General features: G+C 37.4%; 13 protein-coding genes across 15 annotated transcripts in view; 7 read left to right on the top strand and 6 right to left on the bottom strand.

Annotated features, from left to right (window-relative positions):
* Positions 1-35727: 35727 nt before the first annotated feature.
* LOC149383150 (uncharacterized) lies at positions 35728-37173 on the bottom strand. The gene is made up of 5 exons (XM_089629509.1): positions 37129-37173; positions 36620-36724; positions 36455-36536; positions 36224-36325; positions 35728-35986 (listed from the first exon to the last, which is right to left on the bottom strand). Exons 2-5 carry the CDS (start codon positions 36682-36684, stop codon positions 35891-35893), a joined length of 345 nt encoding a protein of 114 aa, XP_089485635.1. The 5' UTR covers positions 36685-36724; positions 37129-37173; the 3' UTR covers positions 35728-35890.
* Positions 37174-40895: 3722 nt separating this feature from the next.
* Positions 40896-44178, bottom strand: LOC149383149 (uncharacterized). The gene is made up of 4 exons (XM_089627691.1): positions 41665-44178; positions 41489-41588; positions 40962-41404; positions 40896-40920 (listed from the first exon to the last, which is right to left on the bottom strand). Exons 1-4 carry the CDS (start codon positions 44031-44033, stop codon positions 40896-40898), a joined length of 2937 nt encoding a protein of 978 aa, XP_089483817.1. The 5' UTR covers positions 44034-44178.
* Positions 44179-50089: 5911 nt separating this feature from the next.
* LOC149383148 (uncharacterized) lies at positions 50090-54684 on the top strand. Of its 2 annotated transcripts, none has more exons than XM_089629575.1 (14): positions 50090-50263; positions 50341-50407; positions 50607-50717; positions 50855-50952; positions 51074-51157; positions 51293-51426; positions 52086-52158; positions 52259-52304; positions 52451-52560; positions 52661-52768; positions 52850-52909; positions 53420-53481; positions 53963-54275; positions 54371-54684. In XM_089629575.1, the coding sequence occupies exons 1-14, from the start codon at positions 50189-50191 to the stop codon at positions 54569-54571; spliced, it is 1542 nt and encodes a 513-aa protein (XP_089485701.1). In that variant the 5' UTR covers positions 50090-50188; the 3' UTR covers positions 54572-54684. The 2 variants fall into 2 exon arrangements, with proteins under 2 accessions (XP_089485701.1, XP_089485702.1); XM_089629576.1 differs by having other exon boundaries at positions 50233-50263; positions 50614-50717.
* A 1936-nt stretch (positions 54685-56620) lies between these two features.
* On the bottom strand, positions 56621-60011 carry LOC149383147 (mitochondrial phosphate carrier protein 3, mitochondrial-like). The gene is made up of 6 exons (XM_089628753.1): positions 59798-60011; positions 58712-59073; positions 58140-58183; positions 57827-58041; positions 57609-57733; positions 56621-56971 (listed from the first exon to the last, which is right to left on the bottom strand). The coding sequence occupies exons 1-6, from the start codon at positions 60008-60010 to the stop codon at positions 56929-56931; spliced, it is 1002 nt and encodes a 333-aa protein (XP_089484879.1). The 5' UTR covers position 60011; the 3' UTR covers positions 56621-56928.
* Positions 60012-63535: 3524 nt separating this feature from the next.
* LOC149383146 (uncharacterized) lies at positions 63536-64582 on the bottom strand. The gene has a single exon (XM_089627690.1). It carries the CDS (start codon positions 64472-64474, stop codon positions 63536-63538), a length of 939 nt encoding a protein of 312 aa, XP_089483816.1. The 5' UTR covers positions 64475-64582.
* Positions 64583-66400: 1818 nt separating this feature from the next.
* Positions 66401-71248, top strand: LOC149383145 (BTB/POZ domain-containing protein). Its single transcript, XM_089628554.1, has 8 exons — positions 66401-66616; positions 66956-67076; positions 67167-67656; positions 67754-67890; positions 67977-68419; positions 68773-69849; positions 70216-70368; positions 70586-71248. The coding sequence occupies exons 1-8, from the start codon at positions 66528-66530 to the stop codon at positions 71016-71018; spliced, it is 2943 nt and encodes a 980-aa protein (XP_089484680.1). The 5' UTR covers positions 66401-66527; the 3' UTR covers positions 71019-71248.
* Positions 71249-71408: 160 nt separating this feature from the next.
* Positions 71409-73669, bottom strand: LOC149383144 (glycosyltransferase 6-like). Its single transcript, XM_089628555.1, has 2 exons — positions 72881-73669; positions 71409-72221 (listed from the first exon to the last, which is right to left on the bottom strand). Exons 1-2 carry the CDS (start codon positions 73528-73530, stop codon positions 71534-71536), a joined length of 1338 nt encoding a protein of 445 aa, XP_089484681.1. The 5' UTR covers positions 73531-73669; the 3' UTR covers positions 71409-71533.
* A 1187-nt stretch (positions 73670-74856) lies between these two features.
* On the bottom strand, positions 74857-79383 carry LOC149383143 (topoisomerase II-associated protein). Of its 2 annotated transcripts, XR_016301735.1 has the most exons (6): positions 78859-79383; positions 78371-78516; positions 78210-78266; positions 77856-77910; positions 75592-77694; positions 74857-75188 (listed from the first exon to the last, which is right to left on the bottom strand). XR_016301735.1 is itself a non-coding variant. In XM_089628717.1 (5 exons), the coding sequence occupies exons 1-5, from the start codon at positions 78941-78943 to the stop codon at positions 75650-75652; spliced, it is 2388 nt and encodes a 795-aa protein (XP_089484843.1). In that variant the 5' UTR covers positions 78944-79383; the 3' UTR covers positions 74857-75649. The 2 variants fall into 2 exon arrangements, 1 of the variants encoding a protein (XP_089484843.1); XM_089628717.1 differs by having other exon boundaries at positions 74857-77694.
* An 11313-nt stretch (positions 79384-90696) lies between these two features.
* LOC149383142 (uncharacterized) lies at positions 90697-92917 on the top strand. The gene is made up of 2 exons (XM_089627689.1): positions 90697-91719; positions 91826-92917. Exons 1-2 carry the CDS (start codon positions 90697-90699, stop codon positions 92915-92917), a joined length of 2115 nt encoding a protein of 704 aa, XP_089483815.1.
* Positions 92918-107261: 14344 nt separating this feature from the next.
* On the top strand, positions 107262-110731 carry LOC149383141 (GTP-binding protein-like protein). Its single transcript, XM_089629590.1, has 11 exons — positions 107262-107574; positions 108202-108390; positions 108504-108557; positions 108716-108826; positions 109049-109111; positions 109204-109458; positions 109555-109701; positions 109810-109837; positions 109997-110067; positions 110150-110209; positions 110317-110731. Exons 1-11 carry the CDS (start codon positions 107374-107376, stop codon positions 110383-110385), a joined length of 1248 nt encoding a protein of 415 aa, XP_089485716.1. The 5' UTR covers positions 107262-107373; the 3' UTR covers positions 110386-110731.
* A 5595-nt stretch (positions 110732-116326) lies between these two features.
* On the top strand, positions 116327-117310 carry LOC149383140 (SAUR-like auxin-responsive protein family). The gene has a single exon (XM_089629277.1). It carries the CDS (start codon positions 116472-116474, stop codon positions 116958-116960), a length of 489 nt encoding a protein of 162 aa, XP_089485403.1. The 5' UTR covers positions 116327-116471; the 3' UTR covers positions 116961-117310.
* A 4198-nt stretch (positions 117311-121508) lies between these two features.
* On the top strand, positions 121509-123533 carry LOC149383139 (uncharacterized). The gene has a single exon (XM_089627688.1). The coding sequence runs from the start codon at positions 121509-121511 to the stop codon at positions 123531-123533; it is 2025 nt and encodes a 674-aa protein (XP_089483814.1).
* Positions 123534-141012: 17479 nt separating this feature from the next.
* The window catches only part of LOC149383138 (Trypsin family protein), a 5167-nt gene continuing 2000 nt past the window's right edge, over positions 141013-144179 (top strand). Inside the window, exons 1-4 of the mRNA XM_089629317.1 lie at positions 141013-141330; positions 142498-142941; positions 143448-143591; positions 143801-144041. Of these exons, the coding sequence (XP_089485443.1) occupies positions 142498-142941; positions 143448-143591; positions 143801-144041 (829 nt within the window). The 5' untranslated portion in view covers positions 141013-141330. The remainder of the gene's footprint in view (positions 141331-142497; positions 142942-143447; positions 143592-143800; positions 144042-144179) is intronic.

Below are 144179 nucleotides of genomic sequence, written 5' to 3'. Positions count from 1 at the left end.
TGTGATCTCACCCGATTATTATCACATGCAATTATCGAAATATTAGTCATTCACACCGAAATTTTACTATTTACGAAATAACACGGTTGTTTTGAGATGTTGTTACTCCAAGCATTAGTACTTTTGCTTAGTGATAATCGATCATTTGTTGTTGGTGAGAATCGTGACGGACCATGAGAGGAGTACTCGTGTGGAATCGACAGTTGAAAATTGCTTCGTAATTTTGTGATCTTTAATCCGCATAATATTCACCTGATATATTTGTTTCTCTCTCTGATTTATAAAATGGTAATCTGTGGCATCATTGTAAAAACATACTGCCCAAATTGAACAACGAACAGTTGAAAATTACAGGTTGTGTTTGGTAGTTAACTCAAAAAGTTTTTGTTTTCTATTTTTTAATTTTTGTAGTTGTATTGAAAAATTATTTTTCAGTTGTTTTCAAAAAGCTGTTTGGTACAGTTTTCATTTTTGTTTTTGAGAAATTGAAAAAACTGAAAAAGTGTTTAGTATAGTTTTTCTTTTTGTTTTTGAAAAAATGAAAAGAGAAGATGAGGAGAAGGAGGAGAGAAGAGAATAATTTTTTTTCTTCCAAAAACACATTTTATTTGTTTTCAGTTTTCTTTACTCTTTTACAAAACAACTTCAAAATTTTTTGAAATTTTTTTCCAAAAATTTAAACCAAACATGTTTTCAATTCTTGTTTTCAATTTTTTCAACTCAAAAACTAAAAAATTGTTTTTGAGAGGAATACCAAACACACCAAACTCTTTCATTCATAAAAATAATTTATTTATAGTTTTTTTATAAATAATTTGTAATAGGTAGTGTCACGCCATAGCGTCCTAGCCATCACCATCTAAACATAATAAGCACGTTTCATTTCTAGTTTTATATCCCAACTCTTTGTTTATATCTAACTGGATAATTGAATTTTGGTTTTAAATCAAACTGTTTCAGTTTGGATTTGAAGTTAAGAAAACATAAGAATTTGAATCCAATTATCCATCGCAATAAGATAAGATGGACGAGACTGGTCAAGGATCAAGACCTAGCTATTTTCTTATTGATTAGTAAAACAAAATAGGAAAAGGTTAAGCCAAGCGCCAGAGCGTTTGACCTATTTCTTTATATATATATTTTTTGTTTCAATTTTCAACCTATTCTAATTAAACATTAATTTTTTTTTAAAATCCGGATTATGATAATATGTCGGGTAGGGTTTAATCCATCAGGCGCTTCAGCTTGTGATAAATCGACCAAGGCTAGAAACTTTTTCTTTTCTTACAATTAAAATCTGGATTAAAAAAATAATATAAGACGTGTTTGTGTAGTTTAAATAGTTAAGATGTGTTCCGTTGTGCTTTGAGCATCAAGCTGGAAAATGGATATATATATATATATATATATATATATATATATGTATGTATACACGCACTAAAATTTACATTTAAAATCCCCCCAGAAAAGGGAAGAAGCATATAATATACCATGTACATGAAACAACTATAAATACAAATTTAATGATAGAGGAAGTGATGATGAACAAATTCAGATAATGTAGACAGTCAAGTGCTTTTAAATCCTTAATACTTATGTTCCAATCAGGTAGACAAAGAAGATTAATTAAATGGATATTGTTCAATATAGATTTTTCTTTTCTTTTCAATTTTGGGAGATTAGAAGGGAATTGAGTTTAATTAATTGGAACAAAACTTTGTGTAGTCCAACTACCAAATATATATATAGACCAAAACATGCTTGGCTGGGCTACATACAGCCTAGCGTGTAGCTTTGTTCCGTATGGCTAACAACATCTGATTGGCCCATTAATTCCAGGTCTTCTATTTTTCAAACATTTCTATATTAATCTCATATACATATACATTGTATTAATGGAAGTATTGAACACCTGGTTAGCTTTGTATACAAGTGCCATATCTTTAGAATTTAGTTGACCTATTCTTCAATTAATACATGTATAGTATAGTATATCATTAATACAGTGCATATTATTATTATTATATATATATATATATATATGTCATAATTGTTGTCTATTTTTAGTACAGGCATAAGTATGGGTATGTAATATTTTCATTATTTTTAAGTTTTCTTATACTTAATTGTTTAATTTAATTTATACACGACTTCTATCAACTTCAAGCAAGAACCAGTCTGAATTTTCTTCTGAATGTACAAGTATACACACATATAGTTAAATTTTATTTATTGGGTGGATACTTGTAAATAGGAAATAAAGAATCGAGGTATTAAAAATAGTACAACTGAACTAGTATAAAATATGCTATCTGTAGTATATATTTGAATTATACGTGCATGTCATTTCACAACCATTGACGATTAAATTTTGAATTCCGTGGACAAATATTCTTTCTTTCTTAACTAACAGAATAACAGAATCTAGATCCGAGAGAGAGAGAGAGCGAGTCAAGAGAGAGAGCGATTCAGGAGAGAGAAAATTCTCATTGACTGTTTGACTGAATGACTAACACATCAGTTAGTTGAGTATAAATACAATTGTAACTTCTCATCCTGACCGTCCATCTCTAACAAACTTATGATGGACGGTTGATACTCTAATACTCCCCCTCAAACTAAACGCGGGTACACAAGTTTAGTTTGGAAGCTAAAAACATAAACTGAGGTAGAGGGAGTGGTTTAGTAAAAATGCCAGCTACTTGGTCTGTAGATGGTACGTGTCTAATCTCAACAATTTTGGCTGCCACTTTCTCCCTGATAAAATGTACATCAACCTCTATATGCTTTGTTCTGGCGTGAAAAACTGGATTTGAGGCAAGTGACGCAGCTCCCAGATTATCACACCAGATCACTGACGGGCCAGGATCAAGTGGTATGTTGAGTTCATCAAACAGCGACTTAAGCCAAATCACTTCTGTTGTGACTGTTGCGAGTGCCCTGTACTCAGCCTCAGTTAAGCTTCTCGAGACAACCTCTTGCTTCTTAGCTGACCAGGAGATGAGGTTTGGACCAAGATACACACAGACCCCACTCATAGACCTCCGATCATCTAGGTTGCTGGCGTAGTCAGCATCTGCAAATGCTGTCAGAGCAAGTGTGTGAGCTGGTGTAAATCGTAGTCCTTGACGTTGCGTGCCAGCCAAGTAACGAAGTAGCCTCTTGCAAGCGGCCCAATGTTTGACTGTTGGTGCTTGTAGATACTGGCTTAGTCTGTTAACAGTGAAGGCAATGTCTGGTCTCGTCATGGTAAGGTATTGGAGTGAGCCAACTGTGCTCCGGTACAACGAGACATGCTCAAACAGATCGCTGTCCAATTTGCTGAGTTTCGTACTCGGGCACATTGGGGTCGAGCATGGATTTGAATATGACATGTTGGTTTTCTGCAGGAGATCCCGCAGATACTTCTGCTGAGTGAGCGTGAGATTGTGTTCATCCCTGTGTGCTTCAAAGTCTAGGAAGAAATTTATTGATCCCAGCGTCTTCAGCTTGAATGACCTGTCTAGATCTTCAATTGCCTTTCTTATGAGCTCATTGCTGTTTCCTGTGACCAAAATGTCATCTACATAGACTAGTAGAAAGAGACACTGAGATCCACTCGTATAGATGAACAAAGAGCTGTCAGAAGTGGAGTTGGTGAAACCCCAAGCGATTAGTGTGGTGCTGAGTTGCTCATACCATGCCCTTGGAGCCTGTTTTAGTCCAAGGCTTTGTGAAGCTTGCATACGTGTGTTGGTCTGGTAGGATCCTCAAACCCCTCTGGTTGATAGGTGTAGACTTCTTCACTCAGTACTCCATTCAGAAAGGCGTTGTTGATGTCTATCTGTTGGATGTCCCATTTGAAGGTGACAGCAAGTGTAAATATGACCTTGAGTGTGGACGGTTTGATCACCGGGCTGAACGTTTCAAAGAAGTCAATCCCTGGAGTTTGTTCGAAGCCACGAGCTACCAGTCGCGCCTTGAGCTTGTTGACGAGCCATCGGAGTTCTGCTTGACTTTGAATATCCATCTATTGGACACAATTGTTGTTGCTTGCTCTGCTGGTACCAGGGTCCATGTTTTATTGTCCTGCAAAGCATTGATCTCTAGTTCCATGGCTGCTTTCCATTTTGGGTTAGACAAAGCTTCACACACAGACAATGGCTCACTAGCTATATTACAAGTTAATACTTCAGCTGAGAAAATTCTCGGTTTTGTAATACCTGCTTTTGACCTGGTGGTCATTGTGTGGTTGTTATGTGTTGGATGTGATGGGTGTGTATGGAGTGTGGGACTGGTTTGTGAGGTGCTTTGTGGTGGGAAGAACAATTTGCAGGGGTGATGTTGATCTTGTGGATGGTATGTTTGTGGGTGAGGGTTCAGAACTGTGTGATGGTGACGTGTCATTTGTGGATCCGTGTGATGTGACATTGTGACTTGGTGATGTGTTTGCTGTACTGAGTTGAGATATGTGATGGCTTGAACCAGGAATACCAAGGAAAGTGTTTGGATCACTTGTACTAGTTGGTAAACAGACAGGCAGGGTGTGAGATGGACTGGTGGACAAAGGGAGGTTCTGACTTTTCTGAGGAAACAAGGACATGTAAGAGAAAGTAGTTTCATAAAAAAGAACAGACCTAGCTATGTAAATTCTTCCTGTTTCACTTAGACACCTATACCCTCTGTGAACAGGACTGTAGCCAATGAAAACACACAACTTTGATTTGAATCTGAACTTGTTGGAGTTGTAGGGTCTTAAGTATGGGTAACAAGCACAGCCAAAGACTTTCAGAAAATTGTAATCTGGCTTTTGTTTATGGAGCAGTTCAAAGGGTGATTTGAGATGTAATGTGTGAGTGGGTAGTCTGTTGATGGTGTACACTGCACTAACAAAAGCATCCCACCAGAGTGAATAGGGTAGTCTTGCTGTGGAAAGGAGAGTGAGACCTAACTCAATAATGTGTTGGTGTTTTCTTTATGATTTCCCATTTTGTTGATGTGTGTGTGGGCAGGGATGTCTAAATTGTATTCCTAGCTCAGTGAGAATAGGTAAAAGAGGCCTGTATTGCCCACCCCAATCTGTCTGAATGGCTTTTATTTTTGTGTTGAACTGTCTTTCAATAAATGCATTGAAGTTGAGGAAAATGGTTTTTGTGTTTGATTTTGTTTTGAGAGGGAAAATCCAAGTGAACCGAGTTAGATCATCAATGAAGTGAATGTAATACCTATACCCTTCTAAGGATTGGTCTGGTGAGGGTCCCCAAAGGTCTGAGTGTATGAGATCAAAAGGAGCTGTTGTGTGAGTTGGGATGGTTTTGTAACTGAACTGATGCATTTTGCCTATAGCACAATCAGAACAGAAAAAAGGTTTTTTATTGAAACATTGTGATGAACAGATTTCATAATACATTTCATGATTTCTGGTGATACAGACCTAATCTTCTGTGCCAAATGTTGACATCAGAAGTCCTTGACTTGTTTGAACTGGTATTACACACAAAAGAAACATGATTTTGTACATGACTCACACAACTAATATATGATTTGACCTTAACACTAGACTCAGGACTGATTTTGACAACATTTTTATTGCTACACACCTCCGAGATTGGACTACAACACACAGAAAATAAATGACCATTCAAACTAGACACAAGAGCAGTGAATTTTGGCTTGAGAGGAGTTGACAGCTTGGAGAGATCCAACTGGTACAGTCCGTCTTTAAGAGCTGCAACCAGCAGTGTTCTCATCGAAGCCTTGTCCTTTATTAGACATTTATCAGCATAAAACTCAATCAGTACATTGTTGTCCTTGGTAAACTGGGATATGCTTAGGAGATTTTTGGTTATGTTTGGGACATGAAGGATATTTTTCAAAAGCAGATTATCACGATTGATTTTCAAAGCTGAGTTACCAATATGTAATATGAGGAGAGAAGTGCCATTACCTACTGTCAGCTTGTTTTTCCCTTTGTACTCGCTTTGATTGGCGATGTTGCTCGCATATGAAGTCACGTGGTTTGTCGCTCCACTGTCCAAATACCACTCTTGAGAAACTTGATCATCAAGTGTTGTGGCTGTGTATGCTTGGTTGTTGGTGTAGGTTTGTGGTGTGGTGGATTGACTCAGTGCATTCTGACCTTGTGGTGAGGCTCCACTGAAGTGCACATCGAACCGATGAAAGCATTTGTTGACCAGATGACCAACTCTGCCACAAAGTTGACACACAGGACGATTTGCATTGTTTCCTCGACCGCCACGTCCGCGACCACGACCTCCGCGACCGCCGTTGTGTCCACGACCTCCACGTTGAGCAAGATTCGCCGTCGGTGACGAAAATTATGTGGAATTTGTCGAATTGAGGGACTCGATTCGCATTTCTTGTGACTGGAGAGCGAATTGAAGCTTTGGTAGAGACGGAGTGTCTGCACGGCTTGTGAGATTGACAACGACTGACTCGTACTCCGATCCGAGTCCACCGAGCATGTAAAGAACCAGATCGTCATCATTGATCAACGCTCTAGCACTGCTGAGATCATCAGCAATCGTCTTCATCTTCAAGATGAATTCATTCACACTGAGACGTCCTTTCTTCGTGGTCTGAAGTGCGAATCTGAGTTGTAGAACTCTCGCCTTTGACGTAGTTTGGAAGATTTGACATAGCGTTGACCATGCCGTCGCCGATGTGAGACACCTATTCACATGACCTAACATTCCTTCCGAGATCGACGCGAACATCTAGCTAAGAAGAAATTGATCATACCGGAGCCAGAGATAGTACTCTGGATTTGGTGTTTGGACTGATTCTCCATTGGCGTTGACTGTGTGAAGAACTTGAGGAGGACATGAGATCGTACCAAGCAAGAAACTTTCAAGTCCATGAGCTCGAGTTGTTGACAGAATTTGCGTACTCCAGAAATGGAAATTGTTTCGATCTAAGCGAAGATTCAGAGGATTGATGTGTGGAACCACGCTTTGATATGCTTGGACTTGATTCGCAATGGCTTGAAGTTGTGGATCGGTGATTGTTGGGGAAGCTGTGACATTTGGTGAAGAAGAAGCCATTGATAGCGATCGAGATCTGACCTAGAGCCTTGGCTCTGATACCATAACAGAATAACGGAATCTAGATCTGAGAGAGAGAGAGAGAGTCAAGAGAGAGAGCGATTCAGGAGAGAGAAAATTCTCATTGACTGTTTGATTGAATGACTAACACATCAGTTAGTTGAGTATAAATACAACTGTAACTTCTCATCCTGACCGTCCATCTCTAACAAACTTATGATGGACGGTTGATACTCTAATATTAACAAAATAGTTTGTCAAGAAGACTAACAAATAAGAATAGGCATATTTTAGCTGGGGATCATCCTTGATGCCAGTTGTCTTTTAGAGTTACGTATAGATATATGTGTCCCTACATACAAAGATATATACAAAATATATATTCCACGATCTGTGAGGGTCTAGCTGTGATTCAGTCTTTATGTCATCGTCAAGGTCTCGGCGACTAACACGGTCCAATGACGTAGATTGAACCTTCAACAATCATGAACATAAGTAAACGACACGTTTCGTTTACTTAATTAATGTCTCTAATCTAAATTCATAGTCCTTTTGGAAGCAACATACATGTCTTTGGTCGTTTCCGAAGGTTCATTTTCGCAGTATCGCGAGCTTAGTCTTGGAGGTTAGCTCGATTCAATCACTATTCGGTAAAATTGCTCGTTCCGTAAAGACTTGTGCTTTGGTTTAGAAATTTGAGCACACTTTACATTGATTCAAGCTCAATCCTTCATTTCCGTGCAAGGCATGTAGAAATTGACCTCTTTGTTTGCGACAAAAATGCTTTAGCTAGGAGCAATCTAATGGTCATCGCATTCCCTCGCTCGATCGACCAAGTTCTTGATGTTCTTACGAAGGCCATATCATGCTCGCCCGCCTCCCATTATATGGTCCAAGATATGCTTTGAATTTATTGGATGTAAACTCGACCAAGTTGTTAGTTGTTGGTTAGTCATTTTAAGTTGGACGTATCGTTTATTTATCATTGTTAGGAATCTCACAATAAAGGTCATGCGTTACTCCTCTCATTACCAATTGGTTTTAAGTTGGAACTCCATGATACTTTCACATGGTATTAGAGCTCATTAAGTCCAAACGGGTATCCGATCCAATCGTTGAGATTCGGCCCAAAATGAGCGAACGCAAATAGTCGTCATCTTGAGGGGGCGTGTTAAGAATCCCACATTGGAAATGAATGGGAACTAACAAGAGTTTATAAATGTCATGAGTTACTCTTCTCATTACCAATTGGTTTTAAGATGAAACCTCATAATACTTTCATACTCATTAATGACTTAGGGTCAGCTGTGGCAACTCTGTGTAAGATAGTTGCGGTCATGTCTGAATTTCACACAAGATGATGAGTCATCCATTAAAGAGTAAGCATATAATTAAGAATCTCATATTATTATTAAAATGAGAATATGAGATATATTAAAATTTGCAAGGGTACAAATTAATTATGAAACCGGTGGTACATTTTTTTAACAAGGTTAGAATACTCCATTAGAATATGAGCAAAACACTCGCAGATACAAATATGAAACCATTTGAAACAGGGCTAAAAAACGATCAAGATCTAATAAAGTATGACACTAAATACTTATAGTAGTTCTGATCGTGCACATTTTCGTAAATAGGAAGAACAAGAGGTACATTGATATTGGAGCGCGTAATTCAAGCTCTTTCAAGAAATCCATAGTGAACGGTGGATAGATTTCCAACCAATAGTTTGAAATTTTAAATGATCAACTCGTTATCTTCTTACTAATTTAGATGGCTACTAAAAAAAAAATTACAGCGCACAAACATACACACAAGACCATACGTGCCAAAAGATAATGTAAACGTACGAAATCATGGAACTGTGTGTTCATGTGATATCTATATAGGCAAAACACAGATATGAACCTCCGTTAAAATTAAGATCCTGAATCCTGATACGTTTTTCAGGTCCTATACTACATAGGCTATAGCTGGTATTGCAGAAAAGTCCAATTCGGGAAAATAATAATATATGGTCAAAGCTAAAATTATTTAAGATCGACAATAGTGCACGTAACTTTTGGAGCTTCTAATACCACATACACAAAATATAAATAATTACTATCATAATAAGCAAAAATTAGGGAACTGCGTGTTTATGTGATACATTGATATCAAGTTCCGTTAAAATTAAAATCTGGTACGTTTTCTAGGTCCTATGCTATAGGGGCTATATATATACCTCGCGCAGAACAGTAATCAGGGATGAAAAATATATATATATATATATATATATATATATATATATATATATATATATATATATATATATATATATGATCAGAGACTAAAAAAATAAAATGAGTTGAACCACAAGTGGATTGTGATCAGTACTCTTTCTGAAATCTAGGCCAAAAATTTCGCTTTCATTTATAGAAGAAGACGAAGAAGAAGTGTGTGTGGCTAGGAAATAAGAAAGTCTTCATCGATCAGAAAAGTCTAGATTTTCTCTGTTACGTCATTAATAAGAGCAACAAGTCCAAAAAACCTAGTAATTAATTGAGCTCACTCTGCAATATATCTTTGCCTATTAATTACATTACTACTCAGCAGGCGTGCTTATAATGAGGATATAGTTGGCCTGAAGGCTGAATCAAGTGTCAAGTCAAGAGAAGACAGTAACAAATTAATAATTTATTTTAAAATAAAAAATGGTAAAGCCCTGGATACGAAATTCAGAAAATGCCAAGAATAAAAAAAAATTGGTAGGTAGTTAGAGTTTAGACTTATTAAGAGGGATCAATTTCTAATTTTGTTAGATAAATCAAATAAAAAGGCTAAAATATTATATAATTCAGAAAGGCCCACTTGCTAAAAATTTACGTAAGATTGGCCTTATATTTAAGTCCAAATACATAGTACTTTAGTTTATTTAGTTATTTTTCATAAAGCTTACTTTATTTGGTATGTATATGTATATATATACTTGATACGTCATAAAATATTTAGTTTTGTATGTTTGAGATATTTTTACGTAGCATATATATATACAAGTCTTTGTATTAATTCGTTTTCGTTTTGGCTATTTATTTGTCCGAAAATAAAACAAGCTTTAATTACGTTATAGGGTACTAGTGCTAATATACAGCTCCAAGCCCTGGGTGAAGTACTCTCTTTTGGATTGCAGATATTCTATCTCTGATCATATATACATCAGTAATATATACGTCTATATATACATGAGTCATTACACGTTGCTAACGATTTAAATGGGTTTGCAAGCTTGAATTCGGTCATTAATTCACCATCGCGCGCTCTTATATGTTGGAGCTGAAAAAATTATATTCGTTTTTAGCTTATATTAGATCATTGCTTTACCTATTAAAACTCATATTTAGATACTTTATGTTTTTACTTCTTATAAAAAAAAAAGTGTATATATAAGATCCATATCTATCATAGATTGATTTAGTTATTTGAGAGAATTCATCATTTTACAAAGAGAAATTAATTTATATAGGCTTAGGGGAATCAAATCCACAAACATCTAGAGGTCATATCAGTAGACACGTAGTATTTCAAGTTTGTGCATTGATGAATGATTGAATGCAAGATTAAATTTGTAAAAAGCATTCAATATATATATATATATATATATATGTATATATATATATATATCGAGCTTATACAACAGACTGAAGGGAGATTTATTTTCATTATCTTATAATGTAAACAACGAATCGACCACGACCCAAAGGACAAGTGAATGAAGTTATTATGTAAAGTGTATAATTTTTTTTCTCGTCAATGGTGAGTACTTTTTTTTTTGGTAAAAATCAATGGTGAGTACTTTGATTCCCACTTTTTACGTAGTCTTTGAAAGAGTACGATTTCCAGACATTCGTAGCAGAGTCTCTTTACGTAAATATATTCTGTGCATGAAAAGCCATAACTACTCTCTCTCTCTCTCTCTCTCTCTCTCTCTCTCTCTCTCTCTCTCACACACACACACACACACACACACACGCACACCACGCGCGTACTAAAGATATATATATATATATATATATATATATAATAAGAATAACGTGTATAATGCATTCTCTGATTGTGAGGTATCTTTCAGTTTCAGTACTCTCTCTATGCACTGAAAAGCACCATTCTAATATGCACTAGTTTATAAAACAGGTCCTTTAGAAATCACTACAATATATGACGCATGATCTAGGCTCTATATATGCTCTACATATATAAATATATATCATAATTCAAAAGTGGTCCCAATATATATAATATAAATCATGAGTCATGACAGCAAAATATGGACCACAAAATCAATCATACGCGTATTATTCAAATCACGCTTACACAGCCAATCATCATCTACAAGTGTTATTGGAAATTTTGCATAAGTAAACGTGGCTATTCTTGTTGGAATTTCTCGACACTAATGAAATTCTAGAAAATAACTAAACTGTACTGGTTGTAAAGTGAAGATTTCTAAATGTTAACCCTTAAAATTGTAAAAGCACCCCTTTTGATTAAAATTCGGATACAATTTTTTTACCTTACTAACAAATTTGACTGAGCTGTGTAAAGCTTGTCTATTCTTCGAGAAGTCCTAAGAGAATACCCCGGAAAAAAGAAAATAGGAAACCGGAGGTGGGACGAATATTTAGATGAAATGTGAAGACATTCAGCTCACAAAATTAGATTGATAAAGATAGTATATTTGCGTGTAAAGTTATTAAAATAGGCAGGGACGGATCCAATGAAAGTCCAGCAAGAATAAGCCTCCCCTCAATTTTTTTGTTTACACTTTGTTACTCAAATTTAATTTTTTTTTTCTCATATTACCTTGAAAATTTATAAATTAGCCCTTTTAAAAAACAAAATTCACTTTAGCCCCCCTAAATTTAGACTCTAGTTACGTCCCCGAAAATAGGTAATTAATTCAAAAAAAGTGTAACCAATGTAATTAATTTAATTATATAGAAATGTAACTAGTAACATTATTGTGCCTAGTTTTATATAAATGAAACAAGTAACATTATTTTGCATCAAAAGCCTACCTTATATTGTGATAAAACGTTTTTTTGTGCGTTCTTTTAGGTATCGAGTAGATAGAAATATATATATATATATATATATATATATATATATATATATATATTGATAGGTGATATATAGTAATGAGTATTTATACATGAAATAATACAAATACCCTAACAAATATTTTTTATAAATGGAAGTCAATTGTCGATTTTTAGGTTTGTTTCATTTCTATTATTTTAATAACATATTAATGCATCACCGATAGTCACATGAGTGGGCCTCACCTATGTATACTGCCGATGCGTTAACTAGCTCTTAAAAAAAATCATATTTGTTATGTAATGAGTATTTAAGTAGTATTAAGTAACATTTTCAGTGGGACATACGATTTGCTAATGACATATAAAGCTATTGAGTTGTCGAGCTTAATTGTCAGCAAGACTATGAAAACTTTTTTTTTCGATTAATCGAGTGTATTACAGGAATTTCAAGTTTGAATATGTTAGTCCTAGTTTTTTTTTCTCTTTATACACTATGTGTCGGATTTTTTTTGCAAAGTGTAAGAGAGTATGTAAACACAATTTTCGATTTGGATTAATAGTGAAATATTTGCAGTGGAAAATGGACGTATCGCATCAAGAGTAAATCACTATAAATCCTGTGTGTTATTTGTATTCTCTGTGACTTAATTATTTTCAGATTATATCATATTCAGAGCTCAAATCCTATTCAAAGCATCATAATTAAGGGTAACTTTCACGTTAATCAAGTTAAAAGGGATATCCATGCCACTCTAAAATTAAAGATATAAATTATTAACCAATCTTGTGAGATCTCACGAGCAGGTAGAAGAAATCAATATGCGTATATACGATTCAGTAGATAGCAAACAAACAAATTCATAATTAAATTCCGTATCTTTAAAATTATATGCGGAGATTTTATATTGAGTTGTTGTTGCAAAGGAAAATTAATATAAAGTTTAAATACTCAGGCAACTTAGATAAGGACAAAGAATTTAATTTGTCATCACATTTTCACTGTGCCGCTCCGCTGCATATTTTCTTTTTAAAATGCATATATTAATTTGATCATTTATGTCATACAGAGACAGAATGCTTTTGTACTCGAGAAAAATTTGGTCCGCAGAACTTCTATCCTTCGAAGTTATATATATATATATACATATATATATATATATATATATATATATATATATATATTGATGTCTTTTTCGCAGAGGTGGATGATTAAATTTATGCGTGTCTGATAATAGTAAAACTACAGTACTATAGTGTGCATATAGCTAGATACCGTATCTTATATATGATTGAAGACTAGTCATAAATGGCCACGCGAGAAAAGATTAATTGCTGAAATTCCGGAGTCTGGATTTTGTTTTACAATAACGTCGGTCACTATTATTGTTGTTGCTTTATTCACACACACACACACACACATTAACGTCGGTCATATATATATGTTCTTGTTAGATTGTCCATTTATGCTCCTTCATATATACACAAATCAAATATATCTTAATATCCTGAGGATTATTATCCATAAAACCCTTATTCTTAGTTGCAACTTTCATGCATGATTATCATGCAAATTAGTCATCCGAAACCATTATAATTAGTATTTGAGTGTGTCATCTCCAAATCACTTTTAAGACAAAATAGAGTTGGATTTTCTTCAATCCAAATTTATTTCTCACTTAGAATGAATGAATATTAATTTATCACAAAATTAGTTGCATATGAAATTATTTTAATATTGGTACTAGATAAGCAATAATTACACTAAAATTATTAAAGATATTAATTTTCATTGCAAACAAACTTAGTATTAATTTGTAGTTAGTAGGAAGTATTTTAGTATGATGTATTATTTTTATAAGTTTTGTCCTTAGTATATAAATTTTATACTACGTGTTTATATTATAATAAAAATATATATAACATATCATTGGATATAAAAGATACAAGTTAAACATTTATGGACTATAATGTAATGAATAAAAAGTTTATAAAATTATTAAAATAACGCATATTCTTCTTATTTTTATTTTTGTAAACTTTGAATGATAAGAATACATATGAAATTATATTAAATAAGATTTAATTGATGATTATAGACTTCCCTTTTCTGATAAATTATTAAGAAAAAAACTAGATTAGATACTCTCAATACCAATTTTTCTTTAAATTGTATCTTAAACATATCATACATTTATATGCATAATTTAAACAATCCTAAAAAACCAAGATCTTAAAACTGTGTGATTTTACATATCATTAGAGATCAAGAAAGCCTACATTGATTTATGATGAGAGCGACGGTGGTGGCGGAATCACCGAGAAATTGATTTCTCTCTCTTGACCTTTTAGTCTTGATAGCTTTCTTGTGATGACTCAGGAAAACTGCGTAATAGGTTGAGAGATGATCAATCCCTAGGGTTAGTTTTATATAGACCCACCATCAAAGTGTATAGGGAAATTATTTTTTATTTATTAACCAATATAATTTATCTTATATATTAAAGTAATATTATAGGAATTGCACGTGGGCCAATATCCACATACAACCCACGTAATGGGCCTAGGATGGAACGTATGGGTTAACATTCTCCCACTTTGGCCCATGTGTCATACCATAGAGTTTAATAATAAAACATAAGTGCGTATAGTATAAGATAAATTCATCATAATATTAGTTATATCGTTAAGTCATAATCAAGTATGGAACTAATAAGGATCATAGCGGTTGTACGTCAATTTGTTGACATAGTTCGTTCCATGTATCACAATACTAGCTTCACACTCAACATGACACATAATAAGGTATTCATAATGGTCCGAATCTTGATCATATAATGCATTCATGTATATACTAATCATAAAAGAAAACAAGATTCATTACTTCATATCAGAAACAAAATAAACGAGCTCAAAGTGTCAATCACATAAAACATAAAACGTAAAATAACATCAACGATGACATCAAAGATCTCCATTCTTTCGACATGTTCAATAAATGCCTTTGGGGATAATCCTTTCGTTAATGGATCTGCTACCATAAGCTTTTTGCTAATTTGCTCAATTGACACCATTTGTTTCTGAACTTCTTCTTTAACGGCAAAGTATTTTATCTCCAGTTCCAAATTGTTGATTAATCTGTATGACATGCTTAGCACCCTTCGAATACTTTTCGTTCTTAGAAAAGAAGACTGCTGCAAATTATCACAGTAAATTTTCAACGGCTTAGCGATAGTGTCGACGATTTCAAGCCCCGAAATAAAGTTCCGCAGCCATAATCCATGAACTGTAGTCTCAAAGCGTGCTACGAACTCAGCTTCCATAGTGGATGCAGCAATGACAGTCTGCTTCGCACTCTTCCATGAAATTGCTCATTCGGCTAAAAGGAACATATAGCCAAAAGTGGACTTTCTGGAATCCACCCATCCGGCATAATCTGAATCTGAATATCATATTACCTTGAGGTGATAATATCTTTTATAAGTGAGCATACGATCTTTCGTTCCTTGCAGATACCTCAGTACTTTCTTTGCAGCTATCCAATGATCTATTCCTGGATTACATTAATACCTGCCCAGCCTTCCGACAGCAAAACTGATGTCTGACCTGGTACAAGTCTGTGCGTACATTAAGCTTCCAACAATAGACGCATAAGGAATTTGTTCCATTTGTTTGAGTTCCAATTCATTCTTTGGACATTGATTGAGACTAAATTTATCTCCCTTCTGAATTGGAAAAATACCTGCAGAGCACTTGTCCATTTTGAATCTCTCAAGAACTTTATTAATGTATGCTTTCTGAGACAATCTCAACCATCCTTGTGATCTATCACGAGATATCTCTATTCCGATCACATAAGATGCTTCACCCATATCTTTTATTTCAAAGTTCTTAGAGAGAAACTCTTTGGTTTGATGTAATAAACTAAGATCATTAGTAGTAAGAAAGATGTCGTCAACATACAAAACCAAAATTAGAAACTTACTCTCACCGATCTTCAGATATATACATCGGTCAACACTATTCTCTTCAAATCCAAAAGATGTGACGGTATCGTTGAACTTGAGATACCATTGTCGGGAAGCTTGTTTAAGTCCGTTTATTGACTTCTTCAATTTACATACCATATGTTCCTTTCTGTTAACCTCAAAACTTTCAGACTGGTCCATGAACACTTCTTCATCTAAATTCCCATTTAGAAAGGCAGTTTTCACATCCATTTGATGGAGCTCTAAATTATAATGAGCTACCATAGCCACAACAATCCTCAAAGAGTCCTTTTTAGAGACATGTGAAAAAGTCTCTTTGTAATCAACACCATCTTTCTGAGTAAAACCTTTGGCAACGAGTCGAGCCTTTTGTCTTTCGATATTGACATTTGAGTCTAGCTTGGTCTTGAAGACCCACTTACACCCTACTCCTTTACAACCTTCATGCAATTTAACAAGGTCCCAAACTTCGTTGTGATCCATTGATTTTAGCTCTTCTTTCATGGCGTCTAACCACTTAATAGAATTCTCACTTTCTATGACTTGTGAAAACGAAACTGGATCATTATCAATTCCTATTTCGTATTCTGATTGTTGTAGATAAACCATATAATCATCAGAAATAGCAGATCTACGTTCTTTTACAGATCGTCTCAATGCGACTTCTTGTGGTTCATCTAGGATAGGTTCATTTGGTACAACATCATTCAGTGGTGCTTGGTCGTTAATTTGTTGTTCTTGCAAATCATTATCATGGTCAACATGAACAAGAACAACTACTTCAGAATAGAATAGAGGCAAAGGTACCTGCACTCTAACTTCTTGAATTTCCATATTGCGTGGTTCCAACTCCCACTAATTTCACCATTTTCAATAAACCTAGCATTTCCAGTTTCGAAAAATCTCATACAATGGTTAGGACAATAAAATCGATATCATTTAGATTTTTTTGGATAACCAGTGAAAAAACCATTGATTGTTCTTGACTCCAGTTTACTTTCATGTAGATTATAAATTCTTACTTCCGCTGGGCAACCAAAAACATGCAGGTGCCTTAAACTAGGTTTTCTTCCCGTCCACAGTTCAAAAGATGTCTTAGGAACTGCCTTACTGGGAACCTTGTTCAATAAATATACAGCAGACTTTAAAGCATGGATCCACAAAGATTTGGGTAAAGAAGAATTGCTTAACATACTCCTAACCATATCCATTAAAGTATGATTACACATTTCTGCTACACCATTTTGTTGTGGTGTTTGTGAAATCCCAAATTTTAAGCTTAATTAAAAAGCTAAAATTTTGGTGTTTCGAGTGACGTTATTATTTTTTTTTTATAAAGTAGTAGTGAATGATTTATTTATGTGGTAATTTATGAAGTTTTATTTTTTTATGCGTGCTTTAGAATGTTTTTTAGATTAATATAATTTTTGGTATACAAATTATGAATATATATTGTATATAAGTTATATATTATAACTAAGTTATGTATATGATTATATATATTTTATACACTTACGTAAGTTATTATATATGATTATGTAATATTATATAATATAATATAATATAATATAAAAGTTATAAGTTAAGTTAGTATAATAGTCAGCGTGGATTAGGATATACTTATACGTATATACTTATATATAATAATAATTATTATTTTGTATAAATAAAAGTAGGATTAGGGTTTAGGTTTTTAGGTTTTAATTAAACCATATATAAGCATCTCATCCTTTTTTTTAACGCTTCTTCTCTTCTCTCTCTCCCCCATTCCTCTCTCTGGAAATTCGTAGCTCCTATTAGGTATGTTTTCTCTTCTATCTGGTTCGGATTTATTGAAAACGGTTTTTTAAAACGCTTGCCCTGGTTTCAAAAATATTGTTTTTGCGTTGATTCTTTTTGGAAAAGTTAGGTTTATGTCTCTGCTATCTAAATCTTTAATCGAAAAATATTTTTATAAAATACAGAATATTTTCTGATTATTTTCAAATTAGTGCACAGACCTGAGACCCAATCCCGATTTTCAGACTTTAAACGCTTACTTTGAATTCAACAAATTTGGTTTTGTGTTGATTCTTTTTGGAAAAGTTAGCTTTAAATGTCTTCTATCTAAACCTTTAATCGAAAAATATTTTTAATATATACAGAATATTTTATGATTATTTTCAAAACGGTGCGCAGACAGTTTTTGACAAATATTTTAAAGTTAGATTTTCGCACTTCTTTTATTTTTAATAAATAGCTAAAAAATTATTTTGGCCGTGATGCCTTTACAAAAAGTGATCCAAATTATGTTTTATACGTACTAGAATTTTTACAGAAGTTTTCTCAGAGTTTTAATTTTTCACCGAGACCCTAATAGCCAAGGGTATTTTGGTAATTTCACTTTGAAAGCCGTTTTCGAAAATTTCCAGAACCTGAGTTGTCTTTAGAACTTCTTCAAAAGTAGCTGAATAATTTTTTTCCATCGATTAGGTTCCGAGTCGCGTAGCTTTTCCGACCTGTCTAGTTTTTCCGAGCCGTCCTCGACCAACGGTCGTAATTTCCGAAACGAAGGTGAGAATAATCTCACTGCAACACAGATTAGTTCAAAAATATAATAAGTGTTATATGATCTGAATGAGTTTATTATTTTTTAGAAATTGTTATTGTTTGATTGTTTGACATATGTGTGTTATGGTGTGATATGTTATGTATGCAGAGTTTATGATATGATATGGTATAGTAGGTTATGTAATGATATGATATGATATGGTATGGTATGATAAATTATGAACGATATGTTATGATATGCCGAGTTTATGATATGATATGGTATGGTATGCTATGTGATGATATGATATGGTACGATATGTTATGTGATGATATGTTATAAATTAGAATACTTATATCATGTTCTTTTTCTAGTCATGTTATCATGTTTATTGTATGTCATACGTCATTCGTGCATGTAACGAAGAAAAAAAAAGTGAAAAGATAAAGATAAGCAAGGGAGTCGTACCGCCTCGAGCTACAGAGGTCTTAAGGAGAACTTCTCGAGCCGACTTACGGGCCCAAATGGGGAAATTTCTCGGGCCGAGGCCCTAATAAGTTTATAAGATAGAGCGAAGTGTGGGACCTTGCAACCCCATATCTTCGTTTCTAAAGTGTACATTGAAATAGGTACGACTACCCTAGGGGCACCCCGAATTAAAAGTTGATAGAATCAAGAAAAGATAGATCAAGTCACCGTTTAGTTTTAAAATACTAATAACCGGTTCATGCATTGCATTACTCTTTTTATTTTGTGAGCTTTATATTATTCTCGCTGAGCGTAAGCTCATCTCTTCGAAAAAAATATACGTCTGTGTTGTAGGTAAACAACTTGCAAGGAACTGAGCAGGGCGGACTAGCGGCGTCGAAAGCGAGAGGGTTGGGTCATGGTTTCCATTCACGAATTAAGTCTTCCGCTACAAGTTATTAAGAAATAAAGTTTAAAGTTTTGTTTTCGTTATTAAGAAATAAGTCTTCCGTTATGAGTTTTTAAGAAAAAAATTTAAAGGTTTTTATTTTCATTTACTTCGAAGTTTCAAAGAGTTTTATATTTTGGTTGAGATTTAGATTATGGATTATGTTTTAGTATATTTGCTGTTATGTTTTGTTTTAAATTCGTATTTTCAATTTTGCTTAAGTATTTCTTATGAAGTGTTCAATATGCAATCTTCATATTTTTCTTAAATGCTTTTGTTTCTTTTTAAGATCTTCAAAATTTTAGTTCGCCTTGATTCGATGTGTTTTAAAAAAAAAATTCCTCCAAGTTTTCTAAAGAATTTTCTAAAGTTTAAAAAGTAAGATAAGTAAGACGGTCCGAAAAGTCGGGTCGTTACAGTGTTCCTGGCATATGTATTGAAGACAGATGCCATGGCTCTCTAGGAACTTAACAAATGGACCAAGGTGTTGTCCACTTTCATCATATCTTCCATAGTATTCACCACCTATCTCAGACCTGACAATTTTCATCTTTCTATCTAAGTGTCTTTCAACTTCATTGACAAACACCTCTAAGGTATCTACCGATTGAGATTTTTCATGTAACAAATAGACATATCCACAACGTGAAAAGTCGTCGATAAAAACGATGAAATACCTTTCTCCACCAAGTGATGGATGTCAAAAGGTTCACAGATTTCGGTGTGTATGATTTCAAGGAGCTGTGAGCTTCTTGTGTCTACTTTCTTACGTGTGTGTTTTGTGTGCTTTCCTTTAATGCACTCAACACAAACTCCAAGATCGGTAAAATCCAAATCAGGTAAGCTATCATTCTTCACCAACCTTTCGATTCTTTCTTTAGATATATGACCAAACGTTTATGCTACAAATGAGCCGATGATTTGTTAGATAAACATGACCGGAACAAACAGAAGAAATCCATCAAGTATTATAAGCAACTTAAGCCATATTTGATTCAAAACATACTAAAGCACTAGGATTACCATTTTTTTCCGAAACATGCCTTACGTTTCAGGCAATCATTCTGATAGTGTCCAATCTTTCTACAGAAATGGCATGTATCTTTGGCTCGTTCCTTCTTGTGGATTTGGACAGATGACTGATTAAGCTTTGATAGTCCTCGCTTGCCCTTTCCATTATTCTTCCATGGTTTCTTTCCACCTCCGTTATGACCAATGAGATTGATTAAATGATTTCTAGATTTCTAAAGCCTTTCTTCCTCTTGAATTAGCATATTTTGTAATTCATGCAAATTCCATTTATCATTCAGAGTGTTGTAATGCACGTAAGGTAAGGAATTGAGGATGAACGTTACAAGAAAATTTTCATTCACTTCCATTCCCATGGTCTTTAAACTTGCTGCAATGCTATTCATTTCGACAACATGCTCATGCATGGTACAAGAACCATCAAACTTACCCATTAGGCCCCAGCCCATGACTTATCAGCCGAGTCGGACTAAGAGTTTTCTTCCACTAACTTCATAAATTCCTTAGCTTTTTCAGTTTTCTTAAATGTGGACTTGATGTTATCTTCTACACTCACTTGCATAAACATTAGGCTCAGTCTGTTAGATCTTTGCCAAACTTTATGGAAAGATCTTTGGTCAGCACTGCTAGCATCAGTAAGAGCATGGGTTCCTCACTTAAGAGTTCCAAATCAAAATTCAGAACACCGAGGTGAAACTGAACTTGTTCAGGACCATTCAGAGAAATTAAGATCATTGAACTCAATAACAGACATGGCTCGCGACTGAAGAGGAACAAGAAAAGAAGCCGCAAAAATAATATATGTTCACACATTAATGCTTTGAGTAATAAACCTAATCTATAATACAAATTTAGAATACGTGGAATAAACATAAGGTACACATTGAAGTCACCTTTGGACAGAACAACAATATATACGATAAGATAAACATAATTGATGCTAAAAAAAATATAATTTCACATAATTGGCGATTGACATATTTCAATTAGATATATTTGCAATCTTTGGATATACTAAACATACCTAACCAAACATATCAGTTCACCACGGTAATGTCATGAATTATAAAACGAATACTCAACCTTTGGGCGATCCATAAATATTTTATAACCACGAACTTCAATTTATTCATGAAAAAATCTTAAAATATCATATTGTCATTTGTTTTATAAGCATCACACAAACATGAGTAATTGAATTTATTTTAATTTAATATCTAATCCTTTTCTAATTCGGCCATTTTGGTGACTAACTAATTGAACATAATGTATAGATATCAAACAAACTAAGGAAGAGAGATTATATGATTCGGTTAAAGGAAAATCAAACATCATAAATAACATTATTTTATTAAATATTCAAGAGGATATTTAGGTATATGAGCTTTAATAGCCAAACATTATATATATCCTTCAAAACGAATCTACAGACTTAATTTCTAATGAACAACATACTTGATTGACCACTAAAAAAACAACAACAATAGATGGCTTGATATACGTTCTGACAAAATATATTCATAAAAACTTCAAGGTTTGTAACCGATCTAATACATAAAAGAATAAAACAATAAATCATAAAAGAAAACACTAGCTTTCACAATATCTTTATTATATGTGCATAATAGGCCAAATATAAAAGCTACCAAACGTGTGATAACAGATAACCACTAATATGCATAAAGATAGACATACGAATTCATGATGACCAGCACAAATTTCTAAGCATGGTGACAACATAAGTATATGATGACCAGACTACATGTATGCAAGATAACAATTGTGAAATTCTAAGTATGCACATGTGTTGCGTTTGTTATCAACACCAAGGTCTCGCTTTTCGGGGGAACCGGTTGGGAATAGGATGGGTTCCGGCGAACCGGAGAGGACCGGGACGGGATGCACTTAAATCATTGTTGTGTACTGTACCCGGTTGGATCCTGGTTGAACCGGACCGGAATCCTTTGGACCGGGTCCCGTTTCATTTATAAGGATTTTGGGTTAATTTTCGAGAAAACCTCACGTCCCGAGTTTGTTTTTGACGAAACCCTCTCTCGCCGGATTCCTTTTTTTCTTCACTGCGTTTCCTCAAATCCCGCCAATTTCTCGTGAATTCCGTCCCAGATCTGTGAATCATGCTGGATCCCGTTCGTCTCGTCCTTAGTTTTTCAAGCATCCGAGGAAGTGGAGAGGTATGTGTTTAGGGTTTCGGAGATTTGGGTTTTTTTTTCAATTTCTTAATTTTTTTTTGTTTTAATCATAGATTATGATGATGAATTGATTAATTTGATGATGAATTGATGATACTTGTCATGATTATGTTGAGTTTACATTAATTTTGCGATGATTGGGGAAAATATCACATTTATACCCTGTGTTTTAGTGAAATGTCGAGTTTAACCCTCGGTTTTCAAAAATGTCGAGTTCATACCCTCTGTTGAACTAAAATGACGAAATTATACCCTGAAATGAATAACAGCGTCACAAATCTCCCTTTCATTGATATTAACTCTTATATAAGAAAAACCAAATCAAATCTAAATCAGTGCCCTAACTTCCAAATTCTCAATTTTGAAATAAAAATAGCCTTAAATTGAAATTAAATAATAAAACTCATACCTCATAAGAAATGACTTCATTCCGTGTTCGAATTGTAACTCTAAATTCTGGATTCTCTGTTCGAATATGCGATTTTGATGACTATCAACTATCGATGTTTACCCATTTGCCTCTTTCTGTGTTCTTCACGATTAAGAGACTGTTGTTTATTTTTTAGTTTTTAAATAAATTACATATATGGCGCGAATGAATAAAGATAATTGGTGTTTATATATACATATTATAGTCAACGTCAATGAAAAGTCAATAAAAAGAATATTCGTGACACTGTTGTCTATTTCAGGGTATAATTTCGTCATTTTAGTTAAACATGAGGTATAATTTCATCATTTTAGTTAAACAGAGGGTATGAACTCGACATTTTTGAAAACCGAGGGTTAAACTCGACATTTCACTAATTCACATGGTATAAATGTGTTATTTTCCCAATTGTCATGGAGATTATGTTGAATTAGATTTAATTTGATGATGAATTGATTATACTTGTCATGATTATGTTGAGTTTACATTAATTTTGTGATGATTTGATTATTGTCATGGAGATTATGTTGAATTAAATTTAATTTGATGATGAATTGATGATTAGTGTCATGATTAAGTTGAATTAAAATATTAATTAAAATTAATTTGATGATTATTGTGATAGTTATGTTGAATTGAAATTAATTTGATGATTGTTATTGTGATTTGCGAATGTGTGGAATTGAAATGATTATGATTATGAAGTATGGCATCCGACCCGGCATACAAGTATTGCGACCCCATCGAAGGACGACCGCGTGCACACAAATGCAAGTTTTGCAGGCACATCATTGGCGGTGGTGGAATCACTCGTGTGAAGAACCACTTGGCGAACATGGACAAGTCCAAAAGCGTGAGGTTATGCGACAAAGTTCCTCGTGAAGTAAAAGCAGAAATGCAAAATTACTTCACGGGAACTCTCAAAAGAAAAAGCAACGTAAGAGTTTGGGTGAGTCAATACGAGCCGACCTCCGAAAAAGTCTAAGGGGTAGTCGAGACTCTGACAAAGACGTAGACGAAGAGCAAGAACTCCGTTGGATAATGAAGAGGTCCCGAGAAGCACAAGCAGCCGAACAATGGCGGGAAGAACGTGAAGGTCCCGGTAGATCCTCCGGAACTCCTGAGCTAAGAAGATCTGTTACGACCGCACCATCGTTGTACCAAAGCAATAGTGCGCGCCAAAGGAGGGTGGACGAATCGCAACCCGATATCAAGAAGAGGTTGGCCAAAGTCGTCGGCCGATTTTTCATTCACTCGCAAGTTTCCGCAAACAAGACACTTGACCATCACTTCCTGAACATGATTCATGTTTCCGGTGAAGTCGGTAAGTAAAAAAAAATTTATATTGTTTTTACAAGTATAAATTGCAATCTCGTATATGTGATATATTGATCTTATTTAATTGTAGGACCGAATGTCCCGGTGCCGAGCCCGAAAGACATTCACGTCTGGATCCTCGACGAAGAGGTACGAGACATGCGAGCTTATGTCGAAGAACAAAAGCTTAAGTGGAAGACGTACGGATGCACTATCATGGCCGATGGTTGGACGGGACCCATGAGATTAAGCATAATAAACATTATGGTTTATTGTGGTGGGTCGGGCGTATTCTTGAAGTCAATTGACGCGTCCGACAAGATCAAGAGTGCAGAGTACCTCATCGGGATACTCTTCGAGGTGATTGAACAAGTGGGATCCGAGAATGTCGTACAAATTGTCACCGATAACGGGTCCAACTACAAGTCTGCGGGGAAGAAGCTGATGAAGAAGTACAACTTGTACTGGACTCCTTGCCCCGCACATTGCCTAGACCTGATGTTCGAAGATATCAGGAGGAGGCCAAGTGTCGACAACGTGATGAAAGCCGCTCGATAGACGATGAAACTCATCTACAATCACGGCTCCGTTTTGTCTAAGTTAAGAGAGACTAGTACGGGTGAAATTTTGAGACCCGGGGCGACAAGGTTTGCGACCAACTACTTGGCTCTCAGAAGTCTCCGAGCCAAAAGATCACCTCTTACGAACCTCTTCACCTCTCAATGGTGGGAGGATTTGAAGTTGTCGTCGTCACGAGAAGGGAAATGGGTTGCCGACAACGCTTTACTAACCCATTTTTGGCAAGGTGTCGACGACGTGTATGCCATATTCGGGCCCATGTACACGTGTTTACGACTAGTGGACTCGGATGTGCATCCCACCACGGGGTTGTTGTACTATGTTTTCAATGAGATGCGAAAGCAGTTGGAATCACTTCACAGACGTCATTGGGTCGTAGAAATCATCGACAACAGGTGGAAACCAATTAGGTCACCCCCTACATGAAGCAGATAGCCTATTTTTTTTTTAAATTAGAATATTATAATTATGTCCCTAACATTATTTTAAATTATGTGCAGCTTTTTTCCTTAATCCAAACTTGCAGTACAACAGGAAAATCCATATATAAGGATAGTACCCATATGGCCTCGGTGATCAAGGTGTTCGACACTCTACACCCGGATGAAGATTCATCGATGTTGGCAAGTTAGTTGTTGTCATTTCGAGATATGCGAGCTGACCTCGGTCAGAAAAGTGCAATGCTACTAGGGGCACCGTGAACACAGGTACAATCTCATGAAGATGTTATTAAGGTTTTGTTCACCTATTAACTACATTCGTATTGACTACAGCTACGTGGTGGGAACTATACGAGAATCATACACCTATGCTGCAGAAGCTGGCAAGGCGAATCCTATCGCAAACTGGGTCCTCATCTGCCTGTGAGAGGAACTGGAGTACGTTTGCTTTGATCCACACGAAGCAAAAGAACCATTTGTTGCACTCAACGCTCGACAAGCTTGTCTTTGCAAGCTACTGTTGTCAATGGTGCCCACAAGAAGAGTAGTAGTATCTATTTATGTACATTTGATGTCATATAGTCTTACGAAGACACTTGCTTGTAATTGCTTATTCATTATTAATAAAGTTGAAACGTTCATTCATTCTTCTTTGTTTGAAGCTTTATGATAAAACCTTAGTCTTTTAGTCCATAAACAAACTTAACAACTTACGAAGAGACAAATGTAGATTTGCATGAACAAACTCTTCGTAGTTTGCTTAAAACGATATATTCGCAATCTTAGGGTCAAAGGACTATTGACCTCAGTATGATTGTTAGAAGAATCTATGATGTCTGGTTATGAGGCATTGAGAGTTGGGGACTCTATAGTTCTTCTAGGTATCTTCCGAAGGTACTGAATTGACCAGTGCACTTCTAGAGACAATATAAGAACAAACCATTTAACCTCTTATGTCTCGAAGTCACTATGTATGAATTGCATCATGCTTACCTTAATCCTGAAATGAGACATGCCATTTCACACCTTAGTATTCTCATTTGAGAAAGTCAAAGTTCGGACTCACTATGTGATTCCGAACAAGGCCTATTGGTGAAGTACTAAGTTGTGAGTCTGTCATGAGTAACTTTGTGAAGTTCTCATAGATATGGAATTCATGTACAAGATTGCTGAAATGCAATGTATGTCACCTCATGCTTTGTTCCTTGGAGTGTGAATAAATGAACTGGCCAGTGTCCAAATTGAGTCCTGACTCTTTTGGATGAAACAATGTGACTTGTTAGCTCCTCGTCAATACATTGTTTCTAACTTATTCACAAGCGACAAAGGAGTTGAGGAAATAACAGCTAGAAGGGTAAAATGGTAATTTAGTAAATCCCGACTAGCTGATGACATTCATGAAGGGTAAACATAGATAATATTCAGTGGATCCGCTCATTATAATTAGGTGAATTCTTGAGTAGAAAATAAATTCATTTGAACCGAGAGATTTTCAGTGTCAACTCTTTAGTGGAGTCAGTTGGCATTAAGCTAAACTTGGAAAAGGTTTGTGAACTTTTGAGTCCAAGTGTTTAGCTCAAGCTTTGTTCATTTGGGTCCATGAGGTCACTGTCACGAATCACATCGAGTAGGAATAGTTAAACTGAAAGCTAAGTCAAAACAAGAACGAGACAGTTTTACGAAAATTGTCAAAAGGGTATTTTTGTCTTTTTGGACATAGGACGAAAAAAATGTCAATAAATTTTTTTGACATTGTCAAATGATGACAAATGAAATAAATATTACTCAGCCATATTAGTGTAATTGGGCCTTGAGGATTAATTTCATTTCATAGAATTTTACTTGAAAATTCTTAATGGGCTTTTCTTATGTTGTCATGAACAAATGAAGAAACATCTAGAAGCTCAAATTTCGTCCAACCCAAGGAAAATAAGGCTGAATTTCGTTCATGCCATAGTGGGAAAGAGAGTTTATTTTGTGCATTGATGTATGAAGATACTTGCCAAAAGAAAAAGGGGAAACAAATTTCCTTAAGAAGGAAAGTGCATTTTCGGCCAACTAAGAGGAAATCAAATGAGGAAACAAATCCTAAGCCTTCATGAGGCATGTTGGACGTGCAAGGCAATAGGAAAAGAGGAAACTACCTTTTGAAGGTAATCATCCTCCTATAAATAGGAGCCTCATTCCTCACATTTCATTCATCAAAGTTTAAGAGATTTGAGAGACTCTCTCTCTACAACTTTGGCCGAACTCCTCTCTCTCTCTAGTTTATTTTCGATTTTGTTTTGGCACCTAGGTCCTCATTTGACCTAGAGTTTAGCTCTGCGACTTCAAGACTCGTTCTTAAGTCGTAGTGTTTAAAAGTGCCCACTCACTGATTCCTTTTATTTCGAGTGATTTAGTGATAGAAACTATCGTGGTTGCTCGAGGTGCCGAGGAAAGAAAGAGAGACGTGCTGCGAGGAGACGAGCGTTGCAAACTTTCCAAAAGCTTCTACAAAGTTCAAGCTTCAAGAAAGGTTAGTAAACTTCTATACTCATAATAGGTTTTAATTACATGTACTTGCTCTTTGTCTAGGTTAGTAAAAACTGTTTTTACTTGAAAAGAAATTTTTTAAAATTCCGCCGCTTCCCGAAGCGTTTAATCTTTTTCTTAAACCCTAGATCAATTCCAACAGCTACAACATGAAGTTGAGCTTTAGAGACAAAAGAGCGAGGTATGCGGCAAAATGGAACCTCTCGATCCTCTTGATATCATTGAAATGGCTTTCGATAGGTCAGGCGCAGATAATGATGGCGACTATGAGCTTTACCGTTGGATCAATCCGGTCCACATGGATGGTGCTGACAACTTGCCCGATCCTGTGGCGGAATCTCATGCTCGAACGGAGGAATAAACGTCGAACAAGTTTTGAATGAAGAGGTCAGAGTTGATACCCGTGATCATGACTTCGCTGATAGCGGTAATAACTCAACTTACTCTCGACTTTACTGTATCAATATTTATGGTTCTAATGATTGTGTGTGGTCGTGGAGGCCATCAATATAGAAGTGGCGGCTCGTCACAAAGGGGTAGCGGGTCACCATACGGGGGCGGCGAGTTTCAATACGCGGGCGGGGAGCAATCTAGGGTCGGAGGATCTCAATACGAGGGCGGCGGGTCTGAACACCAGGGCGGCGGGTCTCAATACCAGGGCGACGAGGAACAATATGGGGATGAGCCATTCAATCCGTTCCTTTTTGCTCCGGGAAGTGGAGGAAATCAAGGCGGGAACGAAAGAGGTATGAACGATGCGATCTCAATGTCGAGTATCAATGACGTAGATATGTTAATTTCAGAATTTGGATTGTTCTCTATTATACCCGACGGCTTTGAGACTGGTTATCCACTGTCAACGGCGTCATACGACCCTTACGAGAACCAATCTTACTCGTCATACCCTTACATCCCCGTCCCCGTAATACCCGTAATCGCAGTGGAAGACATACAGGAGTCGTACAATGTGTACGGTTAATCCCCTTTCACACGTTGGGAGGACGGATATCCTCCGCACTCGCGGCCCATTAGTCTTAGCCAAGAGTCCTACGATTATCTCTTCTGTACATAGATGAACACATATTGTAGTTCCATGACGTGGTACCAGTATAACATGATGGTGGATGATCAACCACGCCGCTGATCTAGGCCGCGCAGATCTCAACCCCCGAGACACTCCACTTATAATTAGTGATGGTGGATGATCAACCACGCCGCTGATCTAGGCCGCGCAGATCTCAACCCCCGAGACACTCCACTTATAATTAGTATATTTTATCGTACGTGTTGTAATAAATTTATACTCTACTTATGGTACTTTTTGTTTAAGAGCTCAGTTTATGTTTGGTATGAACCTTTGACGTTTGAAGTTTGAACTATGAAAATTATGTTTATTATTGCAAAATATTTGTCTGAATACCCATCGGTTTCCTACATTTTTATCGGTTTCCTCTACGGTAAGCGGTTTCCTACCGGTACCGGTTTCCTTTTTGTCTGAATCCCCCTCGGTTTCCACTCCGGTAAGCGGTTTCCCCCTAAAATTGAAGTCCCGATACGATAACGGTAACGGTAAGGCGATCCTTGATCAACACCCGTGAAAAATAATGATCAATTTAAACAATTATAAAAAAAAGGAATTAAATACCACCAGATCGCGCGGAAACGTAATTCCATAAAACCCAGATTCAATTGAATAAAATAAAAGCAAAACATAACACATCATGGGATTAAACAATAAAACTTAGTCGGAAAATCCCGAATTCATCAAATCAAGACTCTGATATCACATATAAGCATAAACAATCATAAATAACCAAGATCTTAAAACTGTGTGATTTTCACATATCATTAGAGATCAAGAAAGCTTACCTCGATCCATGACGAGAGCGACGGCGGTGGCGGAATCATCGAGAATTGATTTCTCTCTCTTGACCCCTTTAGTCTTGATAGTTTTCTTGTGATAGCTCAGGAAAACTACGTAATAGGTTGAGAGATGACCAATTCTAGGGTTAGCTTTATGTAGACTCACCATTAGGGTATATAGAGAAATTACATTTTATTTATTAACCAATATAACTTATGAATATATTAAACTAATATTATAGGAATTGCACATGGGCCAATATCCATGTACAACCTACGTAATGGGCTTAGGATGGAACGTGTGGGTTAACAATCCCTTCTTCCCCTCTCAATTTTTTTCATAAAATTCCAAATACATATACTTACGACGAAAGCCAGGAATCAGGTTGATTTGTAAATTTATAAAGTAAAAAATTAAAAATATGAAAATGGGCAAAAAATTTTAAAAAAATATATATTGAAGGAGGACTTTCAGGCTGTGGCTCCGTGGGCATGCATGCACCACATGAATATATATATATATAATATAAATATATATATATATATATATATATATATATATATATATATATATATATATATATATATATTTACTGATTAGCCTAGCCATGCATGTTGATGTGGAAGTAAACTATTCGGTGCTTGTCTTACATACCGTATATATATTTTTGGCCTGACTTTTCAACCCATATAAAAGAAGCATCCTATAAAATGCATGCATGTTCGTATATAAAAGCCTTGACGGAATACATTATTACTAGTACTTTTCTCGATCTTGTAAATCCTTATACTATACCACGTATTGACTGAGATTTGCGCTTTGCATGTGATCAACGTGAAGAGTATTTCTTAACAAAACACACTCATATATATATATATATATATATATATATATATATATATATATATATATATATATATACTGAATAGCCTAGCCATGCATGTTGATGTGGAAGATAACTATTCGGTGCTTGTCTTACATACCGTATATATATTTTGGCCTGACTTTTCAACCCATATAAAAGAAGCATCCTATAAAATGCATGCCTTGTCGAAATACATTATTACTAGTACTTTTCTCGATCTTGTAAATCCTTATACTATACCACGTATTGACTGAGATTTGCGCTTTGCATGTGATCAACGTGAAGAGTATTTCTTAACAAAACACACTCACACGCTACAAAATGTTAAGATCTAGGAATTTGTATTTGTGTTTGTGTTTGGATATGAGTGTAATTGTGTAATAAAGCATCAACACATTGAGGAATCAGAAAGTATTTTTCAAGTGAACACCGAACAATATCTCAGTGGTGAAACGTGATAGTCCCTAAATGGCTTACCTTCTCAAGCTTTCATGAAAGTTTACATCACACTTTCTGCCACACATAATCCCCTCATGTCCATCACTCTAGACTAACAAGGCTGACACGTCAAATAAGTAAAAAAAAAAAAAAAAAAAAAAAACCCCTTCCATTATGGAAGTTTCAAAACAGAATGAAAGTAGTAAACTCATAATATAAATAAATAAAAAAGGACATAAAGTCCTAGCAGGAAAAACAAATACAATATCAGACCACATGGTGCAACATGGGCGGTATATTCTGGTCTTGGAAGAGCCTGGTGGCTCTCCTCCGGTGGGCCCAACAGGACGTCTTTATTCCCCTTGAACTTTTCGAAATTTTGTTTTTTAAACCCTAAAATTATACAATTTTTTATATTATTTTCCTAAGATTATACAATTTCCTCATATTTGTCCCTTTTTAGTAATTTTTTTAATGATATGCCACTCCTGACAGAAATTTTTGACTCCATCACTGGGGCTATCACAAAGTATATTATATTGAAGTTCGTTCTCTTGGCATGAAACTCATGCATTATTCGTATATAACCCACATTGATGCAATTCATGCAGCTAAGCATCATAAAAGTTCAATTTTTGTTTATAAATAAATATAAAATAACTGTATGAAAGGCATTAGTTGTGATTAAATGCAGTCTTAATATTTTCATTCATAACATCAAATAGAAAGGGTAACATAGTAACTACAAGTCTACAATAATTTATTAATTAAGGCCATAGCTAGGGTTGAATAGACAAACATTCCCATGCAAACTATACTTGCTATATAGTCTGCATTAATATATTGCAAACGACAAGAGACGGTTTTTTTTAGATAAACCCCATTTTAGACGTATTTCCCAAATAGGTATATGAACGTCTATGTGTATGCTACTAATTGTTTTCTCACCGCTAGTCAAATATATATATATATATATATATATACACACACACACACACACATAGACTATACAGCTGTATAGCTTAAATATTCCACTCTATACATACATAAATATATATATATAAATACAAATATTGGACACATCACTCTTTTTCTATTTCAAGCTATGGCCAGCATAGTAATTAGTTAAGAGATGTATGTCATCAACGTGACCGAATGATATATGAAAAGGCTAAAAAAAAGTACACGTTTCTTGAAATCAAGGCTTCACATAAGACGATAACAACGCTTTTGCAGATATAGTCACTCTAGAAGTTATTTGTTTTGAATTGTTCGTAGATGATATATATACCTCACATTCATTGAATACGATCGAGACCGACCACCTCATATACACTATTTAGTACTTATTAGTTATTACTATTGTTGCGAAAAGCTTGCATATACACAATCGAAGAATGTAATTAAATAGATAACTTGAAAGATTAATTTGCAGCTGGCAAAGCTATATGCTCAATATATATATATATATATATATATATATATATATATATATATATAACATATTTGTTAGAGCCGGCTCTCTTAATCTGATACATTTAGATAGATTACACTAAATACAATTTAGTTAATCATATATGAGATATTATGAGAATGAAAACTAAAATGCTAAACAATAAAACATATAAAGCATGAAAGAAATTTCTAATAAATGTGATTATTTAGCGCGCGTTTAAGACCCAACAAAGAATATATCATGGATGTCAATAATGCCTACTGTTAGAGAATTCTTCGAAATTGAAGACGTCGAGGCTTGAATCACGCATATGAATGCTTTCCTTATAGTATTTCGAGTACCCCAAAATGTCTTAAGGTTTCTGTACAAGAATACCGCAGGATACGACAAGCCTAATTCGGACTGCACCAAGACAGAGTGAAAATCCGAAAATAGGCAAGAACGGTGTTTCTGGATTAGTGTTTCGGGAAGAGAGAAAGTTGGTTCGAAAACCTGTTTTGATTTCTGAATCCGAAGTCGGATTATATAAGCAATCGTACCCGTTCGTGAAGAGGTTCAACGAACAGACGCACTGTCCAAATGAGGAGGCGCGACCGTTGGCAAGAATCGCCGCGGACCGCGCCGGACTCGCCACGAGCCCACGTGACCGGCGTGCCAAAGTGTGCCTACAAAGCGCCACTAACGCCTCTACACCCGAGCCTGAGCTCGAGCCAGACGCCGCTGTCACCGGTGGCGACACCGGCGAGGGCGGGTGTGAACGTGAAATGAAGCATAGGTTCGCCACCTCACCTCCACCTCACATTCACATGGCACACTCTCCCCTTATCCACTTGTTTACTCATGGTTATTAAATGCAACATATATAAGGTGCTCTTCACCTTACTATTTGTTCCATGTGGGACTCTTTCCCACACACAAACTCACTCTCTCAATCAACAACACATTATTTTATCTTTTAGTGAATAAATTAAATTGAGCTTTAAATAATTAAAACACCTATTTAATGTTACTCAATTTCCAACACCTACTGACCTTGGTATATATAATTTTACTAATCTTTGAATTATGTTTACAATTGAAATGATTTTACTAATCAAACGAGCTATAACCATGCTAGCTACCTCTCACGAGCTCTCGTCGAATTAGAGTTTGATGGAATTAAGACCCTCCAAATTATGTGTCATCTCTACCTAATATCTAAGGTCGCTTCCTCGAACTCAAACATATTATTAATGTGGATCGATGCATTTTGCAAGCCACCTATTTGGTTCTGTGTTGCATTGATGATGGATGCGGATCTTGATCCTTTCTTAAGCTTATGACATGGAACATGAGGGAGGTACAGAATTAAATCACATGACATAAATAAATTAGTATGACTATAAATCACATGAGATTCAAAATAAGAATATATCCAAGCATATTAAGATGTAGTCTTATATTTATTCGCTATAAGTATTTAAAGTCTTTTAAATGTGCACCTTATATTTATATGCAGTTGAAAGTTTTTCCGCACTCGAAATTCAAATTTTTATAAGATTTTGGAAGTTTAAAATAAATATAGATATGGTTTTAAATTCATTAATGCATGTGTTCTTAAAAATGGATAACATAATATATTTCAAAGTATATATTCTTAATGGGTTAGTATAAAATCAAGATGTAATATAATATACTTAAAGTGATATCTTGTCTATTTACAAACTTTTAAAAAAGATTTTTTCGATCAAATGAGTTCCGAACATTAACTATTGAAGAATACATACATATATATATATATATATATATATATATATATATATATGTGTGTGTGTGTGTGTGTGTGTGTGTGTGTGTGTGTGTGTGTTTTTATAATATGTCATATATATTCAAAACCGTCCTGCAGACATTTTTGTCCATTCAAATAATTTGAGCTATATAATTTATGTCCTCTAAAGACCAGGAAGGAATCCAATTCTTCGTTTCTCCTCACGTTTCATAAATTTATATCCATATTAAAAATTTTATCATAAAACATTTATCAGTCTTCTATTGTCCACACCGCCCTTATCCAAAATGGTCGGTTGTGTCATTTACAAATTTGGTACATTTATCGAAGAGATAATTTATAACGTTATAGTTTACTGATGTATCTAAAAATATTTAATGTGATGTTGCTCTAACAGGTTAAGAAATAACTTATCAGTTTGGCAAAATAATACAAACATATAAATTGAAAGTAAAGAAACACATGATATTGTAACTAAGTTAAGTCAATTGTGCCTATTTTTGGAGAGATCACTACTACATAAAGCACATTTTAAGACATCAAAATGGTGACTTAAAATACCTTCCGAGTCGTACCAGAAAACGACCTCTAGGTGAGTGACTTAAAAAGTCTGTAGTTTTTAAGACGTTTTTCAAATGTCTTCAAATCACCTAAAAAAATGACTTAATATTTGAATAAAATGACTTAGAAAAGTGTCCACGTAGACAAAGAAATGCTGACGTGGATGGGTCTTTAAAGACATTTTTTATATGTCTTTGTAGAATTATAAAAAATGACTTAAATCTCTTTATAAAACGACTTGAAATGGTTCCACGTCATCAATAAAAGATGACGTGGACAAGTTATGAAGACGTTTTATAAGCGTCTTTATAATTCTTTAAAAAATGACGTAATAAACGCTGACATAATCAATGTTGCTGACATGTACTCATTTTTAAGACATTTTTTTTATGTCTTAATTGCATATCGCTGACGTGGAATTATATTAAGAAGACGTTATTATTATTATTTTTTTTAATAAAGAAGACGTTATTTTTAAATGGGTGCAATTTAGAAGACGTTTTTATTAGTCAATTTGGGATGCTGACGTGGATGCGCCAATTTATTAATTTTGAGAAATTTAAATATTTTCATAATATATTTAATACCTGATCATATTTTCAAAATATTTTCAATACCTTTTCTATAATTACAAATAGCATAACAAAAAAAAATTCATTTATAGTCTCAAATTGGCATCAACAATCCAAAATGCAATATATTAATCCAAAGTGCAATAATGCAATACAGCAGAAATGTAGTGACAACAAAAACAACTATAGTATTGGATTCAAATGGAAATAGTGTAAAAAAGAGCATGCCTTGGGAAGAAGCTGCATTCATTTTTCTTGCATAACTTCTAGTTAGACTTTAAGTTGTAATCCTTCAATTACACATTCCGCCCAAATAGCTCGAACTTCGTTGATTTCAGCAGCCGTATATAATGATCTTTTATCAAACTACATTTTCAAAATAACAAAAAGAGGTCAGGAAAGATTATATCAATAATAATACATACAAACCAAATATATAACTGAAAAAGGGAAGATTATTGGCAATCTTATTGTATAACTATTAAAAACCTGGTAGAGACTAGCTATGTGCGTAAGTGCAGCTTAATATATATATATATATATATATAGATATATATATATATATATATATATATATACACACACACACACACATACACTTACATGTGAATCAACAACAGTGTAAAAGTCACGTGCAGTTATAAGGTCATGCATGAATCTCAGTACATAAAAGCCACATTCGAAAGTCGACGGTTGTCTTGGGCACTAAAATGAAAGCAAAAAATATGTTAAAAAACTTGCAAACATATTACAATTTTTTTTACTTACAAAACAGGCAGAGATCAGTAAGAAATTAAAGGTTTACAAGGAAAAAAAAAAGTCAGCTATACTTACATTGCAATGTGTTAAATTGAAATACAAACTTTTTGGCTGTACTTTGCGCATTCCTTTGAGCAATGCAAACTTCATCATGGCTCTAGCATGATTATATATCACGTGAGAAATAAATGTATGCATCGTCGCTAATGAGTGTAATAAGAAATGACGAAAAACACTTACTCATCAAGCATATCATAAGTGTCTTTGCTCATAGTTTGTCTCAGTGGGTCAAAGTAATAAGCCATCTTAGCTGAAGCATCAATCACAACTAATGTCCAATGACCTCTACATGACAAAAAAAAAAACGTAGATAACAATGCTGGAAAACAGTGGTATTTGTTTCATCTCACAATATTTTATTCACTTCCTTCATGAAAGACGAAGTGAGAGAGATTGTGTGTGTTAGTGGTAAGGTGAGCTTCATAATATCATGTATCATTTAATATATTATATATATATATAGATAGAGAGAGAGAGAGAGAATTTTTTTTTTAAAAAATAGTGGCTTGTTCCCTGATTTTGATGTTGTACATTATGTTTACCAAGTTGATCTCCTTTTCTTTTGTCTCTTACCAATTTCTGTTGAGGACTTTCATATTAAATTACTTCACAGTATAAACCATTGAGCATAGACCATTGACTGACCAACTAAGAAAGGAAAAATAACAAATCACTTGATAAAGACTTACCCGGTGTTCAAAGGGATGTATAATAATTGTTTCTCTAGTAAAACTTCCATCTTTTTGGTAATACATGTCGACCTTTGACTAGATGTTCCAATATCTTTTGCAATCTGTGAAGGCTCTATGAAAGAGACAGAATTTGTCTTCCCTTCTTGGTACAACACATGATATAAATATCTGTAGGTAAAATTTCGAATTAAATGTCAACTACTAAAAAATTAAAGAAACTCACCACTTAATATAATAAAGTTTGTAAATCATACCTTAAATATATTGTTATTGCAGACGATCCTATATCTTGCATGACACAAAATTGTCTAATATCCTCCTTAAAGATCGGCATGTTTACAGCAACACCCATAATTGAGGCATCAAAGTAGATATAACCTGCTTTCGTTTCTTCCCAGTCTTTAATACGGTCCCATAGTTGTTCCAATCTTGGCGGTATTTCAAAAGAACTAGTATAATTTTGTGAACCACACGAAGATGCAAAAACTCTTGCAGAACCACAAGGTGATATGACTTTGGTAGCTTTTCTTATCTATTTCAATTAAAACTAGATATATTGATGAGGAAAAAAGCATGGTAACTCATAAATTTCAAAACGAAAAAACAAAAATGATCAGAATGATATCAACATACATACCTCCTGTGTATTTTTCTTATCCATTTTTTGGTTATTTTTCTTTCCGCCTCCAATCGATGGTTTTTTATTCAGTTTTCCAGTCTTCATGAACATTAAAAAAAACATTTAACATTAGTTACGAAACTATACACTGTAAAAAACATGTTCAGAAATCACTCACCGAGCTATCCTTGTCCAACACAAGTGCTATTGGCCAACGAGCATACGTATCCAATGCTTGACCAACTTTAGTTATTTCATCCCCAACTGGAATCGGAATTGGTTCATCTTCACGCCCCTTCATAATTACCACTACTTCAACTTTGTAATTTGCCTCTCCAAGTCTTTTGTTGTGCACTAGCAAATCAGGATCAGTGCCTACTACTTTCCCCAAGGCAACTATGTTCTCTTTAGACTTAATCGCAAGCTTGCACGTCTTTCTCTACGAGGGATAAATGAAGTTTAATTACATAAAAACAAATTTTAACAAAACACAATACTAAAAACTTACCAAAGTCGGAGGAGCTGATTGCTGATCTACTTGATTTATTGGCGTGCTTTTTCGTGCAGGTATCTCATGTTGATCACTTTCTAAGATATTCATAAATTTTTTAAAAAAAGAGGGTCCAGTTTTAGCCTGTTGGGGACGATGAAGTTGTTCGACGCATTCAACATCAATAGCGGGCCGAGGTTGTGGTGGTGCTGCAGTAGACAAGTTTTCAGGCTCTAGTGGGGAGGGAGATTCATATTCATAGTGTTATGGAGTTGGAGAGAATTGTGGCTGCCGTGTAATTGAAGGTTCATATTGTTGTGGAGAAGGTGGAGACACGTTTTGTTGGGTAAATGGAGTGAAGTTAGGATGATATTGTGGTGGAGTCGAAAAGAAGTGGTTTTGTTGCGGGGTATGAGAATAGTGTGGCTGCGGACCAAATGATGGATTATACGGGAATTGTTGTGGAGGACATGGATACATATTCTGTGGGTACTGAGGAAAATATGGTGGATATTGTTGTGTCTTACTCAAACGTATTTGCTCTTGAAGCTCATTTACCTTTGCCATCAACATTTCAACTTGTTTATCTCTTTCCTCTGAAACTTTTTGTTGTTGGACACTCCATTGTTGATTTTGTAAATGGATGTCACTCTTAGATGGTTGAGGGACATCAAAGAACCGCTTTGGAGTGACATATGCCCCCACTCCAACAACGCGTCCTGATCGCTCTGTCTTGTCCAATGCCACTGCCAATTTATCAATTCTGTCATTACACGCAAACTGCCCTTGTTCTTCCATACACTTTAAATCCACCTACAATATTAACAATAAAAAAAATCAAAGTCATACTTGATTATGACATATAGTGTAAAAGAAAAGACGGTACTTACAATTTTGTCAACAATTTCTTTGGTTTTTTCTTTCAATTTTCCATTTTTACTTTTATGAGTCTCAATCCAAGTATCAGCTCTATCCGGATAGCTTCCACGTTCATTTTTCTGCAATAATAAGAAAAGTTGTCAATTAATTATATAGATAAATGAAAAAAAACAAATAAAAAAATGAGATTAAAATTTATGTATGTGGGTATAAATTGGCATACAATATTTTCTCTTATCGTAGCAATTGGTGTTCTTGAACTCGTGTGATAAATAGTTTGATTGGCTTTGATCTCTCGGTACTTTTTGCTTCGTTCCTGCATGTAAATGAAAATGCAAACAAAATATGTATCTTATATAAATCCTAGAGGAGTTATCACTAACTTGCCCACTTCAACTTGAGAATTTTATTGTTGCTAAAAATTTATAAAAAAATTAAACAAGCAGGCAATAAGCTATAGGCTAATGTAACATATTGTTTATATTCTCATTACCCTCTATACAGTGTATACACATCTTGTGATTCAAAATTATTAAACCAGGAAAAATCGTGTACATTTCTTCAAAAATAAGTCAATAGTTCAAAAAATCAAATCACGAAACCATCGAACGAAAAAAAATCACAGCAATAAAAATTCACTCAAATCTCAAGTCAAACGAAGTTAGGGAAACAAAAAACAGTCATAACAAACCTGCCATGCCGGTGACAATCGGACCGCTAAAAATTCTTTCCACTCTCCTTCCGACATATTATAACGTTTAGGCGGATGAGCAAGATTGCTAGGATTGTCCTTATTGTTTCGGATATAAACTCCAAGTCTCCATTTTTCTTGTCTCCATTTTTTGGAAATTGAAGCTAAAATTTGACCTTTACTCTTTGTACTAACTTTGTACGTTTTCTGCGACAATCATAATTATGATGAATAACTCTCAGTGTTGAAAACATTGAAGATTATGAATTAAACATGTATGAGTAACAAGTGATTTTGGTTACTGGCAGTGTAAGGATTAAAAACAACTTACATTGATAACATGCCATATTTTTTCTTTCACCGCTGGGTCCACTTTTTTCCAACTTGGTGTTGATACTCGAACATCGGCACGAGTCAAAACTCCTACATAGCTTTGTAACTTAGTATTTGCTGCCCCATATGGTTGTCCGTACTCATTATACAAAATTTCTTGAATTCTTCCGGCATTTCGATCTTTAATGACCGATTTCATTTGTGTCAGCCCCCGAACATTTTTTTTTCGCTTCTCGCCCACTCCAGATTCCAGTGGCTCTTCGGGTGTTCCTGTTTCGAGACCTTCATTCTCACTATCGTCAGTTTGTTGCTGAAGCTCGTCATCGTCCATGTCTGTAATGCATTAAAAATATTGTTAAAAGGGCATGGCAATGATATTTTTCTATAAAAGAATATGGTAATCAACATTTACTTCAAATTACAACAGGGAAAAAAAAAACCTTAGTTAAACTAAAAACAATAGACCAAGAAATAAAAAATCAAACCGAAGGTTTTTCTAGCAAAACCTATTTATTCTAATGAGATCACCAAAAGAGAATTAACCAAACTGAAACTCTAAAAGAAAAGAAAAGGAAACAAAAACTAACATAGCTCGAGCAGATTGAAAAAATATCGCACATCAATTATCGATCCATATTCCTTCTCCATCTTCTCGAATGTAATCATTAGCTTCTTCTGAGCTATTAGCGTTAAAGCTAGATGCCAAGCCTTTCAACGGTGTCAAATGTTCGACTAAAATTTGAGTCTCATCTTCAACTTCGGCATCTTTGATGTAGTCTTTAGATTGGGTTGCAAAGACACGAGCCCATGCATCACACTTTTGGCGTTTTGCATAGAACACTTGCTTTGCTTGTGATGCCATGATAAACGGTTCTTGTTTATGACCAAGACGTGTCAAATTAACAAATGTAAAACCGTTTTTGTCCACTTTTACTCCACTGTTGCTCTCAACCCAAGAACATAGAAAGACCGATGTTCGAAATGTGACATAATCTATTTCCCATATTTCCTTAATGATCCCGTAGTAAATCATATCCGAATAAATAGGATTCTTATCTTTAGCACTAGAGAATTGCATAGTCTTAGCAACCAAGCTGACCCCACTATTTTGTGTGATTCTAACACTGTCTCTTTCTTCGGTACAAAACTGAAGACCATCGATGAAATATGCAGAATGTTTAATCACAAGTGGGCATGGCCCTCTTGATATAGACACTAATATGTCAGACAAAGAAGAATGGCTCTTAACTTCAGATATAATCTGAAAATAAAAAAAATTAACATATGTAAAAAGAATTGTAGTATATATGGATAAGAATCTAATGGTGTTCAATAAGAATCAGACCTTTTCGCGAAACCAATCACTAAATGTATCATGATGCTCCTTTTGAATCTGTTTTTGTCGCTTATTCTTATTATTGGACATCAACCAATGCAAGTGTTCACTATAGAAAAAATATAGTAATTAGGAGTGAGTATTGAAATCAGAATTAACTCAACGAAGAATTGTTGTCTACTTACTCGATAAATGGTTCAACTTCGTTTGTGTTATCTAGAACACAACGATGAGCTTGGTGTAGTAGCTTTTCATCAACAGAAGTAACATTACCATTGCTCATGCCCTTACTTAAGTTTGAAGCTTTATCAGGATCTTGACGTAGCCCAACTGATTCAAGAGCATGCAAGTATTCCGAACAAAACTCAATAGCTTCTTCAGCAACGTAGCCTTCGACAATAGATCCTTCTGGACGATAGCGGTTCCGAACGTAATCCTTCAAAACTTTCATGTACCTTTCAGGAGAGTACATCCATCTCAAGGAAACGGGTCCGCACAATTTAACTTCTCTTACCAAGTGGACTATGAGATGAACCATGATGTCAAAAAATGATGGAGGAAAATATTGCTCAAGTACACAAAGTGTGAGCACAACATCACTTTGAAATGCATCTAGCGTGGTTGGGTCCACGACTTTTGAACAAATAATATTAAAGAACATACACAATCGAGTGATTGCATCTCTAACATTCTTTGGCAAAAGTGATTGTATAGCCACGGGAAGAAAGTGTTGCATCAACATATGATTGTCATGAGACTTTAGACCAAAAAGCTTCAACTCCTCCATGGACACGTAATTGCGGAGATTGGCACAGAACCCATCTGGAACCTTTATGTCCACTAAAGTTTGACAAAATTGGCGTTTCTCATCTTTTGTCAAACTATAACATGTCGCCGGTAGATATGTGCGTTTACCATTGACTTCTGGGGCTAACTTGCTTCGTATCCCCATGTCAACTAGATCTAATCGGGATTTCACCCCATCTTTGGTTTTACCAGGAAGATTTAGAATAGTTCCAACGATGCTATCACACACATTCTTCTCGATATGCATAACATCAAGGTTGTGACGAACAAGCAAGTGTTTCCAGTAATCCAATTGAAAAAATATGGATTTTTTCTTCCAACTACCACTTGCGAAAGTCTTTGTTGAGCCACTTTTCCTTTTTCTTCTACCTTTTCCAAAAGGTCTGAAATTCATGCCAGCCAACTTTCTTTCGGTTGCAATTCCAGAAACAGGTTCTTCTGGAGTTATCTCAAACTCTTGACGACCATTGAATGCCCTTTTCCATCTTCTGTAGATATGGTTGCGTGGTAAGAATCTCCTATGACCCAAGTAAACGACTTTTTTACTATGGTTTAGATATTCAGCACACGTCTTCTCCTCACAAATTGGACAAGCTTGGTATCCCTTAACAGAATATCCAGATAGATTTCCGCATGCTGGAAAATCATTAATTGTCCAAAGTAATGCGCAACGAAGCGTAAACATTTCTTCTCTATACGCATCAAAGGCTTTTACACCCTTATTCCAAAGAAGCTTTAGATCATCAATTAGAGGAGCCAAATAGACATCAATGTCATTGCCGGGTTGCTTGGGCCCTGAGATGAGCAATGAAAGAAACATAAATTTTCTTTTCATGCATAACCACGGCGGAAGGTTATATATCATGAGTATAATCGGCCAACAACTATACCTACTTCTTTGAGAGCTGTGAGGATTAATTCCATCGGCAGAAAGCCCTAATCGAAGATTTCTCGCCTCTTTACCGAAGTCCGGCCATAAAGAATCCACTTTCTTCCATGCTGGTGAGTCTGCTGGATGTCGCATCTTTCCATCTTCAATTCTATCATCTGAATGCCAAGTTAACTTCTTTGCGTGCTCGGGGATACGAAACAATCGAAGAAGTCTGGGGATAATAGGAAGATACCACAAAACCTTGGCAGGTATGCCTTCCATCACTTCATCACTATTCTTTTTCTGTTTCCATCTCGACGTGTTGCAAACTGGACATTCCAATTCCACTTCGAAGTCCTTGCGGTATAGAATGCAATCGTTTGGGCAGGCATGTATCTTCTCAAATCCTAGACCAAGTACCTTCAAAGTCTTTTTTGCATCATGCAACGAAGAAGGTACTTCGTTACCTTCAGGCAACAACTTGTTAAGAAACCCAAGTATTTCTCCGAAACATGTGTCACTCATCCCATGTTTTGTTTTCAGATTGTACAAGCGAACCAAGGTCGACAACTTGGTAAACTTCTCACAACCGGGATATATCGGTTTATTTGCATCTCCCATTAATGACTCAAATACTTGAGGATCATGATCTAAAAAATCATCTTCGACATCTTCAAGCATTTGAGAGACATATGTCCCATCAAAGTCGCTTGGATCGTCCTCATCGCCGGACACAGCTAGACCTTGATCTTCAACAGTTTCATCTACGTAGGATCTTTTAGCTATGGGACAGCTCTCACCGTGATAAATCCAAACGTCATAACTTTGATCGATTCCATTACATATTAGATGTTCTCTTATTTGTCTAACATCCATACTCTTTGTATTCCCACAACTTAGACATGGACACTTAACGAAATTCGAATCGCTGCTACAAGATAGACAATGCTTCAAAAAAAAGGTCTACTCCATTTTGATATTCAGGAGTCGTCCTATCGACGAACATCCATGACTTATCCATTCTTCAAAAAAAAATATTATTTGTTAGTGAACTTTCTACTATTCTGATTTATAAAACATAATATAAACAGATACATACAAGTCATGAAATTTATAATTATAACAGAAAAAATAAGTAAAAAATAAGTATCGACATTCTAATGAATCAATAATTTTTTTTAAAAGAACTCATCCTTTAATAATAAAACGGCACAGCCAAAAAGTTTACAACCAAAAGAGCTGAAAAGAACTCAAAACTAGCTCCGACAGAGAGAGGAAAAAAACCCGTACAACAGATTACATAGCACTGACCCAATCCCTACCCAGATCTGTAAGAGAATACGCCCCAAATCTAATGAATCAATAATGACTTAACACAAATATCGAAAAAAAAAAAAAATATTAGATGTTCTTCCATTTGGAAACACCTGTTACCCAAGAAAATATGTTTCTTTTCTTGTGTTTGTCATTACTCATATATCTATAAGTTGTTTATGTTTTTTCATTTGTCCCTGTAATAAATATTAGATGTTCTTCCATTTGGAAACACCTGTATTTGACAACTTTTTGAGGTTTCACTAATTAATAGGATACGAGACAAAAATAAATAAATAGAAACCAAAAGCATGGACCTAGAACTAGATAAGGATGCTAAGATATTTTCTAAAACTATAACTTAGAGTCACATAACATGTGTGAGAAAATACTAGACCTGTAATCCCTTGAAGATATACTAATTTACTTCTTGATATATTATATTATCACATGTCACGTGGAGAGTAAAGACTAGACTTGTACAAATATCAACCTAGAATCTCTTCATACCACAAATTGACACCCTTTTCAGAGAAACAAAGACTGATTCATCATTATACATATTCATCTTGAATAAAATAAAAATAACAAAACAAAGACTGCCATTTAAGATTAATATTGAACATTAATAAGTCGAGACCAAGATACTATAGTAATTATTTTATACTTGTTTTGGCTATAATCAAATTTTGAACAGGCTCTAGCTATATATTCCAAGAACCCATTTTTTAAATGACGTATAGCTTTGATATGTGTATGCCGACATATTTGAAATAGTAAATGTAGTGAATTATCGTTTTAGGAACTAGAACTCAATGCTCAGCACTACGACTTTTCAATTAGGGTTTTGCTTATAGCTACCTCTCCCTCAACCTTGGTCTCTTTGCAAACCAACCGTTTTAAAAGTTTTCTCGAAAGGAATACTATTTTTCTCTGTTTGTTTGTTGAAGTTGAAGATCTAAAGCTTCTCGTTTGGGTCTATAGAGAAAAAGTTGTTGAGCCTATGAATCCTCAGTTATCTGAATTTTCGTGTGTTGTCAACGGTAAAAGCATAATTAATTAACAAACCTAATATAGTCAACATATATTTTGGCACAAGACTTGGTTTTATATAGCCGTGTAACCACTGTACTAGCTTGCTACGCTTTGCGATGTGCAAATTGGACACGAACACTATGGTGTGTCTGTTACATCAATTTATTTCATGAAATATCCTCTCAGAGTAGAGTTTTAGCCACTTAACCCATTCATTTTTCAACTCAAAACCCCACATCCATGAGACTAGCTATGAAAAGAAAAATTAGACATTTTCCAAGAATAAAAGAGAAACATGGACAAAATAATAAAACCGATACTCAAATGAGTCAACTATATGCTAAAGAACTTTAATCAGTCCACATTAAACAATTTGGCACCAAGTCTGAAATTAGTGGGCACACATATACGACCACAGAAGATAAAATAAAAAGCCAGAAACAAAGACTGATTCATCACAGAGTCAAATACAGTTGATAAAAAAAAAAAAAAAAAAAAAAAAAAAAACCAGCCAGAAACCATCAAGTATAGATATATACTAACCGCTGGAATCAGCAAATGTCGTCCAAAGAGAAACAGTGTCTGCACGTACTCGACGAACAATGGGAAGGACTGAAAAAAATCGTGAAGGATATGGGGCACAGTGAAGGCAGAGAACGTGGAAACTGTTTCAGAACAAAAAAAAAATTAGGTTTCCCTTTTTTTTCTCTATTTTCTGAAAGCTAATAATAAAAAAAAATTGAATATATATATGAGTTTTAAAGGAAACTAATTACGTTAATAAAAAAAAAGAACGTCCTACAAAACCATCTTCAGAGAAAAAAAAGGAAACTGACTTTCTTTTTTTAAAAAAAAAGGAAACTGACTTACGTACGTGGGTATATTAACAACACGTCTGAATTGTAATCTTCTATTTAAATCGTTTTCATCAGAGTAAATAAAATAAAAGGTGATCATGAACTTCAAATGCATCAGAAGAATAAGTTTACCTCTTTACTTTTCTATTACGTTTGCTCAGTCAAACCTAGTTACTCCTGCCCTGGTTTTCTTAAACAGAGATTGGAAAATGGATTTGCTGGTCAGTGAATATTTTTGTTGAAGAAATAAAGAAGGGTATGATTGAATAAAAAAAAGTGCCAAATGGGCAGGGGATAAAAATACAATTCTCTTTTTTAGGAAACAAACTTCAGTCTATAAGAAACGCTGTTTCTTTGTCTCAGACATTTTGTCGAGCACCTAGAGGATTCCATCGGATCACCATCCTCACCGCCCAATCCTGACCGGAAATTGCCTCGCCTGGATCACCATCGGATGGTCATTGATTTGCAGCACCAAAAAAAACAAGTAATACAGATCATACATGGCATACATAGAAGAAATAGCAGAGTCGGTGCCGAGGGCCCCTGGTTCCGCCGCAGTCGAGACATATTGACCCCGAAGAGCCTCAGCCGCTTGACAGTAGCCTTGGGAAGATGGTGCTCCGGCGGCACGGGCACGGAATCGAAGACGACGGCCAGGGGCGGGGAGGTAAAAGACGTGGCCCGGGTGAGGAGTCGGGGGGGGGGGGGGGGGGGGGACGGCGGTGGCAGTCGATGAAGAGGTGGTTGTCAGGGAGGGAGCGGTGGAAGGAGACGACGTCGCCGGCGTCGAGCTTCTTGTCCTTGACGAAGCGGGACCAGTCTTTGGTCATGACGTAGCTCTGGGAGCTGTTCCAGTAGGAGTAGCGGAAGCGCCACTGCTTCCCGGCTGAGTCCTCGAAGCTCAAAAGCAGGCCCTTCTCTCTCTCCGACGGCGCTTTCGTCACCAGCTCTAGCTTCGTCTCCAATTCCATCTCCTAGCCTCAAATTTGGGTTTTTTTTTGGGATTAGGTCAAATCTTTCTTTCTTTCTTCTTCTTCTTTCTTGAAGCGTGAGGGTCATGAAGGGCGAATTGGTGGTGGACAATAAAATCCTCGGCTTCGTCTTGTTCTCGATTGGAGCGAGAGATTGACGTTCATGGTGATGGGGATTCATTGGAGTTCATCGTGGTGAGCGAGAGATATTTGGAGGAGAATTGTTTTTTTTGTTACAACGACATGATAGGGATGGGGTGTGTGTTTAAGCAAAACTGTCGTTTTTAAAAGTATAGCTACATATATTACGAAATAGCTTTTAGAATGGATACAATATGAATCAAAGCTTTGCTTTTAATAATTTTGACCTTGTTTTTATATGTTACTGATATCATGTGGAATTATTTTTCGTTGCCACGTGAGATTTATTTGTCTATGTGGAAATTACAAATAAATCTACAAATAAATTAAAAAATAATATATAAAAATAATTGTAAAATTATTTCTATATATATTACAAGACGTTTATTGAATGACTTAAATGATATGATTTAATTTATTAAGTCATTTAATAAATAACTTCAAATAAATTATTAAGTCATTCTTTAAACATCTTAAAAATATATACGCATTTCAAGTCATTTTTTAAATGACTCAAAATATTTTTTATATATCTTTTGAAGACATTATTTTATTGACTTCAAAAGTTTATTTGAGACGTTTTTTAAATGACTTAAAAATCCAAACGGAAATTTAGATTATTAAAGTCGTGCATTTTAGAGAACGTCTTAAATCTCATGTCTTCTAATGTGCTTTATGTAGTAGTGGATGAAACTCTCGGTGGAAAAAGAATTTTACTAGATGATAGAGTAAGTATAATGTCGGACAATCATGGATGATCACTTTTCAAGTTTCCTCTAACTTCAAACTACCCTAACAATTTTTAATTCAAGCTCCTCCTGTGTTTGAGCTCCCTCACTTTCCATTCACACTTTCCCAGTGTTTCAACAACGTTAATAACAATACGTGTTTTACGGTAACCTGAGTCAACAAAGAACTAATTCTGTGACAAAGCTCTAACAAATGGCTGTCAACAAAACAGAGTAACAAACACACCTAGGACACCGTATTTCGGATGACGACTGCAACAAAATACCTAGATGTGTAACCCAATCAAAGAGGAAAATCGATCTTTATATATGACACATACATGCGTAGTGTCGTTTGCTAGGGTTTTCCAATGCACTTGGAGAACGCTCACTGGACAATCAGAAATAACGCGGAAGTGAACCAAACAAAAAAGTCTGTCAGCAGATTAAGACACTTCATGTCCTAGGAGGATGATTCGAACATTACAAAAAACAACAATTTTGCCAAAACAAAAACAGCCAACACAGCGTATCAACAGTTACAATGATATTAACCAGCACTTTCAGTAAAATAAAAAAAATAATCAAGCAGCAAAAAAAAAAAAATTATGTGTACGTACTCGTACTAGCTCTGAGTTATTCTAACAACGCCTGAGATTATTAAGATAAGTTTGAGTAGGTCACGACATGATCATCATATATATAAGCATTTACAAGATTGATGGATTAAATACAGATGTATATCTCTTTCAAAGTCGTGCTATGTTGAGATCTGCATGTGATGTTATCTTCTAACGCATATGAACACATTAATTAAACAAAAAAATTACTAGGACGTCATGCATATCACTAATAATTATTTACATTATATTTTGTGGTACCAATGTTGTGATTGTGGGAAAAAAATTGACCCAATTCTGTTTTAGGCATGTCCAGCTGTGTTGATAGAAATTTCATGAAGTTACCAAGCCAGCCTTTACTCGACTTAATAAGATCATAATAAAAGTGCCACGTTTTTAAGATGTGACGTTAATAATTAACGACAATTGTATTTTTTCTCTTGTGGGTCATTATTTAAGATGATACGACTCATAAGCTTAGATTTGTGGACAAAAGCGAGTAGTACGTAGATACATATCAAATTCAAGCTTAGATATCTTAAAGATATACTCAAATTTTGAGGTATACATCGAATTACACAGAAAACGAAAATCCAGGAAAAAACCAGCAAATACTTCGCATAATTTAAAATTTTGGTTTGTATATCTAAACGAATTTTTTTGAAATTTCCACGGAAGAATAGGAGGAAGTTCTCAATAATGTGAAATAAAAGTGGCATAATTAGTTTTGCATGCTTTGACATTCAGCTTAAATTTTCGATTAATAAAAAATAATCGACAACCCTGCATTCTTAGTCTTAATCTTTGAGATAATTTACACTTGGACCTCTGATGTATTTTCCAAAAACTTAGGTGAAAATTACCCAAATTACCTAATTTACGAGCTTTTTTATGACAATCCTCTCTTCTGATTCTTATTACGATAATACCTAATTTTTACAGATTTTTCTTATTGTTTTACAGTTATATTTGACATATCTTTTTACTGTTTACAGTTTCGTTTACATCTTCTCAGTTATTTGCAGTTTTATATCTAACGACAGAAAATCTGAAATTTAAAAAATAATGAGATATTGATGGAATATTTGAAAATGGAGATGTTCAGGAAATTACCATCTTTAAATGTGTTATTGATGTAAATTCCCAAAAATTTAGTAAAAACATTATTAGGCCACTACTATTAGCCCAATATTTATTTCGTAATGAGTCCAACCCAACACTGATCACCGCTAACAGAGCTGAAGCACTGTTGCTAAACCTCTTGAACTGAAATCTGGAATCGTTCAGCTTTGTAGGGTTTAAGCTTTATCGTTCTTCACAGTAGCGAAATGGATTGAAGATTTGAACTCAGAACCGACATCCATGGCGATATCAAGCTTTGCTTTCACTTCCAGATTTAATCTCCGAAGCAATCATTTCTTCCACTGCGTTCGAAAGGCAATTTCGCATTCCTTGTTATGTCTATTCACCGATTTCCATTCCACGCTTAAACAAACAATTATTTGATTTCGCAGCTATGCCGTAGCTCGGTTGCGGCGATTGAATCGTCCGACGAGGCAGAAGATTCTTCAAAGTGCGAAGGCAAGTAAAAATACTTATCACTGTATAGTCTATATTATCTTGTTCATTTCTAGTTCTGTTCCATAAATTGAATGGCGATTCATGTAATTTTGTTCATGAAGAAGGAAAGTGAAGATTGTTTTTAGAATTAATTAATTAATTTTAATATCTTGATAGTTAAAAAGAACTGTTTTTTTTTTTTTTTAATTATTATTATTAGGGAACAGTAAGGTTAGGAAATGGAAGAAGTTGAATTCAAAGGATCTTGGAATAAGCACTTCTATGTTACCGAATCCTACTAGAAAGGTTCTCAACGGTCTCAAGAAAAAAGGTATTGACATTTATATTAGTATTTTGTAAAATTATTATGCACTAAGAGTGATATTTTAGAAAAATGTCCAAGTACACGTATTATATTGTTGAAAGCAATCAAACTTATATGGTGTAACTCGGTTTTTCCTTGGATAGGTTATGATGTGTACCTCGCAGGAGGTTGTGTTCGGGATCTAATTTTAAACCGGACCCCAAAGGACTATGACATAATTACTTCAGCAGAACTTAGAGAGGTATTACTTTTTTGTTTCCTTTTCCTTTCTGAATTGCGAGCCAGACTATTTTCATGATCATTAAAAAATAAGCCTGAATTTTCGGGCTGTTGAATTTAGTGTACGAATTCTCAACTCGCAGGTGAAGAAGGTGTTTCCATGGTGTGAAGTAGTTGGAAGAAAGTTCCCGATTTGTCACGTGCACGTCAATGACACCATTCTGGAGGTTGATTATCTTTGATTTTATATTTTTATGGGCCCCGACGATATCGTCTGATTTTTTTTTATTTTTCATTTTTTAAACTTTTGATATTTGTATTGCTTTTCTTTTCTCAATTAGTTTCCTTTTCTTGTTAAATAGGTTTCGAGTTTTAGCACCTCACAACACAGGTTCGATTATGACTCAAGTCATCTTTCTGAGATAACAACAGGGTTTGACGAAAGTGATTATGGACGATGGAGGAATTGTTTGAACCGCGACTTCACGATCAATGGGTTATTATCCGATCTTTGTGACTTGTAGTTCAATACGTCTTGAATTGTAGTTATGCTCTCAAATATAGGTTTTTTATAATGATGCTTTCACACAGGAGTCTAAGGGTACTATTGTATTTAGACCTTGGTCGTAAGTTAAATCAACTACTCGGCATAAATAATAATAAAAAAAATTGTACAAAGTAGCCATTCGAAATTAAAGTATTTGCAAAATTGGCAAGTTTTAAGTTTTTAGCAAAGTTGTCAAAGTGACGCTGGTATAAAAAAAAAAGTTGGACACTTCAATTTTAAAAAAATAAAAATAAAAATAAAATAATTGACCCCTGTGAACAAGAAGTTTATACCACTGTCAAAAAGTTTATTGGCAGCGTCAAAAGATATTGACACCTGATACTTGAACATTGTTTTGTACAATTGGGCTATTTCACTATTTTTAAATAAAACCTTGGCTAGTTAGCTAGAACACCTATAATAGTGTTAGGAAAGGGAAGGAAAAAGATAGGAAGATTTTGAATGAAAAATGGGATGTTAACCTAAGGAGAGAACAAGTTGCTCGAAAGCTTGTCACAATATTTTGTTTTTGTTTTTGTTTTTGTTTTTTTTTTGTTAGTAGTGGAATTACTGAAGTTCTTATCAGTTTCTTTCATCATTCTCTTCAGGTTCATGTTTGACCCATATGAAAGTATAATATATGACTACTTGGGAGGCATCGAAGATTTAAAGAAAGCTAGGGTATGGGAAATTTCACCAGCGTTCTTGCTTTCTTCAAGGAGTACTTAGTCATGAAAAAATCTTGTGTTTGTTTCTTATCGAATTGCTTTCATTGGTATAGATTCGGACAATTATTCCTGCAGACGTTTCTTTTCGCGAGGATAGTGGTGCGGTTTTCTATTCCCTGCATAGCCACGTAAATTCAATTTTTTTTTTCATTCTTTTAATGAAATATCTGTATTCATTTTCACTTACCAAAAGTGACTAGCTATTTGAAGTTACCAGTCTAACTTTTTCGTACTATTCATCGCAGCTCGTATACTTCGTGGATTACGAATTGCAGCTCGATTAGGATTTCGAATTTCGAAGGAAACCGCTCATTGCGTGAAACGTTACTCTGGCTCAGTTCTAAGCCTCTGCAAGGTGGTCCAAGCTCTCTCTTATACTTTAATTTTGTGAGTGTATTTGTATTCTGTGAAATGATACTTGATGATTTAGTTCTTATTTCCACCAATCCAAATAGGGAAGGCTTTTGATGGAAGTCAACTACATGCTAGCGTTTGGCTCCGCAGAAGCTTCAATGAGGCTTTTATGGAAATTCGGATTATTAGAACTACTTCTACCAATCCAGGTACCGAAACAGACACTTTTCTTCACCGTCCATTTAATACCCTGCTCTGTGTATCGAATTAACACGGCATATAATTATCAGGCAGCGTATTTTGCTGACACTGGTTTTCGGAGACGTGACGAAAGAACCAACATGCTCTTGGTAAGTCTCATACACGAATTTCACACACACACACACACACACACACACACACACATATATATATATATATATATATATATATATATATATATAAATCATGCGTGCATGTCTATTCAAATAGTTTTTTCTTTTTTACCTTTCTACTGTTTATTTTCTTGAATTTGTTATACACAGATTTTTATTATGCATGGTCTCATACGTGAATTTTATTCTTGAAAATACAGTACACCCTAGTTTAACGTTCTCCACTTGCTGCGTTCTGAAATACACCAATGTCATAGCATTACCATTGTTAATTGAAATAAGTTTATGCTTTATCTTTTTACAGTGAAATTATGTTATCATTATCGTCATACATAGTAAAAAAGAAAACGAAAAAAAAACCTACCATAACATTGTTTTATATCCTCTTAGGAGTCATGTTATTATTAGGTCATCTACCATAACATTATCATAGCCATTGATAAAAACTAGAAATATTTTTAATATCGAAATTATGGTTCTTTGCAGTCTCTGTTTTCTAATATGGATAAACTTCTACTACCTGACAAGCCATGCCATGGCAGCTTATGGTAAGTCGTCTCTCTAGAGAAAGCAACTTGAACAAGATAGCTCTTTACTTAATAACTTCATGGTCAATCTGTTGTTTTTTTAGCATTTATATAAAAAATGGCTCTTAAGTGTGATTCATATATATAAATCCGATATGTAGTATGATATATCATCAATAAATTTACTCCCTAGACCATGTGTCACACATGTTGTTCATCATGTGTGACAACATAATAACAGATTATACAATTTCTCTTCCAAGCTTTTATATCATGATTTGTGATTTATAGCTTTCATTCTGACAATTATGAAGTTTGTGGAGATGTCATAAAACAATCTCTCATCTCATCTGTAATTTTTTTCCCTCAAAATCTATTGTTCGAGGAGCTTTTGTTTTTAAAATTAGTTTAGGTACAAAATAATAACGGTTACACGAACACGACTAAAAATCAAAATGTCCTCTGATACTGAGAGACTCGACGGGTTTATGTGCGCTCTCAGGGTAGCGATACTAGCGTTCCACAAAGCACTGTACGACAAGCCACGCGATCCCTTGGTAGTCGCGGCCTTGAGCCTCGCGGTTCACAACGGCGGCGACATCTCTGAGGCGGTCGAGATCGCCGCGAGAATCGTCGCGCCCCACGACTCGAGCTTCCGAGAATTGGCCGAGCCTCGGGAAGTGGGACCCGCGGAGCTGATCAGCCAAGTCAGGGACCTCGTCGGCGGCATCAATTCCGCTCTCGCCGGCTTGACCGACGACCAAGTCGTCTCTCGCGCAATGTCGCGCTATTCCAATGCGCCGGTTTCGGATTTGGTGAGCGAGCGCTTTTTTTTTTTTTTTTCCTGGGGTTTCTTGTGTCCCAAGTTTTTTTTTTTTTCGAGAATGATGTTGGAACTTTGATAATGCAGGTATTGATTCCGCTGGGTCTGTATTTGAGGGTTTGTCGGGTTTTCGACTGCGTTGGTTCGGGACAAGGGCTCAGAAGCAAGCGAGGTAGCGAAATTGATTACGAGTCACTGGCTAGCGGATCGTTAGAGGAAGTACGGCATGTTTTTGCCAGGATTGTCTTTGATACTGTGTACCCTCTTAAATTATGTGCCAAACAATGACAATTTGTTATAGGTGTAGAATCAAAATAAATATATAATATTTAATGGCCCTTTGACTATTCTCACTTTGTAGATTATTCCTCTCCATTTGTAATTTTTGACACTATGATATATATATATATATATATACTAGTTTTTTAGCATCGCGCTACGCGCGAATGATTTTAGCATATTATAAATGATAATAACAAGTAAAATTTGTAGAGGTTAATTTGTGTTATCAAGATTTGTAAACAATGGATACCAAAGAAACCGGTAATCAAGAAAAAACCCTTAAAAATCATAAACGAATAATAAAATGTAAAAAATTTATTTTGTACATTGATTAGACTTTCATGGGTAAATAAGACTTGCGTTCGCTTTCCAATGTAATATGGAGACACATATAAGGTGAAGGAAAATAAATATTAAAGAGAAACTAATAAAGAAAATATAAAACTAACATACACTCACAATAATGTATGTTATTGATATATGTTACGTTTGGTTGGGATTAAAAAGCCTTGTTTTTGTTTTTAGAAAAAACAAAACTGTTTATCCGGTGATTGGCAAAAGTGTTTTTACAAAAAATTTCAAAAACGTTTTTAGATTTTGTACATGAGATAGAAAAGCTAGGATTCTTAGCTTTTAGAAAAAGTGTTTTTAAGTTTGCTATATAAATTACTGTAATATCATCGTACAAAATATTATTTATATATATATATATGTATATAAATAAGCATATCAATAATTATTATTTAATTATTAAGAACATGTCTATTTTAATTTTTTTACTATAATATATTTATTTACCAAACGCTAAATCAGTTTTTGTTACCAGCAACAACTGTTTTATAAACAGTTTACCAAACACTTTGTCATTTTTTTTTAAAAAAAAAAATTTATAAAAGCATTTTTTTTTAAAACAAAGCTATGTCAAACGGGGCCATAGTATAATATAGCATTAGTAATTATGATTATAAAATACATAAAAAAAATTACACAAAATATATTGATGAGAGAGGGAAGAAAAAAAACAATATATATAAAAAAAATTACAAAATAGATTGGAAAAAAAACAAAAAAAAAACGAAAAAAACGAACTAATGAAATATGAATACACATATAAAGTGATGGGAAATAAATATCAAAGAGAAAAAGAAAGATAATCTAATAAAGAAAATATAAAATTAATATACACTCAAAATAATGTATGTTATTGATATAGTATAATATAGCATCAGTAATTATGATTATAAAATAAAAAAAAATATACAAAATATATTGATGAGAGAGGGAGAAAAAAAACAATATACTAATATACACTCAAAATAATGTATGGTATTGATATAGTATAATATAGCATCAGTAATTATGATTATAAAATAAAAAAAATTATACAAAATATATTGATGAGAGAGGGAGGAAAAAAAACAATATACATAAATTATTTTTTACAAAATAGATTGGAAAAAAAAAAAAAAAAACCCCCCAAAAGGCAAAGGCAAAAAGGAAAGGTAAGAAAAAAAAAAAAGGGAGGCTAGCATCGTAAAAAAGAAAAAAAAAAAAAAAAAAAAAAAAAAAAAAAAAAGCCGCCACGTGGCGGCGTGTGGGTGAAAGTTGAAAATGATCTCTTCTTTATTATCTATGTTATATATATATATATATATATATATATATATATATATATATATATATATATATATATATAAAATTTTAATGGAAATTGCAGTGGCCTTATTATTGTTTTACAAAGGTGTACTTGTAATTTTCCATTTTACTTGATAATAATTTTTTTTTTTTTACTTAAAATCTAAATTAGTATGTAATATATTGTTATTTTTTGACATCGTATATTAATTTAATAAAGTATATTTGTTAAGTAATATATGTGCTTTGAACATGACATTTCTTAAAATTGAGGGTTATAATCAAGAAAAAAAGACGCTGGATTATAATTCAGAAAGCGTAATAAAATCTTTCTCCTCTCTCACCTTTATATCATCCCCTAAATAGCACCGTGATGAGGACCTCAAAATCATAATAAACAGAGAAATAAATAAATTGGCAAATCGAACCCAAAAATGAGGTATATGAAACCTTCTTAACATGTTGGAAAAGCCTTCAATACCAAAGTAGTTTTAGTTATTTCTTTTCTCATCACTTCAAAAAAAAGTGTAATGCATGGTTAAAAAATAAAAATAAAAGTACCTATACATGGCTCTTCTTCGGCCAATGGTTTTATTCCATCTAAAAACCAAAATTGATATAAAAAGAATGCTGATAAATGATGAACCATCTTGGTCTCCTCAAGATTCAAAGCAAACCCCATTATTATAGTCAAAACCCTTGACATGTAATGCAGACGAACTTCGAGCTCAGGCCTTCTCCGGAGCCGGAGCAGCACCACCGGTAGTTGGTCTTTATAGAAAAAAAAAAAAAAAAAAAAAAAAAAAAAAAACCGAATGTTAAAAATGTGAAAAATCAAACTTGGTTCATGAGTCTCATTTTCGTGCGTCATCTCATCTCATGTCTCTTCAATTAGATAATGACACGGCAATGTATTTTTTTTTTATATTTCTATATTCAGAGACGACGTCTTGTCGTGATTTAATTCGCGAGACATCGAAAAAAAAAACATATAAAAGAAAATTTGGATCCTCTTATCCTATTTTTTGTGTCGTCGTCTATCTTCCTCCGATCAAATAAGTAATATCGTCACTTCATTCATTATACTTTTTTTGTTTTCAAAAAATATAAATGTGCTGCCATATGACCTATTTTAATTGGGATGACAAATTCATTCGGTCGGAACACAAATTCCGACCAAACAAGAACGGAACATTCCATTTTAGTAAATTCCAGCATTATTCACCTAGTTTTTGGGCAAATATTTTTTTTGAATGAATGATACTGGAATAGCACCAGAATTCCTGTTCCATGAATAGTACTGAAACGAGAATCCGGTACCGTGAACAGTATCAAAACAGAACAAAATTAAGAATGACATAGATGAAAACATAAAAAATAGACAGTTTCATAAAAAAAGGACACTTACAAGCCAACGAAAACCTTGAAGGAGTCGTAGAGACCCCATTGGGCCCCGGTAAGTGTGCCGATCATTACTATACGAAGAGGAAGGCCTCTCGTGAAGAGACCCCACAACCCGAGCTGCTTCACCGCCTGAAAAAAAAAATCAAACTCGATTACAACCCCCCAAAAAAAAAACCGAAAAAAGGAAACTTGCGATCCAAGAAACAACGAGTTTCGACTCACGTCTCCGGCGGTGGCTCCTTTGGCGTTGTTGAGGAAGGAAACCAAGTTATCGGCCGGGTGAGACACGACGGCGCACAAAATTCCGGCCATGTAACCTCCGGCGAAGCTCACTCCGAGCTGCGTCGTTTTGCTACATTGATCCTTTGGCTTCGGGACAACGTTTTTGTAGAGTTGCTCCACGATGGTCTCGAACGACGCAAACTTCATCATTGTGTCTGTCAGTTTAATTAGATCCATATTCCGAATCGAATAAGCATGATGAACACATATATTATATAGCATGTCTCAAATTTAAAAATTAAGTAGGGCTTACAAGGAATCTGACGCCCCCATAGAGGAACAAGCCCTTTGTACAAGCTGAAAAAAAAAAACAAAAAACCTGAATTATTAATTGAGGTTATGTAACATCACATTAGTAAAATACTTATTTTAAAAATAATGTGTCATGCCATAATTTATTTTCAGCTTGTGGCCTATGATGATATATATAGTAGTAACACTCATTTGAAATATTGTTTTCATGACCGGCCTAAATAATTTAAGAAGTATTATATTCATGACCGGCCTAAATATATTTTTTTTCTTTTCCAAATAATGTATTCATGACTTGCCAAATTAATTTAAGGACTTAAGACATATTCAACGTTTAAGGTCCTCTAAATTTGTTGATTAACATAATCTTGTTATATGGCCCTTGTAAAGGTGAAGAGATGTTTAGTCTAGATTACCAAAAAAAATTCGATAGATGGTTAACTTTTGTCAAAATCATTTTTCTTAAAAAGTTTAATCGAAAGCGAATTTTCTTTTAGATATTGAATAATAATTATAAAAATAAAAAAAAAGCAACAACAAAAATAAAAATGATTTTTCGAGAGAAATCCTTACCCGGCGGGACCTTCGAATTTCAAAAACTTGGGAAGCCCATCAGAGAGGCCGCGGGCGAAGCCTGGCTGAGTCTGGACACGGACCTTGACGGCCTCCATGGGACAGAGTGCCACATCAGCGATGAGCTCGGCGGAGGCGGACCCCGCGAGGTATATCAAGGTCTTGTACTTGGCTGCGAATTCGGGGCCCGCGATGTCGGAGTACTTCTTCTTGAAGAACTCGTAGAACCCGAATTTGCACGCTCCTTGTGCGCTGTACCCGGCCAATGTTGGAACCCATCCCCTAAAGAAACCCTTGATTCCTTGTTCCTTAAGCAATACCCCGAAACCCGACCTCACGCTCTTGTACTTCACCGGATCAATCTATAAAAAATAAAAAAAAATAAAAAAAGCAAAAGCATTTACTTATTAAATTCCAAATTTTAGTAGATATTACCAATCACAAGATATCTCGCGTATTCTTTTATTTTTATTTTTATAAAATGTAGGCTTTTCGTTAGACATGTTCTTGCGCATTTTTCGGGCACAGCTAGATTTATTCGGGTTACCAAAACTTTTTTGCAATTTTTTTGGACAATTTTTTTTTTCTAAAAATGAAAAAAGTGTGTATCGTAATTATATTTAATTGATTGATTGTCGTAATGAAGAATGAACATTTTATGTGTTGATGTTTGATTAAAGAAAAAATAAATAGAAGATAGATTGATAAAAACTTGCACCATTCCACCTAAATTTTAGTTTTAAAATATGAAAAACCATATAGATTTCTATTCATTTTTATTTATCATCCTCTCATCGAAAAAGTGAAATTCGAGGTTGTAGGTTCAAACTATCAGTTTTTCAATTGTCAACAAAAAGTGTGGGATTGCCTCCCATATGAAATATGATTCGAACACCTTTAGTTTTAATTCTAAATTACTCGAGCATCAACTTGTATGTACTAAAATATGTGCATTGATTGATATGGCTTCTAAATAATTCAAAAACGCTGAATAGATTATTAAATTTAAGTAATACAAACGCTCTATAGTAATCAACCACGAATTATCAAAGCAAATTGCAATCAGAGAGAGAGAGAGAGAGAAACCTGCATATTGCACTTGACGAGGTCGAGAGGCGTGACGGCCATGTGAGTGAGTCCACAGCTGAAGATTCCTCCGGCGGTACAGGCGGCGTAGAACGCCGGCGAGTACATCTCCACCTTCTCCCTCGGCGACCCGATCACCGGCGAACGGAAAGAACCCATCGGAGACGAGTACACGGAGCTCGGAACCAGGGATTGCCGAGATGAAGAACTCATCGTTGGTTTGGTATTGATTTGGTTTCTGAGAATAAAGGCTTTTTGGGTTGATTTGAAAGTGTCAATAGGGTCCTATATTACTGTATATAATATATAGGCGTTCCCCGAGATCTTCGGTTACTTTAAATATTATAATCTCAACGATCCTTTTGACTTTTCCCTTTTTAATTATATTCTCGTTTTGACTCTATATTTTATTTTTTTTTATTTTTTTATTTTTCTCTTTTTTATTTTTTTAAAGAACAATGGAACAACTTATTGTCGTTTCTCATAAAGATACTTCTATTGTCGTAGAAGTATACTTCTCTTTTTCTAATGGAGAAAAAAATTATATAATGGGATTTATCATATATGTTAGAATTTACAGTATTTTGTTTGCTTACTTAAATCATATAATGGAGAAATAATTCTATGTACGTAACTCATAGTTGTGTTTATAAATTTATACACCTAATATTTAGTTTTGATGGGATAAATACATTGTTATTTATATTTTTGTCTATACCAAATCTATGTTCATTTTTGAACTAGAAACATGTGTCTCGTAAGGTAAGATGTTGAAAATAAATTTAATTATACACCTAAAATACAAAATAGCCCTTGTAGCCTTGGCATCAAGGCTCAATCGTGCTCTCTCCGCGCTCTCCACTCCTCCTAATTTTCTTTTCTCTATCCCCTCCGTAGTCATATCAAAATTAATCTGAATGTAGAAATTGAGTGATATTAGGAGAGTCAAGACGGGGAGGTATCAGGACAAAAGGGGTTCGACTTATAGATAGGAATGAGGAAGTATAGTTGAGGGACAATAAAATTTTTGTGTCTATAGCCGCGGGAGGTTCGTCGAAGAGAGATTGGAGAGAAAAAGGGGATTGAAAAGGAGAAGAGGAGAATAATCACGATTTACGAGTGTGAGTTTGACTGTAACCGCTGTTGGGAATATTGCCCACTTGAAGATAATGAATAAATGATTACTAAATTCGATAATAAGATTACTTTATTAGCATTATATGATTAGTGGGTTGAGTTATAAACAATTAGAATCAATAACAACTATCTTCCATAGCCTCCGTATCTAACTGAGTCACGTGCTGGGCACCTGAGTTCGGGCGGTGAGCTAAAACGAGGTCGATGACTGATATACGCCTGGAAAGCTATATCTAAAGTCATATATGTGGAACACATAGGTGAAGGCTGATCACTATGTGGGAGCATTCTACACTTGTGGTAAGTGTACGACCTGGACAAGTCTTGGTGTAGATGTGTCGTTTAAGGACCGTTATGACACACTAACCGAGGCCACTATGATGGTCACAGTGAGACTTGATCTAAATCCTGAAGTGATCATGGACACTGGGTTATGTTACTGAGCTCTTTGACTCATTCGCTAAAAGGCTATTCATGCTAATCACAGCTTATGTCTTGGGAGTTTTCTCAGAGCATAATTCGAGTGGGAAGTGATTTACAGATACGGAATCCAGCCTTCTTGAAAGAAGGTTAATGTTCACTCACCTAAGTGTTGATTTCAGAACCGATAGATTGCTAGCACTTTCGAAGTAAGTAACGTTTGAAAGAATCTTTCGCTGGGGAAGCAACAATGCTTAGGGCTGATATGTATCAAAAGAAGTATAACGGATAAATTGACTTCTCTCGATACGGGTTGAACCTAGAGGATCTTGATCACGAACTGACTATATCAGTGGACACTCGTCACGATGAGTAAATATAATTCTAGTATAAAGGAGAGTTCAGTCTTGGCTTACAAGGTGGAGTATTTGACCAAGATTAGACGAATCGATGGACAAAAGAGAAAGGACTATTTCGTCTTTTTCATCGGATTTGTTAAGCTCCTATTACTAGGTTCATAGTCCCCGATTCGGCTCTGATAAAGGCGGATAAGAACTTTCGTATAATAATGTTTATCATTATTAATCTCACTTGCTGTAATTGTGATTGACAGCATTAATTCTGGAAAACGGGTATTCGCAGAATTAAATAAATATTTATGGTAGAATTGTTTATTTATTGTTTGATCAAGTAAATAAACAATTATTAATTATTTGTTTGTTGTTGGACCAAGTAAATAAATAATTAATTGAGTTTTAAGCAATTGGGCCTTGCACAAAATATGAAAATCGGATTTGAGAATTTTTTGCACTAGGGTTTGCGCAAATTCCCCCTTGGCCATGTGCCTAAAATTCGAATTTTATAAAATTGGTATTTACCAATATTTTCTCTTTAGTTGTTTAAATAAAGGAGAGAGAAAAATATAAGATATTGTCCTATATTTTCTCCTTATTTAAAGGAAAGTATTTAGGAGAATATTTAGGAGAATAATATATTCTCTTTTATTATCTCACTAAATAAATTATTCTCTATTTAAATAAAAAAATAATATCTCATAGATATTGATCTGATGGATGAGAGAAAAAGTAGGATTCACTTGTTGAGATCCAAGGGTCTAGATTAAATCCTCTAGTGTGAACACAATAAAAGGAAATAAAATATTCTGGAAGATTCCATGAATATCTCCTTTTTACTATTATAAATAGGGGTTCATGAGAAGGCAAAAATAAGGAATTTTTTGAGAGAAAATTCGTGCATTGCAGCCTCTCTTGACCGTGCACTTCTACCTCTCCTCCCTTCGGAAATTCGTTTCCATTCTTAGTAAAATAAGAGAGAGATCTCGAAACACCTAGTTTCGTGATCTAGTGAGATAAAGACTGTGCCCACTCATCTTTCTTATTCGTCTTGGAGATTACGTTTCGGAAGACTAAGGTGTCATCCTCGAGTCCTTCATCAAGACGACGCAAGGAGTACGCGATTGGATTGGAGCGTTCTGTAGCTGAACCGAAAATCAATGTAAGTACTCGTTTACTCTTATATCGGTTGCTTGACTTATATGCTCTCGTGAATTAAATTAATTAAACATAACTAGATCTTGTTAATTATAACCATAATTTAATTAGCTTATGATCAACGTAATTAATTATTTTTCCGCATTAATATGGTTATATGTTGGAATAATCTCAAACGAGTCGCATCGGAGCGATCGTTCGTGTCCGATGCGCGCTCGATCCACCGACAACCGCAATTATGATTATTCATATCTCAAATTGTATTTTACATCTAAAAAAATATAAAATTTAAAATTAATCAAAAAGCATTTTGTTTATTGTTCACAACCATTATTAAATTGTTTGTGAAATCTTGACCTTGTATTCCAAAGTTAATAGAAGGATAATTTACAAGAAAACCCCCTGAACTCTTACTCGAATAACGAAGTGCACCCTCAACTCGGATTTTCAACAAAAACTACCCTGAACTCTTGTTCTGTTAACGCGTTGCCCTTTCTGTTAATTTTTTTCCGTTAACATCCAATTTTTGAGCACGTGATCTCACATAATTACTAGTTTGAGGGCACACTAGTAATCTTATCAAATGAATATATTTAAAATAAATGAAAAAAAAAAATTAAATTTTTTTTTTTTAACAAATGCATTAGAAATCTTATTATTATTATTATTATTAAAATACTCTTCTTCTTTTTCTTCTAGAGGCTCGTCCTTTTTGTCCTTTGTCTTCTTCTTCTTCTTCTTCTTCTTGGACTTCTTTTGCTCTGCTCCGTTCTCTCTCGACCGCGGAGACCCCATTGCAACACTTCTTCAGAGCCGCTTCGGATTCGTCGATTGGGATCGGGATCGGGATGAGCTCGGGGACTTCCTCTTCTTCGACCCCGGAAGAAGAAGAAGAAGCGAAATCCTTCTCGAGCTGTAAGAAGTCCTCGTGGAGAGCGAAGATCGTCCTTCGATTCCCCTGAACGCAATCCGGGGACGAGCCCAATTCGTAGAGCCTTTTAGCGAATCCCATCGACAGAACCACCGACGCGACGCCCGGCTCGGCCTCGGCGACCAAAAAGGCTCTGCCTTTCTGGACCAGAGCGTCAAACACGTTGCTCTTGATCGAGGCCACGTGGTAGCTCACGCCGTGGCCGCGGAGCTTGTCGTCGGCGAAGAAGACGCTCTCGTGGAGAACCTCAACGATCCGGCGCGTGAGGTCCAAATCCCAGGAGTTTTTCCTCAGCGAGACGAACATGGAGTTCACGAATCTCCTAATCAAGAGGTAGAACTTGTCTAACCTGAGGACGTCGATGCCGGACCATTCCCGGCGCATGGTGAGGAAGAACACCGACAGGAACGGGATCGAGACGGCGACGTCGAGGTCGACGACGGACGAGGAGAGCTTATCGGCGAGCTCCGACTGCGCCGGAAACTTGTCGGAGTGCCAGAACGCGTAGAAGAGTCCCTTCCAGAGCTTCCTCATCAGCTCGTCGGAGACCTCGGGCTGGGCCGGAAGCCACGTGTCCATCAGCTGAGAGAGCGCTCGGTCTCGGCTTCCCTTCTCGCACGAAGCCAGTTGCTTTATCAGAGTGAGACCCATTTCGGATCTCGTCGTCTCTTCCTCCATTGCTCTCTTCTTCTTTGATTCTTGGGAAGCTCTCTCGTGCGTCGAAGATTTTAGACTCCACCGATTGCGAGGGTTGAGAAAAAAGAGCGGAATGAAACCCTAAGAAACTCAGAGACGAAGAGACTCTCAGAGATATTTTTTGTTTTTCTTTAACGTTTTTTATTTATTAAAATATAATAATAATATATATATATATATATATATATATAAAAATAATAATAATAGAACTCAGGGTATTTTGATAATTACGCATGTTTTAAGTTTTATGTGACCTCCACGTCATCAAAACTTTAACAGTTTGTGAAAAAAATTGACGGAGGGGGCAATAATAAACACAAATGTGAGTTCAGTGTAGTTTTTGTTGAAAATCCGAGTTGAGGGTGCACTCCGTTATTCGAGTAAGAGTTCAGGAGGGTTTCTTGTAAATTATCCTTAATAGAATTGGTATGGACAAAATACAAAATAGTAATTGTTATGCCGTCATTTTTTACAAGATAAAAATGACACCACGAGAGCAAAACCGATAAGATTTAGTGAAGCTTGCACTAAAATTATAAGCAACATAAAACAATTAAGTCAAAAATACCTAATTATCGGAAAAAGTTCAAGACCGAACTATCGGCGTGCTTAAACCATCGGCGAAATTCAAGACCAAAGTATCGGTGTCACAAAGTCTTTTGCAAAGCAAGACTATCGGCGAAGAGAGGAATCCTTGAACTATCGGTGGCCATGCTATTAGCGAAGTTCAAGACCAAACTATCGGCGTCCCAAAGTGTTTGGCAAAGCAAGACTATCGGTGAAAACAAGAATCATTGAACTATCGGCGATCAAGACTATCGGCGCAAAAGACTATCGGCGTCAAAGACTACCGGCGATCAAGACTATAGGCACCCAAGGCTATCGGTACAAAAGACTATCGGTGTGAAACTATAGGCAGGCATACTATTGGCATGAAACTATCGGCAGACATACTATCGGCGAACTTCCACAACCTTGGCCAAAAACGACCTCCAAGGCCCAAAATGCCCTCAATACTCACTCAAACCTCAAAATGAAAAGCTATAAATACCACTCTTCATCCACTCTAAAGGCAAGTCTTTCTCGACTTAGAAAATCTCTGCTTCACTCTCGACTCACTATATTTTTTTCTCTCGATACTAGAGACGAGATATTAGCCTCCCACCTCGACTAATGTTGAGCGTCGGAGTGCGGGCCAGGGTAAACCCCTCTGTGTCCCCCTAGTTCACGTTTCTTGCCTTTTCAAGCGAAGAACATGACGAACACGAAGAACCCGAAGATCGTGAAGAACCCGAAGAACACGACGAACTTGAAGGACTCGACGAACATGAAGCACGCGAAGAACACAACGGACTCGAAGAACTTGTCGAACACGAAGAAGGTGAAGAACTCGGTGAATCTGGAGATCGCGAAGAACCCGAGGAACACGACAAACTTGACGAACACGAAGGCGAAATCACGACGTGACGAGAAATCGGAAACTTTTTTCTGGTGATACAAAGACGACGAGAAGAGAAGATTTCACCACACCCAACTTACGTGCGGTCATAGAGTCCGGCTCTAGACTGAACCACGGAAGGTTGGCCAAAAAACAAGGTTAACAGTAACATTAAACATTTATTCCCTAAAAAAAATAAATGTAAGTAGAGCGAATAAATATGAAATCATTAAATATTATGCCCCTAAATCTTCTTTATATATAAAAAATAAAAATATAAAAATTCACCTAAGTTAACTACGAACTTTTTACTACTACTTTTTATTCATTCCCTGAATGATGAAAAGTTTTACCATAAGGAAATGGCGGTTTAATTTTGTAGTCAAAATAAAAAATATAAGGGGTAAAACTACAATATATTGATGATGTGTAGGGACCAATTGATGAGAAACAGCCTTTTAGCGGAGGTTTTGTAATGGCGCTAAATATTTCGCCGACGAGAACACATCAAGTTTGTCGTCCTTCGTCTCCTGTCCAAAAAAAAAAAAAACAAATAATAAACAATTCATTATAGCGAATAGCGATAAAGAAAAAAATATGGGATCTTCGAAAAACTTCAATCGTACCACAAACGATTACCCTCAAGTTCTTCAGCGTCTCAACCAAGCTCTCAACTTGGGAACCAGGTTTCTCTCTTTCTCTTCACAATTCTTATGCTTTTGTTCTTTACTTTGCAATTCGATAGTAAAAAAAATTCGTGATTTAGCTCTGAAAAGAGACTGTAAAGACTTGAATTTTCTTTTACTGCTAGTTTTTTCTCTGACGATTTAGCGATGAAATATTTCGGCTTCGTACTTCCGAATTTACTAAACAGAGTTTAGCGATTAATCACTAGTATACTTTGAAGAATCAAGAAACCATGTGTATTAGAGTAATTATTTTCAATGCTTGATCAGATTAGGAAAAAAAAAAAAAAAAAAAACAGCGAAAACTCTAACTATGTTTTTAATTGTGTGAAAAAAAAGGAGTGGAAGAAAATGGAATTGCTCAGATATTCAGGTTCAAAGGCAGTTGATTCGCTCCGTAGCGGCATTTCTAGACTCCGAATCGATTCGGACCGACACTTTAAACAACCCGAATCTCAAGGTGTCCATTCGAAAAATTCCCAATTTGGATGATCTTTTGCCCTAGACTAGTAGTAGTAGATTTATAAGATAATATTATGTTTCTATTTAGGGAACAATCTCCGACGCGATCGATGCATTGGCGTGGATTCTCGAGAACACGAACGCGGTGACGCTGAGCTCCGCGGCCGAGACGGCTCTCAAATTGATCGCCGCTTTGCCTCGCCCGGTGCTGAAATCTCACGCATTGGATCTCGTCCGTCCTTTGTCATCAGCGATCTCGAGCCGTCGGATCGAAGTCGCGGTGCCGTGCTCGAAGGCGCTGAGCCTCGCTCTCTCTTCGTGTCCGAAAGACGAAGAGACGCTCTGGGGAGTCCTCGCGGAGAAGAAGATCGTCTGTTTCTGCGTTGATCATCTGAAGAGCTTCTCTCCCGATCTTCAATCCGTGGCTTCTTTGCTGAGCACGATTCTCCGGAGATTCCCTCGGTCTAGATTCCTTGTGTGGAGCGACGGTGATTTGACGAGAGTCTTGTGCGACGTTCTCCAAAAAGCGGATTCAGACAATAGTAAAGTCGAGGTTTTGGGGTTGCTTTCTGCCATAGGTATTGAATTATTATTTTTATTATTACTGTAGTTTCAATTTTGATTTGACCTAATTTCTTGAATTAATTTTTTTTCGATTTTTTTTTTCGAGTGAAGCTTTATGCGGTACCGGAGCCGAAAAGCTCCTCGAAAATGGAGAGTCCCTTCTTAAAGCTACGGTGAAATGTATGGGAAGCTCGCAATCCCAATCCGTTCAAGTCGAAGCTTTCAGGCTCGCCCGATTATTCTTAGCTGTAACGAGACTAACACAAAACCAATAGATCCGAATTTTAAATTGATTAAATTCGTATTGATTTTTTGTTTCTTTTCTTCACGGCAGATGAACGAAAGGAGATATTCTAAAATGAGGAGTCTTTTCTGCGAGCCGATCGTCGAGGCGATAATCATCGGAATGAGCAAAGCTTCCGTGAACTCGGGAGATTCCTCGAGAGCCGAGATGGCCGTGGCGGTCGAGGCGTGTCGATTGGCTTCGATCGCCCGTTGGGACGGAGATCACCACGGCTTCTTTTGGAAGCACGGGATCGGAAACGTTCTTCTTGATCTTCTGGTTGAAAATTCACGTGCCCGACTGGTTCGAGACTCGCCGTCGTTGGAGAAGCAGTTCTCGATCGCTCTGGCATGCCTCAATTCGAATCATCTCCCCGGTCTGAGGAGCTATCTTTGGGATATTCTCGGGTGGCTTGCTATACACGGAAAGAAAGGTTTCAAGCCCGAAGGAGATGGTCAAAGACTCTCTCTCTACGTTCTCATATTATCTGCTTGGTATAGCCTCGTGTTATCGGCCTATAGTCCCAATTTTACTGAAATGCCGACATTATTTTATAACTTTGATTTTCGTTTTCACTGGAATTTCCAAAAACTTTCCAGTTGCGGTGGAAATGTCGTTATTTAATCAACTTTGCTGGTTTTTGCCAAATTTCAAAGATTTTTTGAAACTGATAAATTAAATGGCTTTCAGCCCCCGAAAAACAAATTTTCACTTTTTTTGGCAAATAATCGTGGGCGTTCCCCAAACTTTCAGCCCTTGGTTGAAAGTACATTTTTTGTTTTGTTTACTTTTGTATTTTATTACGACGATTATTATTATTTACATATTTAGCTATGTTCTGTTTCAGCTCGACCTTTGTTGAGGCTATTCACAAATATCACAAGCTATGTCAAGTGAATCCCGAGGACACCTTGAAAAGCGAACCGGTGACGAGGGCAGTTCTAATGATGATTTACTCTCCTTGCGATTACATCGCTTCAAACGCGCGATCAATACTATCCGAATTACTGAACCCAAATGGAAAGAAGACCTTCGAACACTTCGTATCGGCTATGAAACGCATCATGTCCCGGAACAGTCTCGACAGACCACAGCTCGTCATTTACGCGACAGTCTTATCGTGCCTCGCGGGCCTAGAGGAGCCTCGAGGCTGGGTTCTCGAGTTTTCGGGGATGAAGCTGCTCTTGACCCTCGTGAGGCGCTGCGTGAGCGAAGGGATCGGAGACTCGAATGAAAAAAGCTTTTCCTCCCAAAATTGTCACGATTCGCTCTGCGGCGGCTTTTATTCGGAAGAGTGGGAAGGGAAAGACGCTCTCTTGTTTTACAGCTTGTTCGGGCTAGCCGAGTTGATGAGGCACAGCGATCCCGTGAAAATACCCGAGCTTTTCGAGTCTCTTCACGACGTGTGTACCAAAATCTCTGCCCCCGGAGTTCGTTGGTTCGCTTCGTACGCTCTGAGCTCCCTCGGACTGTACGGGTTCCCTCGGAAGCTCTCTAGAAGGATCGAGAAAGTACTTCACGACGAGTACTATACAGACTCCGCGTTCGTTCTCAAGAGCGGGGAGCGATTGAGCATCCACCGCGTCGTTCTCGCCATTCGATGCCCGTCGCTGCTGAGCAAAGAAGAGGTAGTAGTGGCGTCCGATTCCGCGGCGGAGATCCGGAGAGAGATTCGATTCTCGGGCTGTGTCGATCGCGCGGTACTGATGAAACTTTTGGATTTCGTGTATTTGGGCTATCTACGAGCCGGGGAAGAAGAAGAAGAAGAGGGACAACAGACAATGACTGTGTTGAAAGCCTTTGCGAAGCATTGCGAATTCTCGTCCCTTGTTCAAGTTCTGTGTCGAAGACGGCCAAAGTGGGGCGCTCCGTATCCGAGTTTGGATCTCTCTCTGGCTCTCGGTCCACTCGGACATCCCTTTTCGTATGTTTCTCTTCTTCTTGTGTCTATTTTGTCTCATTTAAGGAATATTGGATTTATTATTATATATAGTAGATGGATAGGGGACTGGAAAATATAGAATGGTTTAAATTTGTTGGTCAATAAATAAGAGCTTTTTTTCAATGGGTGATAAACAAGAGCTGATTATTATAAATCTTGAGTTCCTTAAATCCTCACAGACAGTTACGCACATCACATTTCATTTCATTTCCTTAGATACAATATATAGGCTAGTTACTAAAATATATTGAAATCGTTTTATTAGTTCGTTGAACTGAAAGAGTGATTTGTAGATAATTCGTACATCTATAATCACTAGTTAAATCTGTTAAATAATTATCATCTCAGGGATGTGATTCTTGAAGCCAAGACGAACGAGACGCGAGATTGGAAATGTGATTTTTGTCAGTCTTCGGTGCCGCACGTTCACGCCCATAAAGCCATAATGACGGCAAGTTCCGATTATTTCCGCGCTTTGTTCACATCGGGAATGCAAGAGAGGTACTCTTATTAATCACTAAATAACAGTAAAAAAAAAAAAACAACTTTTCGTATTTTGAACTTCGTTTAATGATATTCGAAAAATTATAAAACAAGCTAAAGAAACTTGTTTTTTAAGTTGTTGAGGTGTCGAATTACATAAATAAGTAACTCTATTGAATCAATATTTTCGAGGACTAATTTAGGGATCGAAATGTCACTCGCATTGTAATCGCAGTCTTTCGGATACTATAAAGCTCGATCTGAGTTGGAAAGCGGTGGTCAAGCTCGTGGAATGGTCGTACACGGACGAGCTTCCGAGCCCTCCGAGCGGATGTGTATGGAATGAGCTGAGCGACGGAGAGAAGCTGAGCGAGCTCGAGCCATACTTGGAGCTCTGCTCTCTGGCCAAGGGCTTGTGCATAGAGGAGATCGAGGAGGCTTGCTCCGACGTGATCGCCTCTCGCCTCACCTCGGAGCGACACCTGGCGGTCAAGATCATCAAGATCGCCGTCGGCTTCGCGCTCTGGAACTTGGTCGACGTTGCGCTCACCTACGCGGCTCCTTATTATCGTCAGCTTTTGGAGTCCGGGGAGCTCGAAGATCTCGACGACTCGCTTGTCAATATGATTCGTTCCGCTTCGGTACAATATACACAAGGGGATTTCTGATACAGTGTAAACACATGTATAAACGTATGTATATATAGTTCTGTTTTTTTAGCTTTTAAGTTGAATACTTAGTTAGGTTGAGGAGTATAGGATTAATAAATTAATTAATAAACCTCTCAAATTATCATAGTGGATAATCACCTTTTGATTATAGTTTTTTAAATTAATATATTTATCGTCGGTCCATGAGAGAAAATTGGGTTTTAATTTCTGATTCAGATTGATGATCATTCAATGTCACTTTTTAAAATCATGTTGTCGTCCTTATGGGCTGAAAAGTCTAAAATACCCTTATCATTGCCACTCAAGCACAAGTCCAACTCATTTCATCAACTTTTTATAAATAAAGACACTATATATGTATATTATCAATATCTCCACAACTCTTGGTTCCTTCAACCAAATCCTACGTAACATTTCACTCTTCTTTTCGAGTTATCAGAGGGAAAACGATATGATGATACCTAAAGCATGAACACTAATCACGTATCATAGTTCCATGAAGACGTAATCAATCACTCATTTAGAGGATAATCAAAGGGAAGAGGAGACACGAGGGCCGGGTTGAGCAGGTCGGGATGAACAAAGCCGTATGGCCTCAAAACCTGATTGTCGGCGAAAGTCAAGGCCTTTTGCATCCCATTCCAACAAGCCTCCCAAGTGTAAGTGGGATTGTGATCGCCCGTGCAAGGCTCGCATCCCGTGAAGTGCGTCACGAAAGGCTTTACGCTTCTCGCCACGCCATTCGAACTCAAATACTTTTCCTTGATCTCGACGTACTCTTCGCTCTCTCGCTCCGCGTATCTCCTCCTCAAAATCCCGTCTCTCTTCTCGCTCTCTCTGCGCTCTCTTGTCATGTTGTCGAACTTGTCGACCATGCTCACCCAATAGCCTTCCAAGTTGTACTCGCTCTCCAAGTAGATCTTGTCTCCCCATTTCTCCTTTTCGGTCAAGAGGAGGTATATCAAACCGGATTGGTCGTCCGATTCCGGGTATAGCTTGTCCTTCAACAGGGACTTTTGTTTCTTGGCCCAGTTTTCGTGGTCCGGGCTTTGTGGGCCCATTTTGGCCCATTCTTCGATCAACTCCATAGACCACTCGCAGTTTCTGATCAGCAAAACGCCGGCGTTTAGGCCTGTCCAGCTTCGTTCCACGTGGACCGCGTGTGACCAGCCGTGGACGACAAGGTTGTGCTTATTGTACCTGAAAAACGGTCATGTGGTTTTAGTATTATTATTATTATTTCTCAATAATGGGGCTAAAATTATTTACAAGACCACCCACCACCGACAAGTATTTTTTCAATTTTTTTTTTTTTTTTTTACAGTGGGGTGTGATTATGTGAGCTAGTCCTACCTCGTGTTTATTTTGTGAATGTCAATATCAGTTATAATGAAGCTCATTCATCAACAAACCTAACACAGATATTTCATAAACCAATAAAATAGTCTCTAGGCTATGAATCTTATTGACATGGGAAAATCATTAGAAAAAAAAATTAATAATAATAGTTAAGAAAACAAAAGATTTTGTGTTGTAAATTGTAATTGACTTTTGAAACAAAGTACACGACAACAATCACATTATTACAGGCCAAAACCTGAATCAATATATACAATAGAGAGATATTATTAGCTAATAATCCACATTTTTTAATAATTAGAATGATCCTCTTCCTACTTAAAAGTCCTAATTAATTTCAGTCTTTTGGTCTTATTATTTTAATGTTCCACAACCAACAACAAAACATGCTTAGAGAGCCTGACAATCACTACCATCCAATGAAAATAGATAAATTAATAAATAATTAGTTTATATTTCCACATTCATTCCTTGATAATCACAATATTCACAAGACATACCTCTCCAACGGAAGCTTGAATTCCATATCCGTGAAAACGGCATCAGAATCAACCCACCAAATCCACTCGGCTTCAGGGTGAGCCAACATAGCCGCTCTTATAATAGCGTACTTGGCCCAGAAACCAGTCATCCTCGGATCCAACAAAACGTTGTTGTAAAAAATATCAACGCCGTGAATCCGACAATAGTCAACCTTGTTCTTGAACAGCCTCAGAAGCAAATGGTCTCCGACGGGATTCCGACACACCGACGGTTGAGAGCCACTAACGAGGACGATCTTCTGGTCGGACTTCACTGCAAAGTTTGGATTTTTACGGAGCCACTGTCTTCGCTTCTCGTCCCAGTTCTTCAGGGGAGTTCCGATTGAGTAGCCGAGAGATGGGTCGTCGTAAAAAGATGTGGCCTGAACTGGGTCGGCGTCGGAATCGGCGTTGGAGGTCTGAACGGCGTCGTTTGGGAGTGGGTTTGGGTTTGAAGGTCCGTACGGAGTGTTTGGGTTTATGCAAGCGAAGAGCGCCCATATCAATGAGATCGCTAAAAAAGCTCCGCCGACGAAGAGAAAGCCGTCGGCGATGAGAGACGAGGCTTTGTGTACGACGCTGCGTTTTGGGGAGGTTTGGAAGTGTGTGGTGGTCTCTGATAAAACCATGTCTGAAGTCTGAACGTGTAATTAATGGTTTGCGTTAAAGATGGACTTACTGTTTTTGACGAAAGGAGAGACAGTGAAGAGACTGAAGAGAGAGAGATAGAGAACGAGAGAGACAAGACAAAAGTCTTTGGTGGAAAATTCAATTAGGGAAAAAAAATTGAAAAAGACCTGATTTTGCGGTGGTATTGACACGTGGACATGCATGGACGAAAGCAAAGAATAAAAAGATGAGTTTTTTTGGGGGAAGGAATAAAGATGAGATCTTTTTTTTTTATTAATAAAAAAATGTCTCGTTCGACTTCAACGAAATTTTTTAGGGTGCGAGATTTCTTGCATACATTATGCTAGACTAGAGTGTCGGTTTTACACTCTTTCTATTTTATATGTATTTTTGTTACGGTGACGCGATTATATAAGAGAGTACACGAGTCCGAGTAGATATATGATCGCTAATGCATAGTAAAAATTAAATATTAAAGTTGTGATGATATATTATTTTCTTTTCTTTTTCCCAAGAAGAAGCTGCATCATTGGCTCTTCTTGCGTTTAGGGCTCTACCATTAATTTATTTTCTTCATGGAAAGAAAAAGAAAGCATTGATATAATATGACTAGTAGGAAAATAGTAGGAATCAGTCTGAAAAGGTAGGGCGTTTTTGATTTCTTGGTTGGTGGATTTTTGTATTATTGGTTTTCACATTTAATAGCAATATTGTCTTGTTGGAACATTTAATGCAATTTATATTTCCGCATTTGTTGACGTAACAATATATATGGTCATTTTCCCCTATTTTGTTCCCAAAAAAGATGAGCATTTACGCTATAATGGAATTGGCACATGCCACTTGTTGCAAGTACAATGTTTGTTTGTCCCTTTCATTTCTTTTTCCCTCGCTTTTTTTGGCAGAACTGTAGAAACTAAATTTACTAAAAGAGTCCAACGTTAAACCTCAATATAGCATGAACATAGTGTATTCTTAAGAACTTATTTAATATATACCAATGTATAGTTTGATTCTCCTTAGACTCCAACAAATGGATTCATACAGCCTCGCAGACTCGCAGTCGATAATGTCATAGCCTCAGTGGACTGGTAGTCGGGATTAAGCCAAACACCACATTTATAATAAATAAATAAAAAAAACAAAAAAAAAAACTCGAACATAGCCAACGAAAAGAATGACAATAAAAAGGCATAAATACACTTGACTTACGACATATCAATCGCATGCATTGCTTATTCACTTGAAATCATATTTGGTTTATCAAAACAATATTCGCTTTTATTAAGCTGGACTGTATCGACTGTATGAAAAAGAATTAAGAGTAAAGAACTAGTATGTAATACTTAAGAAGCTCAATTATGCGTTTCAAAAAGACAATAACGAGCTGTGTAACATCATATAACTCACCAAGCTATATCTGTTGGCTTAAAAATAAAAATAAAAAGTTCACCCAATCGCTAGGCTTGGCGTACGATAAAAAAGAAAATAAAATAAAAAAATATAAAAAATATAAAAAAAAAAGAGTAATATAGTAGAGAATTTAACCCAAAAAGTCAGATGCTAAACCAATAATAAGAGCATCTAAAACTGTAATTTTTTTTCTTTTTCTTTTTTTGTTCCATGGTTCGAAAGCCCTTGCCAGTGACAACCTTGTCTGCAAAGAAAACATTACAAGCTTACAAACTACACTCGCAATCCGCAAAGAAGAAGATGAAGAAGACCCGTTCGTGATGAAAGTGTGAACTCGGGTCCCACATATCCTCTCTTTAAACTAATATCATGAAAGGCCAAGTGTGGGAACTCAAAACTCCTCTAGGAAATCTGTACAAATCCCTTTCCCTTGGTCTCGCTACAGAGCATCAAAATAAGCTCTCCAGAGAATAAAGAAATGCATACGATTTTCATCGACGAAAACGAAACAAAAAAAAAATATTAAAAAAAAAGTAGCGCAACAGATCGACCGAGCAGGCTTTGCTAACCATTATGAAGTCATATAAACCGGAAAGAAAGTAACAAGAAAAAAAACGATGTGAATCGAAAGAGAGAACTAGACGTACCCCGACAATGTCATACCAACCAAAACTACCAACTTTATTACCGTCCTACCCAAAGCCTCTACTCGGAGTTCGACACGGACCTCCTGCAGAAATCCATCAATATCTGTCTCTGCTGATCGTCTGTGTGACGAATGCTCGCCTGCAAAAGCTGCACCGGCATTTCAAATTTGATAGACCTCGCCACTTCTTCTCCGGCGACGTTCCCCGGGCTCCGCTGGGCTTGCGCGGACTGCATGACACCATCGAACTTGTTCACGCAGTACTTTATCAGACGCCCGAAAAACTCGTTAAACGAAGCCTGCCACAGAGCTCGGTTCGTGACGTCGTAGTTTGTGGCGGCGCGAGGGTCGGTCAAGAGCTCGGTCGCCCTCTCGAGGACCGACATGACAACGAGAGAAGCCCCGTCTCCGGCGGGGCTTCCGATCGGCCGGAGCGGCGGTTGCTCCGACGAACAGACCACCGCGGCGAGGCAAGCGCTGATTGCCCCGAGATCCATTTCACGGACGCAGAGAGAGACGATCTTAGCGAGGTCGTTCACGGTCTCGGCTGACCTGGGCTCGGATGGGAGCGACCCGAACAAGAATCTCAGGTGTCGGAAGATTGCCATGCAGACGATCCGCATCAGATCTCCGCCGGGGAAGAGAAGCCGGAGATACCTCGCGAGAAGCTTCCGTCCTTTCACCAGAGACACGAGCCTCAAGAACACGAAATCATCCTTCGGAATCATCCCAATCGTGGCGTTGCCGTTCTTGCCGAGCGGGTCGACCAGTTGGAGCAGCGCCGCGAGGTCTTCGAGCAAGGCCTGTCTCCGGCGACCCAGGTGGGCTCCGGCGTCGGGGACTTGGTTGAATTGCAGGAATCGGTCGATGTCTTCCACGTCGAGAAGAAGGCAAAGCCCGTCCTCTATCGCGACTCTGGCCGCGAGCATCGGTTCTTGCTCCAACGGCTTCTCAGAGGCTTTTTGCTCGGCCGAGCTGCTTCCGGGGCCGGGCGAGCTCGGAGAGTCCACTTCGAGAAGAGGACGAGGCCTGCGAATCGACGAGAACGGGATTCTCCCGAGAGCGTCGACTTGGAGGAACGCATGAGGCTCAGCACTGGCCCGCGTCCTCGGTGGAAGGTCACGCACTTGGTTGGGGCAGAAGTGGTGTCTCAGCTTCGCGCCGGCGGACTTTTTGGCCAGACTAGCCTGATGGTAATAATCATCCACATACGGGTCGTTGCTATGCGTCGCAGCAAGTTGCATTCTTTGAATGCCGTCGATTTCCTCTGCCGTCATGTATTTCGATCTCAACATTGGCCAACCTCCTTCGTTCCTGTGACCGCCCATATCGAACCCCATTTGAGGATAGCGCGGTCTATTTTTCTGAGAAGACTTTGGTCTCTGGTCTCTAAGATCGCCGATGCCAAGAACTCCATCGAATTTGTTCGCATAAGGCGGGGATGGTGAAGGGTGTGGATTAAATGAATGAGACTGCATTCCCGATAAATTGTTGTACGGCTGCTGAGCTTGATGGTGCATCCTTTGTTGTTGCTGCTGAGAAATCAACTGCGGAGGCGCTAACCCATTTTGATGGGACAACTGTTGGTGCATCATATTATTCAACAACCCGTTATGATCTCCTTGAAACATACCGCTCGGGCTTCCCCACTGGTTTGGTAGCCGGTTATTTCCGGACAGACCGAGGGCTCGCTGGGGTAAACTTCCACCGAAACGGGGTCCGTGAGGTAACCCGGCCATTTGAAGCTGAGAGTTGGTATAAGGAGAGAGGTTCGGAGAAGATAATCCCGTCTGAGGTCCTCCGTGATATGGCAGGTTGAGTTGGCTGTTGGGTGAAGCGTGCTGAGGTATGCCTCCGGGCGGAGGATATGAAGTGAAAGAAGACTTCGGGACCGGAATCGGTTCGCTGGAAAAGTTCGGATGATGCTGTGGTTGTTGCTGCTCCGGGTACGAAGAAGTTCTATACAACAGCTCTTGGGGCCGAGCACCGGAAGGAAATGGCTGCGAAGACCACCTTTTCCCGTCTGTAATGCCATCGGGATCTAAGATTTGATTGTCCCAATTAGGATACTCTTCTCGCTGAGCCCATTCTGCAGCAGATGAGCCTGAAAATGGAGTGTCAGCTGGTGAGTAAAAACGGTTGGTATTACACCGAAATAACCAATTTGAATTTCCGATTTATATGAGCTGGGTATTACAGTCGCTAGAGTTGCTTTTGATGCCAACTCTATGACAAGTACATGAAATTGAGAACTGGCATACTTACTTTCTCTAGATACACTATCGCCAAATACTCCTGAGTTTCTTGATTCAGGAGCAATCTGCAAACACAAAAAAAATATATAATTAAAAAAAATGAGCGCCTGAAGATAGATTCTTGTCATCACAAACTAAAACGACCAAGCAAACAAGTTCCTTCCCTCTGTCCTCGCATAAATATCAATTAATATACAAGTTGTTCAAAGAGCCTTAAAGCTGGCATGCTTATATAGCTAAACTCAAAAAACACAAACTATTCTCTACCTCTCGCATACGAATAATTATAAATCTTGTTGAATGCTATCATCATAAAATTGATATCATTCACCAATAACACTGCAAAATTTATATCTGAACTGACCTTTGAAAATGCACCGGCCAGATCATCGATATCAGATAGTGATCTTAAAACCGAACCCTGCAAAAAAAATAAAAGCACAAAACAGTTTTTAGACTACACATAGTAATAAAAAAACTTAGTGAACTATAACAATACGATATTCCAAAGGCATGTATTATAACCTCGTCTTTATCATAAAGAAACTCCTCTTCCTCAAGCTCAGCTGGAGGTAAACTCTCATCTTCCTCGTCTAACCCTCCCAACTCAACTTCCTCCGAAACATCATTCCCAAAAAACGCGTATTGAGACGCATCAAAGACTGTACTTCCTGTGGGAAAAACAAAACATACGAATCAATAAAGTAAATACAAGTTAAACCTAGAAGAGATTTATACTGCATGCATGTGAAGCCACGTCTTCCTTATATTTCCAGTGAATCAGTTCAAAGTCAAACATGGGACCAAACAATAACCTACGGAAACAAATCAAGAAATCGGTGGTTTCACAGAAACACTGAAACCAACTAAGCTAATCTCGATAGTCGAGTAGAATTGACATACGTAATCAACGATACATAGTGAATTAGTAACCAAAACGCAGATCCATCGTATACTTTCAAAAATCGCGGAACGGAAAAGAAAACAATTAAAGTACGAACAGATAAACAAACCTGAGGAACTTCCAAATTGATTGAGATCTTGAGAATTCGGAGCTTCTTGAATAACACTTCCACTTCCACTTCCAAACGCTTCCATCTCAACAAAACCCTCGAATCGACGAAATTCAGAGAAGGAATGAAATGAAATCGTCTATAAAAATTAAGGAACCCTAAAACCTGAACAAACCAAAAAAAAAAATTGAAAAATACTAGCCAAAACCCAGAGCTTCGAATAGCAAGCAAAAGGAACCAGAAGATTCCCAATTCGTCAAAGCCTAAACGTTTTCTAAAGTTTCTGTGGCTACGTTAACGAAAGCGAAACTGTACAGCGATTCATGGCAGGGCTTTGGGTATATTATGGATTGTAATTTAGTTATTTGTTTATTTATTTTCGGTTTGGATTTGGAAATACAAATAAGGGATAAAAGAGAAAGAACCCTAGAGAGAGAGAGAGAAGAGAACGATGGTGGATTTGGGGCTTCAAAACTCGATTTTATTTTTAATTAAATGAAACAGAAATTGTACAGATAGATAGTAGACTAGTAGAAAAGTGACCTTGTAATGACATTATTAGTACTATTATATCCCCTTCTTAATTATTGTGGAACAAAAATGATTGGAGCTACTGTATTATTTTTAGGATTATTATCATGATTTATTTTCTTCTTTGATGTAAAATATTAAAAAGATATATAAATATATGCGTTGATAAGAAAAATGTCATTTTTATGTGGTTTTCCGTTGTGAGAATGTGAGGCACTATAAGGCCATTGGTTGGGTGGCTTTTTTTTTCTTTTCTTCTTTTTTTTTATAAAGAAAATTGTATATATTATATCTTCTAGTATTATAAGCAATATTAGTCAATTTAAATTGATCTTTAGTAAAATAATCAATATTTATGTATTAACTATTATTTCATTTAATTATTTCAAGTTACAAGATTATTGATTGTGGAAATTTATGTCCTGACAAACAGATGATTGAAATTTATATTTTAGTTCTTCAATGTAGAAAAAACATCTAGGTTAAAAATTTGGTAAGAATTGTACCAATGAATAAAACTATTATTATGCTCTGCTATCTTTTGCTCCGCCTCGTCGAGCCTCTATCTTTGTCGTTATCTCTTGATAGCACTGATAGCTGGTATCGCGTGTTTGCCGGTAGTTGAGGATAGTAGTTTCTGGTCTTGTTCCCATCCGTGTTTGGTTCTCTTATGGAGGAAGTGTGTAATCAATGGTCCTCGTTGGACCTGTCGGAAGAGGAGGATGATACCCTGATCATCGTTGACGAAGAAGTGGCCCATAGTGCTATATCTGGAGAAAAAATTCTCCTAGGTAAGCTGCTGTGTAATAAAAAATTCAACAGGAAAGTCTGCAAAGCTTTTCTAGGAGGATTATGGAAGACAACCGGAAGTGTTGCTATTAAGGATTCAGAAGACGATGTTTTCTGCTTTACCTTCGAGAACGCGATAGACAAAAAGAAAATCTTTGAGGCTGGGCCTTGGGTTTTTGACCGGTCTCTGCTGATTCTGTATGACCCCCACGGACGTGAAAATGAAAAGCCCTCGTTCCTTTTCGCTGATTTCTGGGTCCAATTGCATGGGATTCCTTTCTTATCCCGAACGCCGAGGATGGGTGAGATTATAGGGAAACAAATTGGGATGGTGATCCAAATCGATAAAGATAAGGAAGGCCGGTGCAGGGACCCCTTTATTCGTGCCAGAATTAATTTGGATATATCCCAACCCCTTCGGAAAGGTTTGAACGTTAGACTTGGAACCAACTCACCCAAACAGTGGATTGATTTCAAGTACGAAAAACTTCCAGACTTATGTTTCTCATGTGGGTGTCTGGGCCATGGCTGGAGGATGTGTCCGACGCTCCCACCCAGTGAGGCGGCAAAGGATTCCGGCTCTAAGAGCGATCCGAGCTCGCATCGTTTCGACCTTTCGCTCAGAGCGGACCCCCCCGAATAGATTTGTGAGCAATACTTACAAGATCAGGGGATCTTGTTCCTCTACGAGCCGTGGTCAGTCTTCTCCGGGAGGGGTTAGGGCTGGTGGAGGTGGTGCACTGGGTACGCAAGACAAGCTTCCACCGGAGAAGCATCGCGCCGACAAGCCTGATGGTCTCGAAGCGAAGGAGACGGCTTTTCGACGGCCGGAAACGACAAATTCTCCGACTGGGTCTTCTCTGACAGGTGTGAACGCTATCGGTCTTGGGAATCTCCCCGCCTCGGCCCCTGTTTCCCCCGCTATGGCCAATGGTCGTGCGCCGAAAAGGAATTTTGGGGGTTCCCGATCTCGTGGGAAAGGGAAACTCAATGATGGCTCTGGGAACAACAAACATGATTTGATTATTGGTTCGTCCAAGGTTGCTGAAAACAAAAATATTTTCCCGTTGGTGTTGAAGGGAAGTTCTCCCACGAATTACCCTAAGCATCCTTCTGGGGTGGGCCCTTTGGGTAAGCCCAATATGGGTGATGCTTCTCATGGGACGGCCTCCTCTCTTTTGGCTGACCATTTGACTCTGGTTTCTAACCGGACTGGGCCTCAGACTGGGGAAGTTTTAAACCAAACCGGGCCTAATCCAAAGATGGCCCAAACTCTGAGTAAACCCATTCCTTCGGCCAGCTCTCCTCTAAAGCCGGTTTTGGGGAATTCTGAAGCCCTTGAGAAGCCTGAATCGAGTCCGCTGGATTTAGAGAAGAAGGATTCGCAGGATACGAGGGATGGCGTGGCCGAGTTGGTGTCGGGGAAGCAAGACGACCATGAGGGTGTGCCAAAGGATATTGGGGGGGCTAATCCCTTCTCTGCTCTCCGTGTCAGAGGCGATGGAACAAACTGGAAGAAATTGGCACGTGTGGAGCAGAGGGTCGCCTGGTTGTCTTCGGCCGGGACGGCGGCGGGTCAGCTGGACCTGAAGAAGAGCTTGAGCACTGGAAACGAGGCTGGCCCCTTAACTTTCTCGGCGGTCAAAGATCAGAACTCCAAGGTTACCCAGAATAAAAATGCTAAAAGTCCGAGTGATTCCAAACTGCTGAAGGTTGGCAAGAAAAGATCTCAGATCCCCAGTTCCTCCAACAACAAGCCTAAAATCTCCTTGTTGCAGAAACCCGGCTCGAAACGTAAGTCTCCATCTAGCTTTAGCTTTGAAGCTGTGGATAAAATGGCTCGGCGAGGATCCTCTGTGGACGATTCTAGGACGAGCCCGACTCCTGTGGATTCTACGAAGCTGCCTCAGGAGGTCATGATCGATGCTTCAAAACCCCCATCGTCCTCGTATGTTTCTCTGACTTCTGATTCATGCGAAGATCCCCTCTTCTCCGAAGCGGCGCCCCTCAGCGTTGAAGGCCGCCGAGCGCAATGATTGGCGTTTTTTGGAACGTCCAGGGGCTGGGCAGCCCCCGGACGAAGAGAGCACTTCATTCTCACACTCTGCTTTACAAACCAGACTTTGTTTTCCTTTCTGAAACAAAGATGAAGAGTAAGGCTGCGGAGAGAATGCGAGTGTATTTGAGTTTTGACAGCTGCTTTACTGTGGATTGTGTTGGGCGCAGCGGTGGCTTGATGTTTTTTTGGAGGAGCTCGATTGATTTCACGATTCGGTCTTACTCGAGGTTTCATGTGGAGGGGGTGGTGACTGAGGGAGATGGAAAGTGCTGGAACCTTCTTGGTCTCTACGGGGATCCCGTTGCGTCCCAGAGAAAACTCTCTTGGGAGCTCGTCAGAAGGTTAAAACCGCAGACCGATGTCCCTTGGCTAGTTGGTGGTGATTTGAATGAGGTGGCTCTGAATTCGGAGCTTAGTGGCGACAGAATTAGAGGACCGAGCTTGCTTGAGGATTTTCGTGGTATGATGGAAGATTGTGTTCTTAGGGACCTCGGTTATCAAGGTGAGATTTTTACTTGGCGGCGCGGCGTGGCTCCCAATATATGTGCGGGTAGGCTGGACAGATGCCTTGCCAACCCGGATTGGCTTTCTCTTTTCCCTTCGGCGGTCGTGAAACATCTTGAGTTTTGGGGATCGGACCACAGGCCTCTTCTCCTTTCTTCCCTTGGAATTACGGTGAAAAGAAATCTGAGGGCCCCCCGGCGATTCTTCTTTGAGGAGGCGTGGTGCCTGGATGCGGGATGCGATGAGATGATCCAAGCTGCTTGGACTCCGGATTCTGTTGGAGAGCCGAGTAGTACGTTGAGAGACGCCCTCTCACGGTGCCGTACGGCTCTTTCGAGGTGGGGTTATGAAAATAACAGAAGGTTTAAAGTTCGTATCGACAAGCAGAAAGAGGTGGTTAGACGCATCAGGGAGGTGGACACAGGCAGAAATATGAAGGCTATTCGTCGTGAAGAACGTCAATTGGACGCCCTGTTGGAAAAAGAGGAGACCTTTTGGCGACAACGAAGCCGGGCGACGTGGATGAAGAACGGGGATAGAAATTCCAAATTTTTCCACCGTAAGGCTACTACGAGGAGGAACCGTAATACGATCCGGGGTCTTTTCACGGAGAATGACGACTGGGTGGAGGATTCCAACGACCTTGAAGATGTCGCCACGTCTTACTTCCAGAAGCTTTTCTCCTCTGATAATCCTACCCGCGGAGCTATGGATGATGTTTGCAGTGTCGTCAATCCCACCATCACTGACGCGATGAATGAGGTACTCATTCTTCCTTTTACTCGCATAGATATTAAACAGGCTGTCTTTTCTATGGATGCAGTAAAACCCCCGGGAGGAGATGGTTTTCCGGCTCTATTTTATCAAAAATACTGGGGGACGGTTAGCGGGATGGTAGAGGACCTTTGCTTGGGAGTCTTGAATGAGGGCCACTCGGTGAGAGACATCAACGATACGATCGTCACTCTCATACCTAAGGTGAAGGAGCCGGAAAGAGTTAGGGATTTCCGGCCTATCAGCATCTGCAACGTGGTATATAAGGTAATTGCTAAATGTCTTGTTGAACGTCTTAAATCTGCCATGCCTATTTCTATTTCAGAAAATCAGAGTGCTTTCATCGGGGGCCGCCAAATCTTCGATAATGTGACGGTGTGCTACGAGGCTATTCACACCATGTCTCGTGGCCGTTTTGGAAACGGCTCATGTGCGGCTCTTAAGATCGATATGGCGAAGGCCTATGATAGGGTGGAGTGGGCATTCCTGGAATCAATGATGCTCAAACTCGGTTTTGATAGCCGTTGGGTGGAGAAGATTATGCGATGCGTAACCTCAGTGAGCTATTCTTTCAACATAAATGGCGAGGTCCGGGGCCGGGTGATCCCTGAAAGGGGATTGCGACAAGGTGATCCTCTTTCCCCTTTCCTCTTTTTATTTTGCTCCGAAGGCTTGTCTTGTCTCTTTCAGGATAGGGAAACTCGCCAGCTTATCCGAGGGATTCGGTTTGGGCACTACGATCTCTCCGTTTCCCATCTCTTCTTCGCGGACGACAGTATTATCTTCCTAAAGGCTACGACTGACGAGTGCGTGGAGGTCGTTCGGTGCCTTGAGGCCTACACGGCTGCGTCGGGTCAATTGATAAATTTTTCTAAGTCGGACGTGTGCTTCGGAGCGGAGGTGTCTGAGGAGGACGGGGACGCCCTTGCCCGCATCCTGGGAGTTACAGTAACCAAATGTCACCAACGCTACTTAGGGCTCCCAACGGTTGTGGGGAGAAAGAAAAAAGAGATCTTCGCTTTCGTTCGGGAAAGAGTGTGGGATAAGATAAACTCGTGGAGAGGTCTCTTATTCTCGAACGCAGGTAAGGAAGTTCTTATTAAAGCTGTGCTTCAAGCTATTCCTTCCTATGTTGCTAGTTGTTTCAGGCTACCACAGGGTTTGATTGATGACATTCACAAAGCAATTACGAGTTTCTGGTGGGGGGATCAGGGAGACAAACGCAAAATTCACTGGTGTAAATGGGAGGAGCTCACGATACACAAATCCAATGGGGGGCTTGGCTTCCGCGATATTGGAAAGCTCAATCAGGCGCTTCTTGCAAAGACGGTGTGAAGGATCATCAGGAACCCAGAGAGCCTTGTGAGTCGTGTGCTTCGCGAAATCTATTTCCCAAATTGGGGCATTCTCGACGCCTCTTATACTTCTTCAGCCTCTTTCCTTTGGAAAAGTCTCTGTTGGGGGAAAGAAGTTGTTCGTCGGGGATCAAGATGGAGAATATGAGATGGATAAGCGGTTTCTGTGATAGGGGATAAATGGATTCCTAAGCCCCCCACTTTTGAGCTTGAAAACCCTCATCTGATTCCGGGAGATATGAGAGTGTCGGAGCTTAAGCTTAGCTCGGGCGAATGGAACATCCCTCTTGTGTCTGCCATGTTTGCCCCCGAGGACGTTGAGGCCATCCTTAGCATCCCGGAGAGCCGGGCCGGCGGTCCCGACATAATCCGTTGGCACTATTCTAAAGATGGAGAATATTCTGTTAAAAGCGGTTACCGTGTGGCTATGGAGACATCGTCCTTGGCTGGCACTTCCCACCCGTCGGGCAACATTGAGTGGTGGGTAAAGCTTTGGGGTCTCAAACTTCCACCAAAAGTAAAAAAACTTTGTTTGGCGAGTATGCCGGGGGTGGATCCCGGTTCTTGCTAACCTCAAGAAGCGGCACATGATATCTGAAGCTCGGTGCCCGGTCTGCAACTTCCACAACGAGACCATTTACCACGCTCTCTGGGGCTGTCATTGGGCCCGTAAAGTGTGGAAGTGTGGGGGGTTTAGAGACCTTCTTCCTTACCTTCATGATGGCGATATGATTGGCCTTTTCCTCGAAGCCACCTCGTTTCTCAAGGTTAGTGATCTCGAATTTTTTCTGTTCTTAAGTTGGGAGATTTGGAATCACAGGAATGGTATGCAAACGGGGAAAACCCCTTGGTCCCCGGAGGAGCTCGTGGAATGGTCGGGAAGCTACTTGCGGGACTTTCAGGAAGCGACGCTCGGGACAAGGGAGACTACGGGAGGGAACCGGCAGCGTGCTTGGAAACCTCCTCCGACCGGAGTCGTGGCTATTTCGGTCGACGCTGCGATTCATCCGAGGGATAGAAGAATTGGTTTGGGCTGTGTTGCCAGGGACTCAGAAGGAAAGGTGCTTTGCTCCGAAACTCATGTGCTCCTTCGAGGTCTCTCTCCTCAAATCTCAGAAGCTTCGGCGATCTTTCAAGGTATGGTTTTATCTCTTAATATGGGCTGGAAGAAAGTTAGCATCCAATCTGATTGCCTTGAGGTCATCTCGATTATCCGGAATAATGTCGCCCCGGCCTCCGACCTTGGAATTATTATTAGCGATATCCTTATGCTTAGGCCTAATTTTGATTATATAGAGTTTGTTTTTCATCCTCGAGATTGTAATAAGGTTGCTCATAATTTGGCTAGTTTTGCTTTAAAGTTTGATTCGGGCGCCCGATGGTTGGAATCGGTCCCTCCGTGTGCTCATCACGAGGCCGTGACCGATTGTCGTGGTATTAGTCCTTGATGTAACCACGGTTTTCCTCCGCCATACGTGAGGGCTTTAATATATTTCTCCCGTGGTTCCGCCCACGGTTCAAAAAAAAAAAAGAATAAAACTATTATTTCCAACTAAATTGGGCAGTAACTTTGTTCACTAAATCTAATTATATGTTTTTCCGTTTAATTTTGTTCCTTCTTTGTCGGGTTATATTAAGGTCGTGTATGTCGTCCTTTATCTTCTCTAACTTATCTCTTGATTTTTTTTCTTGTTTGATTGGTTTAATAGACCTTATTTTTCGGTTACTCTAATTCAGTGTTTATATCCTCGAGGTACGAGAAGTTTTGAAGAATGTGAGACATTGTAAATGCTCGAGGTATAATCAAAGTTTGAAATTTTGGGGAATCCAATCGAAAATCAATCCAGATTCCATTTTTTTCAAAGTCCCGATACCGGATTGAACATAACCGGAGTTTTCTTGAATTCCGAGGAAACCCGGACGAAAACTAGTCCGGATTCCGGTTCACAATTTTCGGTACAGTTTAGTATAAATTTTCAAAAAATCGGGGTATTTAAACCGGATTCCTCACCCAAAACTTCAAAACAAGCGAAAAATAACCCTAAAAATTTCTGCAACGGTCATTCTGCATGCGATTCCGCTACTTTCGGAGAAATCATCCCTTTTTCCGGTGCTCGCCAGGCCAAAACTCACTTCACGCCGATGAAATCCTCCCTGGATTAAGGTATTTGGATAGACTCCGCCGTTTTACATAAATTTGATGATTTTGAGCGTTCTTCATGGATTATGTTGATGATTATGTATGATAAACTTCTAAACCTTAGTTTATAACTCCATCATTGTGTGTAATATGAATTTTCATCCAAATTCTTTTAATATTTTTCATAGATCTGAAAATTTGTGTGTTTTTTTTAGTTTTTTTTTTGTTAAATTAGTTTTAGAATATGAAAGTTTATGTATAACTAGTTGATTTTGTATCCGAAAATTAGTGTAAATTTGGTTAGATCCGAATTCTTGAATGTATGTTTTGGTTTTTTTTTTTGTATGTTAAATTAGTATTAGAATATGAATGTTATGTATAATTGGTTAATTTTGTAATTTCATTTCATAAATCATATTATTTCATTATGACTTTATGTTTAAATATTTGAATTATGTCTTGTAATGTAATGAAAATATTGTAGATTATTTTATGATTTTATCCTATGTAATGGATGAATTTTTATGTATATTTGTTCACCAGATTCCTCTCGATAAATATGGTATTTGACGGTATTCCTCAATGGGAACTTCAACGGCACAGTTTACTTTTTCCACTTCTGAATTTCACGGTATTCCTCTGGCGTACCATGGGTTACCAATAAATTCTAAACCTCGGAAAGGAAACAGTAACGATATTTCGATCTTTGGGTTCAATTACTCGCATTTCATTTATCTATTTTTTATAAAAAATCAAAAATAATAAAATATATACCACAACTAAACTTTTAGACCAATGACCTTTTTTTTTTGTGACGAACATGATATCAACATGAAGTTTACGATGTACAAGTTATTTTGTCTTAGTCGGACTAGATTGCATCAAGTATAAATAATGGTTTACAAATTTTACATTATATAAAAAGTAGAAGAAAAGGGGGACGTTTTGTGATTTTTTTTTCTTTAGAAAAACTTTTTTTTTTAAAAAAAATAAATAAGAGATTGGACCTTAAACACAAGTAGTGTTCATTTGTACCGTTTTTTTTTATCAGAAATATAAAAATGTCTCCAAAAAATTTTAAATACATTTTTTTCAATCCTAACTATTTCTGGACATGTTTCTATATATTTATTTCTCCAGACTAAAATATAGTAATTATTCCGCAACAACACGTGAGACATATTGCTTGTTATAATATAAGAAAGAGTTGTATATTTTGTATAAATAACGAGTTCTATATATATATAAGCAGTATGCTCGCGCGTTGCTACGGAATAATTAATGTATTTTACTCTGGAGGAAGAAATATACAAAGACATGTCTAGAAATATTTAGATTGAAAAAAATGTATTTAAAGGTTTTTGGAGACATTTTTATCTTTCTAATTAAAAAAAAATCGATACGAATGAACACTACTTATGTTTAGGGTTATGTTATATTGTTCATTGAACCGTATTTTTGTGAATATATGAGATTTCTCTACTTTATATATATAATATAATAATATAATTTTAGTTTATACAATTCTTTTTTTTTAAATGGGTGGTGATAAATTATTAGACAAAATTAGTTCATATGATTTTAGACAAGGTGCTATAGACAAATAGAAATAACAACCTACACCCTCTAGGTTTATATAATAATTAACCATATTTGAATTTTTTTTTTAAATCAAGAAATGGCTATTTTTTTAAAATATATTGATGTTTTGCTATTTTTTAATAACATTAGTTACAAGATTGTTGTTTTCCTACCAGACAAATAAAGTTGCGAGGATTGTTTTCTCTCTCAATCTAGTAGGGTTTTTTTTTTTTTTTTTTTGTATGCGACAAGATCAAATAAACATTTCCTAAACCTATTATCATCCTACTTTGACATTTTACAATCATTTGTTATCTTCTAAATTTCAAGGTTTCAAATGCCGGCGAAAGTCGGCGATTTTCTCCGGCGAAATCGTTGTCAGAGCATTAACGGCCGACGAAGACGTTTTTTTTTCGTTTCCTTGTAAAAATTCGTTCGAAAATCGACGGAGCGACTTGCTGTTTCTCCAAACGACATTCGCCAAATCTCGTTCACTCCCTGCATTAAAAGCAATCAAAAATTGTTTTTTTTTAAGTCGGCGAAAAAGAAAATCGGAGAAGGAAGAAAGAAGAAACCAGAGAGAACGATGAAACTTTACCATCATTTTCTCAGATAAAAAGCTTATTTCTCTCTCTTCATAGCTAAATCAAATCACAAAGACACCTCTTCCCAAGGCATTTGCTACAGCCTACAAACAAGCAAGACTATTTTGCATGCGCCAATTGTGGCCCTCTTGGGATCTGTGGGGCCCAGATGATAGGGAGAGTTTTGCTTCCATTGGTGTGTGGAATACACTCCATTAGTTTTCATTTATTTATTCCCGTTGTGTAGTGTATGTGGGTTAGTCAATGCCTCTCTAGTATTATGACCATATTAGGCTAAAATAATCACATTATCATAATTTTTAATTTTACTTAGGTAAACAAATAACAATTTTTAATATATTATAACATTATTCCACAAATAAAAAAATCCAATATATATAAATAAATTAAATTAAAATTGTAAAATACGTATATGTATATATGTATATATTTTTAATATATTCTACAACATTATTTCCGTTCGATTTTCCATCGAAAACGGCATTTGAAAACGACATTTCATTTGCCCTTTCCACATTTTTTTCGTTCGATTTTCCGTCGGCGTGTCGATTTTTAATAAATCAGGAGTCTCGAAACGGTATCGAAAACGGCATTTCGAACCTTGCTTCTAATTATGGTGATTCTCTTTCTTACGTCATATTTAGCATATAACATGCTATTTGCATCTTTTATGAATTCATATTTATTTTCATATTTGGAAACAAACATAAGATAAAAGAGAAAGAACCTAAAAAGAGAGAGAAAGTGTGGGGGTATAAAAATACAAAAAATATAAATATTGTTTCGGATGGGCTCCGACCCGACTAAAGCCCATAAGCAGTTTCAAGATCGGCCCACGAAGTCAATTACGGGCTTGATTCGCTCTTGAACCAGATCGGCCCAAGCCCAATGACACTTCCCATCTCGAAGGATCTCAGCTCGACCACGTCTTCTTGATCAGAAGGATCAGTCAGTCAGAGTAGACCACGCCGCGAAGACCGGGTCTCAGGTGACTACGACCTCGGCGAGGAATGTGGATCAAGGAACACGTGTCTTCGGCCAGAAGGTTCCATCTCGGATATAAATAGAAGGGGAAGAGACGATTTTCGATACGCAAGCTCTCGGTCTCAGTTCCCAATTAATATTATATTTTGTACTCTTTTACTTCGGTCTTGAGCTCGACCTGTTGAGTTCGTCACCTCGTCCGTTTGTAATCTTCTCCCAAATAATAAAAGTATTCAACATTCGTGCATTATTACAGCTCCATATTATTAAATTGTTTCTTATGCGACGCCTTTCTGAACCCCCTTCGAAACATTTCATTATTTCCTTTTCTATTTTTATGTGATTGTTGATCGATCTGGAAAACGACATCAACAATTTGGCGCCGTCTGTGGGAAAATTCAGAAGGACCAATCTCGGAAGAACCAGTTCGTAAAAAAAAATTTAATCATGTTTTCCACTCCGACTCATTACGAATCCGGAGAGGAGATCCCCCAGGGGATCAGGGCAATCCTGGACATGCTGACCAAAAAGATAGATGAGCAAGCCGAGACCAACCGTGCTCTTAATGACCGGCTGGATACCCTCTCGACTCCTCGAAACACCCCAGATCCTCAGGTGGGATCCGGAGATATGACCGCCTCTGAGTCAGCTCGCCAAGCAACCTCAGTTGCGCAAACAAGCCGAGTTATCCCTCCCGGAGTCCGTCTGGATTTCTCTGGGATACAGGTCGCCCGAGGAGCAGACCAACCTCCCATCACCAGCTTTCAGCTTGGGGGAACTGCTAGCGAGGTCGCGACAGAAGTCACGATCGACCCTTCCGGACTCCATCCGCCTCCGCTCGGGGGAGCACCGTCCGGGTCTTTCCTGACTAATGCGGGACCTCGCCCTCAAGCGGCCTGTCAAACGTTCATTCCCCCGCGTTTTGGCGGGGTGAATCAGACCCGTCAGGGACCAGCAAGTGTAACCGCGGCCAGTCCGGCACGATCGGGACCTCGCCTCTTTCATGATGGCGAACCTAGTATGACCGAACTGAACAGGTTCAAGGAATCTATAACGGCCGAGTTGAGAGCTGTTCGTTCAGAATTTCATTCTGCGACCAGTTCGGCTCCCGAGATAGATTGTCTCGTAGAAGAAACGAGGCGAACTCCTTTCGCCAGAAACATCACTGAAGTGCAGCTGGGAGATACCGGAAAGGTTCGCCTCCCACGATACAACGGCACCTCAAGTCCGAAGGCTTTCATATTGTCCTTCAGAGTCGCAATGGGACGGGTTATGCTCTCTGAGAGAGAATTAGAGGCAGGATATTGCCAACTATTCGCCGAAAGTTTATTCGGACCCGCCTTGGAATGGTTCTCCAAACTCGAACCAAACTCCATTGATGGTTTTGATAAGCTGTCGGCTGCATTCCTGAAACATTATTCGATGTTCGTGGAGGACGACCTGACCATCGCAGACTTATGGGGGATCCAACAGAGAGAGAACGAATCTTTGAAGGATTTCATGATCCGTTACAAAGATGTGCTCTCGAAAATCTCTAACGTATGCCACGAATCGGCCATAACCTCTCTAAGGAACGGGTTAAGACACGATTCAAAGCTGAAACTAGAGATGACTGTTAACCACAAGCTGAAACTCAATTCATAAGGCCGCAAATTATGCAAAGGCCGAAGAAGAATTTGCTTCCTACGAAAGGCAACGCGCGGCCGAAAAGAAACCACCCTCCAACACTTGGGTGAGGCCCATAAACACTGGGAATAACCCTCGTAGGGTTAATCCCCACGACGCCGTACATCACGCCAAAAAGCAACACGCCCATCCTAATTATATGCTCAACGTCAATGATGACGTTAAGGAGGGAGGCCCCCAGGCTAAGAAATGGACACGGGACCCCAATGCGTATTTCAGTTTCCACAAGGCTAACGGCCACGACACGGTTAACTGCGAAACCATGCGTAAGGCTTTAGCCGAGAAATATGCGAAAGGGGAACTAAAAGACGTCGATCTAGGACCCCTGCCAAAGAAGAAAATCTTCAGTAACAACAACAGGGGAAGGGGCAACCCCTCCCCAAAGAGAGCGAGACCCGAGGAAGAAGGGGAACCAAATTCCCCGCCGACTGTAGCAAAACACCGAGTTGACTTCATAATGGACGGCTCGAAGTTTTGCAATGACACGGTTAACTCCATCAAAACACATCAACGTCGATTGAGTAACCAAACTACCAAAATCATACTAGAACAAGATGTTCAAATCTCGTTCTCTGAAAAGGAAGCAATTGGGACAACCGAAGCACATGACGACGCACTCGTGATCACGATCGACGTGTCTAACTGTGAGGTTGCGAGAGTTCTAATCGATGGAGGTAGTTATGTAGATCTTATCTTCAAAGATACCCTGGCTAGGATGGGAATCGATGAAAACGAGATCGAAAGAGAACGAACCCATTTCACAGGTTTCAATGGGTCCACTACTCCATCCTTGGGAACAATCAGGTTACCCACAAAAACACATGGAATCAACAAACTAGTAGAGTTTCAAGTACTAGACTGTCTCTCCCCTTACGACATTATCTTGGGAAGGCCTTGGATACATATGATGAGGGCTGTGCCTTCAACCTTTCATCAATGTATTCGTTTCCCAACGCCTGAGGGAATAGGAGAGATCCGAGGCAATCAGGCAACCTCTCGTAGTTGCTATCTCACTAGCCACAAACATTGTGCCAAGGCAATTAAAGAATAGACATAGCAATTAATGAACGTGGAGTCAGCCAAAAACGCCTCCACACTAGAAGACCCCGACTCCCTTGATGCACTAAGCACTGAGTTAACGGTCCAAGTACAGCTCGATGGCTCCGATCCTTCTAAGTGCGTAGGAATCGGAACTAAGCTCAAAGGTGGCATCCGGCGAGAGCTGATCTATTTCTTGAAACGAAACAAATCCACCTTCGCCTGGCCAACCGAAGATATGCCGGGAATAAGCATCGACGTCACGTCTCACCAACTTAACGTCGATCCCAGTTTTAAACCGGTAAAACAAAAAAGACGAAAGCTCGGTCCCGACAGGGCACAGGTAGTCAACGACGAAGTTGAAAGACTGCTCAGTGCAGATTCGATCCGCGAAGTAAAATACCCGGATTGGCTGGCAAACACCGTCGTCGTAAAGAAAAAGAATGGGAAATGGAGGGTATGCGTCGATTTCACTGATCTAAACAAAGCATGCCCCAAAGACAGCTTCCCGTTGCCGCACATCGATCAGCTAGTCGAAGCGACCGCGGGACATAACATACTCTCATTCATGGACGCATTCTCATAATATAACCAAATCCTGATGCATCCGGATGACCAAGAAAAAACAGCTTTCATCACCGACCGAGGCACATATTGCTATAAGGTCATGCCCTTTGGACTAAAGAACGCTGGCGCCACCTATCAAAGGTTAGTCAACGAAATGTTCAAGGAAAAGATAGGAAAGACGATGGAAGTATATATCGATGATATGCTAGTAAAATCCCTAAGGGAGAACGACCACATAGGGCATCTGGAGGAATGTTTCGAAGTACTAAATAAGTACAAAATGAAACTCAATCCTACCAAATGTTCATTCGGGGTATCATCCGGCAAGTTCCTGGGGTATTTAGTTACCCAACGAGGAATTGAGGCTAACCCGGATCAATTACACGCCTTACGAGAGATGCCTTCGCCCTGTAATAGGCGAGAAGTTCAAAGGTTGACAGGACGCATCGCCGCCCTCAACCGCTTCATCTCTCGGTCAACAGATAAATGTCTTCCTTTCTATCGGCTCCTTAAGGGAAACAAGAAGCTCGAATGGGACGACAAGTGCGAAGAGGCGTTCAAAGAATTGAAAGAGTATCTATCGACACCCCCGATCTTGGCAAAACCTGTTGCAGGGGAGCCTGTCTATTTATACGTCGCAGTATCTCAAGCGGCAGTTAGTGGAGTACTCGTCAGAGAAGAGCAAGGGGACCAACGACCAATCTTTTATACAAGCAAGTCGTTAGTCGATGCTGAAACTCGATATCCTATTATGGAGAAACTGGACTTGGCCGTCGTTTCTGCCACGCGGAGACTTCGAACATACTTCCAGTCTCACACCATAATAGTAATGACATCACACCCACTCAGAAGTTTCCTACATAGCCCTAACCAATCAGGAAGATTAACCAAGTGGGCCGTGGAACTGAGTGAATACGATATTGAGTACCGAGTGAAGACATCCGCTAAATCGCAAGTTCTAGCAGATTTCATCATCGAACTCCCGAGGGAAAGTCCAACTGTGGCCGAAGTCAAAGGAACCTGGACACTTAAAGTGGACGGGGCATCTTCGAAGCAGGGGGCAGGAGTAGGGATACATCTGACCTCCCCTCACGGTGAGATTATAGAACAATCATTTAGGCTCGACTTCGTCGCATCGAACAACGAAGCCGAGTACGAAGCACTAGTCGCCAGACTTAGGTTGGCCACTGCAGTTGGATCAGAGAAAGTGGCAGCTTTCTGCGACTCCCAACTCGTAGCAAACCGATACTCCGGGGAATACGAGACTAGGGATGAGCGAATGGAGGCTTACCTAAGAGTCGTAAGAGAACTAACAAAAAACTTCGAAGAATTCTCCCTGACAAGGATCCCTCGAGGCGAGAACACTTCGGCCGACGCATTGGCCGCCCTGGCATCTACTTCGGACCCGGACCTCAAGAGGATTATACCAGTTGAAACAATCAAACAACCTTCTATTGCCACGACCGTTTCCGCGGTCATAACAATAGAAGGGGGGATTGGAGAGGTGAAATACTACATTACATCACGACTGGTACGGTCCCTTCCGATAAGATGGCAAAACGCAAGCTCGTGCTGAGAAGCGCGAGATTTTGCATTATAGATGGCAGCCTATTTAAAAGAAGCTTCGCAGGACCCTACCTCAAATGCGTCGGAATGGAGGAATCTAAACGAATCCTGGAAGACGTGCACGAAGGAGAATGCGGAAATCACGCAAGCGGACGAGCGCTTGCCATCAAAATAAAAAGACAAGGCTACTTTTGGCCGACCATGCTGGCAGACTGCGAGGCGCACACACGCCGCTGCGATCAGTGTTAACGCCACGCCCCAACATAAAAAGACCCGCGGAAGAATTGTCGTCTATCTCGGCTCCATACCCATTCATGAAATGGTCTATGGACATTGTGGGACCAATGCCGGTCGCCCCTGGCGGGTTAAGATTTCTGTTAATCTTAACAGATTATTTCTCCATATGGGTGGAAGCTGGCGCCTTCGTCTTGATAAAGGACGTCGACGTCACAACATTCATCTGGAAAAATATAATCCGTCGACACGGAACTCCCCACGAGATCACAACAGACAATGGATCACAATTCATATCGAAAAAGTTTAGAAAGTTTTGCTTCCATAACAACGTTGAGTTAAGAATGTCAACGCCACGATATCCTCAGGGAAATGGGCACGCGGAAGCAACGAATAAGACCATAGTCGACTCCATAAAGAAAAGGCTCGATGCCAAGAAAGGGCGGTGGGCTGAAGAACTGCCAGGCGTGCTGTGGGCATACCGAACCAGCCCGCGGAGGCCAACAGGGGAAACTCTGTTTTCCCTCGTCCATGGAGTCGAGTCTGTCATCCCGATCGAGCATCAGGTGCAAACCCTTAGGGTAAAATATGCACCTGTGGATGAGCCAAAAAATGACGAGGCTCTATGCGATGCCTTAGACCTAGTAGAGGAAAAGCGAGATTCAGCCCTATCACGATTATCCCGTTACAGGTAATCCATCGCTAAATTCTACAACAAAGATGTTAATACAAGAAGATTCGATGTAGGGGACTTGGTCCTGCGAAAGATCTTCCAGAACACTGCCGAGACAAACGCTGGAAAACTCGGGGCAAAATGGGAAGGCCCCTATAGGGTCACCAGAGTAACCTATCCCGGCGTTTACGAACTTGAAACACTCAACGGAATCCCTGTTTTAAGATCATGGAACGTCTCGAACCTAAAAAAATATTACTGTTAGAACTAGTAAAAATTGAACTACGTCCGACTTGATCCCTGTATAAGGGTACGTAGGCAGCCTCTTACCAAGGCACAATCCCCCTACCTACTTGAGCCACGGAGCTCGCACCTCGGCCGATGACCCCGACCTCGGACTAGGCTAGCAGTGCAAACGCCTCATGACGACTCTGGCGAGAACCGACATCTCACAGCGTCTTTAGAGATCGCACCCACGTAGGTCGATCTCATCCGAAAATATTTAAGGGAAACGTTTTAGGTCCCCGACGATCTAAAAGACTTGAAATTTTCACCAAATGTAATTACGGACTTCGGCTTCAAATCTAAAGGGAAACGCTTCGGATCAGCAATACTCCGAACAACTAAACGGATTTTGAACGAGCCAATTCCAAACCTCAGCCTAAGGGAAACCTTTTAGTTCTGCGACGAGCTAAATAACTTGAAGCGAAATCATCTGAAATTTTTAAGGGAAACGTTTTGGGCCATATATAGGCGACCTAAAAGACTTATATTATACTGATCCGAGCTGCCTCAGGAGCAAACAGGACATTCAGATCGGTCGGACGGACTAAATAAAATAAATTCACAATAGACTTTAGGCGAGCTAAAAAACTTGGCAAAGTAAAACCGGGAATTGCATAAAACAATAACATAAATTCAAATAAAATAGGGGTACCGAAGCCCCCTATAATTGTATTAAAAGTAATAAAAACTTCGCCCAAAACACGGGCAAAAAATAAAAATAAAAAAATAAAACAAAAACGCAATTTATTCAGAAAGAAAAATAATAGAAACAGGAACGGGCCGGGAAGATTCAGGCTTGATCGCGAGGCTCGACCTCGACATCTCGACGCTCCGGTGTAGGCGTGAATGCCGCCGTCTCTTCATTCCCCTCAGGGATGGAGCCAAGGACCTCGTTGGCATGATCAAGCATTGAGCCATGCTCGTTGATAGTTGAGGTCTCTCCATCGGCCGCCGACGCATCGACAGGAGATCGGTCCGAGTACGGAGTGAACGGGACATCCTTGACCTCAGAAATAATGACAGCCTGGTAATCGGCTTCGTACTGAGCTATGTCATCCTCAGTGTCCTTCATCTCGGCCGCCCAGTCCGAGATCTCGCCCTTCAAGGCCTCCGAGATCAGCTCCTTGTTCCCCCGGCACTGCTCGAGCTTCTTGAGAATAAGGACGGCCTCGTCCATCTTCTCTTTCTGCGCGCGATGTTTGAGTATCTGCTCCTAATACTTCAGCGAAGTCGCCCTCTTCGCCGCACGCACCGCCCGATCCCGCTCTACTTTCTCCGATCTCTTCATCCGAGCGATCTCTTCTAGAGCATCCTTCAGCTCTTTGTCTCGCGCCTCGAGATCGGCCGTCAGCTTGTTCCTCTCCTTCTCGAAGCCGCTATAATGAGATGACCATCCCCTGATCTTCTCCTTCTTGTCATCGATGTCGACGGATAAGAACTGAACTTTGCCGCGAAGACGTTCAATCTTACCGTTCGACCTCTCCAAGAGAGCATCCTTGGCTAGAAGGTTGTCCTGGAGGGTGGAAATCTTTTCATTCATCCCCTAGAGCTCGGCCTGAAGAGACTCCGTCCCCTTCTGAACTTCGGCGAGCTTCTCCTGCTCGACCTTAGCGTCATGAAGGCGCTTTTCATAGCGAAAAACACCTCGGTTCAGTTGGGTGGATAGCTGAAATCAACCCAACTCTCATTAGTTCGACCGTAACAAAAATAGAAATTTTTCACAAGTATAACATATCGGTTATATATATATATATAAACTTACCCCAGTCATGGCCGCGGACATCATCCTGTACCAGTCCGCCTCGGCAAGATCGGGGACCTTTGGGAGCTCCATCCCGGAACACGTCATTTGACGAAGAAGCCCCGCCGAGGAGTAAAGGTCATCGCACAACAGATGATCCCGAGCGTAATGGAAATTGACGATGTGTTTCTTCTTCCGGGTCGCGGCGGATTCATCTCGGCCCCCAGACTTCGACTTCGAGGAAGACTTGCTTCCTTCAGCTGCGGCTTTGCCCTTGTCCGCCCAAGCCAACGCCGTCGCGGGGACCTCAGGGGCGGTCTCTCCGTCGCCCCTGCCAGCAATATCGGGATCCGGACCCCTTTTTCTTCTTCTTTTTCGCTTCGGAGGCTCCGCCCTCAGGAACCCGGTTCGCTGGCGTCTTCCTCTTCTTGGGCGCCCCCCCCCTCGTCCCTCTCGGGGACTCGATCCTCGGCTCCCTCGGGGATGTCTTCGTCAACTCCAGGGCTTGAGTTTCGCCGGCCTCGGGAACTTTGGCTCCCTGAACGTCCTTCAGATGGACCTCGGCCGTCTCGGGTACCTCGTCAGAAGGCACCAGAACGACCGGATCTCAAACACCAGACGAACGCCGGTCACTTCGACCTCGGGATCGTCGATGTGGATAGCCGAGGTCGGGGTCAAAGTCGAGGCAGCACCTCCCTTCTTCTGCTTCCTTGCCTCGCGCGCACTAATCGGTGTGTTCATGTTGTCTCCAACTGCTAAAATAGAAAATAATAAATCAAAATTGATAACACAGAAGATAGCGTCAAAATCGTCGAACTAACCTTCTTCCTGGTGCTCTGAGATATTTAGTGGGGAAGGCCAAACTCTGGCCGATATAAATCTAAACGGAGTAAAGCTCGACCACTCTGTTTCACCCAATTGCAGCAGCGTCAATTTCTCGGCGAACTCAACCCCTTGTGATGGCGCTTTGATTTTCTCTAAAAAAAAAAACAATAAAAAAAGTAATAAATATAATGTATATTTCACTACGAAATATGAATATGAGCGAACTGAATTCTTATGCATACTCGGCGAGCTCGCCCATTTTGACGAGAAAGAACGAGCTCGGTCCCCGAGTGAGTGCTCATTCACGGCAAAGTAAAAATATCGCCTCCCCCAAAATTTGTCCTTAGAGGGTAGACCCGAAATCACACCCTTGCCTGCGGCTTTCGAAAGGTAGAAGCACTTTGGATCGTGCTTCGAATTCGCCTTAACCACACAAAGACGGACTAAATCCATCAGAGTGAGTTCGATCTTTTCCTCGTAAGCCACGACTATCAAGCCCATTACCATCCTAACGAAGTTTGGGCACATTTGGGGAAGGGTCAACCCTAGAGTCTGGGCGAAGTCGAACATGAGGGGGTGGATAGGGAACCTCAGCCCACACTTCTCTAGCCAGATCTCATATATACAGCAGAAACCCTCCACTATGGTATCGGCTGTAGCTCCGGGTGGAGGAAGAAGGATATTAATTTCTAAGGGTATCTGGTATTTTTCGCGGATCCTCCTAAGGTCGGACGAAGTCACGGCGAAAGCTTGAGACCCCGATAGACGAAGTCCTGAGTTCGACATCAGATTCTAAGGTGTTCTACGGACTGAGTGTTTAATCCTATAAACCCGTTTGAGTTCGCTAGTCGAACTGAGAGTCGAAAATAGCCAAGATGCAAGAAAGCTAAAGAACTTAGAGAGAGTTCGAAATCGGAAAGAGCGAGAAGTTAGAGAGAAGAGGAAATACCTTTTAACCGCGGATGATGAGAATATAAGTGAGAAGAAGTGACGCTTCGTCGCGCTTATTTATAAGTTTCATTATTACCAGAAATCCCGAAAAATATATTGATTTCGGAAATCAAATCAAATCAAATCTAAGATATTTCCCTCGATATCTGCAAAGGTAACAAATTCTCACGACTCTTCGACTTCGACCGACGAAATACGGTTACGTCACGACACGTGTGAAAAAGGCGCGTTCTCATATAATGCCACGTGGTTCCAAATCTCCGATCTTCCCCTTTTTTTTGAAACAATTCGAATTCCCCGCGTTAAATATTTCCAAAATATTCGAAATATTTCCAAAATATTCGAAATATTTTCAAAATATTTGGGGGCTAATTGTGGGGGTATAAAAATACAAAAAATATAAATATTGTTTCAGATGGGCTCCGACCCGACTAAAGCCCATAAGCAGTTTCAAGATCGGCCCACGAAGTCAATTACGGGCCTGATTCGCTCTTGAACCAGATCGGCCCAAGCCCAATGACACTTCCCATCTCGAAGGATCCCAGCTCGACCACGTCTTCTTGACCAGAAGGATCAGTCAGTCAGAGTAGACCACGCCGCGAAGACCGGGTCTCAGGTGACTACGACCTCGGCGAGGAATGTGGATCAAGGAACACGTGTCTTCGGCCAGAAGGTTCCATCTCGCATATAAATAGAAGGGGAAGAGACGATTTTCGACACGCAAGCTCTCGGTCTCAGTTCCCAATTAATATTATATTTTGTACTCTTTTACTTCGGTCTTGAGCTCGACCTGTTGAGTTCGTCACCTCGTCCGTTTGTAATCTTCTCCCAAATAATAAAAGTATTCAACATTCGTGCATTATTACAGCTCCATATTATTAAATTGTTTCTTATACGACGCCTTTCTGAACCCCCTTCGAAACATTTCATTATTTCCTTTTCTATTTTTATGTGATTGTTGATCGATCTGAAAAACGACATCAACAGAAAGACGGTTCTTCAAAACTTGATTTTATTTCTAAATGAATGAAAAAATATACAAATAGATAATAAACTAAAAAATATATATTGATCATTTTATTTTTGTGACGTGGTTGGTTGACCTGTGACGTGATTGATCAACCAACCACGTCAATCAATAAATAATATTCTGTCTTCTTTTTGTAAGCTCAGAATCTCAAAAACCCTAAAAAGCTTAAACTCTTTGTAATGGACATTTTCAAAATATTTTGTTGGGGATCATCATTGTAATCTCAAGCTCGATGGTCATCGTAATCTCAAAGCTATTTCGTCATCTTCAACCTCGAAGATGCTCCAATCTGCGATGATTCTCCACCAAATAGAACATCGGCCATTCTTGAACTCCGATATAGTTGGAAAGTTCACGTGCCGACGAAAGTTGCAACGGTGCTGGAGATTATAGAGAAGCCGACGATCGTGACTCAGAGGTTTGGCGTGTCTATGTTTACTGGTCCTAACTTTATTGTATCAGAACTTTGTCTAGCTATTTTTCAACTTCGTCAACAAAAAGTTCAAGGCTTTGAAGTCAATCTTTCCTAACTGAGCGGCTTCTATAGTGCTCACATTTATGAATTTTATGTGCATGAAATCCATTTTCAGCGAAAATACACGAAATTTACCGATGTAGGGAGGATTTGAGGGGGATTTGAGAGTAAGAGTTAGAGAGAGAGGAAAAATGAGGGGGGGGGGGGGGGGAAGAGAGAGAGAGAGAGAGAGAGAGAGAGAGAGGGGAAAATTGAGAAAAATTAGAGAGAAGGAGATTAAAAGGGCTTAAATAGTGTTTTTGTTTGTTTTTTGGTCAAAAGTCCATTATTATATATTTTTCAATTATGAAGTCCATTTCATGACACATGAAGACTATGAAATTTTTAATTTTTTTTATGGTATTACAAATAGTGTCTAGTGACTATCTAGTCATATGAAATGTTAGAAATTTTGAAATAGGTAACGTTTCGTTAATTTTTTGTAAATAACCACGTAAATCTATTTACGCTATCAAAATAACAAATAACGCAGAGTAAATTTCTAGTAAATATGGCTATTTATGAAATATTTACAATTTTTTTTGTTATAACGAAAAATTTACAAAACATTGGCGCAAACGCTTATGTTTATGTGCCTTATATCGCTAAATTTTTATTAAAAATAAATAAGTGATATATTAGACAATTCTAAATAATATATTCATGTTAAATATACTATTTTATAACATCTAATAATTATTTTACAATATGATTACACAATTTTGAATTTATAATATATATCGCATTGATAATGTATATCTCTAAATATGGCACCATAAATATGTCTTGGAATTTCGGTTGGAAATTCCATTTCGGTGAGTCAACGGCGAGTGATAGTCATGTGTGTCGTTTCCTTCGTTTTTGTAGTTTGAATTTCCAGGAAACGACATGCCATTTCGGTCGTTTTCTGCCATCGTTTGTTATTCAAAATTATGTATAAAAGCCTCAGTGTTTCCTCGAGAGTCGACGAAAATCGAAGGAAAAGAAAAAAAAACGAGTTTCGACTGTGAAGAAGACGAGTCTGTTGCCGGCAAAACTCCATAGCAATCTGCGACTTTCCATCAATTTCGTCAAGGTGAAGTTATAAAGCAACAAATTGTCGACGAATTTCCTCCGATTTTAAGGAAATTCCAGGTCGTTTTTAAACTCTAGATTCTGAAATTTGCATCTTCAATTTCTTGAGTAATTTGATTTTTTTTTCATATAATCCTCTTCATGAATGTTTTTTGTAATGTGACTATCTATCATATATATTTTTTTTTCAGATTTTTTGGTTAACTTCTGGCGAACCTTGAATTTTTCTGGGTTGACATTGCGGTTGAGAGATGGAATAGACAACTTGACCATCCGTTACACCAAGCAGGTATTACTCATTTCACTTATTCTTGTTGAACGTCGTTGTATGATTTTTAATTTATATCTGTGATTATTTATCTTGTAGCTCACTACCTAAATCCAAAATTTCAATACAATCCGGAGATCGTCAAGCAACCCGAGCATCTTACGGCGGTTACACAAGTATTTGAGCGGCTATTCTCGAATGATGACTGCGACAACATTGGGAACGAACTTCTAGCATTCCGCGACGCGAAAGACATGTTCGGTAATAAATCCGCAGTAGTGGGAAGGACGAAGATGGCTTCCGGTAAGAACTATTTCTTATTCCCGAGTTTCATATCATAGTTTCATATTTACGGAGTTTCTTCATTTTCTTAGGAGAATGGTGGGTGATGTTTGGAATTCAAATCCCCACGTTGAGAAAGTTGGCGATGAGAATCTTTTCTTAGACCACATCATCATCGGCGTGCGAGCGAAATCGGAGCACGTTTGCACTTGTCCACACTAAGCAACGAAACCGACTGGCGTATAAGAGACTTGAGGAACTCGTCTTTTGTAGCTACAACATAAAGCTGCAATTACGAGATATCTAAAGCGACATCATCGACAGGAAGGATCCGTTGGATATGATCCAAAGATCAATTGAGGTAATGGGCGACAACGTCGACGATGATGAACTCCTACAATAGATCTGCCCAGTTCACCTCGACGATGAAGACCGGAACCCCAACCCACGCGTCGCCTCATAGGCCCAGGCGGAAGGTGTTGATGTTGACACCATCTTTGAAGAAGACGTCGGTCACAGTTTGCATGGATCATCAGACGATGGACGTGATCCTAACGACGGTGACGATGGTGGAGATGGTGGTGACTTTGGCGGTTACCCAGTTAGTCAAGACGTTGATGGTGGTAGTGGTGGTGGTGGTAGCCAACATTACGATCCGTGGACTATGGAGCAAGGTTATCAAGCCACGCAAGATTCTGATCACGGGTCACGACGTCAAAGATCTGACAGGTTAGTGTATTCGCATTTATTCATGTCGGAGTTCACAAACAATGTACATATGATGAATATGGAAAGTAATATATTACGTGTTTAACAGACCCGGAGAGTACTTTGATTTTAAGACCGGATCGTATTACGGTGGTGGAACACAAAGAGCGCCCACGCATTACATGTCTTCTGGTAGTGATTACAGCGGTGACTTTCAACAAGGATATTGAGCGTACATGTCATCTGGCAGTGAATACGGCGTCGATCACTTGATGTCTCAGTTCGACACAATGTCATTCACTACGTCAGACACACAGAGTGACGGTTCGTATACTTGTCCTTCTTACCGTTATCCTAATCCGATAGGAGTGCCACAGCCATAGGTGGATCCGCAAGGACGTGGACGTCGTATGTACGGTGTACACGTAGATCGGTTCGGTGCCGAGCACATTATAGCATGTGCACAATGTCCACTAATAAGTGAAGCTATGGGGTACGATCAATCCGACTACGACAGACATGTTTAAAACTTCCGACAATCGTACCAGGTGAATTTCACTTGGTCTAGTATTGTGAGCTTCAAGAAAACCAACCGAGTTTTATCCAACCGGGACGTCCATCGAGTTTCTATCGATACATTTTATTTTATATTGTAACTATATGTTTGTAAAACATATTTATTTCATGAACAAATGGAACATTTATGCTAGATATGTATGATTTGAAGTGTTTTAAATTTGAACTACATTTATAAATAAATATATATATATATATATATATATATATATATGTATGTGTTTGTTTCGCCACATTATTTCCGTTCTATTTTCCGTTGGGACATCGGTTTTCCATCGAAAACGTCATTTGAAAACGGCATTTCACTTGCCCTTTTCCACAATTTTTCCGTTCGATTTTCCATCGACATGACGATTTTTCGTATATCAGGAGGCTCGAAACAGTAAAGAAAACGGCATTTTTTTTCCTTGGTTTGGACATTGGATAATCACTGATATATTCTAAATATGATGATTCTCTTTCTTACGTCATATTTAGCTTATAACATGGTATTGCATCTTTTACTTTTTTAATAGAATGTTAAGTATTGTTTGGATTCATAGTTATTCCTTCATATGACGTTTTTATAACTACGTTGTATTTTTACATCAAAATAAATTGAAGTAGTTAAATGTTTATTTATTTTCAAGGTTTGGATTCGGAAATAAATATAAGAAGATAAAAGAGAAAGAACCCTAAAAATAGATAAAGAACAAAATAAAGACAATGCTTCAAAACTCGATTTTATTTTTGAATGAAAGAGAAAATGTGCAAGTAGAAAGTATATTAGAAAATAAAATATTGATCATTTTATTTTTGTGACGTGACTTGTTGACCAGGAACGTCAATAAAAAGAAAAATAACCTTTCGTCTTCTTCAAATGAAATTTACGAGCATGTAAGTTCAAAATTAATATGAAATCCTCTAACTTTAAAAAGCTTAAAATCTCTGCTATGGACATCTTCTAAATTATTAAATGTTGATTCTGAGACTCGGTGGTCCAGTGAAATGCGATCACCGACATCGTGGAGGTCAAAGCAACTAAGTAGGAAGGCTCAAAAATGCTCCGATCCGCAGTGGTTCTCCTCCGCAATGGCACATTGGTCATTCTCAAACTCCGCTATAGCTGGAAGGCTCGCGCGCCTAAGTAGGTGGCAACAGTGCTGGATATCCTAGAGAAGCCGGCGATCGTGACTCAAAGGTCTGGCGTGTTTCTGTTTCTCGTAACCTACATCGGATTTTTTTTACCGTCGTCTCATGGTTATCTCGTAGGCTAATTGCGTAAAATTGTTCGGTCTCTTAAAACTCGTTCTTGATGGACTCATACAAACTGTTTACCGATCCTAACTTCACTACTACAAATTGATTTTCAGAAGCGACGCGTATTAGAAGTGACATTTTATCTTTAGAAGTGAGCACAAATATACAAACATTTTGCCTTGAATAAGTCATACTGTTTGAGGTTAAAAACGACTTGCAGTTTCTAATATTTTCCCGTCGATTAGAAGCGACATGTCGTTTCTAATCTCTCGAAATTTTGATTTTTTTGTTGTCTCCGCCAAAATTTTAATTTTCAGTAATTCATCTCGTCATATGTTTCAACTTTTTCAACGAAAAATTCGAGGCTTTGAAGTCAATATTCCTAACCGAGCAGCTTCTATAGTGCTCACATTATATGAATTTGTTGTGCAAAAAAGATGTGAGACTTCTTTTGCTTCTCGTTTTGGTTCTATTATTTATTTTTTTTATTTATTTTTATATTTTACTTATTATATACATATATCATATGTGCGCAACTGTCACATTGAACAACACGTATGACACATCTTTAAAAGGAAAAAAAAATTGTTGCACGTTGGACAGTAATTTTTTTATTTTATTTTTATTTTTTATTTATAATAAACCTCATAAATAGTTATATATCAAGGATAGAGTTTTAGTTTCATAAATATAGAGAATTTTGTCTAAAAAGACAAAATATCCTTCAAAGCAAATAAACACATGCTTTTTTTTTTTTTTTTTTTTTTTCGTATAGTATCCCATCATAACCATCGTATTTTATCATAGTTGAATTTCATCCTATTTTATCATATTTCATATCGTAAATTATCACATCGTAAATTATCTTAAGTCAATTTCATCGTAAAAAATAGTTGAATTTCATCATATTTTATCATATTTAATCGTAACGTACGTACAATTCCATTTTTTTTTACGCTAGATCTAAATAAGTGAACTTACTCATTATTTAAAGAAAACACACGAAATACAACTATGTAAAGAGGGTTTGAGAGTAGAATAAAAGAAACAAGGAAAATTAGAGAAAAATAGACTAAAAGAGTATTTTTATCTGTTTTTTGGTCAAAATTCTATCATTATATATTTTACACCGATCCTATGAAGTCTATCTTTAAAATTTCATGATATATGAGGACCACTTTATGAAATTTCTCTAAGACAATCAACAATAGTATAAGCTATTTATCAATTTAGTATTTTGTTTTTTTTTAATGTTATTAAAAAATAAATAAGTGATGTATTAGACAATTATAAAAAATATATTCAGGTTAAATATACTATTTTATAACATCTAATAATTATGTTACAATACGTCATTTTGAATTTATAATATATATCTTATTAATGTATATCTCTAAAAATGTTATAGATATATTTTTATTTATTACTTATCGGGGCTATGATGCATAATATGGCAGCGTACATATCCCACCATTTTTTTTTATATAAATAAATTAAATATGAAAGATTAATAAAATAAATGATCTATTAGATAAATAGTCACATTTACATTTTGACATTACTAAATAGCCAACGTTTCGTAAATCTTAGATAAATAGTCATTTTCATATATTTACAGACGATAAATAGTCACTTTTATTTATTAGGTCACGTCATCTTTGTGACTATTTACTTAAGATTTACGAAACGTTGACTATATAGCATTTTCGAACGTTTTAATTAGTTATTTACTTAGTTTGTTGTAAAATGTAAAATAAAAGTATTAAAATATTATTAGACACTAGAGTAATTTGTTTAAAAAAAATTGACAATTAAAAAAAAAAAAATTATAGCCAGAGGCCGAGAAAATGCAGCTCGAAGGCCAATCCTTTCTTCCTCTCTTCGTTTCGTTTTCATTTACTCTTTTGTCAGAAAGATTTTCCAGAGCGCTCCAAAAATGGCGAGAATGGCTTGCAATCAGCTGATACCGTCTCTGCTATTGCCGACGAAGCTCCAAAGAAGCCATTTCCAGTTCGCCGTTGGACGTTTCGGAAGAGCGAGTCCATTTTCGTCTTCTCCGTCGAAAATAAGCATGAGTCTCAGAGCTGGTATCGTTGGCCTACCTAACGTCGGAAAATCAACTCTCTTCAACGCCGTCGTGAGTGATTCATCCGAAACCCTCAGAAACTCATTTTTTTTCTTTTCTTTTCTTTTCTTCATGCTCTTCACTGTTTATCTAGAACCGCGAGTGGAATGTTAATTGAGCATCTGAATTTGGTTGTGTATTGAATTTTCAAACTCCTTGGAGTTTCTATAGTGACTTAGATAACTCTGCACAAATTAGGTTCGAAATGTTATGTGGCTATGGCTACTACACAAAGGTCAGGTTTTGTATTGAAATTTTGAGCTTTCCATGAACTTCTTAAGCTTGGTTAGGTTTAGTTTTAGGATTGAATCTAAACTGTATTATCACTATTTTGCTCGATAAAACTGCGAAAATCGCGTGTTTGGGTTAATTATCACGAGAAAGTTGGATTTTTGGCATAACCTTGATTTTCAATTCTCATTTACTTTCAAGTATCATGGTAACATATCAAAATCAGTTGGCAATAATCTCTGCATCTTTTCTAAAAGGAATCCTTTTAAAACTCTTTTTTTTTTAAATTTTTTTTATTTACTTTTTTTTTTATTGAAGTAAACCATGCCACACTGCTGTGTGAGTGATATCAGTATTACAAATGTGAGTCGTTGTAATGATGTGGATATCAATATTTGTGGCTGGCAGGTTGAGAACGGAAAGGCTCAAGCTGCCAATTTTCCGTTCTGCACGATCGAGCCGAATGTGGGAATCGTTGCGGTTCCGGATCAGCGTCTCGGTGTTCTTTCCGATCTAAGCAAGTCGCAGAAATCGGTTCCCGCGTCTATCGAGTTCGTAGATATTGCTGGGCTTGTGAAGGGTGCGAGTCAAGGAGAGGTCACACTTATAACCAATGAACCTCTGATGAATGTTATTCTCCTTTAATATCTCGGGAAATTGTGATACTACTGATAAGAATTGTTGGTTTTTGTGTTCCCTATATATTGCAGGGATTAGGTAATAAGTTCTTGTCACATATCCGAGAAGTGGACTCTATACTTCAGGTATACGATTTCTCTTTAAATTTCAACGATTTTTTACTTCTTTTAAAATAGCACTCATATTTTGTTTGTTTTTTTTTTAAGTGTTCAATCCACTTGTTTAAGGTGAGCTGATGCTTTTGAAAATGTACCTAGTAATGGACTGAATATTTATGTTACAGGTTGTTCGTTGCTTTGAAGATAATGACGTCATTCATGTTAATGGAAGAGTTGATCCTAAGTCTGACATCGAGGTTATCAATCTAGAGCTTGTTTTCTCAGATCTTGACCAGGTTCGTTATTTATACCTCACTTGATTTCTTAAAGTTGACCTATGTATAGTTATTAGAGTAGAAAATAGTTAAATATGTCCATGTGTATGCAATGTTCTATACCTCAGAAACAGTAGTTAATTTTTATCTGAACTAAATTCCTTGATCTTCACCCACATGAATATTACTTATTAGGATCTGATCAACTGATTGAACTAAATTTTACCTCCTACAAGAATGCAGATTGAAAAAAGATTGGATAAACTCAAAAAGAGCAAGGGAAGAGATTCGCAATCCAAAGTCAAGGTCGGTGTTATTAAAATTTTCTATCCTTGGTTTCCCGTCCTTGTAATGTAGTGCTTACTCGTAATTATGAAAATTTATACTCTTTCTTGTAGGAAGAAGCAGAAAGAGCGGGCTTGGAAAGAATTCAGCAAGCACTTTTGGATGGAAAACCAGCACGATCGGTTGCTTTGAATGATTATGAAAAAGATGCTATAAAACATCTTTGTCTGCTCACAATGAAGCCGGTCATATACGTGGCTAATGTTGCAGAATCTGATCTGGCGGACCCCGCGACCAACCCTCATGTCAATGAAGTAATGGATCTCGCATCGGAGTTGAATTCTGGCCTTGTGACGGTTTCTGCTCAGGTTTGGTGATCCGTGTATAGGCTATGTTCTGAAATTCACTATTATCGATGTGTTCGCTTGTTTCGCCAAGTATATTTTGTGTTGTTGTCATTACAGGTTGAAGCCGAGCTAAGCGAGCTTCCGGCCGAAGAAAGAATCGAATATTTGAAATCTCTTGGTGTCGAAGAAAGCGGTCTCGGAAATCTCATCCGGGCAACATATAGCCTTTTAGGGCTTCGCACTTATTTTACGTCCGGCGAAAAGGTTAACAACGAGCTCTTTAAAAGAACGCTTCTTTGCATATTTACAATTCGTAAAATTTAAAACACTTTTTTTTTTTTTTTTTTTTTTTTTTTTTTTTTTTGCGTGCAGGAAACTAGAGCTTGGACCATACTTGCAGGTTAGCCTGGTTTAGCTAGAAATAAGTTCTATTTGTATTCTTCAGAAATTCACTTTCACATTTTAATAGCCATTTGGTAATCGATGACCTGCATAAAAAAATGTGAAAATTAAAATTGATATATGTTCCTACCGTGTGTTTTTGTACTTTGTTAAATAGGGATGACCGCACCTCAAGCAGCTGGAATGATTCACTCCGATTTTGAGAAAGGTTTCATTCGAGCCGAGACGGTAATCTTTTTTGCTCATCTTTGAAGTTACGGCGTAACTTTTTTCAGCGGCAATAATCGTGCGAATTTTTATCCATCATCAGGTGGCATATGATGATTTTGTCGCAGCTCGTTCACTCGCTGCAGCGAGGGAAAAAGGCGTAGTAAGTTTCTTGTTCATAGATTTTCTGATTAATTCTGTGACGTGAATTAAGTTTTTATGTGTTCTTCAACTCATGAACAACACATGGGTTACTCAAATGATGTGCAGTTGAGATCTGAGGGCAAGGAGTACATTGTTCAAGAAGGAGACGTAATGCTGTTTCGGTTCAATGTTTAACAATTGACAGTATTGAATGAAAGGCCGGGCTATTTTTTTTATGGTTGGGATTTTAAAACAAATCCACTATCAGAAAGTTTTGGCGATTCGATTTTGAACGCTCGGTGAATTTCGATCAGACACGAGCACCGTCACAGGTTGAAGTACTATTTTTGCATTGACAATGTTTTATAAAATTATTATTTTTTGGGTTTTAGAGGTGAAAGCCAGCTTAGTTACTGCATTATTGTAACACCACCAATTTTTTTTCTAAACATTGTACGTTTTTCAGTTTTCATTCTTTTAGAGTCATATTTGCAATTGTTTGCTATATTAGCTTCAATTTTAAATTTTGGTCTATGTAGAAGTTTTTGCAAGTCAATATTCTTGGAATGAGCCAAAAAAAAAAAAAAAAATTTGCAGATGCAGAATCTCTCATTTTTTTTGTCGACACAATAAAAACCCAAAATGAAACTTTGATCTCAGATTTATCACTAAGATCAAATGAAGATTCATAGTGTATGAGTGTCTAGCTCTAGCATACAGAGGACAATGAGGCACACACAATTTCGAGCATGGCATCGGCTCTTTTAAAATATGAAAGATGAGTCGGCTCTTTTAAGTGTACCGTCATTGTCAACTTCGAGCCACCGAAGTATGCTTTGTAGTACTTAGTCCTCAAATCAACCATGCGATACAAAGCGACTAATGGCCATACTGTTTTCACTGTCATGTACTAGATGAGTTTTGATTTGAAAAAAAAAAAAAAAAAATATATATATATATATATATATATATATATATATATATATATATATATATTTGAGGACATTAGTGAGAAAAAAAAATGTATACCTTAGAGATTTTTACTGCAATTATTGGGAATCCGGATGTATAAAGCAGTCGAAATACAATTTAATTTGGAAGTCATTTTATTGTTGGTAACTCTCAAAAAAATTCTTACAAGTTCAATCACACCATGAATGTTGTTGAGATCACGTGCCTAGCACGCATCTGTTAGTGTTTGTTAGTGTTAGTTAGTGTTGGCATGTTGAGCAAGTAATCAGTAGTAGTTGTTACTTGTTTGTAATTAAGTTAAGAGTTAGTTACAGTACTAAGCATTGCTTAAATACTCTGAAAATCACTATGTTACAATCAATGAAGGAAATCGTTCTTTGTCATCTTCATTCATCTTTCATTCAATCATTCTCTCAAAACACCTGATCCGCAGATTCCTACTTATGGTATCAGAGTTGTCTGTCATTTGATTTGGTGCAGATTGAAGATGTGCCATGTGATGTAGTATAGTGGTTTTTTTTTTTTTTTTTTTTTTTTTTTTTTTTTTTTAATGATTCCGTTTGAAGCTGTCATATTCTTCCAAAATGTGTAGAAGTACTACGCTACAAGATATATCTATCGGTTATGTACACATTAAACACTGGCGTGAGGAATTCAGTTACAATACTCAAAACGAAAAGATATCGATATAGTTCCAAAGTAACAGATATTAATGAATAATTTCTTTTATTTCGAATAAAATTTCGTATTGATTTCTAGAGAAGCTTCATAAGGGCATCATTAATATGATCCATCCTTGAGAATGACAAGTAATCGGAGGAAAGCAACACTCGACTCAAGCATTGCTTTTGCTTTGCAAGTTGATAAGCTTATGTCATGTCATTCCTTTTGCAAGTTGTTGCTACGTATTACTCTTTTAGAAGATTAAGACACTAACTATAATCAAGATTCAAACTTCAAACCACTCTCCTAAGATTTTAGAAGGCTAAATTATTTTCTTCATGCCAACAAAGGTAAGGCTACTTGATAGGAACTCACCCAAGTAATTTAATTTTAGTCCTTAATTTATTTACATGTACTTTTATGTACTATGATTTTATTTGCTGCAAGTTCTCTAGCTATTAACTTCCACTCGTATGTTTTATTTTTATTTTTTATTTAAAAAAAAAACGTGCATTATTGAGTTTATAAATATTTCTAATGCGTATTAATATATTGCTAGTTATTCAATTAGGTTTATTGTTAAAAAGTAATTTTTTTAGTTGTAATCTTTGTTAAAATATGCATGTAATATTAAGATCTGATATCAAGAGATGAATGCAAAAAAGAAATTTTATTGAAAAACATAGTGCAACTACTTGTTTTTTTAATTGAAATTTCTCATCAACAATCGAAACTAGTTTCGACCATACATAAATTACGGACAAAGGCTAATACCTCATTAAAAACAAGTGCAACCACTTGTTACAAATATAGAAGTAATTGCTCCTTGAAAAAAAGTAAGAGAAATTGTATCAACTACCATCATTTGATAAATTTTTTTTTTTCAATTTCTCACTAAAAGCTTAATTTGATCAAAAATACTAGTAACCCACTTGTACAAATACAATTTTACAATCAACATGATGTCAACAATTGACATCTATTGTTGACATAAATGTCAACAATTGATATCTAATGTTGACATGTGTGAATTTTGGGTTCTCTGTTTGTTGAAATAGATGTCATCAATCGACATCTATTGTTGATATCTATGTAGACAATTCACATAAATTATTGACATCAATTGTTGATGGTAAAATTATATTTGTACAAGAGGCTTAGTAGTATTTTTGGCCAAATTAAATTTTTGATGAAAAATTGAAAAAAACTTATCAAATGGTGGTAGTTGAAGCAATTTCTCAAAAAATAAAGAACAAAACATGACAATGCATGTTCATCCCATTTCATATTGAGAGCTAGTTAACAATACATTAATTATGCATATTGAGAAAAGAATGGAAGTTTGTGAGCAAGTATTTGGTGTTTGTAGCACCAACTTGATGACACTAGCGCACTAGGCAATATAGGACATATTTGTTCACATAATTGAGTATGGCATGCATGCATGTTAGTATATAGACAATGCAAAACAAAAGTAATAACCAAACTACAACTATTAGAGTCACTACCCACTAGCTAGCTTTTTTGTATTATAGCTGAGTTATGTACACTATGCATTTTCTTATAAGAATGAAGACGAACTAATATTCTTTTTGTAACAAATATAAACACAAAAATGACCCCATAGACATAAATATAATACATGTCCCATCGGCCATCACACACATATATGTATATATATAAATTCCGTCAATAGATTTCTAAAGGTGAAATTATTTGTATGGATAATATTATATTCCAATTTGCCATGTTGACCGCGGGCCATGCACACATGCATGTTCAACGTATGTGACATAATTTGTTCCCTTTATCATCGATTTGTAGATAGTATTCTTAATATATTTTTTCCCTTTTATTTTCTTCTTTTTCTCTGTGGATGCATGTATCAATTAAGTAATACAATCAACGCAAGAATTGATTTTATTTCAGTCAATGTACAATGTAGCATTTTATTGTTTTGTTTGTTCGAATTTCTTGGCTCAATAATTCTCAATCGGTAGACGCATTCCATGAACTTTGATTCTTCCAAATTTGTTTCCACATACTTGATTTGATGTCTTCCATTTCTTAGAAAACGAAGGTAAATAAAATTATCTAGACACACCCAAATGAACTCATTCAATGTTTAAATTAGTTGGATGCCCTCCAAATAAATAATTAAAATAAAAACATATAGTATAATAGTCGTAACGGAAAAATATGAAGTATAAGAGAGTTGAACCATAGGCACATTTGTAAAAAAAAAATATAGCTTAAATTTAACGAGATCATATGTTCAAAGCTAAGCTTCTCCGGATTTTCTTTCAAGTTAGGCATAATAAAATTTAACTTAAAAACCTAATTACGCATGCAATGTATGTACGAGTAACACATATCATGATTCATGATATATGGATGCATATACGTTTTAAATATGAAAAGCGCCAAGATCTTGATTGATTGGTGATTGGTTTCGAGGGAGAATTGAGCCCTAAATTTGGGGGATGTATAAAGAGACACCATGTGGAATGGTTATTGATTCGGGCGTGGGATAAATGACAAATCGTTCCACGTTCAGATTTTCAGAACTTTTTGTCATTTAACAGACAACAAACTTGGTCAAGCTTTTCCATTATTAGTTTCTTGTGTGGGACATTCAAATTGAACGTTCATCCATGTCTTTTCCTTTGCCTTATAGAACTAGTAGAGTAGAGATAATCAATATATACACACATAAATAAACGTATAAATGTATAATTGTGTGTTTTTGTAGCGTCCACGGATCCAATACCGCCTGTTTTGTTTGTTCATGATATATCCGAGTTAAGGCATAGTTTGATACAATATATATGGCATTCTATACTTACTAAGGAAACATGGTTAATTAATCTCAAACCGCAAATATAAAATAAATATTTACTCGCTTATGTTTTTGACGAAGAAGTACTCCACAATTAGAAATATTATCTTGCAATATTAGTACTGCTAGATCCTAATTTCATCAGGCTAATTACCAATAGGTATCACTATATGGCATTCTAGCGTGCATTTAAAACTTTTTGTGTGTGTATTATATATATATATATATATATATATATATATATATATATATATATGTGTGTGTGTGTGTGTGTGTGTGTGTGTGTGTGTAATTTATCCGCTCCCCAAAGTATTACGTAACTTTCTTCACATGTGCTTGGTTTTAATTGCATTGACATCCAAATATCCACATTAACGTAATGATATGAGGGAAAATCCGTGATGAATTATCACAAACCCCACAAGCAAATGTTTGGGAAAGTCCTAACAAAGGAACCGAAATCTCATAGCACAAAAAGGCTAAACCATGAGCTATAATTGTATATATTTCGTATATAATCATATATATGCCCATGTCTAAATGTTTGAACGTGCCAAAACAAATTAGTATAATAATATGACATTCATGCCTTACTTTAATAATTTCATAAAATTCTAATGTCTACTATCTGAGGATTATCACTTGTTCGGAATTAATGAAATATTTAATAATATGAAATGCAGGAGTCGACTAGGTTTTTTTTTTTTTTTTTTTTTTGGGCTTGACCGACTAGTTCTTCTTATTTTCTCACTATCATATTTCGAATCGTCACGTTGAATTGATAATAATAATAATAGTACTTGACATACCTAATTTTAATAATTATGACCATTAGTGTTTTTACAGTGCATCACCAGCATAGATATGCCAAAATCTAAACCCTTGAAAACACCCCTAAACCTACTAATTCAAGTATTTTATTTTTTCTTCCATAAAAAAAGTATTTTTCTTACTCTTAGAAAAACGCCATGAATTGATATTTGTGGTTCGTAGACTAATCTAGTAGTAATTATACATCACGTAGTAGATTCATACCTGCCCCTCAAATAAAATAAAATAAACAAAAATTACGTAATTAATCAATTAAAACATTTGAAATTGCTATACAACGTTTCGTAAATCTTAAGTAAATAATCATAAAAATGACATGGTATTCATGATTTGTCCTTTTATTGTAATAAAATGGTGGATTATTTATGTCAATTTACACGTATAAATACATGATGTAACTATTTATTTAAGATTTACAAAATGTTAAATATATAGCAATGTGAAACTGCAAATATAGCTATGTAATTAATGGACTAAAAAAAACAACCTCCCAAAAAAAAAAAAAAAAAACTAACTCATATCATACACTAAAATCTAAATCAATATCTCACAATAATTTTTGGTATGCATACATATATATATATGTAAGAGCCTTGTTGGATAAAAGCCCCCACACCGAAATTTAATTCGTTACAACGTAGTTTTTATTCATATTGATTTTACCAGAAAAGATGACCTGTTTTAGTCACTGCAAAATAACTTTATTGGTGTTGCTATTCGACCCCACACTTCCTTAGCACCGGAAAACAACGACTTTGTACCAAACTCCCTTCTCTTAATTATTCAGTTGTCTATATATACACACATAAACATATATATCATCACGTTTCATATCAACAAGCACACATCAAGCCTTCTCTCAAAATATATCATCTCACCATACCAATCTCATTTCTCCATCACTATACCAAAAACTATCAATCTCATCTCTCTCTCTCTCTCTCTCTCTCTCTCTCTCTCGCTCAAGAGAATCAACATGAAGAAGATCAATCTATTGTTAAGGAAATGCAAGAGCTTGTCAAGGCAACTATCAAGATCATCCTCGTACAGCAACTTGAGATCCAGATCCACTAGAGAAGACCTAGTTTGTGATCATCATCACCGCAATAATGATGATCACCATTTCATCAACGAATTAGAAGATCAAAATAGCAATAATAAGAGCGCAACGATCTTCGTGGGAAGCTCGAAGAAGCGCTACATCATAGGCACCAAATACTTGACCCACCCTTTGTTCGAAGCCCTACTCCACAAGTCCTCCAACATCGGAGACCATGATCAAGATCACGATCGCGATCAGGATCAGGGTCGCGATCGCGATGCTGATCATCCTAGTAGGGTTTTGGTGGTGAAGTGCGAGGTGGTTCTATTCGATCACCTCTTGTGGATGTTGGAGAACGCGGATCCAGTGAGTCTCGGAACTACCGAGTCCTTTGAGGAGCTAGCTGCTCTTTATGTCTTCTAATTTTACTTGAATACAAATTTATTACTATATATATAATTGATCTACATTCACTACATGTCAACTTTGTCTTGTATGTGCTAAGCTAGCTATTGGTGACCAATTGTCATTAAGCTAGCTAGTTAATTAGGGTATATACATATATTCTTTGGTGTTCCTTTTTTTCTTTTTTCTTTTTTTCTTTTTTATTATGTTCATATATTGTTGATTAGATTTTTCCGTATTTGTACTTTATTCTTTGATCCTGGACTAGTAATAATGGTGTGTTATAGCGTTTGGTTCTCAATGCAGCTTTATTTATTTTATATTATCGCTTATTATTCTGCTATTTAAATCTCGTACTATATATACTCTATCTGTGTACAATGGGAACTATATATAGTCCAGTGTGTTTTAATGAAGTATATATGACGTTTATTATATCCATGTTTGACATTGGATACATCGCTGTATTTATCATTTGTGATCATTTTAATCCAAAATATTTACCATTTTGATGTGTCAATTTGAAAAGAAAAAAAAATCATTCATCGAGTGTTTAATGCCTAAGTAACAGGTTTATGAATTTCGTCAAATTATTTTGACCTTAAATTAAGATATTTTATATGCTTATTGAAAAGGCTCAAACAAATAGTAAAAAGAAAGAAGAAGACAATGTACTATGACTAGTGGGTTTTTTTTCTTTTATTTATTTATATCAGGCTATATTCAATAGAATTTTTCCTTTTGCTAATGTTTTGTCAAGTTAATGCTTCCCTTATAATCAACGTTCACAAATTATCATAACCACTATAGGAGATTAACTAGTAATATAGTAGATTAGTTTAATATATAGATGTGGATGTTTCAACCAATTTTTTCTCACGGATTATCTTTTACGTTAGTATGGACATATCAAACTAACTAGTACTTACTTTCACTTTTAGAAGATCATAAAACTGAATAATATCAATCAATATGCTCCCTAGCTAGTAATTAACATACGTCTCTAAGACCATCTCTAATTCAGAACGTCATAAATGCAGCTTATTACACTTCAAATAGTATTTCATCTCCAATAAAAATTCTATTTTTAACACCAAAAAACATATATATGCCTAGTTGAGAATAGAGTTTGGGTCCTTATGAGTCACCCAAATTTTGTAGAGGGGTTAAGGCACGGGCACGCCCACTATACACGCACCACTGTCGCCGTCTGTCCGATCGAACGGATGGGCGAGTCGGATTGTAGTGCTATCCCGAGCCGAGCCGGCTTGGCTTGGTTGGTGGGTCTTCTTATAATTTTCTAAATGTTGGTACCGATCGAAGGACCTTGGGTAAATGTTTGTAACCTAAGGCTTGAATGTGGCAACCGTCAATATTGATGGCCTTTAACTTGCTATCATGAGCAAGTATAATGTTTATAACCTAAGGTCTAAATGTGGTAACAATCTAAATTGATGGGCTTTAACTTGCCATCATGGACGACCTCCGATGATTTTTATTCAAATCCAAGCTTATAAAAGGCATGCATGAGCACTCATTCGAATATGTTTTTTAGAACCAAACATAATTTTGTCTTCCTCTCTCCCTCTCACAAATTATCTATGTACGGTAGTAGATTTTTTAAACATCCATTAGTTCTTGGAGGTGAACACATTGGTGCGTGATTCATCTCATATATTGTTGAATCCTAGAAAGTTGTTGCTCAAGATCACAACACCCGAAAAACAATAACACTTTAAAAAAATCGTTAAACGAGACTCGATATGATCATCCGATTTCTACAAGTTTCTTCTTATCCGGTTCTTGTTTGTATCCGGTTTATTTTCTCATAATTTATATTCTTTTCTTTATGTTTACAAAATTATTTTTCTTACTTTCGTTGTCTATTTATTAAATAAATATTTAATAATTTTGTTTATTTATTTATTCCCGCCATAATTATTAGCAAGTATGAAAACTCGTATGATTTTGTCACTAATCTTTGATTAAAAAAATCCTTATAATAGCATTATTGAAATTAATTGTTCGAATTAGAATAGTAAACGTATTATTAAGATTTTCGTATGTCACTAAAATGATGAGAACAACCCCAATTAAGAGAGAACAACCGCTAAATACGCATAAAACAACTCACAATTGTTCCATAACTTTCCATGTGATTATGAAATTAAAAATTAAAGTATATAAAAAATTAATCAAGATACAATGTTAGATCATCCCAACACTTTTTAGACAAACCAATAACTTGTGGCTCCTTTGAATTGCAAATTCGTTAGCACTCCAACCCATTTTCAAGAGGTACCATCAATATTTTCCGATTACATCACACTCTATGCGATTGTTATGCAACTCATATGCGAAAGAGACTGCAATTGGTTAATAAATATGTTTTGTTATAAATTAAAAGACAATTAGGTTAGTAGCCCAATACCCCACCTTAATAAAGAGCAATAATAGCCAAATTTTCATGTTATTAAGAAAATAGCCTACAAGGCTGATAAGTGAGATTCATTCACACTTATCTATATCTATGACTCTTAGATAAGAATCGAAGCTTGTTCTTAATGTTTTTTTATATTATTTTGTAGTTTTTATTGCATTTTCAGGTTTGAGAGAGTATGAGAAGGTTGTGGTGCGAAAACGGGCTGAATCGGAGCTAAATCGAGCAAGTTATGGTCATTTGAAGTCAAGTCAACAAAAGTCAACAAAAGTCAACGACGGTCAACAAGAAGTCAGCGTTTCAAGGTTGGCGCGCCGCGCTATTTAAGGGCGCGTCGCGCCCTGGTGACTAAATTTACACCCGAGAGCTCGAGCGGGCAACGCGCAAGAGAGGCGCGGCGCGCCTTCATAAATTCACGGGTGGCGCGGCGCGCCGTTATGTGGCGCACCGCGCCTTCAGAAAATTCACGAGTGGCGCGCCGCGCCAGTTGCTTTTTCAGCACTTTTTGGAGCTCGTCTTTTAGCTCATTTTTGGCCCTTGGATCTCATCCAAGGGTCCTTATTTGCTCCGAAAACATCTCTTGAACCCTCATATACACTTGTTCAAGTGGAAAAAGAAAAAGCTTTAGCATAGAACACTTTTGTTTTTGTTTTGAAACCTTGAGAGAGAAAGTGAGAGAGAGAAAGCTAGGGTTTGATACCCATTTTGCTCTTGAGCTTGGGAGTGAAGAAGAAGAGGGAGAAGTGACAACCTCCATCATCCTCATCACCTCCATTTGTTCACTCTAAACTCTATCTCTTTTATTTGTTGTTCTTTAGTTATTTACTCCATTTAATGCTTTGTTGAACACATTTTAAGCTTTCAAGTATTCTATTTGGGTTTGTGTTGACTACCTTTATCATTTGAGCATTGAGTATTGTGATAAATTTATTGTTTTATCTAAGTAGAATATTGAAGTAGTGCTTGAGTTTAATGATATATTTGCTTGGTTGTTGAGATTAGCATTCAATGTCTTGTTTCTTTATTATTTTACTTCTTTTGCTAATTTCAATTTTACTTTGTTTGTTCTTAATCATGAGTAGCTAAGTAGATTTGGGGTGCGATGTAGTTGAGTAGTTGAGTTGGTTAGTCAAACATTTGGATTAGATTGGTGCTTCATGGTTGGGTTGAGAGTGAAATTCTATGGGTATGGGGTGTGTGTTAGCGCTAATTAGAGTAGCTACCTAGTTAGTGAATCTTAGACGAGTTTAGAAACCGAGAGGTAATAAACGAGTGAGCTCTACCCGTCCCATCATTAACCTTCCTAGAGCTATAGAAAGACTAGGGGGTAGATGTAGTTGATTGAAATTCCGAGCTAAATGCGGTTTTGTGCTTTAATAGAACCCAAACCGAGAGGTGTAAGTTCGACACATAGCTAGATTCCTAAAGACTCGAGAGAGATTAGTGAATGTTATAAGAGGGATTGAGACTAAGTTTTAACACTCTAAACCCGAGCTTAGAATCGTATCTTGACCGACCGACTCGATGAAAATAACGAAATCGTACCCCTTCTTTTTAACTTGTGTTTAAATATTGTTTTCACTTGTGTTTACATTTCAAATTGTTCTCAAATCATTCAAAACCCCCATTTTTCATTTCCATAACTCGAAAAAGAAAGCTAGTGAGTTCGCTTCGAAAATAGTCTAGAGTCCTTGTGGGATCGATATCCGTGCTTTTGCACACTATTACTTGACGACACGTTCGCTTGCGTCGTGTAGAATTTTTCTTTAGTTAAGAAAATTCCCATCAAGTTTTTGGCGCCGTTGTCGGGGATTACGGTTCTATTTTCGATTGAATTATTTAGTTTAATTTTTGAGTTTGCTTGTTATTATTGTGCTTATTGTGTGCCTCTTATGTTTTAAAGGTGCATGCGACGACGTAACCTTCCGCTCATTCCTATCAATCACGAGATCGAACGGACTTGCCGACGGAACCGAGCGGAGGCAAGGCGAGCCGCCATGGAAGGAGGCAATGAAGCACAACATCGTGCTCGTTGAAACGGAGAACAAGCGGAAGAACGAAGGACCATACTCGACTATGGTCAACCCACTTTCGACGAGCACCAATCGGCGATACGAATTCCGGAGATGGAAGGGAACCCGAATTTCGAGATTAAAACCTCGATCATTCACATGGTTCAAAACAATCAATTCGCCGGTTCCCCCTCCGAAGATCCGCAAGACCACATCAACAATTTCTTGCGGATTTGCAACACGTTCAACCTCCCTCATTTGTCCAAGGAAGCCGTGTGTCTCCGACTTTTCCCATTCTCCATCCGAGACCGCGCACATGGGTGGTTGTCTTCGCTCGCTCCGGGTTCGATCACCACATGGGATGACTTATGCTTGAAGTTCATCTCGCGATTCTTCACTTTCGAGAAGATGACCCGGAGGAGGAATGAGATCCACAACTTCGGCCAATTTGACGGGGAGTCTCTCTACGAGGCATGGGCCCGCTTCAAGGACATGATTCGGAAGTGTCCGGGCCACGGTATAGCGGAGTGGGTGCAACTACAAATCTTCTATAGCGGGCTTACGGCCTCGACTCAAGACCGAGTCAACACCGCATCGGGAGGCTCACTTCTCGACAACACCACCACCGACGCATTTGCACTACTCGAGAAGATGGTCCAAGTGAACGATCAATGCCCGGTCGAGAGGAGAATTGCCGCGAGAGAGCCGATAACTCCGGAGATGGAGCTCCTCAAATCGTTGACAATTGAGGTAGCCGAACTCGCGAAGACCGTCCACGGAAAAGAAGCGGCGAAGGCGGTGGGGACATCTCACCACAAGTGTGGTTTGTGTGCGGGTCCTCACCCGACGGACGAATGTGGCGAGATAGAGGAGTCTAAGTTTGTGGGAAACCACAACAATCGTCCCACTTACCAAAACTCGGGGAATTATTACACGGGAGCGAGGAACAATCATCCAAACTTCTCGTGGAGAAATCCTCAAGACCAAGTGGCAATGCAACCGGCTCCACCTCAACACCAACAACCATACCTTCCACCGCATCATCAACAACATCAACATCATCAACACCCACCGCCTCAACAACACCATGGGAGCTCTCAATACCGGAATAATCCTTCTCCTCAAGACAAGATACCGAATCTTGAAGAATTAATTGCCCAAATGGCATTTGAAAACACCAAGTTCATGACGAACACCACGGCCGCACTCGAACGCCAAGAAGCGGCCCTCGAAAGCAACTCGGCCCAAATAAGAACTCTTGAAGTTCAAATGGGTCACTTCGCTAAAGCCATGAGCGAGAGACCGCAAGGGTCCCTTCCAAGCACCTCCGAAGTGAATCCAAGGGAGCACTGCAATGCCATTTCTCATCAACACGTTGCAGCCACCGAGAGCCAGAAGAAAGAAGAAGAAGAGGCTGCCCCGGTCACCAAAGCCCCTAAGCCGCACTCGTCGGTCCGCATCTATGAGACGCCGCTCCCATTCCTGCAACGGCTCACGGTGGCGCTTTCCACCGAGTGCAGCGCACTTCTAAAACAAGAGCTCCCGCCAAAGTTAGAAGACCCGGGCAAGTTCACATTGCCGTGCACTATTGGAGACGTCTTTATCGAGAACGCCTTGTGCGATCTAGGTTCGGGCATCAACCTCATGCCGTCGGCCGTCTTCAACAAACTCGGGGTGGGTGAACTAAAGCCCACGCGCACCACTCTCCAACTGGCAGATCGGACCGTAAGGCACCCGCGCGGCTTCGTGGAAGACCTCCTCGTAAAAGTCAGAAAATTCACTTTTCCGGCCGATTTCTACGTCATCGACATGGATGAGGATCGCGATATCCCCATTCTCTTTGGAAGAGCTTTCTTAGCCACTTGCGGTGTTCGCATAGACGTGCAAAGAGGCGAGCTGATGATGCGCATGAAGAACGAGGAGGAGACGTTCGGGATCTGTAAAACCCGAAAGCGCAAGAAGGAAAAAGAAGATGTCTACGTCCTCGAGACGTATGAAGTCGCCACTCCACCACCCACACCTCTGCCATGGGCTCCTAAAGAAGAATCAATAAAAAAGGTGATCAAAGATGCAAAGCCGAAGTCTCCTTTCAAGCCACGGCGAGGACATTGGCCAAAACGTTCAAAGAGGTATGGATGAAGAAAGAGCGCGTGGAAGAAGATCCGCCGCCGCCCGAGCGCGGAGGCGACGAGTAGGGGAGTTCTACAACCCCCGCGAGGTAAGTTCTCTGTCTCCCGTGTTTTTATGGATCTACATTGAGGACAATGTAGAGATTGAGTTTGGGGGGGTGAACTACTTTGTGGGGGATTTCTGTTAGATTAGGTTGTCTTTATTTAATTTTTATTTTCTTAATTTTGTTTGGTGATTGCTTATAAGTGATAGTATTAAAGTGTTTTCTCTCGTTACTTGCCAAGGATACCATGTATTTTCGAAGAAATCCGAGTTTGAGTCAATTTTAAAATTTTGTGTGCTTCATTGTGATTGACTAGTGGTTTGAGTAACACAATTTCGGTTGATTTTTCCCACTTATGCACACACGTCGTCCCGGCGTTTGAGTAGTCCTTAGAGGTTCGATCACATCTTTAAATGTCTTTTAGCTCACGAACACTAAGAACCGCTCTAGCCTTCATCGAGGCGAAATGACATGACACGAACCTAGGAAAAATGACATAGGCCTTCATTTGGACCGATCGGAGCCAAAAAGCCAACCCGTAATACTTCCTTGAGCACCCTTTCAGAAAAAGCCGAACGATTAATCCTTTCTCGTTACTTAGTCAGAAAAAGCCAAGCCCATATTTGTTCAAATCCCACAAAGAACCCCGTTAACTTAGCGACTCTTGAGTGAATTCTTTCGATTTTTGTGACATGTTCTTCGACTAGTCTCTATGTGTTTTATAGTTCATTAGACACCACGCCGGTGATTCTTCGTTTTTATGTTTATTGTTTTGTATTAGAAAGAGAAAGAAAAAGAAAATAAAAAAAAATAAAAAAAAGAGAAAAAAGAGAAAAAGAAAAAAAAACTACAAAAAAAGAGTGTTTAATTTCTGCGTTTTATTATTTAATTGTATTAGTTTTTGGCGTGGTGTTCTGTGGCATTAGTTTTAGAGACTAGACGTTGCGTAGTCAAAGTTTGGGGGAAAACATTGAGAAGTAAAGGCTTAGGAAAGAAAACGTTCGCGAAAGATGAAATGTTATACCATGAACGTGGGAATGGGTGAGTAAGTAATAACATGTGAAAGTTGGTGAGTTGGTGAGATTGAGTCGCTAGGTTGACGTTTTAGCCTCATTTTGATCATATCCTACCGTTGACCCCAGCCTAACATTACAAGCCGACAAAGCCCTATTGATTTCCTTGGTAAGTGTCTTGCATTAGTGGAGAGTGAGCGGCGAAAAGCATTATGGTGTTCGATTCACATTCATCTCATTATTATTTGAGCATTTGACATTAGAAGACGTGAACGAACATATTGAGTTGATCTCTCTCTCTTTCGGGACATACTTCACACACTTGGGATTTTGATCGGGAATGTGTTGCAAAAGGCCATTTAGTCAATCTAATTATTTTTTATTTTCATATGATGATTGACTTGGATTCGGAAATTTTTGTAGGTTGAGGCATGTAACTAACACTTGACATTGTTGCTAAACTTTGTGATCACCATTCGTTTTTAGTGTAACTTCTTTGGTGTGTTTATTTTATTGTCTAGTCTTTTGTGTTGCTTGAGGACAAGCAATGGTTTAAGTTTGGGGGTTTGATAAGTGAGATTCATTCACACTTATCTATGACTCTTAGATAAGAATCGAAGCTTGTTCTTAATGTTTTTGATATTATTTTGTAGTTTTTATTGCATTTTCAGGTTTGATAGAGTATGAGAAGGTTGTGGTGCGAAAACGGGCTGAATCGGAGCTAAATCGAGCAAGTTATGGTCATTTGAAGTCAAGTCAACAAAAGTCAACAAAAGTCAACGACGGTCAACAAGAAGTCAGCGTTTCAAGGTTGGCGCGCCGCGCTATTTAAGGGCGCGTCGCGCCCTGGTGACTAAATTTACACCCGAGAGCTCGAGCGGGCAACGCGCAAGAGAGGCGCGGCGCGCCTTCATAAATTCACGGGTGGCGCGGCGCGCCGTTATGTGGCGCACCGCGCCTTCAGAAAATTCACGAGTGGCGCGCCGCGCCAGTTGCTTTTTCAGCACTTTTTGGAGCTCGTCTTTTAGCTCATTTTTGGCCCTTGGATCTCATCCAAGGGTCCTTATTTGCTCCGAAAACATCTCTTGAACCCTCATATACACTTGTTCAAGTGGAAAAAGAAAAAGCTTTAGCATAGAACACTTTTGTTTTTGTTTTGAAACCTTGAGAGAGAAAGTGAGAGAGAGAAAGCTAGGGTTTGATACCCATTTTGCTCTTGAGCTTGGGAGTGAAGAAGAAGAGGGAGAAGTGACAACCTCCATCATCCTCATCACCTCCATTTGTTCACTCTAAACTCTATCTCTTTTATTTGTTGTTCTTTAGTTATTTACTCCATTTAATGCTTTGTTGAACACATTTTAAGCTTTCAAGTATTCTATTTGGGTTTGTGTTGACTACCTTTATCATTTGAGCATTGAGTATTGTGATAAATTTATTGTTTTATCTAAGTAGAATATTGAAGTAGTGCTTGAGTTTAATGATATATTTGCTTGGTTGTTGAGATTAGCATTCAATGTCTTGTTTCTTTATTATTTTACTTCTTTTGCTAATTTCAATTTTACTTTGTTTGTTCTTAATCATGAGTAGCTAAGTAGATTTGGGGTGCGATGTAGTTGAGTAGTTGAGTTGGTTAGTCAAACATTTGGATTAGATTGGTGCTTCATGGTTGGGTTGAGAGTGAAATTCTATGGGTATGGGGTGTGTGTTAGCGCTAATTAGAGTAGCTACCTAGTTAGTGAATCTTAGACGAGTTTAGAAACCGAGAGGTAATAAACGAGTGAGCTCTACCCGTCCCATCATTAACCTTCCTAGAGCTATAGAAAGACTAGGGGGTAGATGTAGTTGATTGAAATTCCGAGCTAAATGCGGTTTTGTGCTTTAATAGAACCCAAACCGAGAGGTGTAAGTTCGACACATAGCTAGATTCCTAAAGACTCGAGAGAGATTAGTGAATGTTATAAGAGGGATTGAGACTAAGTTTTAACACTCTAAACCCGAGCTTAGAATCGTATCTTGACCGACCGACTCGATGAAAATAACGAAATCGTACCCCTTCTTTTTAACTTGTGTTTAAATATTGTTTTCACTTGTGTTTACATTTCAAATTGTTCTCAAATCATTCAAAACCCCCATTTTTCATTTCCATAACTCGAAAAAGAAAGCTAGTGAGTTCGCTTCGAAAATAGTCTAGAGTCCTTGTGGGATCGATATCCGTGCTTTTGCACACTATTACTTGACGACACGTTCGCTTGCGTCGTGTAGAATTTTTCTTTAGTTAAGAAAATTCCCATCAAAGGCCGAAATTAAATTAAATTAATTATTCTAGTTAATTTAATTTACTTCGGTTTGGTGGACTATTTTGTTAATAAAATGATATTTTGGCTATAATCTTAAAAAAATTCAGTATAGTAGATTGATTAGTTCCAATAAATTCTTCTAAATTAAACCTATGGTATTAAATGGAGACGTCAATCTAAAAGTGTTATCAAACAAACATATAAAACATTATAACAACTTTATATTTATCCACAGAGAACAATCTATTTTTGAAACTTATTTAAATGTAACACAGACTATTTTTAATATTGAGGAGTTAAAAAACAAGAATAATTGTTGTTAATGCGTAGGGTTATTTGTGCCAAAAACAGTTGTTCGCGCGTGTTGGTAAAAGTTGTTGCAATATAGTTTCACAATCAATATTTATTCAACAACAATACCAGTCTATTTAAGTAATAATGAGTAGATTACTACATAAAAAAGTGAAAAAATCAATACCACAAAAATTATTAAATTAGCAAAGAGAACAACCGCAAAATCACACGGCGTGGTTCTTTGTTTTTATGGTTGTCAACAATAATGGAAACATTCAGCTATAATGAAATTCGAGTGTTTCGAAAATTTTGTTTATATATCTCAATTAAAACTCTCTTACTCACTTTACCAATGTATTTGAGCATTAGCTTTGTTAAAAACTTGATATTTCTTCATTGTTTCTTAAAACCCACTTTTTAAAAACCATCAAAACTCTGGCGAGATGTTGGGGATTCGAGCTCCACGCTCTTGGAAAAAAAAATGACGTTTTTGAATGGGTAAATTAGAATAAGGAAGAAGATATGAGAGCTCAGAGTGGAGAGGAAGGGGATACGTATATAACACTTCTTTTCTCCCATGAAAATTAAATGTATATATATATATATATATATATATATATATATATATATATATATATATATATATTGAGAGAGAGAGAGAGAGAGAGAGAGAATGTGGCTCATCTGTTATGTGTTTTTATTAGGAAACGAGGTTTAATGATTCTTGAGGATATTATATACATATATATATATATATATATATATATCTCTTAACTATCTATCTATCTATTTATATATCTCTCTCAATGAATATATCAGTTCTTTAGGATTGTAATCCGTTTGATTGGAATTTTCGTTTAATTTATCAAAAAAATTAGGAAAGAACGATGAAAAATGATGTTTGATTGGATGATTTGTGTAATTTATCGGAAAAATAATGAAAAACGATGAAAAAGGAAAAACAGCGACCGTAAAATTATTGCCTCTGCAATTATTTTTTCCTAAATGAAAAACGATAAAATTCATGAAAAGAAGATAATTTCATGAAGAAAAAAAATGAAATTCTTGAAAAAAAAAACGAGGAAAATGATGAATTTCATGAAGAACTTAATGAAGAAAAACACGATGAAATTGGATTCGAGGGTATTTCGTCTGTTTTGGAGTCAAATGTCTACTTTTGCAACAAGGTAAGTATATGTTCTATCAGTTCATTTTTGGCACTTATCAGTGCTACAAAGTCAAATTACTCATAAAGAAATGAGTTTAAAGATTATAATTTTTTATCTATTTATTTTTCAACTCATTAAAAGTCAATTTGCAAATAAAAATATATGGATTGTCATTCAACTAATAAACATATGCGTATTTTGCATATCACCTTTCATGACATGAGATGAGACCCGTGGGAAATCCACCTCACAACCATCTTAATACAAAAACAGTGCGTTTGGGTGAACTTGCCAAAATTAATGAAATCCAAACTCGTATGCGCATCGCTTAAAAAAACGAATATTTTAAGATATAACTTAATGTATAAAGGGCCGTATTGGTTGGCAGTTGGCAGTAGGCTTTTTGATTTTGTGTTATGACATTTCTAATTTGGCCAAATAATCATCCGCTCCGGATAGCTGAAAATAATCATCTGGGCATTTCAGTCGATTTTATTCGTAACAATCAATCATTTTTTGGTATTGTCATTTTGTAGATCTTCCGCTAGATATTATTGTAGACAGTGACGGAGCCAGAAAGGCCCATTAGGGGGGGCTAATTTGAAAAAAAAATTCAGGGGAGGCTTGATTGTAAAAAATTTATAAAAATTGGGCCAAAAGTATAAATTTTCAAGGGAAAAAAATGTAATTTTTTTTTAAATGAGCAAAAAGTGCAAAAAAAAAAAATTTGAGGGGGGGCTTAAGCCCCCCCTGGGCCTTAGCTGGCTCCGTCACTGATTGTAGATGTGTGCTGAAGTATATTTCGGGAGAAACTTTGAAGAGCTGCAAAAATGTACTTAAAAGTTGGTATGGGGTCACCAAAAGCAGACCGTTTGAGGCTCTTCATCTCGAGAGAACAAGTAGAAAGAGATTTTGATGTTCTTCTCATTAACAGTTGACGGAAGAACTAAACGACTTCCCAAAGGTTCATTTCAGAAACCAAAATCTCTCGGCGGTGAGATTTCATAAACCAGAGGAAGCACAGCTCGTGTCATACTACCTACTGAATATACGTTTTTGGCCAAACCCTTTCCGAATGAATCTTTCAACGGTGTTAACATGTAATAGGTTGTTGTGTGTTTCTGATTACAAGGAAAATCCACTGGTCAATCAAATTTTTGTGGGCAATCCCATTATTTGGGATAGTTATTGTGACGACCCGATTTTTCGGACCGTCTTACTTATCTTACTTTTTAAAAGTTTGAAAATTTTGAGGTACTTTTTTTTTAAACATAGTTTGGAACATAAAGTCAAAAAATAAATTTTCATTTTAAAAACTTGATGAACAGAAACAACCGAAAAAAAATCGAAGTTGCATAATCAAAATTTAAAACCAAAAATACTATTTCAGATAATACCATAAATAAAGTCATAACATATAACGATACTGAAATGCGTAATCTAAAACCATGAAAAATAAAACCTCGAGTTTGGATTATTTAAAAACTGAAAGAAAAGCGAAAGTCTTTTATTTTCGTAAATGGCAACCATAATCAAACCCTCTCAATATCGCTGCCGCTGATCCACCCTCCTCATTTGTTCATATGTTGTTTACTTACAACACGGACGGATAAACATAGATGAGCTAACACTCATCGAGAATAACTATAACTCACAAAATATAAGCAGTAAAAATACATGAACCAGTTATTAGCATTTTGAACTAAACTGTGACAGAAGATACCTTATTAAAAGTCTATCATATTTTAATTCGGGGATCCCTAGAATAGCCGTACCGATTTCAGTGTACACTTTGAAAACGAACCATGGGGCTGCGACCTCCCATAGAACGCCCCGTCATATAACATAAACATACGAGTCACTCTCTATGCGAGCCCGCAATTCGGCTCGAGAAATTCCTCTATTACATTTGTAGTTCGAGGCGGTACGACTCTCTAGCTTACTATCTTGTTATTCGGATTTGTTACGTTAAAAGCATGAACGACATCAGATACAAAAATACATGATAACATACCTAGAAGAATACAACATACTATAGATATTTTAATATATAGCATATCATAACATAAACTCACATATCGTCATATCATATCATATCGAACACATTCCAAACAAACAAAAAAAAATCACATAACACACAAATAATTCAGATCACATAATCATTAAGTTTATTTTTGAACTAATCCGTGTTGTAGTGAGATTATTCCTACCTTTGTTTCGGAAATTATGACCGTTGGTCGTGGACGGCTCGGGAAATCTAGACGGCTCGGAAAAGCTAAGCGGCTCGGAACCTAATCGATGGAAAAGATTATTAAGCTTCTATCAAAGAAGTTCTAAAGACAACTCAGGTTCTCGAAATTTCAGAATTTCGTTTGAAGGTGCAAAAATTACAAAAATACCCTTAGGGTCGAGAAAATAATTTTTTTAAAAAATAAATCTAAAAAACTTACAGTAAAATCCAAATAATATTTGGAACACTTCTTATTTCAGAGGCACATACAAAATATGCTCGGATTATTTAATAAATAAAAAATCAAAAGCATAAGAAATCATATTGAATCTTTTTAAAAATAAAACTGTTTTGGAACGATTCTGCGCACTGTTTGAATTTTATTCCAAATATATTCTGTGTATCTGAAAATTCTAAAATTTGGACTAGATACCAAAAACATATAGAGCTAGGTCGTGTACAAAAAATTAGGTCAAAAATAATTTTGTAGGTATATAAACAAGATATTTTGTTTTAAAAGGAATCAGTGCGAAAACAAATATGCGCACTGATCATAACAAATTCATAAAATAATATTGATAACTCGAAAAATTCTAAAATTTGAACCACGAGCAAATAACATGTGAACGTATACTTTTTAAAAAATTAGATTAAAAAACCGTTTTAGCTATTTTTAAACGTGCGATTTTGACACTGCTTAAAACTGATTTCTTAATAGGAAATATTAAACCTACTTTTTCTTATATAAAACGAAATAAGAGCATAAAAAAAATTAAGGAAAAAAGTACCTTAGAAGAGGTTGGAAAAAGTAACTAACACTTCTTGAACCAAAACTTAGAGATTAAGGTGACTATTTGGGGAATAGGGTTTTTATTTTTATTTTTGGAAGATAAGGGAAAATTGGAATGAGAGAGTGGGATGAGAGATCGTGAGGGAGAGACAACTAACACTTCTTGAACCAAAACTTAGAGATTAAGGTGATTATTTGGGGAATAGGGTTTTTATTTTTATTTTTGGAAGATAAGGGAAAATTGGAATGAGAGAGTGGGATGAGAGATCGTGAGGGAGAGACAACTGAGAAGAAAGCAGCGTGCAAAAGAGAAAAAATATAATGCTGCTTAGTGGTATATATAAGGCTTTTGAAACAAAACCCTAATTAATCTTACTCCTAGTCAAACTAACACCGCGTAAGGAGAGAAATTAAAAAAACAAGCTTTGATGCTTCTAGAAGGCAATTTGTTGGCGAAACTCTTGCTCTTTTAAAGGATGACGTTAGTTTTGCACGGTGAAAGAAAATCCCATGTTCCAAAACAACATTTTTTTGTATATATAAATATTTTATACGTACTAACATGGGTAATATAAAATAGAAAATATCTGATTCTTAAAAGTCATTACATATGTATATATACATACATTAAAAAGAACGATAAGTACATTCATACAGTATATATATATATATATATACATATACATATACATATATGGAAATTATATATTAATTCACAATTCTTTCTAAGGTTTGTGTTAGGTTAAAAAAAATTGGAGTTTCACAATCTCTCCATACTTATTAGAATTTTCGTCTAGAAAATTAACCAAAAGTTGAGAAAGAGAAGTATAAACTCTTACTTGACATATTAAGTGTCTCGAAACAGATCGGGATATTGCGATCTCATGTCTTCTTCCCGCCCCAAAGTAGCTTCTTCTATCTTGTGATTCTGCCATAACACTTTTACTAATGGAATCACCTTGTTCCTCAAAACTTTCTTATCGCGATCGAGAATCCGAACTGGTTTCTCTTCATTAGTCAAGTCTTCGTGAACTTCGATAGGCTCTTATATTAATTCATGTGTTGGGTCGGGCTGCTACTTTTTGAGCATCTAGATGTGAAACACATTATGAACTGATGGTAATTCGGGATTCAGTGCTAAACGGTAAGCCACTTTTCCCATTCTTTCTGTGATCTCAAAATGACCAATGTACCTAGGGCTTAATTTTCTCTTCTTGCTGAATCTCATCACATCCTTGAGAGGTGCTACCTTCAAGAACACAAAATCTCTGACTTGAAATTCTAGTGGCCGCCTTCGCTTATCAACATAGTTTTTCAGTCGGCTTTGGGCAGTTCCTATTCGGTCACAAATTTTCTTGATAGCCTCTGTTGTGTCTCGGATAGAATCTGTCTTCTCGATATTATTTTGTCCAGTTTCAAACCGATGAATTGGAGATCGACACTTTCTCCCATAGAGAACTTCATATGGTGCAACACTGATTAAGGCTTGGTAACTATTGTTATATGAGAATTTAATAAGTGGCAGTCTCTTACTCCAACTCCCACCAAAACCCATGACACATGCCCTTAGCATATCCTCTAAGGTTTGAATAGTCCTTTCAGATTGACCATCTGTTTGGGGGTGAAAATTGGTGTTAAACTTCAGTTTCGGTCCCATCGACTTTTGCACGCACCTCCAGAAGTTAGAAGTGAAACGACCGTCGCGATCTGAGATGATGGACAAATGAACGACATGTAGTCTCACCACGTTATTAACGTATAACTCAACCAACTTCTCCACGAAGTACGTGACCTTCATCGGGATGTACCTAGCAGACTTGGTCAAACAGTCCACCACTCCCAGATAGCATCATAACCATCAACCGTCTTATGTAACCCAACCACAAAATCCATTGTGATTTGTTTCCTTTTCCATTCAGAAACTTCGATTGACTGTAATTCTCCAGCTGGTCTTTTATGTTCGGCTTCACTTTCTGGCAGGTAATACATTTACTAACGAACTTTGCAACGTCACCCTTCATTCTGTTCCACCAGAAGTGTTCTCGGAGGCCTTGATACATCTTCTTGGAACCTAGGTGGACTGAATACGGTGTCTCCTTGCTTCGATAAGAATTTTCCTTCATAACTCATCTTCGTTGGGTACACAAATCCTTCCATCGAAAAAAGTACATCATTATCCGAAAGGAAAATTTTTGACTCCTGACCTTCAAGTGCATCGTCTTTCAGCCTCGACATCTCAGGATTACTTCATTGCGCTTCTTTGATTATTTAAAAAAGATCTTACTGCAATGTCATATTGTCTAATCCTCGTGTGACTTCAACTCCTAAATTGTTGATTTCATCAGTGAGTTGATGAGATAATGCTCGCATCATCGATAACACAGCCTCAACCTCCATACTTAATGTATCTGCTACCACGTTTGCCTTTCTGGGGTGGTAATGGATACCACAATCGTAGGCCTTAACCAATTCTAGCCACCTTCTTTACCTCATGTTCAACTCTTTTTGAGTGAAAATGTACTTTAAACTCTTATGATCGGTAAATATCTCACACCAAACACTATACAAGTAGTGTCTCCAAATCTTGAGGGCAAAAATCACTGGCTAACTCCAAATAATGAGTAGGGTAATTTCTCTCATGATTTTTGAGTTGTCGTGACGCATAAGCCTCTACTTTGCCATTTTGCATTAACACAGCACTAAGACCTGTCTTTGATGCATCACTGTAGATAGACAAAAGTTCTCCACTTTCAGGGACTCTAAGGATTGGCGCGGTGGCAAGTCCTATCTTCAACTCGCGAAAACTCTGTTCACACTTCTTGGTCCACTCATACTTTTTATCTTTCTTCGTGAGAGCGGTTAGTGGATCAGCTAATGTAGAAAATCCTTCAACAAATCTTCTATAGTAGCTGTTGGAATTGATCTAGGGTTAATAAAAGATTTAACGCTTCGAGCAAGCGGCGAAAAAAAAATTCTTTTAAACAACTAAAACGATTTTACTAACCTAGACAAGGAGCAAGCACATGTTATTATTAAAACTATCTAAAAGCGATTACACATTTACTAACCTTTATAAAGCTTGATCGTTGAGAAGCTTGGGGAGGTTGAATCGCTCGTCTCCCCACACAACTCGTCTTTCTTCATTCTTCGGGAACTCGAGTAACCACGGAAGTTTCTATAACATAAATCACTCGAGGTAAGAAGGAATTAGTGTGTGGGCACTTTTAAACACGACGACTCAAGAACAAGTCTTAGAGTCGAAGAGCTAAAACACTAGGTCAAATGTGGACCTAGGTGCCAAAACAAAAATGAGCAATAGAGAAAGAGAGAGGAGGAGTTTGGCAATTCTAGAGAGAGAGAGAGAGAGCCGATTGTTGAGGTGAGGATTCAATGAGAATGAGGTGCTCTATTTATAGGAGAATGGTTGGTCTTAGAAAAAAGGAGTTTCCTTTTTTTTTCAAACATTCATGAGCAAACCTAGTTGCCCAAAACTCATAGTGCACGTCCAAACCCAGGGCTTTAATGCCTTTGGATTTGTTTCCTCATTTGTTTGATCTCTCCTTTGCTTCTGCTCTCTTGGCCGTGTGACTCATTCCTCCTAGAGGAATATTTGTTTCCTCTTTTTTTGGCAAGTATCTTTATACTTCAAGGCACAAAATAATCTCTTTCACACCATGTTATGCACGAAATTTTCATCTAGAAAAAGCTTCTAAATGTTTCTTTAATTGTTCAAGACAATATAAGAATATCTCGTGTGGAATTTTCACATAAAATTCCATAAACCGAAAATTAATTCTCAAGGCATATAAGTGTATATGGCCGAGTGAATTACTTTCTTATTCATCATATGAACTTGTCAAAAACTTATTTATTGACAAGTATACCATGTTATGTCCCATTGGACAAAAATACCATTTAGACAATTTTCGTAAAACTTGTTTAGTTCAACATTTGAACTTGTTTTTTACTTAGCTTCTAGTTTAACTAATCCTACTCGAAATGACTTGTGACAGTGACCTCATGGATCCAAATGAACAAAGCTTGAGCTAACTTACTTGAACTCAAAAGTTCACAAACCTTTTCCAAGTTTAGCTTAATGTCAACTGACTCCACTAAAGAGTTGACACTGAGAATCTCTCGGTTCAAATGAATTTATTTTCTACTCAAGAATTCAACTTAATTGTGATCAGTGGATCCACTGAATATTATCTATGTTTACCCTTCATGAATATCATCAGCTAGTCGGGATTTACAAAATTACCATTTTACCCTTCTAGCTGTTATTTCCTCAACTCATTTGTCGCTTGTGAATAAGTTAGAAACAATGTATTGACGAGGAGCTAACAAGTCACATTGATTCATCCAAAGGAGTCATGACTCAATTTGGACACTGACCAGTTCATTTATTCACATTCTAAGGAACAAAGCATGAGGTGATATACATTGCATTTCAACAATCTTGTACATGAATTCCATATCTATGAAATCTTCACAAAGTTACTCATGACATCTTCATAACTTAGTACTTCACCAATAGGTCATGTTCAGAATCACATAGTGAATCCGAACTCTGACTTTCTCAAATGAGAATACGTAAGCTATGAAATGACATGTCTTATTTCAGGATTGAGGTAAGCATGATCCAATTCATACGTTCGAGACATAAGAGGTTAAATAGTTTGTTCTTATTCTGTCTCTAGAAGTGCATTGTCAATTCAGTACCTTCAGAAGATACCTAGAAGAACTATAGGGCATGTTTGTTTCTCCTCTCAAAAACTGTTTTTTAGTTTTTGAGTTGAAAAAATTGAAAACAAAAATTGAAAACATGTTTGGTTTAAGTTTTTGGAAAAAAATTTCAAAAAATGTTGAAGTTGTTTTGGAAAAAAGTAAAGAAAACTGAAAACAAATAAAAAGTGTTTTTGAAAAAAAATTTCTTCTCTTCTCTCCTCTTTCTCCTCATCTTCTCTTTTCATTCTTTCAAAAACAAAAATAAAAACTATACCAAACACTTTTTTTTTCAGTTTTTTCATTTTCTCAAAAACAAAAATGAAAACTGTACCAAACAGCTTTTTGAAAACAACTACAAAACAGTTTTTCAGTACAACTACAAAAATTAGAAAACATAAAACAAAAACTTTTTGAGTTAACTACCAAACACAACCATAAAGTCTCCAACTCTCAATGTCCAATAACCAGACATCATAGATTCTCCTAACAATCGTATTGAGATCAATAGTCCTTTGATCCTTAGATTGTGAATATGCAATTTTAAGCAAACCTTGAAGAGTTTGTTCATGCAAATCTACATTTGTCTCTTCATATGTTGTTAGGTTTGTTTAAGGACTAAAGACTATATATTATCATAAAATTCAAACAGACAAGGAAGAATGAATGAACGTTTCAACTTCTATTAATGATTCAACAGTTACAAGCAAGAGTATTCGTGAAACTTTATTACATCGAATGTACATAAGTAAAGACTACTACTCTTCTTGTGGACACCATTGACAACAGTAGCCTGCTGAACCAAGAAAACTCCTTATCACAATCACACTTTGAGGTGGCTTTCAACCATTTACAGATTCTATCTTGGAAGGATAGATGAAGATTCCATTTTTAGAAACCGCGTGTCAAAGAAAATACACTTTATCCAACTAAAATTCACACTTCGAGAACTTGGCATACAGCTGATGTTGTCTCGGCGTCTGAAGTGCGAATCGTAAGTAATGTTTGTGGTCTCCGACACTATTAGAGTAAATCAGTATGTCATCAATGAAGACAATGACAAACTTATCCAAGACGTTGCTAAAGATCTTATTCATCATATCCATGAATGTTGTTGGGGTATTTGTGAGTCCAAATGCATGACTGTGAACTCGTAATGACCGTAGCAAGTGTGGAATGCAGTCTTTGGAATGTCGTCCTCCTTGACTCGTAATTGATAATAATCGGATCGCAAGTCAATCTTCGAGAATACCTTTGCTCCCTTGAGTTGGTCAAACAAGTCATCAATCCTAGGAAGTGCATACTTGTTCTTGACGGTTACATTGTTAAGCTCTCTGTAGTCGATGCACGTACCGAAAGATCCATCATTCTTCTTCACGAATAAAACCGATGCTCCCCATGGTGTATGACTTGGGCGAATGAATCCTTTATCCAACAACTCTTGAAGTTGTGTTTGCAGTTCCTTGAGTTTGGCTGGTGCCATTCGGTAAAGGGCCTTAGAGATCGGTCCCGTACCAGGTAATAATTCAATCCCAAAAGAAATCTCACGCTCTGGAGCTAAGCTTGGTAATTCTTCAGGAAAAAACATCTACATAATCTCTCACCACTGGCACGTCGTTAGAAATTGCTTCTACATCCTTAGTCATGTCCACAACTAATGCTAGGAATCCGTAGCAACCTTTACTTAGCAATCTTTTAGCTTGTAATGCAGACACCATCATCTTTGACTTCTTGAGCGGTCTTCCCATGAAAGTGAACCATCTTCCCAAAGTTGGTTTGAAGGTCACTCTCTTTCTTCGACAATCAATTACCGCATTATTCTCTTCCAGAAAGTCCATTCCCAAAATGGCATCAAAATCTTTTATCTCTAAGACGATAAAATCAATCTTTTACTCATGACCACCAATTATTATCGATATTCTTTTTAAACATTACTCTGATAATAGAACATCGCCGGACGGTAAGGCCGTCCTGAAAACTTTCTTAGTTTTATCTACTCTATTGTCTAATTTCTTAACCAGCTCTAACGAAATAAAGGAATGTGTAGCACCAGAGTCAAACAATACAAAAGCATCAAAATGAGCTATAGGAAGTTGACCTGCTACTACATTCGAGATGTCGGCTAAGGCATCGACATTTGTGTGGGCGTAGATGCGACCTGGAGGTGGAGGTGGGGTCTGAGTTATTGGTGGTGCTTATAGTCGACCCTGGAAAATCTATGGCCCTTGATGGCAACATGTATGAAGTTGAGTCGTTCATTCGGGTTGTGCTGCTGATACTGTCCATTCTAAGCAGAATTTGACTTCGGACAATCTTTGAGAAAATGATCAGGCTGACCACACTTGAAACATGTCATGATTCCCTTCCGACATTCTCCAGGATGCACCTTTCCACAAGTCTTGCATACTGGAAAGGTCGTTCCCTCTACCTTGACATTGGTGTTGGTGTTACCACTATTTCCAGGATGGTTTCTTTGCTTTCCATTCCCATTCCATCGGGGTTATGCCTTAAAGCCTTGAATGTTGTGATTAGATTGGCGATTTCCTGATTGGTTTGGCTTCACGTTGTCGGGTCCTCTGTTTTGACCTTTCTATTCTTTTTGAGCCTTGTAAAACCGGGCTCGTTCTTCCTTTACTCGGATCAAGTGGTACTCAGCTCGCATGACACGTTTGAGGCAGTCTGAGACTGTGGTAGGTGGCTGGCTTCCACTATCAATGGCTAGATCCAATTTCGGTCAAAACATTCCCATCATCCTCCTAACTCTTTATGTCTCTGTTGGAACCAAGTGATGACATAATCTGGCTAATTGATTGAACTTACTAACAGCTTTAATTACAGTCATTGTCCCTTGCTTAAGCTCCGCAAACTCCTTATGTTGAGTGTTCATCGCTCGCAAACTCCAGACGTATCAGTCCCCCTGAGTAGGTGTTTTATCATCGAACATAGTTACCAATTCCGCGTGTCTTTTATTGCTTTCAGTTTCTTTGTTTGTTTGATTGCTTGCTTAACTATTCTCACACCAGCAGATAGTTGTTCAAACCGATATAGTTTAGTAATCTCACAACCTTCTCAATACACGTTTAGTAATCTCAAATACGTAAACTAAAATTTACTTAGAATTCATAAATATAGTACTAATTTCAAACGAGTAGGGTATGAGTAGGGTCCTGTGAAAAGTACTTAAAAAACATACCATATATTTCCCATACCTCATCCTGGGCAAGTGGACGGCAGAAACTCGGAATGAAGGGATTCCGTCGCTTCCACGTGCCTCACGGAAGAGCCGCGTACCGATACGCTCAGAAATGGAAGGGGTGCTTCCAACGAGTGTCGGAAGTGGGAGATGGGTGTCGGAAGTGGGAGAGGGGTAATGGTGCCATTGGGTTGGGTGTTGGCGTATAACCATCACATGGAAATCGATTTACTACCTCTACAGTCAATCCAAAAAAATGTTTTTTTTTAATTTCTTTCTTTGAAGTTGTTACTCTTCGCTTGCGTTGTGTTCTTCAGAAATGTGAATTACAAGTGACAGTGGAGAGAGAGAGAGAGAGAGAGAGAGAGAGAGAGAGAGAGAGAGAGAGAGAGAGAGATGGAAATGAAATAAAATGGATTGGTGTTGGATTGACTATTCAATGCCGTGTATTTGCTTCTCAAGATTGACAATATCTATTATTAATATTAAATATAATATTAAAAGGAATAAAAAATGAAAAATACCTTAATTTACTATTTTACCCTTAATTTTTGCCAAAATCCGTTAAATATCTAACAGACAGATGAATTGTGATAATCTTCAAAAGCACGAGGTGAACTGTTGTAAAGAAAAGGTGAGATAGACATTGTTACACACCATATAGTTCAAAGGGCAAACATGAAATTTATCCAATAAATAATAATGATACAAGATTAATTAATCGAGAAAATAGTTAAAGTTGATAATTTCTCAACAAAATAATGAATGTTTTAAATTTGAAGTAAGTAGCCGAAGTTTAACACTAAGTAGCCGAAGATAATATTAATAAAGATGAAAATCAGTTTACATATTAGTACATTCTTTTAAAATTTTAACAGTTTAGTCCGTTTCATTTACCATTTAAATTTGATTTTTTATTTTTTTAATTCCTTATTGGAAGTTAACGGAAATCTATATTTCCATTAACCTTAATGGAAATTCTATTTCCAATAAGTAATGGAAGACACCAAAATGCATAATGGAAATAACATTTCCAATAAGCAATGGAAGGTAACTTATTGGAAATGAAATTTCCGTTACCTTCCAATAGACATCTTGACCCATACTCGTATCATTTTTAATGGGTAATACCCATACCTTACTCATTACGCATTTATTTGAGTAAGACCCTACTAATGACAGATAAGGTCTTGCAGGTACATATGTATATGAGTAAAATTGTTATCTCTAGGCCCCACCAAATATTGGGCATCGGTGTGCCTGATATTGATGCTCATATTTTTTTTCAACAATTAAATAATGAGTTATTATATTTAAATAAAATAATAAAATATTAAAGTGGGCTTATGTTAGATAACTTTCAAAGATGTTATTGAAGTAGTTTTTTTTGTCAAAAATTGCTTCATAGTGACGTGGAGAGATATTTAATTAATATTTATTTTATAAAACAGCGTGATAAAATAGACATCTTAAATATATTTTATAAAATAATGTGATAAAAACTCATAAAATAGACATCTTTTTAGCATTGGAGATGCTTAAATGAGTGTAGTTCAAAATACAAAGAAAAGTCAACAAAACCTCCAAATCCCACGGCTCGAGAGAAGAGAGCTCACTGCCCTCGTCATGAACCCAACCACACCATATTACATTCCAAATAATATTTACCAGTGTATTCTCCAATCTCCACAGATAAAAAAATAAAATAATAAAAAGCATATAAAAATGTAAAATAATTATCACCTGCTACCCTTCTGGGGTTTTGTATATTTTTTAATTAATATTTTTTTCCTTTCCCAATAGTAACAGCCACTATTCTGTCAGCAGCGCAGGAGGAATGTATATGTGTCTGTGTAATCACGCCCACTTTTTGAAACCCAATTTTCTCTTCTTTTTCCCTTTTTTTCTTTCTTTCTTTTAAACTCGTCTTTATGGACTATACTATTATGGGTTTTGTGACTATTCTTTTGTACCGACTCTTCACTCTTCAGAGGTTTCATGGTTTTGGCTCTGAGGTCCAAAAAGCTCAACACGTATAGCCTCTGGTGATCAGTGAGTTTTTCCACTTTTTATTTTATTAATTATTCGGTGATAATGTTAAAGATGAATACTTTCTAGGTTGTGTTTTCACATATGTAAAGCTTTGCTTCTGTGTTCTATTCGAAATGGGTTTATGGCTGTTTTTTTTTTCTTCCAGTTTTCAAATATGAGAATCTAGTTCTTGAATTTTTGGGTGTGTGAAATTGCTCATAAGGATTCAGGATTTTATATAAAGCTCTTACATTTCGGACTCGACAATATTTTTTTTTACAGATTCTTGGGTTATGTTTGTAGGAATATTGATATAATTATTTGATTGGAATTATAAATCATGTGAAGGTTACTTCTTTTTTATTGGAAATTGAAACATAGATAAAGAGACTGGATAATCACAGAACTCTCATCACTTGAGTTCTGTTTTTATTTTATTTAGATATATAACTGATTTTGTTTAGATTGCTTGGGGTAAACGTTTTTTAAAACTTTAGGTTAAGGCTATATTTATTATATATCAGTGGAAACATAATCATGATGTCCATTCTCTCTGTCTGTAAAAGTTGTATATGAAGCCCCAAAATTTTGATGGCTCATCAGATGAATATATCGGGCTATAAAATACAAATTTATTCCAGTTTTAATTTTAGTTTATTTTGAAACCTCCAACTGAGAAACTAGCTCTTGGATACTGGCTGTGAGAAAAACTGCTCAGAAAGACCAGAAATTTAATATAAAGTTCCTACCTTCGATGACTTTCAGACAAGATTGTTTTTTTATTTTTTATTTTTTATTTATTTTTATTTATTTATAGAATTTTGGGTTATGTCTGGAGCAACAACATAACTCTTTGCTTGGAATCACAAATCATGTCAAAAAGTTCAGTCCTTTTTTATCAAGAAAAACTGAAACTTTTTTATTTTTATTTTTATTTTTAAATTCCGATAATTGTTGTGCTCATTCTGGTTGTAAAGGTTGAATATGATGATGCCCCAAAAATAAACTTCTCATTCTGACTTAATATGGAGTTCTTACATTTTATGACTTTCAGACTCAGACAAGATTGTTTGTATAGATATATTGAACAACAACATAACTCTTTGTTTGGAATCACAAATCATGTGAAAAAGTTTAGTCCTTTTTTTTTTTTTTTTTGGAATTCTGATAATTGTCATGGTCATTCAGATGAAATACAAGATGAATCGGGGGAGACAGAGAACCCCATCGGACGAGTCGGGGAGCGGTTCTCCGGCGAGGATGCAGGCTTATGCTTCGGCGGGGCAGCACTGCGAGAGCAGCGGCGCGCCGTACTTCTCGTGGCCGACTTCGAGCCGTCTGAACGACGCTGCGGAGGAGCGGGCAAATTACTTTGCTAACCTCCAAAAGGGCGTGCTGCCCGAGAATCTCGGGCGGCTGCCCAAGGGCCAGCAGGCAAACACGCTCCTCGAGCTCATGACCATCCGCGCCTTCCACAGCAAGATCCTCCGCTGCTACAGCCTCGGGACCGCCATCGGGTTTCGGATCCGCCGTGGAGTCCTCACCGACGTTCCTGCGATCCTCGTCTTCGTTTCCAGGAAGGTCCACAAGCAGTGGCTCACCCCAATCCAGTGCCTCCCCACCGCCTTAGAGGTAGACTTTTTTTATTTTTATTTTTATTTTTAATCCTTCTAAAACTAGGGTTGAAATGAATGGGTTTAATTTAGTAAAATAGCCAAATTGTGCAAGTATAATAATTTTGACCTTATGATTACATTTTTTGAAATCGTTAAAAAAATGTCTATGTAACTTTGGATATTTTGCTAATCAATTAGTTTCAAATGGTTATTTTGTATAATATTTCCTAAAATTTATCATGCTAGTGGCGTTTTGGTTCCTGGACTAGTTTTTGCAGCAAAAATAGTGGTTGAACTACTAATATTGTAGCATTTTAGTCATTTAAACAAGTTGTTTAGGCGTTTTGAATGTCATTTGAAAAAATCAGTTTATTTTTATTTTTAATGAAAAAAAAAACTAAAATGCTACAAACGCAATAGTTCGGGAGTGATATGGTACTCGCATAATAGTTCATGACTATAAACAAGTTTTTTTTTTTTTTTTTGGTGAAAGAGAATTTGAGTTGGGTGTTTTGAGAATAGGGACCGGGAGGCGTGTGGTGCGACGTTGACGTGTTGGAGTTTTCGTATTTCGGAGCCCCCGAGCCGGCCCCGAAGGAACAGCTTTACACTGAGATCGTGGACGACTTGCGCGGAGGCAATCCGAGCATTGGCTCAGGTTCTCAGGTTTTACTGAATTCCCCTCTTTCACGTAACATCCGGAAGGGTAAACTAGTAATTTATTCATTTTACATCGTATACATGTAAGTGACGATGAGAAGAGTTTGAGTTGGTTATTTTTGTTCTCTTTAAGCCCAAGGATCGGTTTACCTCTCGAAAATATTAGTAACTAATTTGGTTGACGATCTGTTGGTTGTTGGTGTGGGGCGTAATAGGTGGCGAGCCAGGAGACTTACGGGACTCTGGGAGCGATAGTGAGAAGCATAACGGGGAATCGACAAGTGGGCTTTCTGACGAACAGACACGTGGCGGTCGATTTGGACTACCCTAACCAGAAGATGTTCCACCCTTTGCCTCCCACGCTCGGCCCCGGAGTCTATCTCGGCGCCGTCGAGAGAGCCACTTCCTTCATCACCGACGAGCTTTGGTACGGCATCTTCGCCGGCATCAACCCCGGTACGTACCACCTTCTTCAAAACCTCACAGACTAAGCCACTTGAAACGTTATGTGGCCTCATTAATCATATAGCATTTTACATAATTGTCCGTAGCATTTTCATACCCCGGTACGTAACACCTTTCATACATACTTCA

Source organism: Urtica dioica, chromosome 10 (genome assembly GCF_054948205.1).
Source record: "Urtica dioica subsp. dioica isolate 48M chromosome 10, U.dioica_male_clone48M_v1_H2, whole genome shotgun sequence".
Classification (NCBI taxonomy): Eukaryota; Viridiplantae; Streptophyta; class Magnoliopsida; order Rosales; family Urticaceae; genus Urtica; species Urtica dioica.
This window is presented reverse-complemented; position numbering and strand designations above follow the sequence as displayed.

What these genes read in the sequence shown, in the direction of transcription:
- LOC149383150 (XM_089629509.1), bottom strand. Translation starts at nt 36,684, where the DNA reads ATGGCTTATTACTTTGACCCACTGAGACAAACTATGAGCAAAGACACT. An exon ending in TCAATTTAACACATTGCAAT is followed by an intron (nt 36,326 to 36,454) that starts GTAAGTATAGCT and finishes CTTTCATTTTAG; the next exon opens with TGCCCAAGACAACCGTCGAC. An exon ending in ACACTGTTGTTGATTCACAT is followed by an intron (nt 35,987 to 36,223) that starts GTAAGTGTATGT and finishes TTGAAAATGTAG; the next exon opens with TTTGATAAAAGATCATTATA.
- LOC149383149 (XM_089627691.1), bottom strand. Translation starts at nt 44,033, where the DNA reads ATGGATGTTAGACAAATAAGAGAACATCTAATATGTAATGGAATCGAT. An exon ending in GAAGTTGAACCATTTATCGA is followed by an intron (nt 41,589 to 41,664) that starts GTAAGTAGACAA and finishes TTTTTTCTATAG; the next exon opens with TGAACACTTGCATTGGTTGA. An exon ending in GTGATTGGTTTCGCGAAAAG is followed by an intron (nt 41,405 to 41,488) that starts GTCTGATTCTTA and finishes TTTTATTTTCAG; the next exon opens with ATTATATCTGAAGTTAAGAG.
- LOC149383148 (XM_089629575.1), top strand. Translation starts at nt 50,189, where the DNA reads ATGGCGATATCAAGCTTTGCTTTCACTTCCAGATTTAATCTCCGAAGC. An exon ending in CAACGGTCTCAAGAAAAAAG is followed by an intron (nt 50,718 to 50,854) that starts GTATTGACATTT and finishes TTCCTTGGATAG; the next exon opens with GTTATGATGTGTACCTCGCA. An exon ending in CGCGACTTCACGATCAATGG is followed by an intron (nt 51,427 to 52,085) that starts GTTATTATCCGA and finishes CATTCTCTTCAG; the next exon opens with GTTCATGTTTGACCCATATG.
- LOC149383147 (XM_089628753.1), bottom strand. Translation starts at nt 60,010, where the DNA reads ATGAGTTCTTCATCTCGGCAATCCCTGGTTCCGAGCTCCGTGTACTCG. An exon ending in AAATTCGAAGGTCCCGCCGG is followed by an intron (nt 58,184 to 58,711) that starts GTAAGGATTTCT and finishes TTTTTTTTTCAG; the next exon opens with CTTGTACAAAGGGCTTGTTC. An exon ending in ATGGGGGCGTCAGATTCCTT is followed by an intron (nt 58,042 to 58,139) that starts GTAAGCCCTACT and finishes TTAAACTGACAG; the next exon opens with ACACAATGATGAAGTTTGCG.
- LOC149383146 (XM_089627690.1), bottom strand. Translation starts at nt 64,474, where the DNA reads ATGGAGGAAGAGACGACGAGATCCGAAATGGGTCTCACTCTGATAAAG.
- LOC149383145 (XM_089628554.1), top strand. Translation starts at nt 66,528, where the DNA reads ATGGGATCTTCGAAAAACTTCAATCGTACCACAAACGATTACCCTCAA. An exon ending in GGGGTTGCTTTCTGCCATAG is followed by an intron (nt 67,657 to 67,753) that starts GTATTGAATTAT and finishes TTTCGAGTGAAG; the next exon opens with CTTTATGCGGTACCGGAGCC. An exon ending in ACATCGGGAATGCAAGAGAG is followed by an intron (nt 70,369 to 70,585) that starts GTACTCTTATTA and finishes TTGTAATCGCAG; the next exon opens with TCTTTCGGATACTATAAAGC.
- LOC149383144 (XM_089628555.1), bottom strand. Translation starts at nt 73,530, where the DNA reads ATGGTTTTATCAGAGACCACCACACACTTCCAAACCTCCCCAAAACGC. An exon ending in TTCAAGCTTCCGTTGGAGAG is followed by an intron (nt 72,222 to 72,880) that starts GTATGTCTTGTG and finishes ACCGTTTTTCAG; the next exon opens with GTACAATAAGCACAACCTTG.
- LOC149383143 (XM_089628717.1), bottom strand. Translation starts at nt 78,943, where the DNA reads ATGGAAGCGTTTGGAAGTGGAAGTGGAAGTGTTATTCAAGAAGCTCCG. An exon ending in TCAATTTGGAAGTTCCTCAG is followed by an intron (nt 78,517 to 78,858) that starts GTTTGTTTATCT and finishes TTTTTCCCACAG; the next exon opens with GAAGTACAGTCTTTGATGCG. An exon ending in CGATAGTGTATCTAGAGAAA is followed by an intron (nt 77,695 to 77,855) that starts GTAAGTATGCCA and finishes CTCCATTTTCAG; the next exon opens with GCTCATCTGCTGCAGAATGG.
- LOC149383142 (XM_089627689.1), top strand. Translation starts at nt 90,697, where the DNA reads ATGCTGACCAAAAAGATAGATGAGCAAGCCGAGACCAACCGTGCTCTT. An exon ending in TGCTCTCGAAAATCTCTAAC is followed by an intron (nt 91,720 to 91,825) that starts GTATGCCACGAA and finishes TCAATTCATAAG; the next exon opens with GCCGCAAATTATGCAAAGGC.
- LOC149383141 (XM_089629590.1), top strand. Translation starts at nt 107,374, where the DNA reads ATGGCGAGAATGGCTTGCAATCAGCTGATACCGTCTCTGCTATTGCCG. An exon ending in ATTTTACGTCCGGCGAAAAG is followed by an intron (nt 109,702 to 109,809) that starts GTTAACAACGAG and finishes TTTTGCGTGCAG; the next exon opens with GAAACTAGAGCTTGGACCAT. An exon ending in GTTTCATTCGAGCCGAGACG is followed by an intron (nt 110,068 to 110,149) that starts GTAATCTTTTTT and finishes ATCCATCATCAG; the next exon opens with GTGGCATATGATGATTTTGT.
- LOC149383140 (XM_089629277.1), top strand. Translation starts at nt 116,472, where the DNA reads ATGAAGAAGATCAATCTATTGTTAAGGAAATGCAAGAGCTTGTCAAGG.
- LOC149383139 (XM_089627688.1), top strand. Translation starts at nt 121,509, where the DNA reads ATGGAAGGGAACCCGAATTTCGAGATTAAAACCTCGATCATTCACATG.